Source organism: Oncorhynchus mykiss, chromosome 21, assembly GCF_013265735.2.
Source record: "Oncorhynchus mykiss isolate Arlee chromosome 21, USDA_OmykA_1.1, whole genome shotgun sequence".
Classification (NCBI taxonomy): domain Eukaryota; kingdom Metazoa; phylum Chordata; class Actinopteri; order Salmoniformes; family Salmonidae; genus Oncorhynchus; species Oncorhynchus mykiss.
In genome coordinates, this window is record NC_048585.1 from 14,477,803 (window position 1) to 14,598,950 (window position 121,148).

The following is a 121,148-nucleotide window of genomic DNA, read 5'->3' on the forward strand; positions in this document are numbered from 1 at the left end:
CAAACTGATCCAATCAAATCAAATTGTATTTGTCAAATGTGCCGAATACAACAGGTGTACTGTGAAATGTTTACTTACAAGCCCTTAACCAACAATGCAGTTTTAAGAAAATACCTAATGAAAGTAATAGATAACAAATCATTAAAGAGCAGCAGTAAATAACAATAGCGGGGCTATATACGGGCGGAACCGGTACAGAGTCAATATGCGGGGGCACCGGTGTTGAGGTAATTGAGGTTATATGTATATGTAGGTAGAGTTATTAAAGTGACTATGTATAGATAATAACAGAGAGTAGCAGCAGTGTAGAAGTGTGTGTGTGTGGGGGGGGGGGGGGGGGGGGGGGGGGTGGTAATGCAAATAGTCTGGGTGGCCATTTATAGCTACATTTGTAAATGTATATTTATGAATATGACATTTTACAAATCATAATGACATGGCAAATGCTGGTGGGCGTGTTACATGCTCATTACGGCAGCTCACTGAATAATCGCACTTGCGCAATAGCCATGTCACAAATAATCAACATGGCGACGTCCTTACATCGCCTTACCTCCGCTGGGAGATATCTTGTAAAACGGAATTTATTGAAGACTAATGTCTTAACCAGGGTAAGTCTCGATATCCAGAAGGGTGACCATTTTAGCCTGTAAGCCTTGGTAGAATTATCAATAACAGATACTTAGCTAACTATAGTAGCTAATGCAGAGGGATATCCAGGCAGCATTGCCTGTGTTCTGCATGTCCTGAAGCTTTGATGAAGTAGAAAAATTCCTTCTAGTGATAATTGACTCTGCGTGTGAAATGATCATACAACTTACTTCAAACCAGTAGCATTATCTAGATATTTTGTTTATAGTCTACACTAGAATAAACTGTAATGCCCTGCCAAGTAAAACTTGCAAATGCTATTAACGTTCTCCTGTAGCTAGCTAGTACCGTTAGTCGCTAATAGTACTCACTTCCACCCTTCTCATTGCAGTCCATTGTTGGTTCACACAGACTATTGGCTACGCAGGCCGCCAACCAAGTGATGTTAAATGTCCCTGAAACCAAGGTTACCACCTTAGAAAATGGACTACGTGTTGCATCTGAGGATTCCGGTCTTTCGACTTGCACAGTGAGTAACAGAGATCCTCCCACTGTTAAGTACAATCTGTCTACTATATGTGTGCTGAAGTCGGATGTCATCAATTGGTGCCTTGCAGGTTGGTCTCTGGATAGATGCAGGGAGTCGTTATGAGAATGAGAGGAACAATGGCACTGCTCATTTCTTGGAACACATGGCTTTCAAGGTTAGATGACAAGTGCTACAACCACTGCAAATCGCAACCAATGTCCATGACCATATTTGTTGCCGTTTGACATGTCTGTTCATCTGTGATGTGCGTCTGGCAGGGTACAAGGAAGCGCTCCCAGCTTGACCTGGAGCTGGAGATTGAAAATATGGGGGCCCATCTGAATGCTTACACCTCGAGGGAGCAGACTGTGTATTACGCCAAAGCATTCACAAAGGACCTTCCCAGAGGTATGACCACTGACTGTAGAGATTTGCTCCACTGTCTTGTCACTGAACTGTGTGTGGCCACAGATGGATAGTGGACATTTTGCTATAAGAAATTAAGAATCTTCGGTGTGGCGGAGACCATTTATAATGCTCCCCCTCCCTTGTTCTCCAGCGGTAGAGATCCTGGCAGACATCATCCAGAACAGCACATTGGGGGGAGCAGAGATCGAGCGAGAGCGAGGGGTCATCCTCCGAGAGATGCAGGAAGTAGAGACCAACCTGCAGGAAGTGGTGTTTGATTACCTCCACGCCACAGCTTATCAAGCCACAGCGTTGGGCAGAACCATCCTGGGCCCTACGGAGAACATCAAGTAGGACTCTCGACTGCCTCAGCTGAGGCCTGGGTTCATTACGGCACAGAATGGGAAATGTTTTGCAACTGAAAACAAAAAAATCTGCATTCCTTATTGGACCAGGAAGCCTAGTCCCACTCGGATACAGTCTGTTTTCTTCCGTTTTGTGCCTAATGAACATAAACCAACTCACAAGAGAACAATGTTACAGAATGTTAACAAATAAATGTACTGTGCAGAACAGGGCATCCGGTTAACTGTATTCATTACCTTTATATCTGCGATGTTGTGAATTGCTCACTACTGACTAATACACCCCTAGACTTGGTTATTCCTGTCAACTACTTAACTGTCATCTCAGACCAGTTTGCTTCATAGAAACCACAGGGATATGCAGTGACATTTCTGCTGTCTGTGTTTATAGAACAATAAACAGAGGAGACCTTGTTGAATACATCACGACTCACTACAAAGGACCGAGAATAGTGTTGGCTGCTGCTGGGGGTAGGTTTTCTCCTCTTAAAGAGCACCATCCCAACATTTGTGAATATGGCATGCTTATGTTTTGTAGTAATAAAGATGTTTCCAATGACATCAACCAATTAGTAGGCAATGCCTACACAATTGGTCAAAATCGCACAATGTACACTGTCATTGACAAATAGCACAAAATATCTTCCAATGATTCTAATGTTGTCTTTTGAACAGGGGTTTCACACAATGAATTGATAGATTTGGCCAAGTACCACTTTGGGAATCTTCCTGCCAGATACAAGGGAGAGGCTCCAACTTTCCCACAATGTGACTTTACTGGAAGTGAGGTGAGATTGAAGGCCCTTAATGTTTATCTCCAACAGGCAAACTTGCTCCCCATGGGCAATTCCATGGTAAGAGTGACACTCAGATTTCACTTTAGAATGTATTTCAAACAACTATGCACAAATAAATGTGCAGATGCAAAGTTGGGTAACAAAATGACAGAAATGGCAAACCGTCATTCTCTAACTTGAACAGTGCTTTTGTTAAATGTTCAAAGTAGTCCTTGTGCATGAACTTGTATGGTTTGTTTAACTTTTCAGTAGTTGGTTTTTGTTTGTGAAATGAGTCACTTACTGTGGAATTTCCCCTTGTATCTTGGACAATTTGATTTCATTGTTGGATAGATCCGAGTTCGTGATGACAAGATGCCCCTGGCACACATTGCCATTGCTGTGGAAGCAGTGGGCTGGTCGCACCCCGATACCATTCCCCTTATGGTGGCAAACACACTCATCGGCAACTGGGACCGCTCCTTTGGTGGGGGTGTGGTAAGTTCTCATTCATGTTCCCAGGCACCGGGACTCCTTCCAGGTCGATTCCGCCTCTTACAATCTGTGTATTGACCTTTGCCAGAATCTCTCCAGCAAGCTGGCGCAGATGGCGTGCCAGGGCAACTTGTGCCACAGCTTCCAGTCTTTCAACACCTGTTACACCGACACAGGCCTGTGGGGACTCTACATGGTGTGTGAGCCTGGCACCATCAACGAGATGATGCACTTCGCCCAGCTGGAATGGTGAGCACAGCTGTCACCTGAGTGGGCAGTCAAACCAAGCGGACCTGGTTATGCTGGAACAGGGCTGAAAAGGACAATGTGAAGAAAATCTGACCCAGCATAGTTTGGGTCAGCACGGTAGTGTGAAAGGGGGTTGCCGCTCAGTTCATACTATGACTTCTGTCCAATAAATATGACTGACGTTTACTTTTGTTCACCTCAGGATGTCACTCTGCACTAGCGTTACTGAGAACGAAGTTGCAAGAGCCAAGAACCTCCTCAAGACAAACATGCTTTTGCATCTTGACGGTAAGGCCACGTGATTAGGGTTTGAATTACCAATGGACTTTCAGGGGTACCCACTTATCTGCAGACACATTGACATTTCAATTTATATGGGAGGTATTTAGCCAACCATGCCAATGATCGTAAAATCAAATGGACCTTTTTTCTAGGATCCACCCCCATCTGTGAGGACATCGGCAGACAGATGCTTTGTTACAGCCGTAGGATCCCTCTGCATGAACTGGAGGCCAGAATTGATGTGAGTAAATGAATGTTTCGACCCCAAACGTAAGCTGTGATTAACATAGCAAAGACACTTGTGGACTGTGTTGGGAAATTGCAGTGTCTTTATTTTAAATATTTTTATGTCCCTCGAAGGCCATAGATGCAAAGACCATCAAGGACGTGTGTACAAAATACATCTATGACAAATCGCCTGCCATCGCAGCAGTCGGTACGTTGTGATTTCTATTGTTATTGAGAACAGATTCTGATTCATTCTGTTTACTTGCATTCCCCCCCCCCCTCCAAATTAAGGCTATTAGGGGTCGTCAAACAAAGTTATGCAATTTCAGCTACAAATATACACACTTCATTCGTTGCCAAAACAATACATACAATATTGCACTCAGTCAATACCTTACCTGTGCTGCTAGGGCAGAACTGATGGTTGAAAACCTACAAAACTGGTGTGGTATAAAGAGCATTTAGTACATTTCCCTCTTTTTTTCAGGACCAATTGAGCAGCTCCCAGACTACAACCGAATTCGCAGTGGGATGTACTGGATGAGAACCTGAGAATTGGTGCTCTCTTTAGATACTTAGGAAAGTTAATAACAGCGAGCAGCCAACTGTACAACATATAAACATATCAACTTTTACAGAGTTTAAGTTGTGGTTTCTTTGAATTTTATTATAAAATAAAGACCAACACAATAACGTTAAAACAAGAACATGGGGCTGTTTGTCTTGTCATTTTCTGCTTTTACTGCCAACTTGTTCCTGGGCGGCCTTCTTGGCTTTGACCATCTCCACCAGTTCCTGTAGAGGAGAGAACTAGCTTTAGGCAGGCATTCAATCTGATCAGCAGTAGAGCCCTTTTAAAAGGTCACTTCCCATTGAGTCGACATGTGCGCTATGCAGCGGTTACCGTGAATTCGGGCTCCACAAACATTGCCTTTAAAAAAGGTGCAGACTAAACGTGATCAGATTGTATCTCGGCTTTAGAATGCTACAGCGTCGACATGTCATCTAAATTGTACATACAAACAGGGATTGAAACCACACACAGAAGGAATAACAAGGTCCAGCTTACCTTATATCTCTTCATACAGTCCTTCTTGGTACGTCCGGGCACAGCTGCAGCAATCTTCTCCCACCTCTCTGGGGTGCTGACTGGGTAGGTCTTCAAGGCCTGCTCTAGAAGCTTCTGCTCCTCAGTGGTCCAGGATGCAGTGTTGGCTTCAGCACCTGAAGCAGTGAGAATTAAAGAGGACAGTGAATGGATCACACTAGGAAACATATCCAGAAAGAACCCGTAGTCACTACTACACCCCCCCCCCCCCCCCCCCCCCATCCCATATTGCTTAATCAGATCCTCAAGTGTAGAAAGTATGGAGACAGTTACAAAGTACTTTCAGTCATGGGTATAAATCCAGTGGGCTTTTGTGCAAGCAAAAATTACCTACTGAATGACCACTCACCGTCAAATCTCTCAGAGGGCACTGCGTTGTCCACTGTCTGGGGCACGGCTGCATGCTCTTTGTTAAACTTCTCAAAGGCCTTCTTGTTAATCTCATCTTTCTGCCCGGGTTCTGAAAAAGTGGCAAAGTTTCAAACGTGTTTTGCAGAGAATTACACTGACAAAGGCTCCTACATCTGGTGACATGACAGTTGCTCACCAAGCTTTTGTAAGTTCTTGGCTTTGTTGATAACATCTTTGGCCGTCCTTTTGATGCCACTGGTGGAGTGCAAGTTCATGTAGTTGGCAATGACTTCCCATCTACAGGATAGAAACAACGAAAGATGAATCACTTGAAAAGTAAAAGCATGAAATCTGCAAGGCCATCTACACCAGCAGTGGAATGTTCCACTTCATGGACAGAACACAGCCAAGTTCATTAGGCAAACATTGCAGATAGAAATGTCATGAATATTGAACTTGTACCATTGTTCAAATGAAAAAGTGTGTTTCCTATGAGCAGTATCAATAAAAACATGTCAATACAGAAATGTCATGAATAGAGTGGATTCCTTATTCTACATGTAAGAGGCAAGTTCGTTATATGTATTTTTAGGCCCGTTTGTTCTACAGATTTCTACTTCAACATTGTGCCCTGTTGAAAGCAGCCCTGGGAGGGTACCTGGCGTTGGTTCCAGCAGGGAACAAGTTGACTGCTTTGATGAGCAGCGGGAGCTCTTCCTCATTCCAGCCCTTTCCTCCGCCCCCGCCTCCTCCGCTGGCTTGTACGGTAGTGCGGACAGCTTGCCTGGCCTGCACCTCCGCATCCTTCTCCTTTTGCAGCTGGGCATTCACCTCCTGCACCTGTACACACAAAACAATGTCAGTGGTACAGATGGAAGCTGTGTACCATATTTATACCCAGTCATCATGTGGTGCTCTCTACCTGCTTCTCCACCGCTACCTTGCCCTCCTCCTTTGAACCCAATGCCAATCCTTCATTCAGGGATTGCAGACTGGAGAAAGAAAGTGATTCCCACTGTATTGAGTTCAACTCCAGATTTGTATAAAGTATTACCAATAAGGCGAATTTCAATTAATATCCTTTACCTCACAAGCTCCAAACGGTCACAAAGTTTCTCCACATCTTCCATCATTTTCACACTATCAGATTCATTGTCACCAAAGTAATTCCAGTTCTTCAGGGGAAAACAAAACAAGAGGACAGGAAAATACTAAGATGAGTTGGGGTACCTTTAACAGCATTACAATCTTGCCCACTAATCAGCAACTGTTCATTAATTCCCTGGAGAGAGGCCACCCCATTCAAGCAGCACCTTGCAAGTTGTCCTCAGTTTCTGCCTCTCTTTCTTGATGGCCTTCTTTTGGATCTCCTTCTCCTTCTTGGCCTGCTGGGCAACCAGTTTGGCCTCCTCTTCCTCCTTCTCTTTGGCCAGCCGTGCAGCATCCAGCTCTGCCTGCCGAGCCTGATACCAACACAGTCAGAAACGCATTGAAATCTACGCAGAAACAATCTGGACACAAGGGAGAGGCAAGAATAAAACAAAATGTATGTTCTAATGTGTCGGACTGACCCGCTCCTTCTCTTCCTGCTCTTTCCTCTTGGCGTCTGCTTTGGCCTTCTTCTCATTCTCCTTTCTGGCCTTCTCATCATCTTTGAATTTCTTTATCCTGGGATCAAGACTGTAGGCCGTGTCTTTCAACAGAAACGCACCCAAACAGTGTCATTCCATGAACCCATCTGCCAGGTATTTCAGTTGAGTTAGTCATTTTCTATTGTTCATGTAAGAACAGGTATGCATGTTTAGTGGGCCTTACCAACAAGAGTCCGTAGTCTATTCATCTCTTCCTTCTTCCTGGTGGCTCTGGCTGCACGATTCTGCTTTTCAATCCATCTCCTCTCATCACGACTGAATTCAACAGATGAAAGCATACAAATCAGACACTACTGAGAATGGAAGACACAGGCAGCCTAGCGGTTAGAGCTCTGGGCCAGTAACCGAAAGGTCCCTGGTTCGAATCCCTGATCTGACTATTTGAAAATTTTTTTTTTTTAAAATAGGTCGATGTGCACTTGAGCAAGGCACTTAACCCTAATTTGCTCCAGGGGGCACTGTACTATGGCTAACCCTGTAAAGCAACACATTCTACTGTACCTGGTGACAATAAAACATCTACAATACATACATATATGACAGTGCATTCCACGTGGATTGTTTTGATATTACCCACCATGTTCTGATATTACCCACCATGTTCTGATATTACTTACCATTCTGCCTTGTCCTTTTCCTCTTCATCCAAATAAGAAAACTCTCTCCACGAGTCAAAGTTGTACCTTGATTGAGATTATGAATGGGAAACAAATTCACAATTCAAATAAATGAACAAGAAATATCAAATCATTGTGAGAAGTTGCAATACACCGCATGTCTGAAATAAGTTCCATATTCAGAATACTTTGGCTGAAAGAGCAGTAATTCCCTTGTAGTTCAAGGTTTAAACTCAAAGGCATTTTCCGCACAATGGCCAATGCTGATGGCCAGTGATGGTCTTACTTACCAAACAGAATAAAAATGATCCACATCCTCAAAAGAGGAATCCATAGTGCCAAGTCTGGGAACGTGTTTTTTAGAAGACCACCGGGCATTTCTCTCAAAAACGGGAGCATACGCCTCAAAGAAGTTCTCTTTGCCTTCGCCCTTTGAAGGCACAGCGTTGTCAAAGGTAGGATCTACACTGTCAAATGCTCTTCGCTTCACAGGATCTGACAGAATCTCTATAGCTGGTATGAGATAAAAACACAAAATATTATTGTTAATAGGAGCTGAAACAGAATGTTTAGCCTCAAATGATAAGAGATAACATCTACTTTATTAGTCCACCAGATAGATATCAGTCTTTTGCATTTATCCAACACCATCCCTCCCGATATACACACACACAAACACACATTCGGCTGGAGCAGAGGGCAGCTGCAGTGCCCAATGAGCAGTTTAGGGGGTTGAGTTTGTTGCTCAAGGGAACATTGGCAGTAGGTGACACCTAAGATATTGATGCCAGCAACCTTCTGTTAAACAATACTATATTTCATACTATAATCATTGTATTTGTATACAGAGGGAGTACTGTGAGGTATAACACCTATATAAGACAGTTATCCAGCGGGACTTACTTTTTTTAGGATGTGCATGTGATCCCTGCAAGATTTGAATAAACCATGACTTTGACATTGCTGACCACGTTTTTCAATGTCCTTACCTTTAGTTATACAGGTGAAGTAGTCACCGTCTCCTTCTACAATCAGCTCTCCCGCAGCTTTCCTTTTGTCAGGGTGATGCTTCAGCACCATCGCCTTGTCTGTTGAAAAACATTACACTTAATATACTGCGGTAAAACAAGCTGCTATTCTAACGAACTCTGGAAGTCATGTCAGAGAAACCTTATGGTCAACAAATATAATGTGGTTCAGAAGACAACAGCACACATGGAAATACTCACGGGCAGCTTTGATTTGTTTCTGTGTCGCCTTGTACCTCATATGAGCCAGTCCAAGGACAGCATAGTGATCTTGATTCTGAAAAGAGAAAAGCCAAAGGGGGAAAACATCCTTTACTACGTACTCCCAAAAGTAGAATTCAATACAGTGTTCCTAATGGTTCTGAAGGGAAGTCCCACTGATATAACGTCTAACTCAATGGCAGTCGGTGCTGTTTAAGATGAGGGAGGACGATTTTAATTATGAGCATGGCCTTATTTCTATTACAGCATATTGGATGAGTGCCATTCATATTTCATTCACCCAGCTCAATGTAACGTCAATAGGTGTAGGCTACTACACGATACAACAATTTTTTCCCATACCCATCATGAGGTTGCTACAACAGGTCAAGAGAAGAATTAACGAAGAGTGACCCATTTAATACCGCCTTGCACACTTCTTGCATGCATCTAGCTGATCTAGGGTGTAATTATTAGTCCAACAGTTGCAAACTAGTGTTTCGATTGGACAAATTCAGGTATGTTTATCCCCGTTTCAGTTTAAGAAATTATTTTCAATCGGCAAAATGAATACACCTGACTACCTTCCAGTCTTTGGGGTCCAGTGTTCTCAGCAGGGGGAAATCCTCCAGCTGCAGCTCTTCATCCTCAGATTCCTCAGACAGCTCCTCCTCTTCCTCAAGCTCCTGGAAGGAGGCCGATACATTCCTGTTCCTCCTCTTCAGAAAGGCCTCGAACCACCGACCAACAGGTTCCACCTCGATCTGCACTGAGGCTGAGGAGGGCAACCGTTATACCCTCCATCTGCCTGCAATCTCTCTCTGAGAATAACATTCTGCAACCTACCAAACTTGTTATCAAAACATACATTTTGTATGAGTAAGTGTGAGCTAGGACTGTCAAATATCCTTTAATAAGTTGAGTGTTGTCCTCATTTTTTTTGTAAGTATCACTAAATGTCCACAAATGAACAAACAATTGCCATGGTAAGTGTTATAGCTAGCTATGTGGGGCTACAGTATATGAACAAATCTGTGCAGCATTCAAAACTAAGATTCAGCAACAGCAAACACATGCACAACTTAAATGATGTCCCTCTTAGTCATTCAGCTAGTTAGCGTAACGATTTTCATAGACATTAACGTTAGCTAGCTACAATGATTATATTAACAATATGAATTAAATAACACTTCATACTAGTATGCGATAACTAGCTAACGTTAGCTGTTCTCTGATATACCGGTAGTTAACTAGCATAGTTGATTGCTAGCTAGCTACATGATAGCGAATTGTGTCAGTATCAGCAGTAATTTCACTCTCATTCAATGCTTACCAGCAATGGCATTACAGTAGACGACTGTAACATCCCCTTCTAATGCTTCTATTAGCATATTGGAAAGGTGTGCTATAACATTCAGCTGTGAAATGTATTCAGTTAAATGTTTTCTAAAGTGCGAGTATGTCGCCCGGTTTTTCAGCACACCACATGGGCCTGCTTTTACAAGTGCCTTACTGGGTAGACCTGGCTTACACTCTTATAATTCCGAAATCCCACATAGGATACCTTATATTTAGTTCCTAAATAATAATTTTAAATTTCAGAGACGATCTTCTCACAAACGACTGTTATACTAGTATTAAGTATGTCGCTTAAATATGTTAAGAATATTCATACATTTGAACAGATATTGGTTGTATAAAATATTTATAAAAAACTTGGACGACAATGGTCGTCAAATAAAGGTCCGACCCCCATTTCCGGTTAATTGTGCACAGCGGAAGTAACAAACCTGCTGTGTAATCCTTGTTGTGCTGAAGCACAAAATCTTCTAGTAAAACTTTATACACAGAATAACATTAGCAATGCCAGATTATTTGGGAGGCGATCAAAGGAAAATCAAAGATGCCAAAGAAGAGGAGGATAAACCTATCAGATGTATGTGATTATATTGTTGAGAACCACTGTTTATTAGCTAGCTTGGTCAGTACGACAGTTAGCTAGGATGGCTAATTTAAGTCATTTAATGTGAATACGTTAACAAAGATAGCTAGTTAATAACAATATGACCTAGATAGGTACTTAACAAAAATCAAACAAGCCACGGTGATATTTACCAGTATGGCTTAATATCATTAGTTATCTAGCCAGGGCTAATGTTAGCTAGCCTTGACTAATGAACAATTTGCCAGTTTTGTTTTGGACACCTAAGTCACAGTGGGTTCTTTAAATTGTTATCAATTATGCCTGGATGTAAAGACAAGCTATTATAATAATAATAATAATATTTGCATATTTAATAGCTACGAATTGGTTCTTTGTGAATGTTATGTAAATTCAAATTGAGTTGTATTTTTGCCCTCCAGCTTTGGATGAAGGAGACATTGCCTTATTGAAAACTTATGTAAGTATGAGCTAGTTTATACCTGTACATTAATTGATTGCTATTTTACATCTTGTAGGCCTAACTATAATCATAATGACCCCTGTGATGTTGTCTAATGGTGTAGGGCAGGCCAATTTATTTTCCAGTAATTACCTATTGATTAAAGGTTGATTATCACTGATTTGAAATGTCATTATCTGCTAGAACAACTACATAACATGCAATTCTTTGTGACTGACATCTTTGTATTGCTGATGTGAACAGGGCCAGAGCACTTACTCCAGACAGATTAAGCAAGTGGAAGATGACATCCAAAACCTGCTCAAGAAGATCAATGAACTAACCGGTAGGCAGCAATGTGATTAAATGTAACATCCATGTGCATTATCACTCATTAAACATGTAGTGTATATTGAGTAGGGATTACATTGAGTTTTCAGGTCACAGTTGTAAATGAGAATTTGTTCTCGACTAGCCTACCTGGTTAAATAAAGGTGAAAATAAAAAAATCTACCCTCCCACGATGCTTGAAAATATTTAGAATGTGGCTTTCTTTTCCTTAGTGATAGCAGAACATCTGTTATTTGTTGCTTTCATGTCTGACAGGTAGCGTATGTGCACTAACCTCAGCTATCTAACAATGCAGGCATTAAGGAATCGGACACTGGCCTGGCTCCCCCTGCACTTTGGGATCTGGCTGCAGACAAACAGACTCTGCAGAGCGAGCAGCCACTGCAGGTGGCAAGGTATGGCACACTTCTCAATTTACTGTATCTCACCAACATAATTTAAGACTTAACAGTCTTAAAAAACAATGGATATTTTTTTATTAGGTTTTGTTTTCTAGTTTGAGCTAAACACCCACATGCTTGTTGTATTTTGTTGTGGCAGATGCACAAAGATCATCAATGCTGACTCTGAAGATCCAAAGTACATCATCAATGTGAAGCAGTTTGCCAAGTTTGTGGTGGACCTGAGTGACCAGGTGGCCCCCACTGACATAGAGGAGGGTATGAGAGTCGGGTAAGGATGAAGGGTGATATCTTACTCCCATAGGAATCACGTGTGCCGATGTCCAATATTGCATAGGTACAGTATTATTGTTAGATACTTAAGTATCTTGTGTTTTATCTTTTAGTGTGGACAGAAACAAGTACCAGATCCACATTCCTCTGCCTCCCAAGATTGACCCCACAGTCACTATGATGCAGGTAAGACGTGACACAACCGCTTGATCTCAATTCAAGATCTGTTTCCTCACCTTCATCTGCAACGATTGGAAAAGTACTTGATGGGTGAAAACAATATGGTGGAAGCTCATCGATTAGGTTGGCTTTCACCCGGTCAGCGCTTTCAGATCAGTGCAATGAAGGCCAACATCTGTTTTGAGAAAGGGGTTTTATTCATTAGGGCACACAGTAGCAAAACTTTTTGCAACAGAAAAAATACATGTTTCTTCTTGTTCAAGTTCTGGGGTGTAATCATTAGCCCAAAACATTTTTGCTACTGAAACTGTTTACTGCAAACTGGAAATTATTTGAAACAGAGTTTCTATTGGACAAATTCAGGTAGGTCCCTCCCCCTTTGGTTCAGTTTGGTTCCTAGTGAATACACCTCAAGTAGTGCCTCCCTGCTTGGTGCTTAATGTTTACAACCATGGCCTGATAAGGATGCTTGTCAAAGTATTGTAGCTACCTGAACTAACAGCAATGTCTCTCCCTGTCTCTGTTCCTGTCTACTAGGTGGAGGAGAAGCCTGATGTGACCTACAGTGACGTGGGTGGATGTAAAGAGCAGATTGAGAAGCTCAGGGAGGTTGTGGAGACCCCACTGCTCCATGTAAGTGTCTCAATTTGTCATTTATAATCACTCTACCGAATATCACAAAATATGTATAAACTATACATTCGTGACATTTAAATGAGAAGGTATCAATAAGGCAATAAAGACATGGGTGAGTGCCCTCAGATTTCCTGCATTTGTGGCAGGGTTATTAGACATCTTGTACACTTAAAACATATTAGATCCTTTGTACCTCTGCTTATGTCTCCTCTCGTTGTCTGTTCTGCTTTCAGCCCGAGAGGTTTGTCAACCTGGGTATTGAGCCCCCGAAGGGGGTTCTGCTGTTCGGCCCACCTGGTACAGGTAAAACCCTGTGTGCCAGAGCCGTGGCCAACCGCACCGATGCCTGCTTCATCAGGGTCATCGGCTCAGAGCTGGTCCAGAAATATGTGGGAGAGGTGAGTCACATTGGTGGAGGGTGAAGTTGCCCCTAGACATTGATCTTGGGTCAGTTTAGAATTTCCCCCAATAATGGTTAGGGTCAGAGGATGGGAAGCTGATCCTAGATCTGTATATAGGGTAAACTTCAACCCAGAGCTAGTCACAATCAAGTTGTATTTGAATAGATTTGAGAACTCAGGATGATGGAGAATTAACTCAGGAATGTGGTCCTGAATTGGTGTAAGCTTACCTTGTTCTCTGTACTTGTTTCTCTTCCTCAGGGTGCCAGAATGGTGCGGGAGCTTTTCGAGATGGCCAGAACCAAGAAGGCATGTCTCATCTTCTTCGATGAAATTGACGCTATTGGAGGTCAGCACTTAAAAAATAATAACTTGTGTACTGATTTAAATGCAAGACAACTCTTTAAAATAACACATATATGCATTTCACAAGAAGTGGTAGTAAGTAGCCTTGTCCGAGCCAGAACAACCCATAGGGCAGGAGGCAGCTTGACGTGCACAGGGTGCTCTCATCTTGTCACCAGAAATAGTAGCCCTGTCTGGTTGTGCCTCGAATTCCATGTGGGTTGTGTCTTGTCTTGTAGGGGCCCGTTTTGATGACGGTGCCGGTGGGGACAATGAGGTCCAGAGGACCATGCTGGAGCTCATCAACCAGCTGGACGGCTTCGACCCCAGGGGGAACATCAAGGTCCTGATGGCCACCAACCGGCCCGACACCCTGGACCCGGCCCTCATGAGGCCCGGGCGACTGGACAGGAAGATTGAGTTCAGCCTGCCAGACCTGGAGGTTAATACCATGTCTGATTAGAACGGGAGTAACTCTGACCTCTGACTCCAGTCCCTAATGGCACCCTATTCCCTTTGGATCCTGGTCTAAAGTAGTGCACTATATTAGGGAACAGGGTGCCATTTGGAACGTAGCCTGACTCCATATTCACTTGGTGAATATGCAGAGGAATAGATTACATAGGTGGTAATAAAAAATGCATTAAGATGAATGAGTAGCGAATGAAGTTAGCTGCCAACAATTATTCCTACTGGATTAATAGTGAAGATATGAATGTAGAGTGGCCTGGTAGTGTGGTAAAGAATGAGGTGTTGTTTCAGGGTCGTACTCACATCTTCAAGATCCATGCCCGCTCCATGAGCGTGGAGAGAGACATCCGCTTCGAGCTGCTGGCTCGTCTCTGTCCCAACAGCACAGGTGAGATGACCCAACACCGTGTTGTTCCGGTGATGCGACACAAGGGGGCACCACTATTTTTAGTAACTGACATGTATAAAGGCTGTGTTGGAATTCTCTACCCTGCACTCTACTGCAGCCCAATGACTGGCTCCAACCATGTAGCCCACACCCTGTTAAGACATATTTGGGATGCAAGGTAGTCAATCTGAAACAATCACACCGTTTGTTTTGTCCTGTCAGGTGCCGAGATTCGCAGCGTGTGCACGGAGGCGGGTATGTTCGCCATCCGCGCCCGCCGGAAGATCGCCACTGAGAAGGACTTCCTGGAGGCGGTCAACAAGGTCATCAAGTCCTACGCCAAGTTCAGCGCCACCCCAAGATACATGACCTACAACTAAACAGCGCCGTCTGCATCTGGGGTTGTTTCCCAAGAGGCTGGGGAGGAGAGTCAATGCTCATTTTCTGTCATTAAACATTACCTACACAATTAAAGTTTATTCCAGTTTGGACATTTTCTAGTTTTCATTCAATTACACATTGACCTGTACTATAAAACTGCATTGTTTATTGATGTAAAAGTCAAGCTGTAAGATATGTACAGTACATTTAAACCATCCATATATTATCACAAAAATATTGATAACTTCAAATGTACAAATTCATAGCTTTGTACCAACACAACATACAGCACTAGATGAGTGACTTGAATTGGACCAAACGCAGTGTTCAGCTGCTGTAGTGACTGGTTATTCATATAGTACATTCAACTGCATATCACTGATTGAAAGACACTTGACAAAACAGCAGAGTATTTGAAAAGAATAGTATGAGTAACAGCTGTGAAGTGGCCTACCTGATTAGTTTGTAGATTTGCACACTAATTGTACAATGATGAACTGTAATGATGCATTTCTTAGATATTCAGCAGGAAAGGGGTAACAAGAGGCCAATCTTTGAGAAAAACATGTTACTTAGACCATCTATTCAACATGTCAGAGCTACAGTGGTGGGCCTATTCATTGTTGCTCTCCTGGATCTCAAATGTAACCACTAATGGGGATGCTCTGAAAAGACCCTCGGCACTCAACGTGACCTAAAAACCTGAGTGTTGCTATTTCTCTTCTACTTTGAGACAATGCTGTGAAGAACACAAGTGCTTGAAACCATTTCAAAGACACAGTAAATTGATAAATGACTTGCTCTTAGCATAAAACGCCAAGAGTCCTGCACGCTGCAGCCCGTAGGAATGTTAGCAATAAAACAAAACCCATCTTTATTAAATATATTTATCTCTGCTTAAAACAAAAAGTTCCACTTGGAGATGGGCGTTCAGACTGTCTCCGGTGCTGCTGGTTGGAGGTCTCCAGCTCGAACTCCCCCGGGTCACCTAAGCCTTGTTCACACTGCAGGCCTTAATGCTCAAATCAGTTTTATAAATTCATTTTGGAATACTGACTGTCCAAACATCAAGTTACCAAATCAGATTAGTTTGTGTTCAGACAGCAATCATTTGCTGACATGGCTATGCTAGTTGTCATAGTAACGACGGGTGTGTGCGCGGTGTAGGTGTTTGTGCTTCCTAGCACTCAGAAGTTATGTAGCAGGCTAAGGTGACGACTCCTGCCATGGAAGTTTCCCAGTTGCTTTGAATGTTCAAAATAATTTAAAACAATTAACAAGCTAGTTAGCTACCACGTTCTTGTCAGAGTAGCTAGCAAGCAACAAGAGATGCCAAATAACAGTCTAAAAACACCTTGAGGGCAAATAAATCAGATTTAACCGTTCAAACACGTCAGATGGCCAGGAATCAGATTTATATCTGACTTCAAACCCCCTACGAAGGTGGTTTGAAATGTGGCTAGAAATATCCTAATCCATTTCCTGTTCAGACTGCAGGAAAAAAGGAACAGATTTGATTTATATGTATATACACTGCTCAAAAAAATAAAAGGGAACACTAAAATAACACATCCTAGATCTGAATGAATGAAATATTCTTATTAAATACTTTTTTCTTTACATAGTTGAATGTGCTGACAACAAAATCACACAAAAATTATCAATGGAAATCAAATTTATCAACCCATGGAGGTCTGGATTTGGAGTCACACTCAAAATTAAAGTGGAAAACCACACTACAGGCTGATCCAACTTTGATGTAATGTTCTTAAAACAAGTCAAAATGAGGCTCAGTAGTGTGTGGCCTCCACGTGCCTGTATGACCTCCCCACAACGCCTGGGCATGCTCCTGATGAGGTGGCGGATGGTCTCCTGAGGGATCTCCTCCCAGACCTTGACTAAAGCATCCGCCAACTCCTGGACAGTCTGTGGTGCAACGTGGCGTTGGTGGATGGAGCGAGACATGATGTCCCAGATGTGCTCAATTGGATTCAGGTCTGGGGAACGGGCAGGCCAGTCCATAGCAGCAATGCCTTCCTCTTGCAGGAACCGCTGACACACTCCAGCCACATGAGGTCTAGCATTGTCTTGCATTAGGAGGAACCCACGGCCAACCGCACCAGCATATGGTCTCACAAGGGGTCTGAGGATCTCATCTCGGTACCTAATGGCAGTCAGGCTACCTCTGGCGAGCACATGGAGGGCTGTGCGGCCCCCCAGAGAAATGCCACCCCACACCATGACTGACCCACCGCCAAACCGGTCATGCTGGAGGATGTTGCAGGCAGCAGAACGTTCTCCACTGCGTCTCCAGACTGTCACATGTGCTCAGTGTGAACCTGCTTTCATCTGTGAAGGGCGCCAGTGGCGAATTTGCCGATCTTGGGGTTCTCTGGCAAATGCCAAACATCCTGCACGGTGTTAGGCTGTAAGCACAACCCCCACCCGTGGATGTCGGGCCCTCATACCACCCTCATGGAGTCTGTTTCTGACCGTTTGAGCAGACATGCACATTTGTGGGCTGCTGGAGGTCATTTGCTCCTCCTGCTCCTCCTTGCACAAAGGCGGAGGTAGCGGTCCTGCTGCTGGGTTGTTGCCTCCTACGGCCTCCTCCACGTTTCCTGATGTACTGGCCTGTCTCCTAGTAGCGCCTCCATGCTCTGGAGACTACGCTGACAGACACAGCAAACCTTCTTGCCACAGCTCGCATTGATGTGCCATCCTGGATGAGCTGCACTACCTGAGCCACTTGTGTGGGTTGTAAGACTCCGTCTCATGCTACCACTAGAGTGAAAGCACCGCCAGCATTCAAAAGTGACCAAAACATCAGCCAGGAAGCATAGGAACTGAGAAGTGGTCTGTGGTTACCACCTGCAGAACCACTCCTTTATTGGGGGTGTCTTGCTAATTGCCTATAATTTCCACCTGTTGTCTATTCCATTTGCACAACAGCATGTGAAATTTATTGTCAATCAGTGTTGCTTCTTAAGTGGACAGTTTGATTTCACAGAAGTGTGATTGACTTGGAGTTACATTGTGTTGTTTAAGTGTTTCCTTTATTTTTTTGAGCAGTGTATATATAATAAAAGGTTTGAGTCACTTCAAACTGCCAATGTGAACGTGGCTTTAGAGCAGCCTTAGGTGCATGTGGCCCTGTGTCCCCTCCCCCTTGATGTCCCCCGTCAGACAATGTCATTGGATGGCAGGGATGGTGGGCGGGGCAGTCCGGCGCCGACTGTGCAATACAGCGTCATGGACGGTGGGGAAGACCATTTCTGGGGTCGCGACCCCGGTGAAAAACTGCAGGGTGCGGAGTTCAGCCAGCAGAGTTCCTGTTAGGAAACAACACAGCTTGGTAGGTAGTGTTACTAGTGTTATTGTTGCTAAGGCTAGTGTCTTAAACAACCTCTAGTTCAGTTACCCTCGGGTTTTGTAATAGTAATCTAGACCAGTATGTTATAACTCACTGCTGCAGCCAGCGATGAAGACACACACATCCACAGCTGCATACTCCTTGATCACCTGCAGAGAGGAAAACTCGTGAGAACACCATGAAATGAGGAAGTTGGAAACTTACGAGGCGATCAGAAGTAACACCAGAGTCCTGTTCAGAAGGGCCCAACATTACGATAGAAATGTCATGAACAAAGCTGACATTACACCTAATTCTGCATGACAGAAAGGCATTTCTGTTCTGTAATGTTACACTTCTGAACAGACCCCAGTGCTCTGCGAGTCGAGATAAGGTCCCTTACCAACTTGATTGCTTTGGCTCCCACAGAATCGATGAAGTTGACGGGGGTCCAGTCCAGAATGAGGGTGTGGACAGGACAGAGGGGCTCTAGGAACCGGGTCTCCTCAGAGTCTGACTCTGTGTGGGTCTCGGCCACCTGCCCGTTCCCCTGCCCCTCCAAGTGGTTCTGGGAGCCGCCCCCTGCCACCACTTCGTGAGTGACACCCAGCTCCACATCCTGGCCCAATCACAAGACGGCCGAAATTGTATCAGCCAATCATATAGGAGAATGAAGGAAACCAATATCGTGTCTGCCAATCACACAAGACCAAAATTGTACCAGGCAATCACACCTCTTTTGGCTTCAAACCAACCACAACAAGGCTAACAGCAAAAAGCCTCTTAGAAAATGACTACGTGAAGGCCTTCAATTCTGCCCGTCTGTCTGGTGTTCTGGTTACAGTGTCAATATGTGGCGTGTTTCAACAAGAAGCAGGGGAAGTAAACCAAATAGTGATATTGTGAGTGACGGAGCAGAAATACCATATTAAATGGGCTCACCAGTTTGACGACAGCACTCATTTTTTGTGGTGACTTGTGGTTTTGGCTCTCCCTCTCTGCGCTCTCCTTCTTCAGTTTTCTTTTTCGGGCTTTCCGTATAGCCTGGAGATGTACGGGGTCCACTCCTGTCTGTACACATGTTTAAATATGACGAGATAGGATGGGTCAAGCTGTTTTTTCCCCAATGCAAGGATCCCTCACTGAACTGTAGTGTAGCTACAGTCTACAGGAGAGATGGACTAGTTTGCTAGGCCTAAAGTGCTTGACCCGTAACATAGTCGGACAAAAATGAAAACTAATGCAACTCTGCATATTCCACACACAGAAACACACACGGCAGCTGAGATTACCTTCCATATTCCACACACAGAAACACACACGGCAGCTGAGATTACCTTCCATATTCCACACACAGAAACACACACGGCAGCTGAGATTACCTTCCATATTCCACACACAGAAACACACACGGCAGCTGAGATTACCTTCCATATTCCACACACAGAAACACACACGGCGGCTGAGATTACCTTCCATATTCCACACACAGAAACACACACGGCAGCTGAGATTACCTTCCATATTCCACACACAGAAACACACACGGCAGCTGAGATTACCTTCCATATTCCACACACAGAAACACACACGGCAGCTGAGATTACCTTCCATATTCCACACACAGAAACACACACGGCAGCTGAGATTACCTTCCATATTCCACACACAGAAACACACACGGCGGCTGAGATTACCTTCCATATTCCACACACAGAAACACACACGGCAGCTGAGATTACCTTCCATATTCCACACACAGAAACACACACGGCAGCTGAGATTACCTTCCATATTCCACACACAGAAACACACACGGCGGCTGAGATTACCTTCCATATTCCACACACAGAAACACACACGGCAGCTGAGATTACCTTCCATATTCCACACACAGAAACACACACGGCGGCTGAGATTACCTTCCATATTCCACACACAGAAACACACACGGCAGCTGAGATTACCTTCCATATTCCACACACAGAAACACACACGGCGGCTGAGATTACCTTCCATATTCCACACACAGAAACACACACGGCAGCTGAGATTACCTTCCATATTCCACACACAGAAACACACACGGCAGCTGAGATTACCTTCCATATTCCACACACAGAAACACACACGGCGGCTGAGATTACCTTCCATATTCCACACACAGAAACACACACGGCAGCTGAGATTACCTTCCATATTCCACACACAGAAACACACACGGCAGCTGAGATTACCTTCCATATTCCACACACAGAAACACACACGGCGGCTGAGATTACCTTCCATATTCCACACACAGAAACACACACGGCGGCTGAGATTACCTTCCATATTCCACACACAGAAACACACACGGCGGCTGAGATTACCTTCCATATTCCACACACAGAAACACACACGGCAGCTGAGATTACCTTCCATATTCCACACACAGAAACACACACGGCAGCTGAGATTACCTTCCATATTCCACACACAGAAACACACACGGCAGCTGAGATTACCTTCTCTTTGAGGGCGTTCAAATAAAGGTCACTGTTTGCAAAGTAGATTGAAGAGTTTGAGTGGAAAATCTTAATCCCTGTGCATTCAGCTGCCTGGAACAGAGAGGCAGAATCACAGGTCTCACTGCTCATCCAACACCATGTACTTTCTCATTCTATCCCAGGGTAGTTACAGGCCAGTTACAGGCACTAACAAGTTCATTTAGAAAAACCTTGTCCACCATTACAATTTCTTTGTGACAAACTTGTTCAATACTTTAATGAGACCTAGCTTTTTAGTGCCTGCAACTGTAAGATCATATAGAGAGTTGCTCATTATCACAAAATGACACATTATTACTTTTTCATATTCATCCACGTCACAGTACAGGCCTGTGTCCAGGACCTGTCCCAGGATCACACTCTTTGGGCTGTGGAGAAGGGGGCGAGAGATTTTCAAACGTTTTAGCACAGTTATTTCAGACATTTCCATTGAACAGATTAAAACTGAAATGACTCAACCCAAAAATCTAGCTTTTTTCCAAATCAAGCTGGTGATATGAAATGGTTACCAGTGATCGTGAAGGGGATATTAAATACTACACTTGAATATATTTCAGAAGTAGTAGGATGGTTTAGTACCTCTGTGTTCTGTAGATGACACTCAGGATGGCAAATCCTAAGGCCACCAGAAGTCCAAGATCAAGGCCCAACAGCACAGAGGCCACAAAGGCTACCAGCCAGATAGCCTGGAAGACAATACAGACCAAAGCAACAATGGTTACAGATGCATAGTATAGGCTTCATCCCAGGTCTCTTTGTGCTGTGTATCCAACTCTTACAGTCACTGTCATGCAATGACCATGATCATTCGGTAAGATAGCGCGAACTGATCTGGGACCAGGCTTCCATAGCAAACTGATCTGGGACCAGGCTTCCATAGCAAACTGATCTGGGACCAGGCTTCCATAGCAAACTGATCTGGGACCAGGCTTCCATAGCAAACTGATCTGGGACCAGGCTTCCATAGCAAACTGATCTGGGACCAGGCTTCCATAGCAAACTGATCTGGGAACAGGCTTCCATAGCAAACTGATCTGGGAACAGGCTTCCATAGCAAACTGATCTGGGAACAGGCTTCCATAGCAAACTGATCTGGGACCAGGCTTCCATAGCAAACTGATCTGGGACCAGGCTTCCATAGCAAACTGGTCTGGGACAAGGCTTCCATAGCAAACTGATCTGGGACAAGGCTTCCATAGCAAACTGATCTGGGACCAGGCTTCCATAGCAAACTGATCTGGGACAAGGCTACCATAGCATGACATGTACTGAAGGAATCTGTCCGATTGGGTTTTCTGGTGCGATGTGGTCATGATGCGGTCAGATCATTTAAATTGCTTACATTTTAGTCAATTCAGAAAGTAAACCAAATTCTAAGTTTACATTGAAAAGCATTTAAGATAATTGGAATTTCAGTGTACTTCCTGAAATGACCCTGGGTTAGATGTAATCAGAAGGAGTTGTGTTGCGGTCCAGACTCACCAACTCGATCTTGCTGGTCCTCCACAGGGCAGGGATGTCCCTGAATTGTTTAAACATCCCCAGCAGGTTAACCATGATGATGGCAGCCAGCGCGGTCTGAAATGACAGGGGGGGGGGGGGGGTCAGGGTTGAGTCGGGGTGCATTACCATTCCAATAGGATTGGACATTTCAATGTAAATATAAATTTTTTAGGCTACTGTAATAACGATTCAAATTCCAACATTAACGCAACTTTTTAATTGGTTGACATTTTGCAAGGGATATATTAAATAAAGCTGGTGCCTCTGACAGGACTGTTTCCCTTAGCCGTCTCATAGAACACCCGCTGTAGGTGGTGTTGGTCGGTAACTGTTACACCCACCTGTGGCAGAGGCTGGAAGACAAAACCAATGGCCACCACCACCAGCAACACCACCATGGACGCCAACAGACCCGCAATCTGCAAAGACACACACAGATAAGGTACGTTAACACACCTATCATTTAGCCTTCCTGGAGTCTGCACAGAAGCGTCTGCGGTTGATCTAATCTTTATGGCTTCACGGCGCCAATTTAGCTCCCGTTATGAGGTGACACATGTAATGAAAGGACAACTGTGTCATGTTAATGGCCATACACTCAGTGTGGGCCCAGCAAACAGGATGGGTGTGTGTGTGTGTGTGTGTGTGTCACTGTATCAAATCAAATTGTATTTGTCACATGCACCGAATACAACAGGTATTACAGAGAAATGCTTATTTACAAGTAACAATTAAAGAGCAGTAGTAAAATAACAATAGCGAGGCTGTATACAGGGGTAACGGAACAGAGTCAATGTGCGGGGGCACCAGTTAGTCTAGGTAATATTACATGTAGGTAGATATTAAAGTCACTATGCATCTATGTATGTGTGTGTGTGTGTTACCTGCGTATTGCCCCCGGTGCTCTCCTGCACCAGACTGCGGGACATGGAACAGGTGATGGCGAAGGTGTGGGAGAAAGAGCTGACAAAGTTACACAGGCCCAGGGCAATCAGCTCCTACAGGGCAACACAGAGCCAACGGGTTAGACTCTGGGGTAAAGTATCCCACAGGTACAGATCTAGGATCAGCTCCTACAGGGCAACACAGAGCCAACGGGTTAGACTCTGGGGTAAAGTATCCCACAGGTACAGATCTAGGATCAGTTCCTACAGGGCAACACAGAGCCAACGGGTTAGACTCTGGGGTAAAGTATCCCACAGGTACAGATCTAGGATCAGCTCCTACAGGGCAACACAGAGCCAACGGGTTAGACTCTGGGGTAAAGTATCCCACAGGTACAGATCTAGGATCAGCTCCTACAGGGCAACACAGAGCCAACGGGTTAGACTCTGGGGTAAAGTATCCCATAGGTACAGATCTAGGATCAGCTCCTACAGGGCAACACAGAGCCAACGGGTTAGACTCTAGGGTAAAGTATCCCACAGGTACAGATCTAGGATCAGCTCCTACAGGGCAACACAGAGCCAACGGGTTAGACTCTGGGGTAAAGTATCCCACAGGTACAGATCTAGGATCAGCTCCTACAGGGCAACGGGTTAGACTCTGGGGTAAAGTATCCCACAGGTACAGATCTAGGATCAGTTCCTACAGGGCAACACAGAGCCAACGGGTTAGACTCTGGGGTAAAGTATCCCATAGGTACAGATCTAGGACCAGTTTCCCTCACCCCATTCCTAACCTTAACCATTAGTGGGGGAAATGCTATGACGTTCTTTGACATCGCCACTCTCCCAAGGCTATAATGGCTACAGTACTGTGGATAAACTGACCTGGTTACCATCCACACTGTAGCCGTGTTTCAGAGCAAAGATCTTGGCCAGAGAGATTCCCATGGAGAAGCCCACCACCGCTATGGCGATAGAATCCGTTACCAAGTTGGGCAACAGAGAGAAGTCTGGGATTGCAGGTGGGAGCAGCCTGGAAACAAACAACAAATATTGTCTGAAAAGTTGACTGAATAGTAACAACTGTTTGTATAGTACATGTCTTCTGATGCTGTTACTTGTGCATTTTGACTCACTAAACACTTTTTGGCACTTTTATGCCACCGATACCTTTTCCCACTATAGAGCTGACCTGAACCGTACTGGCTTGGATATTGGGTTCTCACAATGTGCTATCAGGTTCTAGTAACCATGTAGGATGCATACAGCAACCCATTTAGCGTGAAAAGTCCTTCTCTTACCCGGATGGAATTGTCCTGACCACGTCCACTTGGTAGTTCTCTGACAGACTGAGGCCATAGGAGATCCCCGTTGAGACCATGACCACAATGATCTCTCCTGGGATGGGCACAGGCAGCTTCTTCTTGAAGCGCTCGTTGAGGTCCTTCACGCAGTAGAGGACCACCATGCAGACCCCGCCCACAATCAACGTGGTCACGTTGGTGCTGGTGATGTCACTGAACACGGCCGTGACACTCTGGGAGGAGAGAGGGGGTGTGAGAGACCTGGGAGTGTGTCCGTGTCCCCGAGAGCATTGCATAAAACTCACAATCTATATTTATCAGGAATTAATAATTTGTCATTAATCATTAACTAAATCACGCAGGCTTGTAAACTAGGTCTAATACCCATGTATTACAGCAGAGTACATCCACGGACACCTATAATGTGGATGACTTTCCTGTCTGCTACTGTTTAAAAGTTAACCACTCCATTCCTCATGCAGGGGCCACCATCCAGCGGCAGAGGCCCCGTCAGTGACTCACGTGAAGAGCGGACAGGGGCCCACTGAAGCGCGGGGTCTGGATGCCCAGCAGGTATTTCAGCTGAGAGATGAAGACGTGAACAGCCGCGGCCGTGGTGAATCCGCGTACCAAGGGCTCCGTGAGGTAGATGGCCACAAAGCCAAACCGCAACAGCCCCAGGACCAGCTGGGGGGAAAGGAAAGAAGGAGACAGACAGAAAGACAAAGACAAACAAGGGGAGAGTGGATGATGACGGTTTACTTGCATAATAAAATGTCAACATAGATAAAGTAGGTTGACATTAGGTCAACTAAGTTGCGGTCCTGTGGATCCCACTATGGTTGAGTAAACAGTGAGCGCTGAGAAACCGGTTGAAACCACAAACCCCCAAGGTTACGGGATGATCCTTACCTTCGGCATGAAAACTTTGACCTCTTATTGAGAGACTGACTAGTGGTGGGAAAGCTAGTGGCAACAGAGAGGATGCTGGGTTATTTGAGGGGACATTTTTCTGAAGGTGGAAGAGGGGAGTGTGACCCACCTGTATGACTCCCACCAGGGTGGTGAGGACTACGGCTACGTGGACCCTCCTGGCATCGCGGGCCTCTGTGTCGATGAAGACGGTGGTGTTGGTGGCGGTACCATTCAGGGCCTGGATCGTGAACATGGAGTCAGGGGCCTCCCTCACCACCACTCCTCCAATCATCAGGCTGATCACCGCAAACGTGCCTGCAGAGAGCACAGCCACAGCCTTAAAATTAGGGGTGTCAAACTCAACTCCTGGAGGGGTTGAATGTCATCTGTTTTTGCTATTTCCTTTCCATTTGTGGAAGCAGGCTGCCTAATGGTTAAGAGCGTTATAACACTAACCGAAATGTCGCTGGTACAAAATCAGAGCCGACTAGGTGAAAAGTCTGTCAATGTGCCCTTGAGCAAGGCACTTAACCCTAATTGTTCCTGTAAGTCTCCCTGGATAAGAGCGTCTGCTAAATGACTCAAATGTAAATGCAAAATGTGTCCAATTAAGACCTAGACAATCAGGAAGTTCCTTACTAATTAGTGACCTTAACTGATCAATGAAGAACAGGAGAGGAGAGAAAACCAACCGACACTCGGCCCTCCAGGAATTGACTTCCGACACCCCTGGGGGTTAATGGTTTAGGGGTAGGGGCTTTTAAGGGACATGGTTTAGGAGTTCTAGGCTTCAGGGACACAGACAAAGGGCTTAACACCTGGCAACATCATTGATACTGAATATGATGACATCCTCACTCTGAAAACAGAATAATAGAAGTATAAATGAATTCAATGAACTGAACACTCTCTCTTCAGTGGGTTGAGTCTGACTGACCATTGCCTCTCATCCTGTGTGGCTCAATTGGTAGAGCATGCGCCACCAAAACTGTGGGTTTGCTTCCCGGGACCGCACACATGGATAACATATGCCCGCATGACTAAGTCACTTTGTATGAAAGTGTCTGTTAAATGGCATATTATTATTTCATGACATTGAATCATACAAGTTTGACTTGGTAGCTTTGGCACTCCCCCTAGGTCAAATAATTATCATAGCACTCCCCATTCCCCTCGAGGTTATCAGTCAGTCGCCAAGGTGCCAGGTTCTTTATCAGTAATGGTTTAATAGAGAGGGGAGACATCAGAGCCACACCAGTGCAAACAGCTGTGAACCCCGTCCAGGCGCCTCTGCCAGGGCAAGTCTCTGTGTCTGGTAAACGAGGTATGAAGCAATGTAAAAACTCATGTTAAAAATGTGTTCTCATTTCCAGATCAGGTTTGCTTGTGTTAGCTCGTTACGTTTACAACTAGAGATGTTGACACGGGCTTTTGCCCAAGACTTGAACGGGTGCCAAAATATTCCTTCATCCCTGCCTCAGAGGGAGAGAAGGCAGTCGCAAGTTACTACAGCAACTGCCCTCCTTAAGGCCACAATTTGGGCGGAGGCCATTTTGTTACAACTGCTGCTGCTAACTATTTCCAAGACGGTTTTAGTTCTTCTTCTCTTGTTGAAGTGTTTAAAGTGATTCCCTGACTCACCGAGTTGTCACCTGGAGACAAACGTGACGGCTGAAATTGGAGGCAAGGCTATGTCTGCCTTGAATGTTCCCATAAATCTGGCCTGTCTATGTGCAACAGATGGGGTCACTATATGCCAAGAGACCTGACCTCACCCAAGCTTCACAAGGACACCGATCAATTCCCAAAGTAAACCATTTCAAAACTTGGCTCATTTCCTGAAGTGTCATGAGAAAAAAAAAGTTGAGCTATTATTCTGGTCACTTAATCTGTTACTTTTGAATAGATGAATCTCTCAGACGTAACACCCAGACTCTTGATTGACTGGGCTCCCTGGGTGGATGAGAAGGCCGAGTCCCATATAGCACCATATTACCTTCATAGTGCACTACTGTTGACCCGGGCCCCATAGGGCTCTGACCAACAGTAGAGCACTAAATAGGGAATAGGGTGCTATTTGGAATTCACCTGTTGTTGGCGTGGTTTGGAATGGTCAGTCTGTACTTGGCACAGCCACCGGAATACAAAACCCTCTGGCCAAGAAGTGAAAAGGCCACGGCTGTCCAGGGGTAGAGACCTATGGGAAAACTATGTGAATACAACCAGGACTACTTCATTGGAACACCCAGTAGGAGTAACATCCATTATCACCACAGGTAGGCTGCAGGGGTAGTGTTCAGTAGGGCACAAAGTAGCAAACCGGTTTGCAAGGGAAAACAAAAACAAATGTTCTTATTAGAGACGGTCGGGTAGTATCTGTACCTCCACGTTTCAAAACATTTACTTAAGCAATAAGGCCCGAGGGAGTGTGGTATATGGTCAATATACCACGGGTAAAGGGCTGTTCTTAGGCACGACGCAACGCGGAGTATACAGCCTGTATACAGCCCGTAGCCTTGGTATATTGGCCATATATCAAACCCCAGAGGTGCCTCATTGCTATTATAAACTGGTTACCAACGTAATTAGAGCAGTAAAAATACATGTTTTGTCATACCCGTGGTATACGGTCTGATATACCACGACTGTCAGCCAATCAGCATTCAGGGCTCGAACCACCCAGTTTATAACACTGAACCCGACTCCGCTCCTGGTTAGCCACATTATACATCTCAATAGTGTAAAGTGACTTCCTCTGCACTAGTTGGAGCTCTGTCGTCGGGATGGCTCACCTATAGATATGTGTCTAGAAGTCCCAAAGAAGGTGTAGAGCAGGACGGGGTAGAAGGAGGAGTACAGGCCATACACAGGAGGCACGGCAGCCAGCATGGCATAGGCAAGACCTGGGGAGAGAGGATGGGGGGGGGGGGGGGAGATGGAATGATGTTCTACTTCCCAGTGCATACACACATTGATACATCAGTAGCTAATATGGGGAGAAGTCTGTCCATAATAAAGAGCTGCTCTACCTTCTTAACAGCAACGCAGGTCCTACAGGTTCTAGTTTTGTCGCACCTGGACTACTGTACAGTCGTGTGGTCAGGTGCCACAAAGAGGGACTTGTTGTGAAATGTTTTTAAAATTGTACAACTTCTTTAATTTTGATGGACCCCAGGAAGAGTAGCTGCTGCCTTGGCAGGAACTAATGGGGATCCATAATAAATACAGTACCAAAGTTAGGACACACTTATTCATTCCAGGAATTTTCTTTATTTTTACTATTTTCTACATTGTAGAATAGTGAAGACACACTCTTGGCATCCAGGTGAAGCTGGTTGAGAGAATGCCAAGAGTGTGAAAAGCTGTCATCAAGGCAAAGGGTGGCTAGTTTGAAGGATCTCAAATATAAAATATATTTGGATTTGTTTAACACTTTTTTGGTTACTACATGATTCCATGTGTTATTTCATAGTTTTGATGTCTTCACTATTATTCTACAATAGTAAAAATAAAAACCCTAGAATGAGTAGGTGTGTCCAAACTTGACTGGTACTGTATATGCTGAACGAAAATACAAACGCAACATGCAACAATTGTAAAGATGTTGCTGAGTTACAGTTCATATATAAAGAAATCAGTCAATTGAAATAAATATATTAGGCCCTAATCTATGGATTTCATATGACTGGGCAAGGGCGCAGTGGGCATAGGTCCACCCACTGGGGAGCCAGGCCCAGTCAATCAGAATGAGTTTTTCCCCACAAAAGGGCTTTGTTACAGACAGAAATCCTCAGAAGAAGCCGGGTGTGGAGGTCCTGGGCTGGTCTGCGGTTGTGAGGCCGGTTTGGACGTATTGCCAAATGCTACAAAATGACGATGAAAGTGGCTTATGGTAAAAAAAAAAAAAAATGTAAAAACATTAAATGATCTGACAACAGCTCTGGTGGACATTCCTGCAGTCAGCATGCAAATTGCACACTCCCTCAAAACATGAGATATCTGTGGCATTGTGTTGTGTGACAAATCTGAGCATTTTAGAGTGGCCTTTTGTCCCCAGCACAAGGTGCATCTGTGTAATGATCATGCAGTTTAATCAGCTTCTTAATATGCCTCACCTGTCAGCTGGATGGATTAACTAGCCAAAGGAAAATGCTCACTAACTGGGATGTAAACAAATTTGTGCACAACATTTGAGAGAAATAAGCTTTTTGTGTGTATGTCAAATTGTTGGGATCTTTTATTTCAGCTCATGGAACCAACATTTGACATGTTGTGTTTATATTTTTGTTTAGTATAAAACAATCTGGTCAGAAAGGCAGCATCTGGCATTACCACTTCAACACCCTCATCTCCAAGCAGAAGCTGGTGGCCTAGCAGCCTTGTTGTTGGCTCAGCTCATGGCCGGTCTCACCAGTGGTGTGGCACTATTCTTTATAGGTTTGTACCGACTGATGTATCATTGAATAAAATCCTTTTAGAATATGGAAAAATACATCCTCCAAATGCAACCTCTGTGTATACCTACCTACACGTTGGCTCAAATACACGTAGTTTCCTTATTACCCTCCTGCACTAAATTAGCCCCTCCTAACGGCAAAATTGTCAATGATGGTGATTGCCTATCGTGAATGACAATTTGTCATGTTTTACAGGTGAAATTCCAAGCTGCATCTGCCAAACCAGACTTTCGATCTCTGCGTTGTTAATCCATTTCATGAGAATATGGAGTCTTCTTGAATGATGTGTAACTACTGTTTCGTGAGTGAATTTTAAAGCACATGTTAACAACAAGCCACACCTGTACTTGATTTCAATCAAAGCACAAACTGGCAGGCTATTTATTGGCACGTGTTGTTGACTTTTAGTCGCTTTAAAGGGAAAAATCACAAACATTCAGCACAATCAACAATGATTAGGCTTCGATATAACTTTATTAAAACGAGCACCATTCTGAGAAGTGCCGCCCCTGACTCTAAACCCATTCTGAGAAGTGCAGCAGTATACCCCTGACTCCAACCCCACTGACCTTGAGGTAGCTGCATGACCCCTGTGCTGAGGCCTGAGACCAGGTCCCCAAACAGGTACTCTTTGACAGGGTAGGACGGCAGCCATGTTAAAATGGGCAGGAAGCTCAGAGCAATGGCTTTGGCCCTCTCTGATGAGCAGCTGGGAAGAGAGAGAGTGAGTGAGTAGGTGTGTGTGTGTGTGTGTGTGTGCTTAATCAGCTTATCTATTAGGGAAGCTTCCAAGCAGCAAGTAAATGGGTGTGTACTTCTACTAGTGTAATACTAGACAAACATTGTCAGATTAAAAAAATAATAATCATAACTTCACATAAGCTTTTACAGTCGTAACAAATTTCCTGAAAAAAGGTATTGCATAATTCCACATCCCAGTCACACACCCAGCAATGTTCTTCAATCCCGGTCATCAAAACACCGATAGGTATGTCTACTGGGCTGGAACAACACTTGAACACACTGTGGGTCCCAATGACCAGGATTGAAGAACACAACACTACAGTCTGTTCAGATCTGTAACAGGGTCATGTTCTTTAGGCGCCTAACGGCAGAAAACAGACTGAAACAGAGTGGGACTACCTGGACCTGTCCAATAAGAACCACAAATGTTTTCCATTTCCTGTTGCAAAACGTTGTGTACTATTATAGTACAGTGTGTACTATTAAACACAACCCAGGTCTGTGGACACTAACTCGATGTAGATGCTTACTGGAGCTGCTGTGCTAGTCTCTGTCTGATGGTCTTGGGGCTCCTCTCTCTCGGGTGCAGGAGCTGGGTGTGGAGGTAGGCCTCATCGAACACAGGCCGTTCCACACGGTACATCAGCGGTGGGGGCGCATCCTCGCAGGGCGTTACATGTTGTTCCATAACACAGACAGGACACTGGGCATGTCAGAGAAAGGGGGCGGCTCCTAGCTTAAGTAGGCTTTTTCTCTCTCTGTGTGGTTCGCTGACTCCTTTTCCACACGTCCTGCTTCCTCCCGCTGCTCTGCTGAGAGAGGAAGACAAAACAGTCAGTAACTGTTTAGACCAAATGTTTTTGAAGCAAAGCGTTGTTTTTACCAAACTCCAGCAGGTTTGAGCACCATGCGGCTGGTAGTTTTCATTAATACAGTAGCCCTATTTATGGAGATTACAATGAGTTTCTGGTAGTGTTTTCAGGCATATGGGCTGTCTTTTCAATGAGTTTCTGGTAGTGTTTTCAGGCATATGGGCTATCTTTTCAATGAGTTTCTGGTAGTGTTTTCAGGCATATGGGCTATCTTTTCAATGAGTTTCTGGTAGTGTTTTCAGGCATATGGGCTGTCTTTTCAATGAGTTTATGGTAGTGTTTTCAGGCATATGGGCTGTCTTTTCAATGAGTTTCTGGTAGTGTTTTCAGGCATATGGGCTGTCTTTTCAATGAGTTTCTGGTAGTGTTTTCAGGCATATGGGCTGTCTTTTCAATGAGTTTCTGGTAGTGTTTTCAGACATATGGGCTGTCTTTTCAATGAGTTTCTGGTAGTGTTTTCAGGCATATGGGCTGTCTTTTCAATGAGTTTCTGGTAGTGTTTTCAGGCATATGGGCTGTCTTTTCAATGAGTTTCTGGTAGTGTTTTCAGGCATATGGGCTGTCTTTTCAATGAGTTTCTGGTAGTGTTTTCAGGCATATGGGCTGTCTTTTCAATGAGTTTCTGGTAGTGTTTTCAGGCATATGGGCTGTCTTTTCAATGAGTTTCTGGTAGTGTTTTCAGGCATATGGGCTGTCTTTTCAATGAGTTTCTGGTAGTGTTTTCAGGCATATGGGCTGTCTTTTCAATGAGTTTCTGGTAGTGTTTTCAGGCATATGGGCTGTCTTTTCAAGCAAATATTTTGAACTGATATTGCAAAATTGTGACCAAATATTAACTTTCTGCTCCATGTGGAAAAAGAAAAACAGGGGTTTATTCACTAGGAACCAAAGGGGAAGAAACAGGAAGTGAACTCCCGAACATGTCCAATAAGAAACTTGTTTTCATGGCAAAACTTTCTGTAACAAATAGTTGTACTACAGATGGAACTAATGAATACACCCCATGTGTGTTCTACATAAGAAAGTTTACACTCCAAAATCAATGCAGAGATAGGAGCCTATTCTTTGGGCTAAAGAACAGTCCAAACTACACTTCAGGCTGACTGTGGTAGCCTGGCCTACACAACATGGCAAACCAGAGGATATTGACCTTTCATGTTGGAAGCTACTTAGAGGAAAGGTCTCCAGCAGCCTCACTAAAAATAGACATCCATTTCTTATCATATACTTTATAGACTTCTGCGGCAATGGTAAACATGATCACAATACTCTTAATCAGAACAGTGTCTAAAGCAGGGCTCTCCAACCGTTGTTCCTGGAGAGCTACCCTCCTGCATAGGCATTGACGTAAAGGTATAGGCTATGACTGACTACTTATTGTAAAATCAGAATATTTAAACAAGAATTAAACATGAGATTAAATATATTAAACTGAACTTCTGGAAACCTGACAACAAAGACGTGAAGTTATCACACCATGTGTATAGTAACTGGCTGTTCCTGATTTTGTTAGCTGCCTAGCGACTTGTGTCATCACTGACAAAGCACATCCACAACCACATCGAAATAAAAAGGTAGCTAACTAACGTCAGCCACATGTTTTAACCTGAATTGCAGGTTACAGAGGAATGTGTAGCGGGAAAGTGATGGCTATCTACAGAATGAAAAGCGCACATGACAGATGCGAATGAAGGACCATTTCTTACCTTCCCGACCTCAGCCTAGGATGTCACACTCTGACGCGATTGACCGAATTCAATTTTAGAAACTGACCGCGCATCTAGGCTCCAGTTACAGTTTAACACCGGGAACGCAGTTTAACAACCGTCGACACTCGACAGCCGCATACTCCACCAGAGGAAGATCACTTGATGGAGCCGGGCGCACGTAAACTCTGACGTCACTAAACCAGTGATCATGGGACTTGTATTTTCTTTCCTACAGTTGTTGGATTCCCCTTTTCTTATTATCGTTATTGGTGCTATCTATATACGTATTATAGTTCTTTGGTTGGTGTTTTTCCAAAGTATATGCAAATACATTTCCAAAATACTCACCTAAATTAGAAATAAATTATAAATTGATTTTGTTTCAGTTTATCATACTACATAATTCCGTGAATTTTGTCAACACTGACAATTGCCTTGCAGATAAATTTGAAAAAAGACAGAAGATCACTCATTCTCCCATGGAAAATTCATGAGAATTCATGGGAGAATCATTCTCCCAGTCCGGTCGGCCTGGCCCTATTGATGCTCATTGCCTCACAGATTGTGAGGCCTATTGGAAATGTGTGACAGACACGAAAAAATATATGTTTTCGTGTGCAGTACACGATTTTGTATACAGTGCATTTCAATCACTGATAAAGACAGTAGGTTAATACAGAAACGAAAGGGAGGGGAGGGGCGAAAATCTAGCAAACCAAAGGTTGTGTGTTCGAATCTCTTCATGGATAACTTTTGCATTTTCGCTACTTTGCAACTACTTTGCATGTTAGCTAACCCTTCCCCTAACCTTAACCCAACTCCAAAACCTAACCCTTTAACTACTTAGCTAGCATATTAACTACAATCTTAACCCATAACCGTGCTAACGTTAGCCTCGGCAAATTGAAGTTCTTGAAATGTACACGAATGCGTCAAGAGAATTGTGTAATACACAGGAAATGCGTTGTGATGAAAATCGTGCCTGTCACGAATTTCGAATAAGTCATTTATGTATATTTCACAATAAGCTGTGACGGTGTGTTGAACCTTAACCATTTTAAATGTCAACTTCAATGGGCTACAGACCCCATAAGGATACAGAGGCGCTCTCGAGTGGCCTTCTTGTGTAAAATAAATGTATTCATGAAATATTATTAATGTGCTCAAATAATATTCCGACAGATGGCGCCATTGTATGCTTTTTACAAGCTCGTGTCTCGGTTCTGCTTTTTTTTTAGTATGGTACGTCACTAATCACTAGATGTCTCCGTTCTGCTTTTTGACATTATATTGCTGGCATTAAATTATAGATACTTGGTCAAAGGCTTAGGTCACCTATACTGCCTAAGTACTGTACTTTATAAAGGGGAAGGTGGGTCCTGCATTCAAACAAATGGTTAAGAAATGGTCATGGATCTAAATGTTGGCTGTGTGAACTTTACAACTTCAATCCTTCATAGTCAATCTTAAATGGCCAATTGGGTGTACCAATTTCACCACCACTACTATATCCACCACTAATTTCATTACTACTACTACTACTACTTATCAGGCAAAACATAACAACTTAGGTTGGCTACATTCATGTATTTTCTCCACTCTACTCTATAGGCCTAGGAGCATGGCGTACTGAACAGAGGACCCTTTAATCCATAGCCTCTTTGCAGAAATAAGATGACCAGATCCAACTTGTCTGGTGCTAGCAGGCAGCCAGCTGGCACTAAAGGGCAACCCCAGAGGAGAGCTACCTGGAAGGCTGCCAGTGACTAAGAGAGTCCCAGGCCTCAAAAGCCTCCTGGACAGGGTCTGTGTAGTGTAATACCCTGGCATAACAGCATTCATTACAGGCCGCGAGGGTAAATTATTTGGTCCTTTTTATTTCATTTTGTATCAATTTTTTAAAAAGAATGGTGATCTCAGATGAAGGCACATGGTAATCTGAATTTCCTCACAATTCAAGGCATAAATACTATTCACTGTTCTCTCTTTGTGCATCTGTTTAACTTTGTAATCATATGAGAACATCAATGTCAAAGGAACTGATTATTTAAAGGCCCATTGCAGTCAAAGTTCAGTTTTCCTATGTTTTGTATCAATTGTACAACAGCTGATTAACGAACACTGTAAAAGTGTTTTAAAAAATTCTGATAGTTTCTGCTTGAAAATCCAATCTACATAGGACCTTCTAATCAGCAGGTTTGCATGGGCGGGAGTTTCGGTTTGCCTGGTGATGTCACCAGGCGGTAATTTGGTTAATAGACCAATAACAAAGAGAGTTCCAAACATAGAGATCCTATTAAATTACTAGAGGGGATCTATGTTATAAACCTCCAAGTTCCAGAATGGAGTGAAAATGGCAGCCATATTGGTCAGGGACAAATCCAAACTAGTCTATGAATGGCTGTTGAGGCATAATCCAGATTTTACTTATGCAGAAAAATACATGTAATGCATGTGCTATATCCGAAAGTGTGTATTAAAATATTGTCAGATAATTATAAACACAGTTTTTTTTACAGGTTTTATACACATTTTCTGTATAAACAGCCTCTAAAATACATGTAAACAGATCCTAAATGTCTACATTTTTGTTTTCTTGGAAAGCTGTGAGTGCTATATTTTAAATTCTTAAAATATATTATTTTACACAATATCTGATCAAAATGACTGACCTTTAGACCATCATAAGAAGTGTCAAGTCTAGTCTAGTATTCCAAATCCTAATTCTGCCAATAATAGCTAGTTTTCAGTTTTCCCAACTCAGACCACTCCCAAAAAGTCCAAGCAAAATTCTTGCTTGAGAAATTGTTTTTTTCCCATTTTTTATGGAAATCTATTACATTAACGTACTTAGCTAATTGTTACCCAGAAATTATTTGATAGTGATATAAAAACGGCTAATTGGGCCTTTAATGCCAAACCCTTTACGTTAAAGATATTTGACACCGTGTTACTATAAATCATGTAAAATTGAGCAAGTGTGTATTTATTGTGTAATTTGTGTACCAGTTTTATCTTATGTAGTCAAATGCACCTCAAACAATAGCCTCAAACATACAATTGGTTTGTTAATCATGTTTTAATTAATTAAAGCAAATTAATAGTTTTTTATTTTGTATTGTTTTGTAATTGATTACATTGCAGATACCAAACTAATTTAAAGTTACATATTCGGCTACATCCGTTAATCCTTAATCACAGTAGCACTAGCAACTTTGAAACAGGTGACTCACGTCGCACAATACTGAGAAAGACGCCCTCTTTACAAACCCAAGGTTGCGCTGCTGCTGTAGGCTTTTGATCGTGTCTCTGTTGTGTTTGAAGCCTATTTTCTCTAGACTTGTCTGAATAAGGAAATGTAATAGGAATCCAGCACCACCGAGGGTGAGAAGTGACTCGCTCTACAACGTAGATTACTGTAATTTACTTCGTAAATAAAAAAAAGTAGCTATAAACGCACGTATGAATGCTTTGATTTACCTGGACTATTGCGGAAAGACCAAGGAAGGTGATAGCCAACATTTACGCACGGATTGGGTATTCTGATTTTTAACCATGGGGAAAAGAGCCGCGCTGGCGACTTACGATAAAGAGTTCAGCTTTGTCAGCCCAGTTGTCAAATATCTACTTTTCCTTTTTAATTTAATATTTTGGGTAAGTATTTAATATGTTTAGGTTTCTGCTGGTTTTGTCTGCTGATTTTGTGTAATCTGTGCACCTCACTCTGCCTAATTTAAGTTTACGTACACATTTTAATTGTACAAATTGTAAATATCCATTTGCTGTTAGGCTATAGCTTTCATTGGACGTGAGCAACTTCCAGTAATTTAGTCTACTTTGCTGTGAGGACTGGTTAACCATTGATTTAGGCTGTTAATTTGTTATTGTGTGAATGCATGAGAAAACCAGCCTCACTAACAAGACACATTCTTTCTAAGTCCCACATAGCCCCACAAAATAGTTATGTGTTACAATCATGTCTTCAATAGGATGAAACATTTAGCCATGTTTTTAATGCCTTTGCGTCTATGCTACAAAACAATCATAATCAATCCTTAACCGTGGAAAATAACCAATATTGTCTATTCAAAGGAGTACATGAAATAAAGGTTGTATTCTGCTTCATGTTTGACACCAATGACTCCTACTGGTGTCACACTAAAGGAGTGCTTATTTGCTGATGAACATGTTTAAACAGCAGCTACAACATCACAGCTGTGATAGTGGTGAGGAATGGAGCTACAGGCATGCTAAGGAATGCCTGCACATCCCTTGCAGCTCTCTCATTGGTCAAAGTGTCACCTTGTTTTGGAACTCATTTGTGTTTAAATAACCAATTTTACTCCATTAATAATGGACCTGGTCTTGATAGACGTTGGCTGCTAGAATATGTTTAGACCTAAATTAATAGGCTTTATATAGAGGGGATCCAGACTCTCATTTAATAATAATGTGAAAACCACTAGGAGCAGCAAACAAAACTCCAATATACACTGCTCTGTATACGCCCGTCTACTGTCACAACTCCTTTTTTTAACCAAGCTGTTGCCAAGCAACGCACAGTTTCATTTATTCATATGCTGATGGTGCAACATGGGGTTCCGTGAAAAGGGGGCCCATGCACTCTCCTCTCCAAATCTGTTTAGCAGTCAAATGAGTGTATCAAATATGCCTCTTAGATACTTCAATCACATCCTAGAAAGCTGTTGAAACAGTTATCTGTGAGAGGGCTATTTGCTCTCTTCTTTCTTGTTGTTGCTAGACCTCATCAAATGCTTGTTACAGTTGTATTTTGCATGTTTGACTATCAGAAACTAATCTTGGCCCCATTTTCCTCTTTTGAATGAGCTTTCCTAGTCACAGTTTGTATCAAAATATGTGAGGAGGACCCCCCCCCCCCCCCCCCCCCAAATCACTGTCACCAAGCACTGATGTGCCTTTGATGGTGATGACACTAGAGTCGGCGCTGTTCTGAGCGACCTATGACACATTAGGAGCTCTTTGAAATATCCAGGCTTGGTGTTCTGTATTGAGTTCATACCTTTGATATGGGCCCTGCTTTAACATCACACAGCATAGGCAATCATCCCATGATGACTGTCAGTGTAGGCACACTTGTCTATAGTGTCGGCAAAGGCTAGAATCTGGCCTAGTGCCCTTTGACACAACCCCTCGCTCTCTCTTTCCCCACTGCCATCATCTCTCACGATCTGTTCAATAGAAAAACATCTGGGGGAAAATGTGCCACTCTGAATGCTCCTGATCTCATGACATCTGCTTTGTTTATGATTGTCAGCATGCCGACTGATTTAGCTACTTCCCCAAACGTTGTCTCCTTGAGTACAGAATATCTATAACGACTATGAAAAGGCAGCCAGCTGTTAAACATTAACAACTCTGGAAGCAGAAGTTTGCGAACTACGCAAATTGGTAGTACAGATGTCAGCCTACTGTCAGGTGCTTGGGGGAACTGTAACTTTCACTCACTGTTCAACACTAAGGGGATTTCTGACTAAGACGCAAGAACAAGCAGCCTTGTTATTGCAGACTGGGATTTCCAGTGTTGGGTTTTAGTCCGTACTGCTTTGCAGTGTTAATAGGTTTTGACGTGGATTTATGTCCAGTTCTGCTGTGTTTACATTCCATAACTAGCGGAAACCTAGCATAAACGTTGGCCTACCTTAGCTCTGGTCCAGGGTGTTAGTACGTATTCCTTTACTAACACCTTAGCTCTGGTCCAGGGTGTTAATACGTATTCCTTTACTAACACCTTAGCTCTGGTCCAGGGTTAGTACATATTCCTCTACTAACACCTTAGCTCTGGTCCAGGGTGTTAGTACGTATTCCTCTACTAACACCTTAGCTCTGGTCCAGGGTCTTTAGTAGGTTCTTCCTCTACTAACACCTTAGCTCTGGTCCAGGGTCTTTAGTAGGCATTCCTCTACTAACACCTTAGCTCTGGTCCAGGGTGTTAGTACGTATTCCTTTACTAACACCTTAGCTCTGGTCCAGGGTGTTAGTACGTATTCCTTTACTAACACCTTAGCTCTGGTCCAGGGTGTTAGTACGTATTCCTCTACTAACACCTTAGCTCTGGTCCAGGGTCTTTAGTAGGTTCTTCCTCTACTAACACCTTAGCTCTGGTCCAGGGTCTTTAGTAGGCATTCCTCTACTAACACCTTAGCTCTGGTCCAGGGTGTTAGTACGTATTCCTTTACTAACACCTTAGCTCTGGTCCAGGGTGTTAGTACGTATTCCTTTACTAACACCTTAGCTCTGGTCCAGGGTGTTAGTACGTATTCCTCTACTAACACCTTAGCTCTGGTCCAGGGTCTTTAGTAGGTTCTTCCTCTACTAACACCTTAGCTCTGGTCCAGGGTCTTTAGTAGGCATTCCTCTACTAACACCTTAGCTCTGGTCCAGGGTCTTTAGTAGGCATTCCTCTACTAACACCTTAGCTCTGGTCCATGGTGTTTAGTAGGCATTCCTCTACTAACAGAGAGGAGTTAATTAACTAGCAGAGGCAACTCTTTCTGGTTGTGTGAAGAGACCAGAGCTAATCCTTCCTATGCATAGCAGATAAAGGCAGATTCATAGACAGGAAATGACAGGGCTTGAGGTTAGCTGTGTGCAAAACAACATGTAGGCTACAGTGTCAGTGTATCCACACCCGGATGTTCCCTCAAAATACTTCCCTTTCAGGTTTGATTCTTCATTATGTACAGTAATGGTAGCATTACATCTGCTAAATTTACCACATGGGTCACCTGCAGAAGTGGCATGGGAAAAGAGTAACTCAAGAACACACTAATGTCAAATAATTTCATTCACCATAAACACATTTTTACATGTCAAAAGGATTTCACTCCCAGAATGCGGACGGAACCAGGTCCCCCCCCCCCCCCCCCCCCCCATCCCTGGCCACTTCTACATTGATTTACAAGTTTGAACATGGACGTCCTAAAAACAAACTCCTGATTGTTACAGCCCAGTCCCTCACAACGTACCACAAGTCAAAGAGCTACTCTTCGGCCTTGTGCAAACAGGATAAGATCTTGTAAAAACTTGCATCTCTGGCTGTGAGGAATGCATTTTTGACGCAGTTTTTCACCCCCTCTGGCTAGCTGGAGAATGTGTCTGGAAGGACACATCTAACACCCTGCGTAGACTGTTAAAATCGAGGGAGTCCTCAGTATTGCTACAAATGTGAACTATGGTGTGAACTATGGTGTGAGAGGTTATCCGAACAAACCACCAAGGAAGATATCCATCTCTAGTGATCACATGGCAATTCCATTTGAGGTACAGAGCTGTAGGAAGGCCGCCCATTTTCTGTTTCCATTTTCCCGAAATAACTTAGAGGGCAGAATTTACACCACAACCAATGAATCGCTCAACTCAAACTAATGACTGGGTAGATGGCTCAAGAGTTTATTCTCTATCTTTGCATAGATAACAATGGTTTTGTAGACTATCCATTTAGCCTCCTTTGTGCAGAGGAAGACTGGTCCTTACTCGGAGGACAGACTTTTCCCTCCAAAGTGCAAGGTGTGGAAACTGGATACTGGAGTGGGAGAGGGGTTGCTGTGTGCTCCCTGTTATGTTGGTGAAGCTACAGGTTGGAGTTAAAAGTGAAAGGGCCATTATAATAAAAGCCCTCTGATCGCTGCCAAGTTGCTTATTTAGTCAAACGAGAACCAACTCTATAGAACAGAACACATCCCAACTCACTAGTTCTGAACTGTGACCCATCAGCCTATTATGGATAACGTCACTAGTTGAACGTTGTTCGTCGGTTCTGTTATATGATTCTCGGTGTGCTAAACTGTATATTTGAGAATCCAATTTAGTTTTACATTGTATGCCACTTTTACTCACTCTGACTAAAACTAGTGTAAATAGTACAGCACACCCACTTTGCAATGGTTCTGTTCTGTTCTGACATGCACTGAATTGTTTTTGTTTGTTTTAAGTTACGTACACATTGCTAGTATTGTAAGTCAAGTGACTAAACCTCAAGTCCCACTAGAGTCCCAAGTCACTAGCGTTGTAGTTGAGTCACAAGTTAATTGCTTATGCTAAAGCTTGTGCTCCAACAATCTTTCAAGCTACAGTTCACAGCGTAAAGAAAAATAGCTAGCTTAGTATACTGAACAAAAATATAAACTGGGCCTTAGGATCTCGTCACGGTAACTCTGTGCATTCAAATTGCCATTGATGCAATGAAATTGTTCTTATTGTCCATAGCTTATGCCTGCCGATACCATAACCCAACCGCCACCATGGGGCACTTTGACTCGTAGGGCTACAGCACCTCTGCAGGGTGTTAACTGATAATCAATGTTTTCCCATTTCATTGTCAATCTTTGTGATTGACAGGAGAGATGACCAATGGGGCTGAGTTGTCACCACCATAACAACCAGGGTTGATGTATGGATATAGTTTCTCAGTGAAGGCGTTGCCAATGAAAGAGAATATATGATGTGGAGAACAAGTCTCATAAAAGGAGACCTGACCCTCCTCAAAATCCACAAACACCCCCACTCTCCTGAGCTTCTTCTTAAGGCAGACTGGGGTGCGACCAATAGGACAGACCCAATCACCTAGGAGTCGTGCATTCCAGAATCCATTTTCAGGGTGCCGTAACAGGAGGGCTCTGTTTGTGGACTCTTTAATTACTCCCAAAACCTAGTAGTTTTTCCCTCAACCTGCACCTCGTAGTAGAATCTTCCTGAGGAGAAGCACTCCTTTCCCATGACACTGGGAATATTCCAATGCCTTTCTAGGTCTTATTAGAGAGAGTGTTGCCTGTATCAATCTCTCACTTTTTTCCCGTCCTCAGACAGAACAAGATAGCGATGTTTTGTATCAGGGTCCAGAGTCACATCCACTGCCCATTGCTGGACCTTCTTCATCTCAGCATCACACAACTTCTCCATCTCCTTGGTAACGGTATCCTCCAGCTGAGACAGCTCTCCTTAAGTTCCCCACACACAGATCACAGTAAACACTGATCTTAGTCCAGTCCCTGGTGTTCATGGGTTGCACAGGGATGGGAAGCTCTGGACTAGGTGAAGGTGGTCCTCAGTCTGTGAAATCTGCTCTAGTTCAGTGCTTCTCCTCTTTAACTCAGTGATTTCCTGTTCCAGCTCTTTAATGAGCCCTTTAGGCCGCCTCTCTGCTGATTTCTGCTTCTTCTCAATCACCCCAATGAGCTCAGCCTGGCTTCTTTCTATGAACTCCACCAGAGCAGTGAAGAACTGCACATCTGCTATTTCTCGATTTGCGTCTTTCTTGCTGGCCTCCACAGAGCGTTTTGATATCACTGATCTTCTGCAGTCGCTCCCGGATCATTTGCTGCACTTGTGACTCCATCTTCCCCAGCTGAGTCTTCCTCTCCCCAAACTCTTCCTCGAGAGGGATGGTGTGGTGAGTCTTGTGGTCAGTCTCTGTGCAGAACTGACACACACACACGTCTGGTCAGTCTACAGAACAGCTCCATGAGTGTGTTGTGCTTCTTACACGTCATGTCTTCCAGGTTCTCCCAGGGTTGATCAGTTTGTGTCTCTTCAGTGCTGGGGCTATCTGATGAAGCTGCAGGTGAGTCTCACAGTAGGAGGTCAGACACTCCAAGCAGGACTTCAGTGCCTTGAGCTTTTTCCCAGTGTAGACGTCACAGGACGCTTCTCCAGGCTCGGCAGGCTGCTGGCCTGGGTTGCTGGGAACATCCCTTGAACATACTTTCTAAACTGAACAGCCATCTCAGCGATGAAAGTATTGACGCAATGCTCTGGTCTGTTGTAAAACTTCTGTTTACGCATTGGACACTGGCACAGGTCAGTGGTATTCCAGTATCCACTGATATAGGCCATGCAGAAGGTGTGTCCACATGAAGTGGTGACAGGGTCAGTGAACACATCCAGACAGGACAGCAGACTACTGGGGGACACCATTCTGGAACACAAAATATAGCCATGAACTGACTTTCTGGATGAGTCAAGGAAGATGAGAGCTAATCTTAATTTGAATAAGTCCGTTCTTCATTCTAACGGCATCATACTTTTACTGAATTGCGCTGTAGAGCTACTTATCAGGGCTTATTTGAACCCTTTTTTAATGTACAGTCGTGGCCAAAAGTTTTGAGAATGACACAAATTTTAATTTTCACAGTCTGCCTTATGATGGCAATTTGCATATACTCCAGAATGTTATGAAAAGTGATCAGATGAATTGCAATTAATTGAAAAGTCCCTCTTTGCCATGCAAATGAACTGAATCCCCAAAAAACATTTCCACTGCATTTCAGCCCTGCCACAAAAGGACCAGCTGACATCATGTCAGTGATTCTCTCGTTAACACAGGTGTGAGTGTTGACGAGGACAAGGCTGGAGATCACTCTGAGTTTGAATAACAGACTGGAAGCTTCAAAAGGAGGGTGGTGTTTGGAATCTTCTTACTCTGTCATCCATGGTTACCTGCAAGGAAACACGTGCCGTCATCATTGCTTTGCACAAAAAGGGCTTAACAGGCAAGGATATTGCTGCCACTAAGATTGCACCTAAATCAACGATTTATCATATCATCAAGAACTTCAAGGAGAGCGGTTCAATTGTTGTGAAGAAGGCTTCAGGGCGCCCAAGAAAGTCCAGCAAGCGCCAGGACCGTCTCCAAAAGTTGATTCAGCTGCAGGATTGGGGCACCACCAGTACAGAGCTTGCTCATGAATGGCAACAGGCAGGTGTGAGTGCATCTGCACGCACAGTGAGGCAAATACTTTTGGAGGATGGACTGGTGTCAAGAAGGGAAGCAAAGAAGCCACTTCTCTCCAGGAAAAACATCAGGGACAGATTGATATTCTGCAGAAGGTACAGGGATTGGACTGCTGAGGACTGGGGTAAAGTCCTTTTCTCTGATGAATCCCCTTTCCGATTGTTTGGGGCATCCGGGGAAAAAAGCTTGCCCGGAGAAGACAAGGTGAGTGCTACCATCAGTCCCGTGTCATGCCAACAGTAAAGCATCCTGAGACCATTCATGTGTGGGGTTGCTTCTCAGCCAAGGGAGTAGGCTCACTCACAATTTAGCCTAAAAACACAGCCATGAATATAGAATGGTACCAACACATTCTCAGGGAGCAACTTCTCCCAACCATTCAGGAACAGTTTGATGACGAACAATGCCTTTTCCAGCATGATGGAGCACCTTGCCATAAGGCAAAAGTGATAACTGAGTGGCTCATGGGAACAAAACATCAATGTTTAGGGTCCATGCCCAGGAAACTCCCCAGACCTTAATCCCATTGAGAACTTGTGGTCAATCTTCAAGAGGAGGGTGGACAATCAAAAACCCACATATTCTGACAAACACCAAACATTGATTATGCAAGAATGGGCTGCCATCAGTCAGGAGGTGGCCCAGAAGTTAATTGACAGCATGCCATGGCGGATTGCAGAGGTCTTGAAAAAGAAGGGCCAACAGTGCAAATATTGAGTCTTTGCATCAACTTCATGTAATTGTCAATAAAAGCGTTTGACACTTATGAAATGCTTGTAATTATACTTCAGTATTCCATAGCAACATCTGACAAAAATATCTAAAGACACCAAAGCAGCAAACTTTGTGAAAATTAATATTTGTGTCATTCTCAAAACTTTTGGCCACGACTGTAGTTTAAAGGTAAAATCCGACTTTAACCAGAAAGGATTAATAGCAGGATGTGTGTAGCAGGAAGATGACTTCTCCTCACCTGCTACAGTAACCTCTCTCTCTCTCTCTCCACTCTCTGCTGTGTGGATGGGTTTTTTCTTTCTCCTCAGAATCAGACGGAAACAAAAATGTAATGTTTTATACAATTTTGAGGTCTCCAGGGGGTTGATTCTGGTTCTGAAAAGCAGCTTAAAGTTTCTGTAGTTGAATGTTAAGTTTCACTTGAGCGTAGTGACATCCCCTAGCTCCTGCCTGGCTGTGTGTGTATCTGCTCCATAGAGTTATAACTATGGTCTGCTCTTAAAGGAGAACAGTTCCATTCCCAGAGTAAGCTGTTTTTCACATACCTCCTTACTATTTTCTATACTATTGTGAATATGATAATGCTCTTTACTGTAAGAGCTGTTTCTCACATACCTCCTTACTGTTTTCTATACTATTGTGAATATGATAATGCTCTTTACTGTAAGAGCTGTTTCTCACGTAACTCCTTACTGTTTTCTATACTATTGTGAATATGATAATGCTCTTTACTGTAAGAGCTGTTTCTCACATACCTCCTTACTGTTTTCTATACTATTGTGAATATGATAATGCTCTTTACTGTAAGAGCTGTTTCTCACATACCTCCTTACTGTTTTCTATACTATTGTGAATATGATAATGCTCTTTACTGTAAGAGCTGTTTCTCACATACCTCCTTACTGTTTTCTATACTATTGTGAATATGATAATGCCCTTTACTGTAAGAGCTGTTTCTCACATACCTCCTTACTGTTTTCTATACTATTGTGAATATGATAATGCCCTTTACTGTAAGAGCTGTTTCTCACATACCTCCTTACTGTTTTCTATACTATTGTGAATATGATAATGCTCTTTACTGTAAGAGCTGTTTCTCACATACCTCCTTACTGTTTTCTATACTATTGTGAATATGATAATGCTCTTTACTGTAAGAGCTGTTTCTCACATACCTCCTTACTGTTTTCTATACTATTGTGAATATGATAATGCTCTTTACTGTAAGAGCTGTTTCTCACACACCTCCTTACTGTTTTCTATACTATTGTGAATATGATAATGCCCTTTACTGTAAGAGCTGTTTGAAAATGTACTTTTGGCCTGCCTGGTGACATCACCAGGTAGTACATTTGGTAATTGAAAGAATTCCAAACCCCTCTGCCAATAACAGCTAGTTTTCAACCCTAGAAACATTTTTGATTGAGAAATTGCTCTTTGCCAAGAAGGTATTTTTGTTTGCAATTAAAATGGTCAAAAACAAACAATCACAGTAAGGTAATGAATGATTTGATATTGAGATAAAAACATCTGCCGTGGACCGTTTAAATCCCTCCTGTTCTCCCCCATTTGAGACTGAGTGTCTTTCTCCTGTGTTATACTGTCACAAAGACAGGTCCAGGTTCATATTTAGTCTCATCGTTCTAGTCCATATGCCTAGTTACAACAAGAAAAATAACATAGACTTTTTTTTCTTTTCATTTTATCAGATGATCTCATTGGTGTTGATGTCTATTGGCATTTACGCGAGGATGATGAAACATGCCGGTAAGTGATCCTCCATTGACTTAATGGATGCCTACATTCAGTGTGAATTTCCAGAGCTGTTTGTATGGCATTCTAGTGGTGCTTTCAATAGGCCTAGGTCCTGCATCATACTGTAGCTAAACGTTTTTAAACGGGAAACGAAAATGAGTTTCTTTTTGGACCAGGTAGTCTCATCCCATCCTGTTTCACTCCATTTCTCCTGTTTTGTGCCTTTATGAACACGACCCTGGTCGCAACACCAAGGAAGAAATGCCAAGGCAGTACAGGACGTTTATAGAGTATGTCATTTTGTTTATGTGGTTCCAAAGGTCCCTCTGTTAGGAAGAATGTCAAAAATGCAAACGGCTCACAACTTCTTCTAAGGTTTGATGAATATCCCCACTATGTTTGTAATTCCTTCTAAGATAAGAACCAACTTCAGTCATTGTAAACAAATCAAGCTCTCGCTCTCTCTCTCTCTTTGGCGCCACGTATTCTCACTCACTCACTCACTCTCCGGTACATGATTCTTTCACTTGCTCTCTGTCCCTTTTCTCCCTCTCCCAGAGGCAGCCATGGCCTGTCTAGCGGTGGACCCTGCCATCCTGCTGCTGATCGTGGGGGTGCTCATGTTCTTCATCACCTTCTGTGGCTGTGTGGGCTCCCTCAGAGAAAACATCTGCCTCCTACAGACAGTCAGTGGTCTAGCCCACTTCTAACTCTTTTTAAAAGAGCACCCTCAAATCCAAATCAAATCAAATGTTATTGGTCACATTCACAGAATACAACAGGTGTAGACTTCACCATGAAATGCTTACTTACGAACGTATTCCCCACAATGCAGACTTGTATTTGATAAATAAAGCCTTCATGCCTACCTTCCTTGAAGAAATCAGTGATCTGTTAAGGATTGGTGGGTGAAAGCAGTAAGATAGAAATGGTGCTTTCACATAGCCAAACGTATGAATCAGTTATCTCTACCTCAAGGAAGGCAGGCTGGAAGGAAGGATGCATTCTAAAAATATTGGAATTGGACCACTGCCAATTATCAGCTGTGTTGTGCTCTATCATTTGAATAGCCTAGTATGAGATACTTTAGTCCTTCTCAGGTTATCTGCTGATGGGGGGGGGGGGTTTGACTCCTGAAAGATTACCAGGCTAATACATTCTTATCCATAAGACTTGTGTGACATGCCCTCAGACTGAACAAATGATTAACTCTTCCTCTCTCTCGCTCGCTCTTTCTTTCTCGCTCTCTCTTTTTCCTTCTCTTTCTTTTTTTCCTTCCTGCCTTCCTTCCTTCCTTATTCCCTCCAGTTCTGCATCTTCCTGACTATCATCTTTCTGCTGCAGCTAGCTGCAGGTGTCCTGGGCTTCGTCTTCTCAGATAAGGTACTGTATCTCCACTAGGAAAGGATCGTATCACTGGGAATTATGGGGGTATCACTATGGGAATTATTTCTATTGGTTGTATCATGCAGCATTTAATTACCCATAATAAACTGTACATGTCGGTTCCCCCTAAGAAGTTTACTCTGGGAACTCATTCCCTCATGTTCCGTCTCCTCCACCCCTGCCTCTAGCTAGGTCATTATACCTGGACCTGGTCCCAATATTCTGTCCTTCTCCAGTTCTTGTTAAAGAAGTGCAACATCTCTCTTTGAGGTCAATTCAATAGATTGTTACTGTCCCCAAAGGGCAGTTCTTGTGCAGAATAAAATCTGCGTAATTGAAACGTGCACACAGCATATACAACAATAGGAAAATAGAAATCATTAAAAGAGAAAGATTTGCCGTGAATTCACAATATTTACAAGAGCAGCCAACGAAAGCCATGCTTTTGGATTAGACTTTCATACATTGTGACTGTTGAATATGGTTGGCTTTCTAATGTTCAATTGGCTCAGTTAGTGCTCATATCAGTTCATTTAAGTAATTACTGTAAGATAAGGGTCAGAAATATGATAATGACGACAAAAATGCTAATGTACATTTAGAAGAGGAAGTTATTTTTTTTAGGCTGTTTGTCAGTCAGTGACTTGTGGCCAGAGAGCGCCCTCTGCTGCTAGTTGCCTTCAACTGCACTTCACCGGTCGATTTAACTCATCCAGCAGCAGGCAATTGGTTTTCAGAGGAATGTACTACGTGTAAACGTTGAGTGTGCGCGTGCCACTGTGCGTGCTTGCTTGCGTGTGTGTGCATGTTTGTAAAGACAGAATGCAGCTTAAAGAAAATCAGGTCTGTTTTCTAACTATGGGGGTATTATATTACCAGGATTTACTCAGGATAAATACATGTGTGTAATTCATTCATGTGGGAACAATCTTGTCTTGCTCAGGGTACAATTGAGTGTATTAGTTGATTGACTAAACAAATTATTTAAAGCAAATGCCATCTTTCTTTTCTGTATTTTCTAAAGGCACGGAATAAAGTGAGTGAGATTATCAACAATGCCATCGTTCATTATAGGGATGACATTGACCTACAGAACCTCATCGACTTTGGTCAGAAAGAGGTGAGGAGGGGACCACATATTACTGGAAACAACACTTTCTCACTGTAATACTTGTTGTTCTCAAATAAAACACGTTGAACTCACAGTACTGTACAGCGACGGTAGTTACACTACTGTTTATTCAGTACTGAGGGGTCTCTGTCAGATTTGGTCGAGGTTTTGAGATTATCCTTTTTGGTTCCTCTATCGTCCTCAACTGAAAACAACAGTTCGTTGTATAGATCTTAATCAGAAATGTGTCTCACAAGCTCCTGAGTTAAAGGACAACATCTACACACCACACTGACAACAAGTTTCACACAAATACAGACTGACAGCTGTTGACTACACAGGCTATACAATCCATTAACCAATGACTTGTTTGTCCTCGTCTCCTCAGTTCAGCTGTTGTGGAGGTGTCACCTACACCGACTGGTCTCAGAACATGTACTTCAACTGCACCACAGACAACCGCAGCCGAGAGCGCTGCTCTGTTCCCTTCTCCTGCTGCCTGCTGTCTAAAGATGAGGTCAGGGGTTAGAGGTCGGGGCCTTGGGGTATTACAATCATCTTGCCAGTAAATAAATCATGACAGGCTACAGTTAAGTGTGCTATTTTTATGTTCCACTTTATTGTCAAGTGTGATTTAGTTTCAACAGAGCACAATGTGCATGCTCATGTACGTGCTTGTGCATTGTAATTCAAATGTATCTCTCTCTCTGCAGGCGGTCATTAACACAATGTGTGGTCAGGGGATGCAGGAGCTGCCATTCCTGCAGGCTGGTGCCTTCATCCACACCAATGGCTGCATCGACAAGCTGGTCAACTGGATCCACAGTAACCTGTTCATGCTAGGGGGCATCGCCCTGGGTCTGGCCATCCCACAGGTAGACATCACACACACTTAGAGTCTATTCCAGGGTTGGGGTCCATTTGAATTGATGTCACTCAATTCCTTCAAATCAAACATTAGAAATACACAGCTTCTCCTTTTCAGGTTATTAAGAAGTAATTGAAAGTACATTTTGTTATTTTAATTGTTAAATTGGAATTTCAGTGTACTTCTTGAATTGACTGACTTCAATTTAATTTGACCCCAGTCCTGGTCTATTTAGGTTCACATTGTAACTCTATGGGCACATCATCTAGAAGTGTAGAGAGGGTCAGGAACCACATGAAGTCACTTCTCTAAAGTCACTCCTCTGCTCATCCAGCCTCTATTGTTTTCCTGTGTCCTCTTTCTCTCTCTCTCTCTTTCTGTCATTAGCTGGTGGGGATCCTCTTGTCTCAAATTCTGATCAACCAGATAAAGGACCAGATTGAGCTTCAGAACTACAACCTGCAGCACCGTACTGACCCTTGGCAGTAACCTGGCATGATCAGGTCCTACCTGATCAAACTGGACCAGGACTAGGTCATCAACCCCAGGGTCACCCAGGGGTTGTGGGAGTCTGGAATTCTACCCCCTTCTGCTGGATGGGGCTCAAGCTTTCATGTAGATGGTGTTCATTTTCAAGGCTGCTTGATCATTTCAATGGTGCAAGGACTGGCTTTGAGGCCAAAGATTCTGGTTGGATGATCCACCATTTAACAACAGTCGAGGTAGTCTGCTCTCTTTCTGCGTTCTTGACTCTCTTGCATGTCTATCTTTGTTCAGTATATATTCTAACCAACTGAGCTACCAGAACCAACTGAGCTACCAGTGAAATGGCTGAGAAACCAAGGTTCCGAAAAGGTCCAGATGCCTGGACAGTGTCAATGTGTTCTTGTTTCGTTTTAGCTTACCCAGTATCCTGGATGGGTGGAGTTTTCACTTTATGACCAATGGAATGGTCAATGTTGAAACTCTGCCCACCCTGTGCCCCATGGGAGCTAAAAGGAACGCATCTAATCAGGAAGTACTCCAGCCAGACAGCCAATGGAGAACTCCTCCATTCACAGCTATTCGTCATTTGACTCATCTCAAATATGTCACGATCTGTAATTTATTGAAAAAACCCAGCAACCGGAGTCCAAACCCTGCTGAAATAATGTAGACTCTGTCCAGTTACTTTTTTGTCAATGCCGTTTACAACATTGATCTGTTATTTATATCCATCCAGTTATCCGCTAATACTCTCATAGAGTTGAGAACAAGACAATTCTGTCGGCCCTTCTCAAATATGGAAGAGCAAACGCAAGTAATGTAATAAAGCTCATTAGCTTTACAGTCAATTTAGCTTGTGTATGTTAAATCTCCCAACTATAGTTTGCCATGCATGCTATAACAAGTTTTATAAACTGGGTTGTTTGATCCCTGAAGCCTTTATTTTTACTGCGCCAATTATGTTGGTAACCAGTTTGAAATAGCAATAAGGCACCTTGAGGGGGTTGTGGTATATGGCCAATATACCACGGCTAAGGGCTGTATCCAGGCACTCAGCGTTGCGTCTTGCATAAGAACAGCCCTTAGCCGTGGTATATTGGCGATATACCACACCCCCTCGAGCCTTATTGCTTAAATAAATCATTGCACCTACAGCCTTTACAGTAAAGTGTTACCCAATTGATTTCTACACATTTTAAGGGATATTACAATTGAGTTTTACATCAAATCCATTCACACAGAGTAAATCGTTGTCCCCCCTTTACCTCCAGAACAGCCTGAATTCTTCAGGGCATAGATTCTACAAGGTGTGGAGTTCAAACGTTGCTCTATTGGTATCAAGGGACTTAATGTTTGACAGGAAAACATTCCCCACACCATTACACCACCGCCACCCGCATGTATCGTTGACACCAGGCAGGATGGAGCCATGGACTCATGCTGCTTACGCCAAATCCTGACTCGTTGGACCAGACAATGTTTTTCCACTCCTCAGTTGTCCAGTGTTGGTGATCGCGTGCCCACTGGAGCCGCTTCTTCTTGTTTTTAGCTGATAGGAGTGGAACCTGGTGTGGTCATCTGCTGCAATAGCCCATCCATGACAAGGACCGACGAGTTGGGCGTTTCGAGATGCCGCCTGTTAGCTTGCACGAGTTTTGTTTGTCTCACCATTCTCGGTAAACCCTAGACAAGCCCTGTTTCTGAGATCCTGGAACCGGCACACCTGGCATCGACGATCATACCACGCTCAAAGTCACTTAGGTGACTCGTTTTGCCCATTCTAACATTCAATCGACAATAACTGAATGCCTATCTGCATGCTTTATAGAGCAAGCCATTGACAAGGGACTCACTTTAGGAGCGACCCATTTTCGTGAACGGGGTGGTTTACCTAATAATCTGGCCACTAAGTGTATATTTCAAGCTAAATTGACTGTAAATACATTCCTTTCAATAAAGCATATCTTTTGGATATGAAGCATTGTGGGTATCCATACAGACCAATAATGTAATTGTAGTTTATTACTCACTGCTACTAGGGGATTTCCCCATTTGAAAGCGCAACAGAAAGGCCTGATTTTATAATAAACAGTCTTATTTTCCGTAACGCCTTTTACACAAGCACTGGCGTTTAGATTGGCAACACTGGAGTTTACACTAATGCTGTGACTCTCCATAACATAACCATGTTGGGCCGTCGGCTAGCCCTGTTGGCATTTCCCCTCACAGGGGTTGTGTTCATTAGAGCACGCGACGGAAAATGAAATTGAGCGCTTCTTATGGGACAAGTCCTGTTTTAGTCCGTTTTGTTCCTAATGAACATGACCCAGTAAGGTCCACTGGGAATAGCAGTTATTTTTTCTCAAAATGTGGGTCAACATACTGGTCAAGACTACTGGTTAGCACTGTATTTAAACGGTACAGGTGGGTGTGGAATTCATTCTAGGAACTGACCCATGTATAATCCTAAGAATTAACATTAAAAAACAATTTTACATGTCAAAATTAGTTTCACAATTCCCCTTAGGTACAGAGAGTATTTACTTTGACTCTACATGGTAAAATGGTAATTACTCTCTTATGTAAAGACAATATCTTGTGAATTCTTTATTTGTTTCTTTGGGAATCATCACAACAAGCACTCCAATCCATGTATCAGCTAGTTGGTTACCAATTGTGTTGAATTCATGTAATTAATGCCAGAAACTACCCAATGACACCATTTCTAATTGTCCTAATAAACGCCAGGTAAATAGCAGTGGAAACGGTGGTCTAAAATGAAGTGTTACTGTATATTTAAGAGTCTCGTGACATTCTTTCCCTGTATTGTACTCCCAGATGGCTTGTTGTGACCTGTCAGTGGGTGGGCGATGAGGACATAGGGGTTGAGGTAGCGTGAGAGAAAACGACAAATGGATAAAGGCATAAATGGCTACTGACCTCCAACCTCTCCAAATGTGTCTATAAGCTCCAGTAGGACCATTGTGACAACAGGTTACACAACTCTATGTTCTATTACTGCAGTAGTATCAAGTGAAAGCATGTCTGTGTACGCTATCCACAAAGACTACATGTGTGTTCTATAGTCAATCAGTTTAACAAATGTCTTTTGTTTTATTGTCTAATCTGCAGTTTCACAGATTGTACCAGCCAGTGTTGCAATACTTAACACAAGTGTAGTATGGTCTTGCTACTGCCCACAACACAACATGTTGAAATATAAATGCAGGGGAAATTATAAGTGAGTTGAGTGTATTTTTATTTTAAAATGTTCCATGATTTGGTTGCAAACACTCATGTTCATTCCAGGCTAGTTGGGGCTGAAAGTCTAATATAGCTGTGAACAGTCAGACGTCAAACATTAAAATGGTTCCTCTCCACCCCGTTTGGCAAATGAAAACCTAAGCTTAGATGCATTCCTGGCCTGAAATCTGATGTGCCTGGGCTTGGGAGCACACACACTCCTGCATGTGAAGCCCTTCTTCTCCAAACACCTTTCTGCTTTGTGCACATGGCCCTGCAGTTGTTTTAACTAATTGCATGAACTATAACATTATAGGCCTACAGGCCAGGTGTTCATAATGTCAGTGTGATGGGGGAAGTTATTCAGAGGCAGGCATTGAGACATCAGCGACAGTGTGTTCTGTAGGAAGTCGCAGGTTCATTAACACACAGGACTTAGGCACAGTCCCTACTACTAATATGTATGCGTGCGTGCGTGCGTGCGTGCGCAGAGAAAGCAAGAGAGATTTGGCCGGGTGCTCCAGTGAGGGGCCCACGTGCTCTGTGTGTGGTCCTGGTCTCTCCCTGACTCATTCTCAGACAGCCATGTTGCTGTGGGTTTTAAGGAGGCCCAATGCTTCACTCAGAGAGAACGATGGGGAAACATGGGGCTCCCCTCATTCATACAGCACAGGCCAAAAACAAAACATCTATTGTCATTTCAACCAGCAGGAGGTAGGCTGTTGGAGCATTACATCTAATGCACTGCCCTATAACGGTCAGGTTAGAGAGAGACTTTGATCACATCACAAGCACGAAGAGGATTGTTTGAGACTGTATGGTGTTCTGTCTATGTGAATGATGAAACATTCATTAAATCTACAGTGTGGCTGTCCCATTGGTTGATATAGACAGAATCTTAAATCTGACCAATGTCAGTCACTTATGGCTTCATTTACAGTTATCGTATAATCAACCTCTGAAAGTTTTCTTGGTCAGTTTGAGGTCTCATTCGGGTGAAGAGCAGTGCTACCTTAACTGGGAGAGAGAATCCACATTTCCATTATGAGGGTCTCCTAGGAAACTGATTTAATATGGACTGGGAGGAAATAAACAAGACAAACTTTTTTTACACATCCAAAATGCCATGAAGTTATTCATTATTTATAATTCCACCAGGCCATCCCATCCCCCAACCAACACCCATACAGTAGGCTGCACACTCGTTTAGAAACTGTGCAATTTAAGCAGAGAAAATGACAATCTTGTCTGATCTTTTAGAATCAAAGTAGCCTAAGGAGTGGATAATTGACTTGTTTATGTCCACGACAACAAACTTTCCCTGAGTGGCTACTGGCATGCCGCTGGTGGATAAACTTGCAGTTACCATTTTTGTGGTGGTGAATGAACAGTCTTTGGAGTGGGATGACAAAGAAATATAGCCTACTGTGCTCGCATATTCACTAAGATTTCAATTGTATGGCAAAGTGAGGCTCTAGTTTAATCACAGATTTGAAGTACTATCGAAGAGACTACTGAAATGCTTGTTCACACCAACATAACTGATCAGTCTGTGATTGCAAATCTATTCATTCTTAATAGCAACAAGTGCAAATGTAGGAGGTACGGTCAGATGTAAGTCGTGGAGGACAATATGGGTCTTTGGAGATCTTTAAAAGACTTGTTTTTGGAAATGAACAAAGTGAGTGTCCTTAAGGTACTCCAGTTATATAGCCAAGCTATCATTTCTCATTATGTATGTTATCCTTGTGTTACAATTTTTTGTTAAATATTATTATTTGTTTTATTTATGTATTGTATTCTGCAGTGTTGGTAAGGGCCCATGAGTAAGCGTTTCACTGTCTACACCTGTTGTTTACGAAGCAGGTGACAATAACATTTGATTGTGTTTGATTTGACGAATGTGTTGTGTCTGAAATATTGAACGGACGATTAAATGAATGAACGGACGATTAAACAAACAAGCATATGATATAAAGGTACACAGCTGGCTTTCTTACTGCAGTCTGTCCTGGTAGGACAGAGATTGTTTTGGTATTCCTATAAGGCATAGTTTTACCCATGGAGAGGGGGATGGGATGACAGGGTTTTGTTACTTTGGCTCTCCCCCACCATGTGCATACCAGAGGCAGAACAAAATAGCAGACACGACTGCAAGCGAGAAAAACAAAGACCAAACTCCATCAGACACATCGCAGAATTCTATAGAAATCCCCCAAAACTGCCTATTTTTGGGATAGGTCTACATAGATGAAATGAAAATTGTTTTTTTTCAGCAAAAGAGGGGAAAGTGGGAGCGCGAGGGGGTTGGAGCGCGTAGACTAGAGATCATGTTACAGTTTCAGACTTTTCACGGCAAGTTGTGGGGGAGGGTGAATCTGTTACTTTGATTTCTTTTTAATAGGCATATCCAACAAAAACAGCGGAAGGAATAGTTCCACTTGATTTTAATTGAATATCATGCATGCATCTTTTCGTTTTTTGGTGGCGATCGGATTGTGTGTAGGGAATTCCAGTGACAAATCAAGGACTACATGACAAAATGCTAAATGAAAAAGTTCGGGACTGTGTGAAAACTGGGAAAACGCTTCGTTTCATTGTATCATAATGTTACATTCGGCATCAAATGAACAAGAGCACTTCGTGCTATTTTTATTAACGGTTACTTTTTAGATTACTGGAATACAAAGTATAATTTTTTTCTTCCTGGAAACAAAGTTGCACCGTTGAATCTCCAAGATGTCTTCCCGTGGATGGAGTTCCATTGTTGGTGGGTTGGGGATGTTTTGCGTTTGGGCTGCCTCCTTTCTCGTTACTCATGCGGTAACGGTACAGAGAAACGAAACAATTTTCAATGATTTCTGCAAGAAAACTACAACATGTGAAGTGCTTAAATATAATACATGTCTTGGGTCCCCACTACCGTACACGCACACGTCTCTTGCCTTGGCTGAAGACTCAAGTACCCAAGACGAAGCATTTGAGAAGTTGGCCATGTGGTCTGGTAAGCCTGTATTTGGTTAATAAGCATAGGTACATAGGGGTCATGTTGTTAATTTACTGTAATTGAAATTAAATAAATTGACAAACGTATTATACATTTGTGTTGCGTTATTAAGTGCAGACCCCACTCCCTCTATTAGCATCAGATGCAATCTAGATGCTCATATTGTCATTTGCAAAAGGAAACGTAAAATAAAATCTATGTATTTTATTCGTTGAACTTTCACTAGTGATTATTCATTGAACTTTTGCTTGTGATTATTTAGTCTTAACCTTGCCATTTGACATAAACAGAATGTTCTATTATAAGTAGCACTATATAATATTTGTGTAATAAGATGTATTGCACTGTGCTATTAAACATTAAGGTAGATTTGGTTATAGTCACATGCGAGGTCAGTAGGTTAATTGTTATAGTATAGCCTGTTAACTAGGCAATGAAATATTGGGGGCCCCTCCAAATGGATCGTTTTTGTAATGACCAAATACATGGGAATAGGACTTTTCCAGGAAATGGGGGTTACTAGCAAATAAAGAAAATAAAAGATTCTCTCTGACGTGTTAGATATTCCTGCACATTAATAAACACTCATTAGTGATCCATCAACCTGCATTTCCTTCCACTAATCCTCAGCTGATCTGTAGAGTGGTTCCCATCCCCACTCCCCACCCCCACCATGGGAAAAACAACAGACCACACAACTAGTGACCTTCCAAGTGTAATGCTAGCTGCCTCATCAAGAGGTTTGGAGCTCTTGGCATAACAGCTGAGGTGTTGAGTTGATAGACACTGGCCCCAGCTACCAATCCCAGTCAGGGTCAACGTCCAGGTCCTATTTATCTCCTGACCCTAGTGACCACCATCTTCAACATCCAGGTCCTATTTATCTCCTGACCCTAGTGACCACCATCATCAACATCCAGGTCCTATTTATGTCCTGACCCTAGTGACCACCATCATCAACATCCAGGTCCTATTTATGTCCTGACCCTAGTGACCACCATCATCAACATCCAGGTCCTATTTATGTCCTGACCCTAGTGACCACCATCATCAACATCCAGGTCCTATTTATGTCCTGACCCTAGTGACCACCATCCTCAACATCCAGATCATATTTATTTCCTGACCCTAGTGACCACCATCATCAACATCCAGGTCCTATTTATGTCCTGACCCTAGTGACCACCATCATCAACATCCAGGTCCTATTTATGTCCTGACCCTAGTGACCACCATCATCAACATCCAGGTCCTATTTATGTCCTGACCCTAGTGACCACCATCATCAACATCCAGGTCCTATTTATCTCCTGACCCTAGTGACCACCATCCTCAACATCCAGGTCCTATTTATGTCCTGACCCTAGTGACCACCATCATCAACATCCAGGTCCTATTTATGTCCTGACCCTAGTGACCACCATCATCAACATCCAGGTCCTATTTATGTCCTGACCCTAGTGACCACCATCATCAACATCCAGGTCCTATTTATGTCCTGACCCTAGTGACCACCATCATCATCATCCAGGTCCTATTTATCTCCTGACCCCAGTGACCACCATCATCATCCTCACCACACTGAAGTGATGAATATGTATTATTTATATCCAGACTGGTCTCATTCTGTATATGCTGTAGCCAACACTATTATAGTTGTCATGTCATACCGTACTTAGAATAGTTGGCATAACAATGAATGAACAAACCCAGAGAGGAGTTTGATAAGGCACAAACAGGCTGGAGCACCATGTTTGTGTTCATTAGGGCACACCGTAGCAAAATGTTTCACTGCAGAAAAACTAAAATTATCGTTTCTTATGGTACCTACCTGCCAATATCTCTCAGTTTAGGAGCATTCTCATCCGTTTGGTCTCTACTGAAGTCAACCCAAGCTACATTATTGTCCCTCACCCCCCCTTCTCACCCATGCAGGTCTGAGGAACGCCCCTCGCTGCTGGGCGGTCATCCAGCCCCTGCTGTGTGCCGTCTACATGCCCAAGTGTGACAACGGGCAGGTGGAGCTTCCCAGCCAGCACCTGTGCCAGGCTACGCGTCGCCCCTGCAGCATCGTGGACCAGGAGAGGGGCTGGCCCAACTTCCTCAAGTGTGAGGAGATGGACAAGTACCCCATGGGCTGCACGGTATGGTAGATGCTCTCACTATGCATGTGTGCAGATGGTGTGCTAGGCCAATTATTGAGGGGGCTTCAGCACTGTCAACCCTGGGCACACACTGGTCGAATCAACGTTGTTTACTCGTCATTTCAATGAAATTACATTGAACCAACGTGGAGTAGACGTTGAATTGTAGTCTGTGCCCAGTGGGTGGCCTCTCCATGGAGCCACCCATCTAGTCAACAGGCTAGTGCCATTGTTTTTCAGTCTAAAATGGCTGTCGATATTATACTCTATAATACTATAATATATTATATACAGTGCATTCAGAAAGTATTCTGACCTCTTGACGTTTTCCACATTTTGTTACCCCTGAGGTTCCTTATTGTTATTATAAACTGATTACCCAACATATTTAGAGCAGTTCAAATAAATGTTTTGTCGTACTCGTGGTATATGGTCTGATATACAACAGCTGTCAGCCAATCAGCATTCAGAGCTCGAACCACCCAGTTTATAAAATACTATATAATATTGAGGCGTACGCGTCATGAAAAATAGACCAAACAGAGTGACAATATGAGCTCACTGTGCCTTCCGTCCACGGTGAGACAGAACGAGGTGCAGAAGCTGAAGTTCAACACTTCAGGACACTGCGAAGCCCCCCTGGTGAAGACAGACGTTCAGGCCAGCTGGTACAAAGATGTGGAGGGCTGCGGCATCCAGTGCAACAACCCCCTGTTCACCGACGAGGAGCACTCGGACATGCACGCCTACATCGCTGTGTTCGGCACCGTCACCCTGCTCTGCACCTTTTTCACTCTGGTGAGCTTCACACAGCAGTGTTGTGGACAACATTACCCATAATTCCAAGTGTAACTTGCAGCTGTTAGCAACAACTTTTTTTGACTTGACTTTTAACTTTTATAATTGAGATTACAAATGGAATGAAGATACTGGTATTGTAACACACATACCATTCTTGTTCAGATAATGGGTTCATACTGCTTTTCACTATGTGTTTCAGTGAGTTGGCCTTTCTAAGGACAGAAAAAAGTGTTTTCCATTTATATTCATCTTTTCTCTCCCTCTCTCTTTCCCTCTCTCCTTTCCCAGGCCACCTTTCTGGCGGACTGGAAGAATTCAAACCGTTACCCCGCCGTCATCCTCTTCTACATCAATACCTGTTTCTTCATGGGCAGTATCGGCTGGCTGGCTCAGTTCATGGATGGAGCTCGCAAAGAGATCGTGTGTAAGAGTGACAACACCATGCGTTTAGGGGAGCCCTCGTAAGTGAAGAAGGAGAACACTTAACATTTTATTGTCAATCAATTGTGTTTTTTGCTTACGACCCAACCCCCTGAGACATACACATACATTGTTCACACACATTGAAGGGGTTGAAAGAAAGTGGGAGTATTATGAGATAAGATGTGAAAATACAATTTGAAGGAGTATTTCTTGAATCTTCCGGTGAGGTTCGTAGATCTTGTATTTAGCTAGTACAGGAGTCAGGAGGTTCGTTTTCACAAGTTCGCTTTGTTTCTCAAACTTGATTGGTTGGCTGATTGATTGACATTTTCAAATAATTAATAACACACATACAGCCAATGCAATGGCAGTGTACTCTTAAAAATAATTGAGTCATTAACTTCCTTCGCTCTCGCTCTCTCTCTCTCTCTCTCTCTCTCTCTCTCCCTCTCTCCATCCAGGTCTACCGAGACTCTGTCGTGTGTCATCATCTTCAGCCTCGTCTACTACTCCCTGATGTCTGGGGTGATCTGGTTTGTCATGCTGACCTACGCCTGGCACACGTCCTTCAAGGCCCTGGGCACCACCCACCAGCCCCTGTCGGGCAGGACCTCATACTTCCACATGGTCACATGGTCCGTCCCCTTCATCCTCACTGTGGCTATTCTAGCCACCGCTGAGGTATGGAACACCTACCATTTCTTTTAGCTGTTGAAAATAGTCATTACTGTGATTTGAGATGTATAATACTTATGATAATAACACATTATACATGCTTATGACATGTCTCACAATGCATTGTAACTGAATCTTAATGCTTTATACCAGCAGGCTTTAAGTTGAGTGTTACTTTGCGAAAGGGTAATCCCAAACAGTGTCTACAGTTTAGAGACAACTTCATTCATTCCCTTTTCATGATGGAAAGACAATGACTGAGAATTGCTTGTTTTCCAAATGATTGATCTTTTATGCCGTTATGTCATTCAAACACATGTATGTGTTTCTGGTCTCTGTTGTTTGACACAGGTGGACGGAGACTCTGTCAGTGGGATCTGTTTCGTGGGCTATAAGAACTACCGCTACCGTGCTGGCTTTGTGTTGGCTCCCATTGGAGTTGTGCTTGTCATTGGTGGCTATTTCCTCATACGAGGTGAGTTCTCTCAAACCCAAAAAACAAGACATTTTCATATTTCAGGATTTAAACGCTACCAAATAAATAGACGTTCCCAAAGTGATTTCCTCTGTTTGTTTCTGCAGGAGTCATGACGTTGTTCTCCATCAAGAGTAACCACCCGGGTCTTCTGAGTGAGAAGGCAGCGAGCAAAATCAACGAAACAATGCTAAGACTTGGTATGACCCCTTCGCTATAAATCTCCAGATATCCAGAGTCAAACCACTGGCATAACAGTGTAACAAACCCAGCTAGTGTTGAAAAGACAGATAACCGCTTCCACAAGGGAGCTATCTTTCTTGGAGCAGTGGTCAGATCCACTGCCTTTGGGTCAGGCGATCCTAGTTAGACCTAGCACTGCCCCCCCCCCCCCCCCCCCCCCCGGAAATGCTACAATAGCATGCTAGAATAAACCTTTGATAAAGCCACTTAAATTGCCTCATCATAGATTGACTGTAGATTCTGTTGCACGATATATGTTATATAACACCTTGGTTTTATCTTCATATAAAGTATATTGTGTCCTGACTCCTGAGGTTTCTGGAATTTCAAATATCCCTAATCATTTGTGTAATTCCTCTTCATCAGGTATATTTGGGTTCCTGGCGTTTGGCTTTGTCTTAATCACGTTTGGCTGCCACTTCTATGACTTCTTCAACCAGGCTGAGTGGGAGAAGAGCTTCAGAGAATATGTGTTGTGAGTTCCTTTTCTCCTCATGTAGCCTACAGTAACCCCAAACTACATTCAACACTGCAACTTCAAAACAGGTGTTGAGGACCTAAGGACTTCTGGGCCCTTTGGAATACTCAAAAAAAAATAAAAAATTCTCAGAACATGGGAATAATCACCGATATTTGACATTACATGATTGGTAAAAGCTTTGCCTTGGAAAGTTTCCCTACATCAATCCAATGTGACAGATGAGGGATTACTTCAAGGAAGGGAGGAAGGAGTATTGGAACATGGCCCCAGTTGTATGATGTAGTTGGAGATTTAAGAGTATGGGAACATGGCCCCAGTTGTATGATGTAATAAGATATTTAAGAGTATTGGAACATGGCCCCAGTTGTATGATGTAATAAGAGATTTAAGAGTATTGGAACATGGCCCCAGTTGTATGATGTAATAAGAGATTTAAGAGTATTGGAACATGGCCCCAGTTGTATGGTGTAGTGGGAGATTTAAGAGTATTAGAACACACCCTCGATTGTATGGTGTAGTGGGAGATTTAAGAGTATTGGAACATGGCCCCAGTTGTATGGTGTAGTGGGAGATTTAAGAGTATTAGAACAAGCCCTCAGTTGTATGGGATAGTGGGAGATTTAAGAGTATTAGAACAAGCCCTCAGTTGTATGGTGTAGTGGGAGATTTAAGAGTATTAGAACAAGCCCTCAGTTGTATGGGATAGTGGGAGATTTAAGAGTATTAGAACAAGCCCTCAGTTGTATGGTGTAGTGGGAGATTTAAGAGTATTAGAACAAGCCCTCAGTTGTATGGGATAGTGGGAGATTCCCAGCAGATGATGCTGTTGAGACTGGTGGTAACCACAGCCCTACCGGTTTGTTGTGCTGTGAATGCAGCCTTATTTCTCCACTCTGTTGACTTTGAGTGGACTGGTATGAATTTCACCTCAGAAATGTACATTTCTCTTTCCTGTCTGAACAAGTAAACAACTGGTTAATGTCAACAGTTCAGTATGTGAATATGCCTCATTTATATGGCTTTACAGTGGGTGTGGGTATGTAGAGTATTTTACCACAGCAAATGCAACTGCCTGTGTAAAAAAGAGCTCTGAGGATTGATTGATGAACACTGCACTGGCTTTGAACAGGTGCGAGGCCAATGTGACGATCGCTCATCAGACCAACAAGCCGATCCCAGAATGTACTATCAAGAACCGTCCCAGTCTACTGGTGGAAAAGATTAATCTGTTCTCTATGTTCGGCACGGGCATCGCCATGAGCACCTGGGTGTGGACCAAGGCCACGATCCTCATCTGGAAACGCACCTGGTGCAAGTAAGCAGCCATTTCCTTTAGAACACACACAGACAATTAGACTGGGCGGCAGTCCCTTCGTAGCAAAAAGGGTTTTCTTGTAGATAAAAGGTGAGAAAATAGGCTACAAGAAAATAGTACATGAACTTTAAAAACAATATTCCAAGTATGGTGTTACACATTTTATTATCTCTCAGAGGCATTCACACAGCATTATCTGTGTATTAAAGCTTAAATCTGCATACGGTGAAACAGCGCCACTGTTCGCCCCCAGCACATTTGTTATTATTTTTGTTTTGTTGATGAAACGGAGGAGAGGAGTACCAGCATCAGACATTTTGTTTTCTTCAGTACATACTATGCTGTTCTATCGCACCTGCAATGATGTCTGAGAGGAAAAATACAGTGTTCGTTGTTTGATGCAACTACTTGTTTGTTGTAGTATCTCAAACGGACGTGGTAGTTTCACCAAGTACAGATTTCATCTTTAATTTACCGCGATTGCCACGTCAAGGGATACGTCAACATTGTCTGTCACCTTGTGATTTATCTACCTGTTGTTCCTGTCATAGGGTTATCGGCCGTAGCGACGATGAGCCCAAGAGGATAAAGAAGAGCAAGATGATAGCCAAGGCCTTCTCCAAGCGCAAGGAGCTACACAAAGACCCGGAGAAGGAGCTGTCCTTCAGCATGCACACTGTCTCTCATGACGGGCCAGTAGGTAAGTCCCCAAAGACCTGGAGAAGGAGCTGTCCTTCAGCATGCACACTGTCTCTCATGACGGGCCAGTAGGTAAGTCCCCAAAGACCTGGAGAAGGAGCTGTCCTTCAGCATGCACACTGTCTCTCATGACGGGCCAGTAGGTAAGTCCACAAAGACCCGTAGAAGGAGCTGTCCTTCAGCATGCACACTGTCTCTCATGACGGGCCAGTAGGTAAGTCCACAAAGACCCGTAGAAGGAGCTGTCCTTCAGCATGCACACTGTCTCCCATGACGGGCCAGTAGGTAAGTCCACAAAGACCCGGAAAAGGAGCTGTCCAAAAGGCTGAATTGGATGCCTCTTTATGCAGATGAAATGCCATATTATTTTCATCATTGAGGAACTCCTGGCTGATATTAATGGAGATTCCACTACGCTTCAATGTTACAACTAAAAGTGAATGTCTTTGACAAGTCTGTCTGACACTAGTAGTCAATGTCATTGAGAAGTCTGTCTGACACTAGTAGTGAATGTCATTGAGAAGTCTGTCTGACACTAGTAGTGAATGTCATTGAGAAGTCTGTCTGACACTAGTAGTGAATGTCATTGAGAAGTCTGTCTGACACTAGTAGTGAATGTCATTGAGAAGTCTGTCTGACACTAGTAGTGAATGTCATTGAGAAGTCTGTCTGACACTAGAAGTGAATGACTGAGTCATCAGATAATGTAAGCACTGAGGCGGTTGTGGCCAGCATGCTTGCTTATGTTGGAGGGACTGTATGAACTGTTAGTTATTGGAACACTGCAGGGGACTCCAGGGGGAGCCTTCTACTATATAAATAACCTCTTTGGGGTTTTTGCTGAATGCATAGTAATGGTTGAGCTCTTCTACTGTATAATGGATAGTAATGGTTGAACTCTTCTACTGTATAATGGATAGTAATGGTTGAACTCTTTTACTATATAATGGATAGTAATGGTTGAGCTCTTCTACTGTATAATGGATAGTAATGGTTGAGCTCTACTGTATAATGGATAGTAATGGTTGAGCTCTTCTACTGTATAATGGATAGTAATGGTTGAACTCTTTTACTGTATAATGGATAGTAATGGTTGAGCTCTTCTACTGTATAATGGATAGTAATGGTTGAACTCTTCTACTGTATAATGGATAGTAATGGTTGAGCTCTTCTACTGTATAATGGATAGTAATGGTTGAACTCTTCTACTTTATAATGGATAGTAATGGTTGAACTCTTCTACTGTATAATGGATAGTAATGGTTGAGCTCTTCTACTGTATAATGGATAGTAATGGTTGAACTCTACTGTATAATGGAAAGTAATGGTTGAACTCTACTGTATAATGGAAAGTAATGGTTGAGCTCTTCTACTGTATAATGGATAGTAATGGTTGAGCTCTACTGTATAATGGATAGTAATGGTTGAGCTCTTCTACTATATAATGGATAGTAATGGTTGAGCTCTACTGTATAATGGAAAGTAATGGTTGAGCTCTTCTACTATATAATGGATAGTAATGGTTGAGCTCTTCTACTATATAATGGATAGTAATGGTTGAGCTCTACTGTATAATGGATAGTAATGGTTGAGCTCTTCTACTATATAATGGATAGTAATGGTTGAGCTCTTCTACTATATAATGGATAGTAATGGTTGAGCTCTTCTACTATATAATGGATAGTAATGGTTGAGCTCTACTGTATAATGGATAGTAATGGTTGAGCTCTACTGTATAATGGATAGTAATGGTTGAGCTCTACTGTATAATGGATAGTAATGGTTGAGTTCTACTGTATAATGGATAGTAATGGTTGAGCTCTTCTACTATATAATGGATAGTAATGGTTGAGCTCTTCTACTATATAATGGATAGTAATGGTTGAGCTCTACTGTATAATGGATAGTAATGGTTGAGCTCTTCTACTATATAATGGATAGTAATGGTTGAGCTCTTCTACTATATAATGGATAGTAATGGTTGAGCTCTTCTACTAAATAATGGATAGTAATGGTTGAGCTCTTCTGTATAATGGATAGTAATGGTTGAGCTCTTCTACTGTGTAATGGATAGTAATGGTTGAACTCTACTGTATAATGGATAGTAATGGTTGAGCTCTTCTACTGTGTAATGGATAGTAATGGTTGAGCTCTTCTACTGTATAATGGATAGTAATGGTTGAGTTCTACTATATAATGGATAGTAATGGTTGAGCTCTTCTGTATAATGGATAGTAATGGTTGAGCTCTTCTGTATAATGGATAGTAATGGTTGAGCTCTTCTACTGTATAATGGATAGTAATGGTTGAGCTCTTCTACTGTATAATGGATAGTAATGGTTGAGCTCTACTGTATAATGGAAAGTAATGGTTGAACTCTTCTACTGTATAATGGATAGTAATGGTTGAACTCTTCTACTGTATAATGGATAGTAATGGTTTAACTCTTCTACTGTATAATGGATAGTAATGGTTGAGCTCTACTGTATAATGGATAGTAATGGTTGAGCTCTTCTACTGTATAATGGATAGTAATGGTTGAGCTCTACTGTATAATGGAAAGTAATGGTTGAACTCTTCTACTGTATAATGGATAGTAATGGTTGAGCTCTACTATATAATGGATAGTAATGGTTGAGCTGTCTTGTCTTCTTTCTCATTGGTAGCTGGCATCAACTTTGACCTGAACGGGGAGCCATCCAACGAGATGTCTTCAGCCTGGGCCCAGCATGTGACCAAGATGGTGGCCAGGAGGGGCGCCATTCTACCGCAGGACATCTCTGTCACCCCTACAGGGACACCTGGTGAGAGCTGCCACCTGCTTAGTGACATTGTCTGACATCTGCACTCTTCCTTGAGTTCATTGCATTCTTTCTTGAAACGATAACAGATCGTAGACAGTTGGATTGGTTAAAGCAATGGGATAAGGCCTTTACTTTCGCTTATCCAGTCATGTACAGATTCAAACAGGGCCTATGTTACTAGCCTGGTTAAGCCAGACCGAATGCTGCGCTCACAATGGCAGTATTCAGTATTATATAACCAGGCTGCAGAATTGTCAGTTCAGCCACCAGTCTGATTTAATCCTGCTACCATGTTACCACTATGAGTCTGAATCTCACCCTGCTCTTTCACCCAGTTCCACCGCCAGAGGAGAGGAACAAGCTGTGGATGGTGGAGGCGGAGATCTCCCCTGAGATGATGAAGAGGAAGAAGAAGAGGAAGAAGAGGAAGAAGGAGGCGCGTCCTCTGGAGGAGCTGGCCGAACACCAGGGCTACCGTCAGCGAGAGTTTGGCACCAGCTCGGTGCCACGGCTACCCAAGCTGCCCGGCCACAGGAGCCTGGTGGCCAATCTGAGGCAGCACCAGGAGGCTGAGGACGTCCTTCCAGGCTCTTACCCAGAGTTTAGGCCCTCTCATCCCCTGCCCTACCAGGAGAGGTACGGAGGAGCCCTGGGGGCCTCCTCTAGCCAGAGGAGCAGGTACCCTGACCTCAACCCCCTCTCCCTCAGCGACCTGCCAGAGGACCTCGGCCTGGGGCCTCGCTGCCGCCCCCAACAACCACCCCTCTCCTTCTGGCAGCCCAATGGAGCGTTCCACTACTCCGGGGAGGTGGCGCCTATGGCAGGGCTGTCTGGGAGGACAGACCACGTGGGGAGGTCGCAGGGGGGTCAAAGGAGGGCGGAGTGGGGGCAGATCCACTCTAGAACCAACCTGATGGAGGCGGAGCTTATGGATGCTGACTCTGACTTCTGAGAGCAACCATGTGTGGTTGTGGGGTTTTCTGGGGGTTTTTACAGACTGTGAGAGAAAAGTGCTGGATACTTACACTTATGGTGCTCCCTTGTCACTGCCCAACAGTCAAGATGAAACAGGACTCAAGTCAAGTTAATTGGTCAGATCTGTTTCATTTAAAGGGAAGGGCTAAAGGAGAACTGATCTGGCCAGTTTGGGTCATCAGGGTGAGCTTCATGAAAGCTTCTTGGCTTATGTCCCACTGGGCACAAACTGGTTGAATCAACGTTGTTTCCACATCATTTCAACCCCCCAAAATCTATGCGATGACGTTGAATCAACGTGGAAAACTGATTGGATTTGAACGTGAGGGCATTTCATATTTTTTTCACCCAACCTTTAAATCCTATGACATGGTGACATTTGTTGTTGATTTCACATTGAACTGACGTTAGTTAACAACTCAACCAAATGTAAATCAAAACTAGACGTTGAACTGACTTCTGTACCCAGTGGGGTGGCTCTGAATGTCTCTTAACAAATCACAGTAGCTACACTTTCATAAAAATGTGTTTAAAAATCTTTAAAATCTATAGCTGCGTTTAGACAGGCAGCCTAATTCTGATATTTTTACCACTAATTGGTCTTTTGACATCCTTTTCAGAGCTGATCTGATTGGTGAAAAAAAGATCAGAATTAGTCTGCCTGTCTAAATGAGCTAAATTATTTGAATAAAGCACTTTTCTGTTCTACAAGTGGTCTGGGTCTATAGTTGTGGAGAGAAATAGCTACAAAGCTTTTCGGAAACGCCTCCCAGACTCGTCAATGCTGTGTGACTTACCGAAAATAATTCCACTTGTGGCATTGGTCAGAAAACGGACATGATCACCCATGTTGCAACAACTAACTTCTGTTGTCAGAAACATTTCATTGAATGATGGCAGCAGAAGAGGCAGCTCAACTCTGAACGAATTGGATGAGGGTCACCATCACTGACATGATCCCGGGTCACTATCTCTTGGATCAGATATCACTCTTGTTGATTTCAGTCTCATAGCCATTCATTCATTATATGACTTCCAAGACTCTTCCAGGGATCTTGTCGTTGCCTGAGTCATTTCATGCATCTTAGGGTTCATGTAAGTAGTGTAAAGTGGCTTCCTTTCCTTGTCTCTTTTCCACGTCATTGCTGACTTTAGAAAACTGGACCGGTGAAAACTAATTCCATGTAGGCGTTCTCCATATCGCTTTCAACTAGCCTGTGTTAATAAACTAAATATGACTAGATCTGTAACGATGGAGAGGAAGCCACTTTAGATGATTGACATGCAGCCTCATATGATGCAGAAACTATCAGGCTCTGGAAGTTCCATGTCTTTGTGTATCATCGTCAACTAGTAGTCTGTACTTTTGTCACAAAAATATAGAACTGTTTTTATATTGCCTGGTGCAATCACACAGAAGTGAGCTTTTTTCACCTGAGGAGAAAGAGAATTGATTAGGTTTTTATACCAGTGGAAATGAAATACACAACTGAGTGGGAATCAATCACTTCATTTCTTGAAAGTGTTCTTGCACATGTTAGCTACATCAGTTAAATTGTTACGTTTTTTTTCTGTACAATTGTATTAAAAAGGGTTATTTTTTTACTGTAGTATTTCCACATTGTGTTTTACTCTATTGGCAGCAGTGCTTGACTTGGACTGAAATACAGTAGGTGCCGGTACTCATTTTACATGCTGGTACTGTTTTTATTTAGGTGCAGGAGCTCCACAATACTTTTCAGCTAATATTCTAGAAGAAGAACAGGCAGTAGAAAAATGTAAGATGCCGGTACTCAGCTCCGGTACTCAGCTCCGGTACTCAGCTCCGGTACTCAGCTCCGGTACTCAGCTCCGGTACTCAGCTCCGGTACTCAGCTCCGGTACTCAGCTCCGGTACTCAGCTCCGGTACTCAGCTCCGGTGAGCTCCTGCCCAAGTTAAGCATACGTATAGACAACCTTGGCTATACTTTGTTGAGTTTTCTGTGTTTTTATTGTATAGGACAGTACTATATATTGCGTAATGTTGTCCTAGAGTTGAGCAAAACACCTTTATTCTATGCTTGTAATTATCTGCTACAATTTCTAAAGGCACGTGTCTTGTGCTTCTCTCTCTATGTGTAGTGCACCTATTCATTTATTGGGACCTAGGACGCAGTGGAGGCTGCTGAGGGGAGGATGGCTCATAATAATGGCTGGAACGGAGCAAATGAAATGAATGGTGGTATTTAATACCATTCCACTAATTCCACTCCAGCCATTACCACAAGCCTGTCCTCCCCAATTAAGGTGCCACCAACCTCCTGTGCAAGGATGCAGCATACTTGTACAATTCTAAGTTGTTAGACTGTATGTTTGGTTGGTTTTCCATGCTGAGGTACATTACAGATTTGCTCAGCAAAAGGGAAAATTCACTGAAGCTCGTGATGTAGTTGTACCGATGCTGTAACCAAAGTAATTTAGTATTATTGTCTTTGCGTCACACTCACAACAGTATAAAGATGGTGCCAAACTAAAGATGTAGAATCTTAATTTGATCAACCTGTTGCAGGAGAAATGTAAAACTTGTACTGCATTTGATGTTTAAAACGGCTTCTGAAGTTACGAAAAATGGATCCACCGCTACAAAAATGGTCATTAATTATAATCCACATAATAACTCACATTTCCTGTTGCTGCAGGATTATGTTTTTGCTGTAGCAAACTGGCTCAAATTAAGATCCTACATATGTAGTGTCAATGTTATGATAGTCCTATTAGCTAATGTGCTATGTGTATCAGAGATTATTTATAAAATGTCCATGTCTGGAAGATAAATTAAGAAAGCTGTAAAGCACTGCAATGAAAATAACACTGTAACATTTGCTTAATACATTTGGACATTTCTTGCACCATCAGTGCAAACGAATGTAAATTTCCATTTAAAAAATGGTTTTGTGAAAAGACATCATCAAAAAAAGACACATCATATCTATCAAATGTATATGATATTTCTCATGTTGGATACTGACCAGCCAGTTTATTCCATGGGAAATGAACCTTGATATACTTTTTGAGGTATTGTGAACATTCTCAGAGTTTTCTTTTGCTGTCAAAGAGAATTAAATACAGTCCATCTCTTTGTGGGTTCTTTATATTGGCAAAATTCATTTCCCTATTGTCTATGTAGCTTACTGCTGTTTCTCTCCACACTCATATCTTGAACACAGAACTGTATTACTTTGATCATGAAGCTGTATTTTTGTATAATTATGTAAATAAAAGGAAACCTAGAATTCTGGTGTTGTTTTTTGATTGATTTATTGAGATTTGTGAATAAAACATATTTCTAGTGTTGATGGTCCATAGTTCTGTTGTCCTACACTTGTTGGAATAATGTTTCCTTTCACATATAGTTTTTAGGTCTCCACTCAGTATGAAATGTTATTTTCCTTGGTAAAGTAAATAGGCCAGGGATAAGCAACTGGCCACTTTTGAAAGTCCTCGGATCAATTTCCCCCAAAAAATACAATTTTAAAAAACTCACTCAGGTCTCAATTTACTGCTGCCAGTTAGAATAGTAGAATACAAAAGGTGCAATTTCGAAATTTGGTTGGGCATCAACAGTTTTTCTCTTGTTAGTACAGTCACGGATAGTCAGTCAATTAGCCCACCATGTCAGCTAACATTTTTTAGATTGCTAAATTAGTTTAGCGTCCAGCTGACCCAACTTGGTTTATGGTCGAAAAACCAACAGAGGCCCCATTGATCGTGTTAGTCTGTCTCACTCAGATATTATATTAAAAACTTCAAACAACTGCCCCCACCCGCATCAATGTTGGCCATCCCTGAAATAGGTCTACACAGCATGACAGAAAATACATATTATTCAATAGAACATATTTCATCATAAACAGCATAAATTGTGAATTGGATTTTCAAACAAATTTGTTTTATATTTAGAATGGGCACAGGACATGACACAGAGTCACTACACATCCCAGAATGCAGTCGATGGAGAAGGACAAGATATGATGATCTACAATTCCCACGAGTTGTTTAGATACATGCATGTATGTCATCAATGGTTAGGAAGCGCACAGAGAAACGCTGAAGAACGGGATTGAGTTGATAAAACCGGCGTGGTGTTATCTCTATGGGAATTATAATCAATAATAATGTCCCACATTAAAGCTCCTATTGTTGATACGGAGAGGCGTAGGCGGAGGTCCACGGCTGAAAGTTCAGGTAAGAACAAATCGTAAACGTTCCTTCTATCCATCTCCGCGGTTTCTTTAGCACGCGATATTCGTGCGTTTGCAACAATTGTTGTGTCGTACATAGACACAGCTCTCAAGGTGCACTTTGGCATTTGTTTTGCACCTTTCATAGAAGGTTCGACATTTCGAAAAGCCTATATTTGTTCCTTGTCAGTTAGTGTTCAGTAGTTAACTTTGATTAAAATCACCTGTGTTGTGTATGGGTAGGCTGCTTTCCTTAGATTTCACAATATTTAGTTTGTGCGGAGGAGCCCCCAAATATATATTTTTTTACACTTAATGTATCTAGGATAACCAGGCCTCACAGACTTGTACGTCACAGGAACGGTGAATAAACATCTGAAAACTGCTTGATCATTTGTTCAGACCCCCAGTATGTCTTTCTGTTCACAGATATTGGAACCAGATTCTGAAAATAGTTTATGGACTCTTATTACCAGAGATTGTAGGCTACACTGCACTATTACTTAAGGCAGGGTTTCCCAAACCCGGTCCTGGGGCCCCCTGGGTGCACATTTTGGTGTTTGCCCTACACTACACAGCTGTTTCAAATAACCAACTCATCATCAAGCTTTGATCATTTGAATCAGCTGTATAGTGCTAGGGCAAAAACCAAAATGTGCACCCAGGGGGAGCCCCAGGACCGAGTTTGGGAAACACTGCCTTTTGCTACAGTAGTGGTAAGATTACAACAACATGAGGATAGCTCATTTTAAGACATGTCAACATGAGGAGGAATGCTTTCACTAAATTTGTATTTAATTGAAAATAATATGAATCTGCTTTCCCTCAGATTATGAGAACTGTGAGTCTATTGATTGACTGGCCCGTCTCATAATTGAAGTTGCATGAAGACGATGTCACATGTTGAAAAGAATCCCTTCCCTGTTCAGTTAGGAGTCTTGGGACAGTGATGCTCATCTTAAGTCCTGTGGAGATGTGTAAGCTTGGGGAATGTCAGGTCAGGAGAGAGCGCATGTTGGATTTACAAGTAATTGTTGCTCTCTGGATTTTCCATGTATGACCATTTCAAATTCTATGAATTCAACTTAGAAAACGCTGCTTGTCCTTTTTTAAAGACAAGTTGTAAAGTTATCTTGCTCCCCTGTCAAAGTGGTAAACCTCCACAGAGGCATTAAAGAGGCAACATGTGTGTGCATCATCATAGTGCTCGTTAAATCCACTAACATTTGAAATCCATAGATAATGTCATCAGTCTCACCGGTATCACTGCACTGAAGAATTGGGTGTCGCTGCATGTGACTGTCAGGAGCTTTCCGTTAGTCACGCACTGACTTGACGGGTTTAGTGCATTGGTCCTCACAGGTCTCACATGACCTGACCAACTGGGATCCAGAGTTATTCCTGATGAGGAGAAACTCCTGGCTGTAGTTATGCCATATGGATTCTGTTTGTCTATCATTGTTGAGTTTAGTTCTCTGGGGGATACCTACCTCTACTAATAAATGTATAATTTTATTCTGAACGTTTTATGCAAGTTTACCTGCATCTTCTCGGATGTAATTTGTTACCCTACACAAGTTATGTTGATGAATAAACACTTAATGGAGACATTGAAGGGTAGGTTGTTTCATATCAATGTTTGTTCCTCTCTCTCGTTTGTTCCCTCAGATACCCAATGGGACCATGACCCCAGGGTCTACCGCCGTACATCCCAGTGTGACCGACTGTGTGTGGACATTGGCAGTCATGTGGCCGAAACCCCTTCCCCAGATGTCTCCCACCAATACACCCCCAAATGTTTGTCTGCACACAAAGGTGAGGCTACAGCCTGTCCTGGCAACACATACAGTCACAACCAACACTGACTGTTTGTTAAAGTACCCATGATGCTCAGTACAACCGATAGCATTGGTGTAATTTAGTTTTTTGGGCTGGCTAAGCTCTACACGCTTGGGAGAAACAATATTCATGAAATTCTGCTATATCAAATCATATTTAAATGTCCATATGTTAGTGTGTGATACTTCATGGAAGACCTCATCCATTTTCTTGTCTTATTTTTTCCTCGTCTTGGCCGGACCATTTCATCCATTTGTTTGGCAACTTGGTGTCTGTTCCCTCAGGAGGCACCACTCCATGTCACTATGGGGAAGAGGTTTGGCAGGATGGCTCGAGCTTGAGGACCACCATCCGAGCAGAGAATGAAGTCGAGGCAAACAAACTGGCCAACAACTACAGGGTGGGTGGAGTGTTGGACACAACGGAGTAAAAAAAGCCTGGCAGTTTTTGTCTTCCATGTAAAACAGTTTTCATTTGAATGATTTACAAAATATCTCTTCAATTTGGAAGTGATGGTGTGTCTGTGTCTGGTTGTGTGTGTGCACATGTTCAGTTTGGCTTCAGAAAGTGGAAGAGTCACGTGACTGAGAGGCCCATCGAGGACAGGTCGGACATTGTGAGGGAGCTGTACTCAGAGCTGAACTTTGTCAGACCCCAAGGTTAGTGTCTGTCCTCCTGCTCCTAATTCACTTGCCCCCTGCGGAACCTCTAATATGACGATCATTAGAAAAGGTGCGGGTCGTGTTCAGTAGTCACCAAACGGAGATAACTGCCCCCGAAACGGGGAGATACTATCTGAACATGTCCAATAAGAAATGTTGTTTTTTGTTTTCCGTGGCAACGTTTTTGAAAACATTTAGCTACCATGTGCCCCAATGAACACGACCATGGCTTGATGTGAATCATTTTTTAAATGTTTGAGGTAAAAATACTCAAGATTGCAGTGTTCTATAGATATAGAGTAGAGACTATATGTTGTTGAATAGAATACACTTGTTTTATCTCTTTGATTTCAGGTTCATTGATCACTTGTGGAAACATCGCATACTTGATTTTATTTGGATGGTGGATCTCTTTAGCCTACCTCTTGGTCTGTCTCCTAATGTTTCTGACCATCATTGGAGTTCCTTATGGTAGGAACCCCTTTCATCTAACACACACATTTTAATGTTCTTTTAAATAAAATCTGTATTTATTTACGTCGGGATGACATAAATCTGAATTTAAATTCTAATATTTTGGGGTCTGGAATGTTATTTCAGGGAAGCTGTGTTGGAAGTTATCATGCTACTTTCTGTGGCCCTTTGGGAAGTCCATACTAAAGGTAACAGTTATGACTGGCTGACTATGCTCTTGTCTTGGCTTGTTCTCCATTGATTATTGCCTGGTCAGGGTGACGTATAGCCTCGAGGAACCAGCTTGATCCCTGTGTTCATCATTCTCCTTGCTCCTCATACACTGTTACAACAACTAGGTCCAACAACTCAACAATAAATAACTAAAGACTTGAACACCCAGCTATATTCATGGTCTTGTTAGAAGTGTGTGCAATTGTCACCTCAATACTCTCTCATTCTCTGGGCCCATTTTAATATTGTTATAGTCAAACTGATGCTCCTGATACTATTGCTTAGTGTTTGTTGGAATTTATTAATAAGGTTTAATAATGTATCTCTCCTTCGCTCCCTCCATCCATCACGCTCTCTCCTTCGCTCTCTCCATCCATCACGCTCTCTCCATCCATCACGCTCTCTCCTTCGCTCCCTCCATCCATTACGCTCTCTCCATCCATCACGCTTTCTCCTTCGCTCCCTCCATCCATCACGCTCCCTCCATCCATCACGCTTTCTCCTTTGCTCCCTCCATCCATCACGCTTTCTCCTTCGCTCCCTCCATCCATCACGCTCCCTCCTCCTTTCACCTGGATGTTTAGCCCAGAAGCCTGGTCAGGCGATGCTGTGTGAAGTTCCCTCACTGCGAGGCCATCCCAGAGGAATCTGACTCAAAGGAGGTGAAGGAGTCTACACCCCTGCTCATGCCCCCTTCTGTCCCCATCGAGGTCCCCCCACAACGGACGCGTTACTGGGTGAGTCTTGTCCCCTCGCCTATCGCCTCAACCCCTGTGTGGGCTAATATTTTCTCAAATAATATTTATGTCAAAAGTTATATCGTATGTTGTTTTCCTTATGTGGATTGCGATGGAATGTGTTTAGTTTGTTCAGACTAACAAGACATCAATCTCTAAACTCAATCGGAGTGCCTGATTGGCTGCTCTGTTTTCAAGCTTTTGCCAAGACCATTTCATAACCAGTACTTTTTCCCATCTCTCCCCACTATGTCTGTGCATGTGCTTTTGTTTGTGTTTGCATGCGTGTCTGTGCCTGCTTGCTTGCCTGCCTGGTCTCCTGTGCTGTGCCCTGTTGGGTGTAGTGTCGTGTCAGTACCTATGTGTGGTTGTTGCTAGGCTACCCTCTCCTGGGGCTGATCCACAGCCTGGCCTGCTTCCTCTCCTGGATCCTGGTCTTCACCATCCCCGTGGCCAAGATGAATGCCCGCACCCTGGCCATCATCCTCCTCATGCCCCCTGAGGACGTCCACATCCACCGGCTGAAAAAGGTGGACGAGCTCATCAAGATCTTCCCCTTCCATGTGGTGTTGACATTATCACAGCCTCTGTACTTGTTACCACTTTAATCCAACCCATTAACTTGGCCCTGTGGATTTCAAATAATGGCAGTGTTTTTTAGAGGAATCCTTTTCCTAGATTTGGAAATGTATAATTTGACGATTGCTTTGCTATGTTTTTTTTTATTTTTTATGTTGTCTCTTTTGCAGCCGCAAGGGTGTGATAGCCAAGTGCTTCTCTGTTGCTACCACGCCTTCAACTGGTACTACTACAAATACACCTTGGACGGAATCAATGTGTTCGCTGTCAGTATCCTTTAACAGACCATTATGGTTGTGATTATCTATCACCTGATTCATTCCAGGGAACTGGTGGGGGCGTTCCAGGTCGTCTTTATACAGTCACACGGCTTAGATGATCAGACCTGGAGAAGTGTTTTGTGTCCTAGGAACCACATTAATTTGCTATAGAGATATTATGAGTTGGGCAGCCTGACGACAAAAAAGATTACCTAGAACACAACCAAGGACCTAATGGAATGACCTGCAAGTTGCACTTTTTTCCCTTGCCCAGCAGTGGTCATAATTTCTGCTTAGTGGTTCTTTACAGTGCATCACCACTTTGTTGAAAGCAGACAATCAGCAGGTTTGAGGGAATCGGTTTAAGCAAAAAGAGGTATAAAATCATTAATTTGGTTCACACAATGAGTAGTTTTTTAGGATGCAAGGTTATTTATAGATCTGTGATTCTGCAATGTAGTTGATATCCAACACAGCACTGTAGACTTTCCACTGGCGCTCCTTAAAGCAGTGTGTCCACCCAGACCTGCTGCCCCTGGTCATCACAACCCTGGTGGTCGGCTACGTGGACACAGAGAACCAGTTTGTCAGCTCGGAGGCCAAGTTCGCCGCTGCCGTCAGCTCCATCATCCCACTGTCTTATTATATTGGCATGGGCATCGCCAGGTAAGACCCCCCCACCCCCAGTCTGCTCTGCCAACTTGAACAAAGTACCAGAACCACAGTAAGAGGCTAGCTTAGAGTCAAATTGTTCTCATTATTTTGAACAGATGTTAAGTCCACATGTAGAGTTTATATGATTCACTTTTTTGTCCGGTTGTGTAATGATAGTGAACCAAAAGTGACAGTGGTTGATGAGTCGGAACGTTTGTGGATGTAATGACGTGCTTGTGCTCCGCCGAGGCCCTCTGAATAGAATCACCCCTGAGGCTGGTTGATAGTTAAATTTGGTGGTGGTAAAATTCTGTGTTAGTAGTTCAAATGGTGCATCTCTCTGCAGTATCTCAGCCCAGAGTAACACGCTGTCTGTCTCTCTGCAGTTTCTCAGCCCAGAGTAACACGCTGTCTGTCTCTGCAGTTTCTCAGCCCAGAGTAACGCGCTGTCTCTCTGCAGTATCTCAGCCCAGAGTAACACGCTGTCTCTCTGCAGTATCTCAGCCCAGAGTAACACGCTGTCTCTCTGCAGTATCTCAGCCCAGAGTAACACGCTGTCTCTCTGCAGTATCTCAGCCCAGAGTAACACGCTGTCTCTCTGCAGTATCTCAGCCCAGAGTAACACGCTGTCTCTCTGCAGTATCTCAGCCCAGAGTAACACGCTGTCTCTCTGCAGTATCTCAGCCCAGAGTAACACGCTGTCTCTCTGCAGTATCTCAGCCCAGAGTAACACGCTGTCTGTCGCTCTGCAGTATCTCAGCCCAGAGTAACACGCTGTCTGTCGCTCTGCAGTATCTCAGCCCAGAGTAACACGCTGTCTGTCGCTCTGCAGTATCTCAGCCCAGAGTAACACGCTGTCTGTCGCTCTGCAGTATCTCAGCCCAGAGTAACACGCTGTCTGTCGCTCTGCAGTATCTCAGCCCAGAGTAACACGCTGTCTGTCGCTCTGCAGTATCTCAGCCCAGAGTAACACGCTGTCTGTCGCTCTGCAGTATCTCAGCCCAGAGTAACACGCTGTCTGTCGCTCTGCAGTATCTCAGCCCAGAGTAACACGCTGTCTCTCTGCAGTATCTCAGCCCAGAGTAACACACTGTCTCTCTGCAGTATCTCAGCCCAGAGTAACACGCTGTCTGTCTCTGCAGTATCTCAGCCCAGAGTAACACGCTGTCTCTCTGCAGTATCTCAGCCCAGAGTAACACGCTGTCTGTCTCTACAGTATCTCAGCCCAGAGTAACACGCTGCCTGTCTCTGCAGTATCTCAGCCCAGAGTAACACGCTGTCTGTCTCTGCAGTATCTCAGCCCAGAGTAACACACTGTCTCTCTGCAGTATCTCAGCCCAGAGTAACACGCTGTCTGTCTCTGCAGTATCTCAGCCCAGAGTAACACGCTGTCTCTCTGCAGTATCTCAGCCCAGAGTAACACGCTGTCTGTCTCTGCAGTATCTCAGCCCAGAGTAACACGCTGTCTGTCTCTGCAGTTTCTCAGCCCAGAGTAACACGCTGTCTGTCTCTGCAGTTTCTCAGCCCAGAGTAACATGCTGTCTGTCTCTGCAGTTTCTCAGCCCAGAGTAACTCGCTGTCGCTCTCTGCAGTATCTCAGCCCAGAGTAACTCGCTGTCTGTCTCTGCAGTATCTCAGCCCAGAGTAACACGCTGTCTGTCTCTGCAGTATCTCAGCCCAGAGTAACACGCTGCCTGTCTCTGCAGTATCTCATCCCAGAGTAACACGCTGCCTGTCTCTGCAGTATCTCAGCCCAGAGTAACACGCTGCCTGTCTCTGCAGTATCTCAGCCCAGAGTAACACGCTGCCTGTCTCTGCAGTATCTCATCCCAGAGTAACACGCTGCCTGTCTCTGCAGTATCTCAGCCCAGAGTAACACGCTGCCTGTCTCTGCAGTATCTCAGCCCAGAGTAACACGCTGTCTGTCTCTGCAGTATCTCAGCCCAGAGTAACACGCTGTCTCTCTCTGCAGTATCTCAGCCCAGAGTAACTTTGCGGTGGGAGCAGTGGTTAACGCCACGTTTGGCTCCATCACAGAGATGACCTTCTACATCACTGCCCTGTTGAGGGGTCACAAGGCCGGCACCAAGTGCTATGAGGAGATCGTCAAGGCTGCTCTCACTGGAACCCTGCTGGGCTGTATTCTCTTTATCCCAGTGAGTGGCACCTAGACACACACAGGCATCTCACTGATATACACGAAAACATTACCCTCGAAGACTGACACACAAACACCAGTGTTTATTTCCTCAGTATTACTCAAACACCTACTTTTCAGTGGCAATTGATGAGACTATAACTGACTAAATAGACCCAGAAAACTAGAACTAAGGAAAAGGTTCTATTCTGCAGTGGATCGGATGCACCACACACAGCCTAGCCTACATCCAGCTGGTGAGCTGCAGGGGAGCAAGCGATGTGTGTGGCCAGACAGGCTCAGCTCCGCCTCCGATTATACACATCACGCAGGCGACTTTCTTCCCTGTAGCTAACCAGTCACCACCAGCCTCTTAATTAGATAGATACCCCTTGCCTGGTTAAAAAACACAAGATGCTTCATGAAATGTAAAAACAGTAGCAGCTTTAAGTTGAATAGTAGAACAACAGTCTAGCTATGTTTTTCTCTCCCTTAAGTATAGAATTGTTTTTGAATTTGTAGACTCGTTCAACCCCTCGCACTTTCCCCACTGCATTTCATGGCCCGGTTATGTAGCCAACATACTAGCCACTTCTCCTTATATTCGTCAGAGAAAATGGTTTGATTCTAGCCCTTACCGTTAAAAAGACATGACCCATAATACCGTCGCTACACATTTTACATGTATAAATCATATCGCGGACCGTTCTAAAACGAGGCTACTTGCAGACGGGACTTAACCATTTTGTTTAGGCTACATCTTGTTCAGTCATGTTACCTCATTAGTTAGCTATAGCCAACCACCTGGGGCACGTTCAGCAGGATGCAACATTTTGGAACGTTCAGATAGAAATATGCTATGTAGAACAAACATGCCTCACTGACATAAGGGATAATAATGTTGGCTCTATTCATGGTAATTTTTTTTAAATCTGCAATGTTTTCAACTGAATGTGGCCCTGGTAACATTACCAGTATGCAAACATTTGGTGGCACAGAAAGGAAAATGGATAGCAAACCATTTGAGGAAATCCCTCTTGCCGCTACTCTATATCTGACGGGTTAAATAAAGTTATTTTGACTTAATGTGGACCCAGCACTTGGACCAGAACTCAAACACGGGGACTGGGATTTCAGCCATAAGAGACTCTGACTTTCACTTGGCCTTGAGCACAGGGGACTTGTGACTGGAGGTTTAGTGACTGGACTACATCATGTCTCCTGTCTACCCAGGGTATCAGCATGATCATCGGGGGCTTTAAACACAGGGAGCAGAGGTTCAACAGCCGCTCTGCAGGGGTCAGCTCAGCACTGCTCTTCATATCAGTAGGAGGTAAGAGCATGAACACACATGCACAGATACACACAAACATATGTAAGCACACACAAAGAAACACGTGTGCACACAGGCAAGTCCCTCGAGATATACAGTCTGACTCTGTAAAGCCAGTTGGGTTCTCAGTACATCGCGCCGAGATGTACTCTCCGGGAAGCAGAAGGGTGGAGGTATATGTTTTATGATTAACGACTTATGGTGTAACGTACAGGAACTCAAGTCCTTCTGTTCACCCAACCTAGAATATCTCACAATCAAATGCTATCTCCCAAAATAGTTTTCGTCAATAATAGCCACAGCGGTCTACATCTCCCCTCAAGCCCGATACCACGATGGCCCTCAAAGAACTTCACTGGACTTTATGCAAACTGGAAACCACATATCCTGAGGCTGCATTTATTGTAGCTGGGGATTTTAACAAAGCAAATTTGAGGAAAAGGCTCCCGAAATTCAATCAACATATTGATTGTTGTACTCACGCTGCTAAAACCCTCAACCATTGTTATACTACCTTCCAGAATGCATATAAGGCCCTCCATTCAGCAAATCAGACAACGATTCCATCTTGCTCCTCTCCTCCTATAGGCAGAAACTCAAACAGGGAGCACCCGTGGTAATGACTATTCAATGCTGGTCTGACCAATCGAAATCCACGCTTCAAGATTGTTTTGATCACGAGGACTGGGATATGTTCAGAGTAGCTTCAGAAAAGAATATCGACACATATACCGATACGGTGAATGAGTTTATCAGGAAGTGCATAGGAGATGTTGTACCCACTGTGACTATTAAAACCTACCCCAACCAGAAACCGTGGCTAGAGAGGAGCATTCGCTCAAAACTGAAAGTGCGAACCACTGCATTTAACCAGGGCAAGAAGACTGGGAATATGGAGGAATACAAACAGTGTAGTTATTCCCTCCGCCAAGCAATCAAGCAGGCTAAATGTCGGTATAGGGACAAAGTTAAGTCCCAGTTCAACGGCCCCGACACAACATATGTGACAGGGTCTATAGACCATCACGGATTCTAAAAGGAAAATTAGCCACGCCGCGGACACCATTGTCTTGCTTCCGGACAGGCTGAACACCTTTGCTCGCTTTGAGGATAATACAGTACCACCGACGCGGCCCGCTATCAAGGACTGTGGGCTCTCCTTTTCTGTGGCTAACGTGTGTAAGACATTTAAGCGTGTTAACCCTCGCAAGGCTGCCGGCCCAGATGGTATCTCTAGCTGCGTCCTCAGAGCATGTGCTCTAGCTGCGTCCTCAGAGCATGTGCTCTAGCTGCGTCCTCATAGCATGTTAATAATGTCCCATTTACAGATGTATTCAATATTTTCCTATCCCAGTCTGTTGTCCCCACATGCTTCAAGATTGCCACCATTGTCTCTGTACCTAAGAAAGCAAAGGAAATTTAACTAAATGACTATCGCCCTATGGCACTCACCTCTGTCATCATGAAGTGCTTTGAGAGACTAGTCAAGGATCATGTCACCTCTACCTTACCTGCCACCCTAGACCCACTACAACTTGCTTACTGCCCCAATAGGTCCACAGATGACGCAATCGCCTGCACCCTGTCCTGTCCAATCTGGAGCTATGCATACCTATGTAAGAATGCTGTTCATTGACTATAGCTCAGCATTCAACCCCATAGTACCCTTCAAGCTCGAGGCCCTGGGTCTGAGCCCCGCCCTGTGCAACTGGGTCCTGGACTTCCTGACGGGTCGCCCCCCCGGGGCCCCACAAGGGTGCGTGCTCAGCCCCCTCCTGTACTCCCTGTTCACCCACGACTGCATGGCCATGCATGCCTCCAACTCAATCAAGTTTGCGGACGACACTACAGTGGTAGGCTTGATTACCAACAACGATGAGACAGCCTACAGGGAGGAGGTGAGGGCTCTGGGAGGGTGGTGCCAGGAAAATAACCTCACTCAATGTCAACAAAAATTAGATTGTGTAGCACCCCGCTATCCACATCGATGGGACCGCAGTGAAGAAGGTGGAAAGCTTCAAGTTCCTCGGCGTACACATCACTGACAAACTGAAATGGTCCACTCACACAGACGGTGTGTGGTGAAGGCAGCGCAAGAGTGCCTCTTCAACCTCAGGAGGCTAAAGAAATTTGGCGTAACACCTAAAACCCTCTCAAACTTTTACAAATGCACATTCAAGAGCATTCTGTCGGGCTGTATCACCGCCTGGTACGGCAACTGCACCGCCTACAACCGCAAAGCTCTCCAGAGGGTGGTGCGGTCTGCCCAACGCATTACCGGGGGCAAACTTCCTGCCCTCCTGGACACCTACAGCACTAATGCCGTAGGGATGCAAAAACGATCATCAAGGACATCAACCACCCGAGCCACTGTCTGTTCACCCCGCTATCATCCAGAAGGGGAGGTCAGTACAGGTGCATCAAAGCTGGGACTGGGAGACTAACTGTTTTTCAATCTCAAGGCCATCGGACTGCTAAACAGCCATCACTAGCACATCAGAGGCGGCTGCCTATAGACATAGATTAGGAATCACTGGTCACTTTAAGGAAATGAAACTCTAGGCACTTTAATAATGTCTCCGTATCTTGCATTACTCATCTCATATGTGTAAACTGTACTCTATACTATTCTACGGTATCTTAGTCACTTTAATTGTGTGTAAATATTGCATCTCCCATCTCATATGAATATACTGTATTCTATACTATGCCACTATCTTAGTCCAATGCTGCTCTGACATATGTATGTATGTGTGTATATATATATATATATATATATATATATATATATATATATATATATATATATATATATATATATATATATATATATAATCCATTCCATACTTAGATTTACGTGTATTTTGGGTATATGTTGTGAAACTGTTAATATTACTGCACTATCGGAGCTAGAAGCACAAGCATTTCGCTACACCCGCAATAACATCTGCTAAACACGTGTATGTGACCGATAAAATGTGATTTGAAGTCTGAACACACACGCACATCTACGAACAAGTTCACACACTTTGTTCTGTCCCGCAGGCGTATTTGCCCCAACCCTGTTCTCCAAGGCCTACGGTAGCCTGGTGTGTGCGGGCTGCTCTAGCTCTCAAGCCAACACCAGCGGGCCCTTTACCTGTATGGACTGCCACTATGACATGGTTAGTACCTACATCTCCTGTTCGCCTGCTGCATCATCATTATGAACTATTACATTGACTGTGCTGCTGTGACGCGTCTCTGGGTCAAATAATACTTGAACTGCACTTGATTGAGCTTATCTGGCGCAATGGAACCAATGACCCAGTGGCCAGAAGGGGTAACCCGAACCCATCCATCTGGTATTCCAGACAGGCTTCTTTCAAGTATTTGATTGAAAACCAGTATGATTTGAAGCCACGTCTGTAGTGTCGTGACTACTGTGGAAGTGTGTTATGATGATGTTGTGAGGGGTGTTTGTGGGTAGCCCCAAATGCTTAAGCATGTATTAAACTAAAGCCATACTATGTTTCTCAACAGAGTGGAAGTAACGAACCCTTATATCTCAGACATATTGAGTAAGTTCCAATAAAACACCCATTCTGTCCCATGGTTTGTTGGTGTTACCAGTCAGTAGGTCTGCTGCGCTGTAGTTACTTGCTGTATGGCTTGTTTTCCAGGCCTCTGGTATACACCATCTCCGTGTTGCTGCCCTCCGCCTACCTGATTGGCCTCATCTTCACCCTGAAGACCCACTCCCACATCTACGACATCCAAGTCAGTGACGTGCACGACCACCACCAGGGTCAGTGCCCACCGGGGGGCGCCAGCGGTGAGCCCACCAACCACAAACGCTTTTCCCCATGAGTTCTAAAGTGTTGTGGTGTTGTGGTTATATAGTAGACAGGAACTGGAATGTGTGATACTTCATTGTATTGGTTTCTAATGTTTGTTTGTGTGTGTGTAGGTGGTCACGGTACTGTCCACTGGTCCAGGTTGAGGGCTCTGTCTGTGCTGATCATGGCCACGCTGCTAATGGCTGCCTGTGCCGACCTCACCACGGAGCACATCAAACCCATCCTCGACCACTCCGCCATCTCCCAGGTACGCCCACACCTGAGTCATGTTCATTAGGCCACAGCGTAGAAAAATGTTGTGCAACAGAAAATAAACATTCGCTTTTCTTATTGGATAGGTTCAGATGGTACGTCCCCGTTTCACTCCATTCTAAACCTCTTCCTTCCTTTTCATGCCTATTGACCAACTGAGACCAAACCCAGGGGAATATAATATAAAATGTGTTTTAATTGGGTAGAAAATGTCTCTGGAAAGCTCATTATTGAAAGCCGCTGTCATTTTATAAAACTGAATTTTACACGCATGATGCGACCTGCTGTTCAGGATAAGCATAAGGATAGCCAAACAACTTTTAAAATGTGTTATGTCCTGACTATGTAAAGGCTAGTGCAATATGTCACTGTCTGTCATTGATTTCTGCAGTATTTCATCGGCGTGACCGTGTTGGCGATGGTGCCGGAAATTCCCGAGATCTTCAACGGAATCCAGTTTGCCCTGCAGAATAACATCAGCCTCAGGTAAGCCACTATCAAGCTCGGATACTGCGTTTTCACTCTCCTGATGGATCTTGTCTCGTCATGCATAACCTAGTATCTCTAGACAGACCGGTTGCCTCCCGCAATGTACCAATGTTCAAGCATACACTGTACGTAGGGGCAGCAGGTAGCCTAGTGGTTAGAGCATTGGGTCAGTAACCGAAAGGTTGCTAGATCAAATCCCCGAGCTGACAAGGTAAAAATCCGTTCTTCTCCTGAACAAAGCAGTTATCCCACTGTTACGAGGACGTCATTATAAATAAGAATGTGTTCTTAACTGACTTGCCAAGTTAAATAAAACCTAAACCAACGTCAGTTTGGCAGAGCGGAAAGGGTGGAGTTGAGCACCGGGAAATCCGTCCAGAACCCTGCCGTAAACATTTCTGGTAGCTAGCTTGATGGAGCTTGTGAAAGATATTTTACACTCCCGATGAGTGTATTTCTCCAGTGACTAGTAGCATTACAAGCTGACAACGACCACTGACTGGCTGTCCGCCTCTGTCATGTTTCCAAGCCCCACCTACCCAAACTCATCATTTGTTGAGAGACTTGTCTGTCTGAAGATCACCCTTATCGAATTGGCCATGAAAATCTGACATGATTCCCAGAGCAATGCTGTTGCCCCCCTAGGCCTGGGGTTTCTGAGAACTGTAACCTGACATTGATTTGTCTGCAGCTTGGAGGCGGGAAACTGCATAGCAGTGCAAGTCTGCATGATTCAGATTCCCTTACTCATCTTGTTCAACACTTTTTATGTAAGTCATTTTAAATATTTATCTGCATAGTGATTAATTGCATCAGATGTGCACTTTATCAATATAATTGTCAGTATCTCACTTGTTTCTGTACATAAAGCATCAGGTTTTGATCGTAGACTGTAGTGGTCAGAGTTGATCTCATTAAACAGGATTCCATCTCTTTTCCAGGATGTGGGATTCGTGCTCCTGTTCAGTGACTTGCATCTTTGGGCCAGCATCTTTAGTGTGATTGTGGTCAACTACATTTTCATGGATGGCAAGTCTGACTACTTTCAGGGTAAGTTGTTGTGCTTGGTTCGAGTTGCTATGCCGGATATCACGGATTAGAATGAATTCCGAACCTCTGTTTCCTTTCCAGGGACTGCTTTGGTGGTGGTTTACCTCATTCTACTGGCGTTGTACTTTTTCGCCCCATCACCCCACGCCTGTTGAGCTGCTCTGCAAAGAACAAACTTCAACTCCTAGAGTCCTTTCAGTCACTATTTACAGGAGCTGCTTTGTTTGTGTTAACTATTTCGATGCCATGTCATATTCATAAGGGCTCGCAGCGGGAACTCCAGGTAGTCCCTCTCTGTTGCAATCTGTTTTCTTCCTTTTGTGCCTAATGAACATGACCCAGTTCTGGGCATCAATGGCCCTTTACCTTTGGAATTATTTGCATTATGACTTCCAAATTAACATTCCTATACTGCACATCCGGGGTGTATGTGAACTATATGTAGGAGATGTGTTTTCAGTAGGAGTTTGGTAGATTAAAATGCATATGTTAAAGCAGGGTATGTTAATATTGAATTTATAAAGTGGTCACAATTGTGCTTCACATTCATTGGCCTTTGGTTATTAAGCTGGATTCATATGGACCAAAAACATCTACACATGGTGTAATGCTAGGATTTGTATGGACCAAAAACATCTACACATGGTGTAATGCTAGGATTTGTATGGACCAAAAACATCTACACATGGTGTAATGCTAGGATTTGTATGGACCAAAAACATCTACACATGGTGTAATGCTAGGATTTGTATGGACCAAAAACATCTACACATGGTGTAATGCTAGGATTTGTATGGACCAAAAACATCTACACATGGTGTAATGCTAGGATTTGTATGGACCAAAAACATCTACACATGGTGTAATGCTAGGATTTGTATGGGGAAAAGTACACATTTACTGCCACTTTCTTGACCTTCCTGTTCTGTTTTCTATTCTTGTGATTTTATTTTTTGCAAAGTATTGCATTGGATAAGGTGCAGCCAGGTCTATTTCAACAAGGTATTGTACCTGAGCAGGCAGGTAAACAACCTTCCACACAGCTCTCTCTGTAAAGGAATGGTATCTAGTCATAAGCAAGGGCATGCCAATTTCAATGTGCTTGTTGCACAGAGGATGCCATGGTGGTTAAATAAATCTGGACTATTAGGCAAGTACTTGGTAAAGTGTGCACTACAAGGATGGCAGCTCATTCCATGCCAGTTAGCATTACACTGTTGAAGCAGACAAACCATTCCCAGATCAGTTTGTGCTGTCTTGCTTCAATGACCACCGGCGTTGGCAAGACAACAAACAGATCTGTGACCAGGCTAAGCAAACGAAGGTGATACAAAACTATTTACAGTACATGTTTATTGACTCGTCAACAATCAAAAATTCACCAATACAATTATCAATTCAGCGATCGCCTTGAATCCTTGCTGTGTAGCAAATGGTTAAGTCCAGGGGAGACGACTTTTCCGACTTAAAAGGTGACTAATGACATGCGGAGTAATAGAATTATGACAGGCACAGATTTAGGCATTTCCTTGATGGGGAGTAGGGAATCATGGGTATTCATTGACATTTTAAACTACCCCCTTGGCAACGATCAATAAATACTATTTTTGTTCCACAAGGCAGATTTAATGGCATTGAATTCAAGGTGCCATAATATTTGGCGTTAAACCACGTTCCCAGCTCCGCATATGATCTGATCTGTGTTGATTATCTGACCCTGGCACTCTGTCTGCACATTGAGCCTTAACAGCAGAATACTGTTCAGATTCAGCTCCCAAGTACAACATGCATGAACTCTAAATCATCCATAAATACAGCAGCATAAATACATAGTCCCACATTATTGCTGCTTCAACTATTTGTCCAATGATTGCTTGACAATGGAGCAGTTCAATGTGTTTGAAAAGGGCACAGAATGAACAGATTCATCAATGCATTGTTGACTGATCTGACAAGTGGTGCATATGTTATCTTTGATGGGAGGGGAAATTATAGAGAAGGAGAAGCCATCCCAAATGGGAGTCATGTTTAAATGGTCAGTATGTTTGGATCGAGCTAAACCATTACTCATGTTTCCTTCTGTCTAGGTTGTGGTACTTCAATATCATTGAAACTTTGGGAAAGGCACTGAATGAATCAGATCAATGTCAGTATTCTACTTAAACAGATCCACAAAAATCTGTTAATTTGTGTCCTATTAGCAAAGATGGAGTAAAAGTTGGAACAGAAATTGAAAATTTTATTTAAATAAAAACATTTAAGGAGCACCATATTCACAGTGATGGGATGATTTAGTTTACAAATGGACTTTCCACAAGCATACTAAAGTGACTGATACAGTTCAGAATGAATGGAGACCAGGTGTTTTGACTCTTTACCCATCTTCCATTGATATTAGGTTTCTACTATGGTGGGTATAAGGGCTAAGTCCCTTGGTCAAAAGTAGTGCACTATAGAGAATAGGGTGCAATTTGGGACACTGATACAGAGAACTGTATATCAGAGAACTACCAGAGATAATTGTTTCAAATACCTGTATGTATATCCAAGATACCTGAATGCATATCGGATAACTGAATCAGTGTTAAATGGGTATGAGGAGTGTGGTGGGATATTAGGTGAAAGGGAAGTGGTCTATTAGAGACCCAACTACAGTAGCATCAGTCTGTTCTTCACACAAATAAACTATTCAAATCAGACTGTTATTAAGCCTTGAATAGGGAAAAGTGGTGACGACAACCTGCGTCTAAGTCTGGCATGAGGGTGGTACCAATACTACCTTCCCCTTGTAACACAAAAACATGCCAACTGTCTGGTGTAACTTTTCATCTGACTCCAAGTCTAACTTTCCTAATTGTACGTAGAGAGAAGAGAAATGTGAGAGAAATGGCGAACAGAATGTCTCATGAAAATACATACAAATAAATAATCATTCCTCTGAAATGGCATTCTTATTAAAGTCATGAAGGCCAATATAAAATGAGAAAGTAGTGAGGGTCGACGTGAATCTGAAAGCCGTGGAGCAAATGATTTCTGGGTCTGTAGGCAGGCGGATTGAGAGGCTAGAAGCCGTGGCGACCTTGCTTAACACAAAGACAAGACGGGGGAATGGGGGCGAGACGGGGAATGGGGGCGGGGTCAAGAAACATTCCACTTGGATTCCCTTTAAAATCTGACGTCCAAACGCAAAAAGAAAAAAGGCATCCCATTGTTTTTGGTTTTAAGGCGGGGCTACGTAGGCAGAGGGACCATCAACTCCTTCAAGGCGACCCCCTTAAAAATAAATCCTGTGTTCTCCATCCATCCATCCTTCCTCCTTTATTTCAAGCGCTCGATGAGTTCCTGTGTGAGGCCCAGGTGGAGGAGCTGCATGGTGGGTAACTGAGCCAGCTGGGGGTGGGCCTTGAGCAGACGCTCCCAGCACAGCTCCAGCAGGCTGGGCACTACCAGCCAGATCTTAAACAGGGAGCCAGTCCGCTTGTTCTCGTGGATGTTCACCACACCACCGTGGATGTACATGCAGCCAGCCTGACCGGAGAGAAGATCACAATCAGAAACCTTTATCGTCATGCAACAGTCAGTCGCACAGAGAGAGTGAGTGAAATATGAGCAGGATATTGAATTGTGGTTATTGATTTAGGATGATCCTGTGTTCTTGTTTTGGCAGTGTAAGAATATACTGACTAAATGTGCCAATAAAGCTAGTTGGATTGGAAACAGAAATGGGCTTCGGCCAGAGAGATGAAGGGACTTACAAATGAGTTCTGAAATGAGGGGGAAGGAGACATTGCACCTTATTAAAGGAACATCATCAAGTGACACTTTGCTTCTTAAAAGTCCAATATCTTTGAAGTTTGACTGCTGACATGCAAAAGATTTTGGGACTGTATCAACATTGGTAGTTTTTGAGTGGCGTTTCCTTTTAAGTCTACTATGCTAGATCTTGAAACCAGCGAAATGCGTATAACCTGAATGGGACACTATAACAGTTCTACATCAACTACTACATAATAAACAGCTGAGGTTTCCTCTAGTGTAGAGCCCTACTGACCGGGGTCACAGCAGCACAGTGGAAATAGGCTGGCTCAGGCATCACTGCTGGGAGCTTGGTCCACTGGAACGTCTGCAGGTTGATCTTCCACAGATCAGCCACAATGACTTCACCGTTGTAACCTCCGCATAGAAACACATCTGAGACACAAAATCATGGGTTAGACTGAGACCAGACTGAGACAACATCATGGGTTAGACTGAGACCAGACTGAGATAACATCATGGGTTAGACTGAGACCAGACAGACACAACATCATGGGTTAGACTGAGACCAGACTGAGACACAACATCATGAGTTAGACTGAGACCAGACAGACACAACATCATGAGTTAGACTGAGACACAACATCATGGGTTAGACTGAGACCAGACTGAGACACAACATCATGGGTTAGACTGAGACCAGTTAGAATATATTGATGGGATGACGAAAATTAACTATTAAACTATAAATTAACTATTTGGGACATTGAATGGAACAGTTGAATGAGATGCGGCGGCAGACAGAAGCAGACTAATGAAGACTTCTGAAAGTGGCTCTGATAAAACCACCCCCGTTAGAAGGATAAGTGGTCTGGGCAACGATACCACTACACCTCCTGTACAAACATTGTAATACTACTGCTATAGAATAAATGATAAGAATCTCACCGTTCCGTATCTGCACACAGCTGTGACATCTCCTGGGAGCAGGGTACCCTGTCAAAACCCAGAGCAATTGGATGAGTAGTGATATGTGAATAAAAAGACCCACAGACAGCACATTCATTTTCTATTAAAACATCAAACACACCTATTTTATCATGAGGCTTGGTTGATATCTCCTCCCAGGAATTTGTCTCCAGGTTGTATGCATGTATCTGGTACAAAACAAAAGGAAATTAGTTCACCTCCAACACACACAACCATAACCTGGCCACATAACCCAGCCTCATAACCCAGCCTCATAACCCAGCCTCATAACCCAGCCTCATAACCCAGCCTCACTCAGTGGCAGAAGTGGCTGCTTCCTCGATCTTTATGGCTTTACAGCACTAAAAATAGCCGGAAAACCACCATGTGACCAAACTACCTAGATTAGCTGTCTGTTTGCCTAGTCAGACCCACTACCATCACAGGTTTACGATCATTCTTCTGACCTTCCTTGAAGTTATCACAGATCTGAATTGGATGGATAGGTGAAAGTGATTGGAACAGGGTTTATGTTGATGACAGATTGGTGTACTACCTTGTCCAGAGGATAGGAGGTCCAGGAAGTCCCTCCTCCCAGGATGTATATCCTCTGACGGTCGTGTGCTATTTCATGTCTGTACCTGTGACACAAACAGACATGACTCATTACTTATGAGGTCCTCTGCTCCTCTAAGAGCTGAAAGGAAAAAGTCAGGTCATCACTCATGCTGCCCAGTGACTGGGGTGTATTCACTAGACACCAAACAGAAGAAATTGGACTGAAACAGGGAGTGACAATGACATGATCCGGTGGGACCGATTAAGGCGTGATGCTCACCGTTCCTCAGGTAGGTCGTCTGGTGGGTTGTTGGGTTTGAGGTGGATCCACTCTCTGGTGTTCAGGTCCAGTCTGTGCAGGTCTGTGCTGTAGATGTAACCCGTCGTACCCCCAAACACATACAGGAAGCTGTTAATGATGGCCATCGCCTTGGGGAGAGAGAAACAAAATGGCTACCAAATCAAACTTTAATGGAAATCAACAACAATAAATATTTTTATTTGCAAGGATTGCCTATATCTACATTTGCTATATAATATGCTCCCCTGGGATCCTTTAATGCCTCTACCTATGCCTCAGGAATTCTAGTTAAGTCAATCAGATTTTATTCAAATTTTACAAATGCATGTCAAAATGCTTAAGAGCGTTCTAATCTAATGGTCATTACCTCCAACTCAATACTCGTGTCTACAAGTGAAAACAGTGCATTTATATATTTTGTAGAACTAAATATGACGTTAAAAAGTTCTATCCAATGACATCATCAAAAGTTTAAACATTTTGAAAAACTGTGATTTTCAAACATTATGAGATTCACGGTGACGTGGGCAGCAAGAAAACCCCTCCTTCTGGCTAGAAACACGTTGCAGACTTTGAAAAACCCTCCTTCTGGCTAGAAACACGTTGCAGACTTTGAAAACCCTCCTTCTGGCTAGAAACACGTTGCAGGCTTTAAAAACCCTCCTTCTGGCTAGAAACGCGTTGCAGACTTTGAAAAATCCTCCTTCTGGCTAGAAACACGTTGCAGACTTTGAAAAACCCTCCTTCTGGCTAGAAACACGTTGCATGCTTTGAAAAACCCTCCTTCTGGCTAGAAACACGTTGCATGCTTTGAAAAACCCTCCTTCTGGCTAGAAACGCGTTGCAGACTATAAAAACCCTCCTTCTGGCTAGAAACACGTTGCAGGCTTTAAAAACCCTCCTTCTGGCTAGAAACACGTTGCAGGCTTTAAAAACCCTCCTTCTGGCTAGAAACACGTTGCAGACTTTAAAAACCCCTCCTTCTGGCTAGAAACACGTTGCAGACTTTAAAAACCCTCCTTCTGGCTAGAAACACGTTGCAGACTTTGAAAATCAATTTTTTCACTTTTAATCCTAACCTGTGATGTCACAGAGAAGCATTTTTTTTCAGGACCCTTCTTGTGTTTTTAACTACAGATCACAGAAAGGTGCTGTTTTCACTTACAGTGACTTGAACTTTTCCACATTTTGTTATGGTACAGCCTTATTATAAAATGTATTAAGTATTCAGACCCTTTGCTCTGAGACTCCAAATTGAGCTCAGGTGCACCCTGTTTCCATTGATCATCCTTGAGATGTTTCTACAACTTGATTGATTGGACATGATTTGAAAAGGCACACACCTGTCTATATAAGGCCCCACAGTTGACAGTGCATGTCAGAGCAAATACCAAGCCATGAAGGAATTGTCCATAGAGCTCCGAGACAGGATTGTGTTGAGGCACAGATCTGGGGAAGGGTACCAAAACATTTCTCCAGCATTCAAGGTCCCCAAGAACACAGTGGCCTCCATAATTCTTAAATAGAAGAAGTTTGGAACCACCAAGACTCTTCCTAGAGCTGGCTGTCTGACCAAACTGAGCAATTGGGAGAGAAGGGTCTTGGTCAGGGAGGTGACCAAGAACCTGATGGTCACTCTGACAGAGCTCTAGAGTTCCTCTGTGGAGATGGGAGAAACTTCCAGAAGGACAACCATCTCTGCAGCACTCCACCAATTAGGCCTTTATGGTAGAGTAGCCAGACGGAAGCCACTCCTCAGTAAAAAGGCACATGACAGCCGCTTGGAGTTTGCCAAAAGGCACCCAAACACTCTCAGACCATGAGAAACAAGATTCTCTAGTCTGATGAAACCAAGATTGAACTGTTTGGTCTGAATGCCAAGCGTCACGTCTAGAGGAAACCTGGCACCATCCTTACTGTGAAGCATGGAGGTGGCAGAATCATGCTGTGAAGATATTTTTCAGCGGCAGGGACTGGGAGACTAGCCAGGATGGAGGCAAAGATGAACGGAGCAAAGTAGAACGAGATCCTTGATGAAAACCTGCTCCAGAGCGCTCAGGACCTCAGACTTGGTCGAAGGTTTACCTTCCAACAGGACAACAACCCTAAGCACACAGCCAACACAATGCAGGAGTGGCTTCAGGACAAGTCTCTGAATGTCCTTGAGTGGCCCAGCCAGAGCCCGGACTTGAACCCGATCGAACATCTCTGGAGACCTGAAAATAGCTGTGCAGCGACACTCCCTATCTAACCTGACAGAGCTTGAGAGGATCTACAGAGAAGAATGGGAGAAACTCCCCAAATACAGGTTTGCCAAGCTTGTAGCGTCATACCCAAGAAGACTCGAGGCTATAATCGCTACCAAAGGTGCTTCAACAAAGTACTGAGTAAAGGGTCTGAATACTTATGTAAATGTGATATCATTTATTTATTTTTTAGCAAACATTCAAAAAAACAAATTTCTGCTTTGTCATTATGGGGTATTGTGTGTAGATTGATGAGGGTAAAAAAATGTTTAATCAATTTTAGAATAAGGCTGTAAAGTAACAAAATGTGGATAAAGTCAAGGTGTCTGAATACTTTCTGAAGGCACTGTATGTATACACTGATATGGTACTGGAGATAATGAATGATGTTGAAAAGTGGTGGAAGTGCCCTTTAACAGGAAACGAAGTGTAGGCCTAAACCCCAGAAGAGTCCAGAGCAAGCCAAGGGGGCAGTGGCAGACAGAACCAGTAGAGAAGATTTGATTGGCCTACCTGTCCATAGATTCGGTTGGGCTTCTTCCCTCGGCAGTTGAGCAGCGACCACCGCTTGTACTTGACGTTGCAGACGTGGACGTCATTCCCGTTGTTTTCCCCAAAGGGAATCCCAGTGCCACCGAACACCAGCAGATTGTTTCCATGTAAAACAGCTGAGGGACACAATACTGAGGGTTTAAGCTGGGTCGTGTTCATTAGGGCACACAGTAGCAAAGCCTTAAGACATTTTGCAACGGAAACAAAGTGTTTTTTTATTTTACAAGCATTTCACTACACCCAAAATAACATTTGCTAAATATGTGTTTTCAACCAATAAGATTTGAAGGCATTGTCATGCCTACTGGACACTATTCCCAACGGTCTGACAGCAGGTGGGATTATCCATGTGGAGGCTTTTCACCAAATCACTAAACTTGATAATCCATTGTCTTCTGAGGTCATAATGTCATGGGATGACGAGGTAAAACCGAAAAATCATCCACAGACCAATTATTTATCAAACAGTCCATTTGATGTTACTGAGGTGTAGAAATGCTCTTTCGTGATTTAATACATCAATGAGTTAGCTAAATCATATTTTACTAACCAAAACTCGTCACAAGTGACTGGGTTCTAAATCAGTTTGGCCCCACCAGCAGTGCTTGTTCATTCAAGCATTCTTTCATACAATCACACTTGGTTGGATTTAATTTAAAAAATGTAGATGTGGAAAATTGTAGGATATTTTATTTGACCCTCTTGATAAGAAGTGACCATACTGTATTAAGTTGTTATTGATGGATTACATCCATTGGAAATGAAAAAGTAAATAAGCAACTACTGCAACCTGAGTTTTCCATTCATAAATGTCCAGGGTAAATTACTACAGTAGATGGGCCCTGGTATTTCAGTTGTACTGAATGACTGTCAAATCTGTGCTTAGACTGCTCAATGAGCTACATTTATACTGTACCCCTGAACACAATACCCTTCAGTACCCCTGAACATAATACCCTTCGGTACCTGAAGATAATACATCAAGGGACACGATAGGCTAAAATATCATTTTCACTGTAGTGTCCCTTTAAATTCCATACCTGAAAAAAACAATCCTACTGGTTCCCTTACCTGACATGGAGGCCAGCTCGGTGGGCATGTAGCCCTCTGTACGGATCTGCTGCCAAGTGCCCGTGGCAAAGTGGTACCTCCACAGCTCCCTGAACAGCGGGTAGTCCTCGTTCTCCTGGCCGCCCGACTCATCATAGTCCGGGTTGTACCCCCCGAACACGTACAGGTTGGTGTTGTCTGCCACGCAGCGATGCCCGCTCCGAGCTGGGGGCATATGGAGACCTGTGAGGTGAGGGTGGTGCACACAGCAGAGCAGACTGAGTAATATAATAGTGTGTATTACTATCCTCCTGGTAGCAGATGTCCCCACAACCATAGAAAAACAAGGAAAATGTTCCCTTGTGGGGACATTTCCCAGGTCCCCAATAAGGCAAAGGCTATTTTAGGCTTAGCTTAAGGGTTAGAATTAGGGTTAGCAAAAATCGTACTTTTGATGGGAATAAATGTTTGGTCCCCACAGGGATAGAAAAACAAACTGTGTGTGTGTGTGTAGATTCACTGAAAACAAAACGTCTCAGACTTAGGAACACAACTTTCAAAAGGTCCCACCGATGGGGCGCTCTTTTCCACAGTGACAGTCCACCAAGAGAGATCACAAGAGCCCTGCCACCTTCACCTTTCAGCTGCATGACTGTCCTCTCCGCAGTAAAAACACAAGAGCTCACCACCCATAGCCTAATTCCTAGGCTGGGCATTTGGTCCATAACCTGCAACACTGCAGCTGATACCAGTGTGTTCCCAAAGATCTAAAGTAGCCAACATAATGAAAAAATTTAATTCTCATTTGGATGCATCAATTAAGTAGCCAGCCACATAAGAATTAGGTTGAGTAGTCAGCTATTAGACTGGCAGCTGGCACGTAGAGAACACGCTGATTCTTACATTCTAATCAGTTATCAGACGCTCTTATCCAGAGACATTTATAGTATATTTGTAAGTACTGGTCCCCCGTGGGAATTGAACCCACAACCCTGGCGTTGCAAGCGCCATGCTCTACGGACTGAGCTGACAGTCAGAGAGAATCAACAAAATGGGTGGGTGCTGGAAGGTGACAAAAAGACACTAACATAAGGCGAGTTTCATGGCCCGGTGACCCGGGTGGGTGGAGAGTTCACTTAATGATCAATGAAATGGTCTAAATTGTCTAAAATGGAAGGACCAATGGAATGGTCTGCCCATCCGGGGCACCGGACCATGCAAAACGAACTCGCCCAGACACACTCACACCCAACCTATTGGCCATACTAATTTTCTTAGGGCCTGTCACCACAATCAGTTGTTGTCTGTTGGTCAGTAACACACACATCAACCACTTGTTTCTTAAACATCAGCAGCAGAGCAAGGGGTCCCTAATGACTCAAGAAGGGGGTCAAAAAGGCCTCTAACATAGCACCATGATGATGTTGTGATTAGATGCAGATCCTAGGTTAGGCTAACAGAACCCAGGACATTGTTCTAACAAAGCACCATGATGATGTTGTGATTAGATGCAGATCCTAGGTTAGGCTAACAGAACCCAGGACATTGTTTACAGGGTAGTCATTTTTCAGAGACCGTTGGTTGCAGTGTGAACAACAGAGGGCAAGCTATCCAAAACATGTTGCCCATGTCCAACAGCATAACAAGAGTCTGTGCTAAACAGAAGAACCCGTTTCTGCAGCACACTGTGTACAAGAGAAAGAAACGCTCATTCCAGAGACCTAGAATGTTACTGGTTTGTTTATCAAAGGGTGTTGGGCCACCACAACAGCTTCAATGTGCTTTAGCATAGATCCTACAAGTGTCTGGAACTCTATTGGAGGGATGCGACACCATTCTTCCACAAGAAATTCCATAGTTTTGTGTTTTGTTGATGGTGGTGGAAAATGCCATCTTAAGCACCGCTCTACAGTCTCCCATAAGTGTTCAATTGGGTTGAGATCTGACAGACACACCACACCCTTTAAACCCCCTATGCTTCTTTGAGACCCCTCTTTCAAAGTTACTGAGATCTCTTCTTCTAGCCATGCATGGTAGACAAAATAATGGGAATTTATATACATGACCCTATGCATGATGGGATATTAATTCCTTAATTAACTCTGGAACCCCACCTGTGTGGATTCACCTGCTTTCAATATACTTTATATCCCTCATTGACTCAAGTGTTTGGTTTATTTTGTCAGGCACCTGTTCATTCACACCATATGTGAAACACTGATACTCTCAGCGCCAGGCTTGAGACCGAGATAAAGCTTTAAACGCCAAAACGACACTCAACTAACAAGCTAAAAGACGAGATAAGAAATGGGTTGAGCACAGGTCATTCTTCATCTTCAGTCTCAATGTAGGGCAGGCATAATCAAATCCACTAGAAGCCAAAAATGCTATACTTTAATGAAGTACAGGACCTAGGCTACCTTAGGTCAGGGGAAAGAGGATACCTAGTCAGTTGCACAACTGAATGCATTCAACCGAAATGTGTCTTTCCGCATTTAAACCAAAACATCTATTCTAGGTTTGAGAAAATTCCACCCTTCAATGCCACTTTCACATAGCACGAACCAAGTGGGGATGGTGATGCCGTTGTATAATGCAGTATAATGGACCAGGCATGTGTTTTGTCCATCAGCAGACAGACAGTGCCAAGCTCAAGAGGCTGGCTCACACCCTAGCTCTGCTACCAAATCACACTGTCACTGTCCATTGGCCCAGTTCCTGTCACACTGTTGTTCTCCCAGGCCCTAAACATCCCCACGCATTCTGTTCTCCCAGGCCTTAAACATCCCCACGCATTCTGTTCTCCCAGGCCCTAAACATCCCCACGCATTCTGTTCTCCCAGACCCTAAACATCCCCACGCATTCTGTTCTCCCAGGCCCTAAACATCCCCACGCATTCTGTTCTCCCAGGCCCTAAACATCCCCACGCATTCTGTTCTCCCAGGCCCTAAACATCCCCACGCATTCTGTTCTCCCAGACCCTAAACATCTCCACGCATTCTGTTCTCCCAGGCCCTAAACATCCCCACGCATTCTGTTCTCCCAGGCCCTAAACATCACCACGCATTCTGTTCTCCCAGGCCCTAAACATCCCCACGCATTCTGTTCTCCCAGGCCCTAAACATCCCGATGCATTTAACTTTTTGAGCTGGTCTGACAGCCTGGCTTTATATTGCCCAGGCACTCATGTCCTCTCTATGTTGCTAGGTGGCATTTTACAATGTCACTCAATGTCCACGCATTGAAAGAAACATACATAAGCTTATCTGGACATACAATTTATAAGTGTTCCTGTGTCTGTACAGTAGCACATTTCACCAGCCACTGAAAACCAGCCTAGGATTACATCTGCTCAGTGATCATGAGTTACAGAGAAGAGTGCATGTATTGCATGTAGTCTAGCCTCTTTCTACAGCATGTAGCCTAGCCTCTTTCCACAGCGTGTAGCCTAGCCTCTTTCCACAGCGTGTAGCCTAGCCTCTTTCCACAGCGTGTAGCCTAGCCTCTTTCCACAGCGTGTAGCCTAGCCTCTTTCCACAGCGTGTAGCCTAGCCTCATTCTACAGCATGTAACCTATCCTCTTTCTACAACATGTAGCCTCTTTCTACAGCATGTAGCCTAGCCTCTTTTTACAGTATGTAGCCTAGCCTATTTTTACAGCATGTAGCCTAGCCTCTTTTTACAGCATGTAGCCTAGCCTCTTTTTACAGCATGTAGCCTAGCCTCTTTTTACAGCATGTAGCCTAGCCTCTTTCTACAGCATGTAGCCTATCCTCTTTCTACAGCATGTAGCCTATCCTCTTTCTACAGCATGTAGCCTATCCTCTTTCTACAGCATGCATTCTCATTAGCACATGTCCTTCGTGCCCACACACAACATCATTTTAGAAGAAGCAAGGCATTGCCTAGATTTTGCACAGCAGCTAAGTAGTAGGTCACAGACAACTCTGCCTACAATAGTAATGACGTATTTTTGTAGGAACTAACTCCGCCATGGCTCATTAGCCAAAGCCTATGGGGAATTTATATTGATAAACAGAGAAAATAAGGTCTGTGGTAAACACAGGCATATGAGATCTTATAGGTTTTGTGATAATCTTCATTAGCTAATGTCACTTTAAGCATTTATTTAATCAAAACAAGCACAGTCTTCATAATTCGTAAAGGTCCTGTGAATTGACTGATATTATCTCACAGGGGGAAAAAACATAAGATATCCTAAGCCTGTGTTAACCTCGGACCTTATTTTCAGTGTTTATTCCAAAACCCCATTCTTTCCCACCATAGGAATTGCTGAACGAACCAGATGCAACCGATTTCCGGTATTTGGGACTACAAGCTGGCGAGCTCTATGTTACTATGAACAAGGGTTGCAGTACCTGGGGCTCCGGATGCAGTCCTTGATGTAACAAACACAAATCCATCCGGCATCAGTATGTATATATGTGATTATTAAACAGCATTAGATTATATTCCTGTGTATTCCCAACAATAGAAGGCCTAATGCCCGAGGACCAAAATAATGTGATAATGTGTATAATGAAATATGATCAATTTCTCATCCATAATTCTATCTCATCTTGGTGGTTTGGAGTCAGTGTCGAGGTCATTCGCATACGGTAAATCAATCAATACCGTGGTCAATAGTTTAAGTTACATGTATGAATCAGGTTCTACTAAACAGATTTTTTTGCAAGGACGGAGGATCACCTGGAGTTGAACATTTCTGCAGATGAGTCGACCACCAACCATCTTTCCATAATCATAATGATGTCAGTCTAGCGAACGTTATGCATCAAACATTTGTATAGCCAACAACTGAACCAGAATCTGGCCTTATTAATGAACGTCTCCTGTAAAGCCAGATTCTGGTTCAGCCAACAACATGAAGCGCAAATAACTGACATCTGTGAAATAACGTTAGCTAGAATTAACGTTAGTCAGCTAAAACATTTGCAATCCAGCTAATAACGTTAGTAGATTAGGCTAATATGAGATTGTTTACTTTCATATTTTATTCTTAAACGGTGCTCTCTGAGCAAACCAAAATAAACATAGATAGCTAATTACCTACCTAGGTAACGTTAGCCAGTTAGTGGTTCAGACAGAGGCTAACTAGTTAGCTACCTAGGTCGCCGCTATTGTTACATTTGGTTAAACAGCTTGCCTTTCAATGTCAATAGCACAAAAACCAAGTTAACCGCTGCAATCAAGATTAGCGGATTTTGTCAATCATATTCATTGAATTGGTTTCATAACAGTAACGTTACCAGCGGACAGGTCTCTAGTAATATGGCTAACGTTAGCTAGCTGGATATGCTACAGTAGTATGTTGTTTTTGACTGACCTGCTACTCTGACTGGAGGCCTCACTGTCAGTTTCTCGAATTTATTCAGTTGTTCCGAACTGCGATCGCCTTCTGCGGCCGACATCGTTTCCCAGATCCAAGACGATCAACAAAACGTTACTCAAAATTGCGACAAAATGCTTTAAGGTGCTGATAATACATTACAACAAATAAAACGTTACATTATTCCAAAGGAAAGCCATTTACAAATGCACCGTTCAGGTGTCCCTGACCAATCAGAGAGCCTGTTATTGATGTGCATCGCGTAGGAAAGTTATTGGGTTTCCACTAGTTACCACAGCCATCGTAAATATTCATGAAAACAAACATTTGCTTTTTGGTCTTAATTTAAGGCCAAAGTTAGACATAAGATTGGCAGTGTGGTTAAGGTTAGAGTTAGGTTTAAAATCCTATTTTGAGAAGATACATTTAAGTAATGGGCGGGGTTTTTACTTTGTGGCTGTGATAACTAGTGACGACAAAATTATGGGCGGGGCAAGGTACATACTATGTTGAAAATAATTTATTTTCAAGCCAGGGTGCATAATTGAGCGCTTTGCATAGTTCATAGATCGTCCTATTTTTCTAATTGTCCATAAATGACTTGGATTTAATGCAAAAAGTTTGGCATATGTTGCATAATGATGGATTAAGCATGAATTACCAATTACTAATACTGTGTCACTGTGACTTGGTTAATAGAAAGAGGCTTAAAGTCAAATGAAAATGTATTTATTCATACCTAGGCCACATGAAATTGTTGAGGAGGTTGAAGGTATTCATCAGGGACGAAAACACTTTATTGACACTATCAATTCATGAAGCAAAAGCACATCACTGACAATAGTCATAAAATCCTAGAAGAAGTGTTGGACATTCCCTCTTGGATTTCCGGACAAGATTGAGCTGAAAATAACCAAGAGGGAAATACATTTTATTTATTGAAAGAAGCATTTATGTTTTAAACAATTGCCTGTTGATCATTTAAATTCCACAATATGAAATTATATGAAGACAATGTCTATCTGTCAGTTCACTTTATCAGGGTAATTTAACTGATTGGATGGCAATGACTTCCTTACCCTCCCTGTCCTGGATGGCTGTGCTTATTGCCAGAGTTTCAGCCACAACCAGTTGTGGTTCTAGCTTATAGGGATCCCTGAGGGGAACCCCCCCCCCCCCCCCCCCCCCTTCAACAATATGTCTGTGAAACTATGAATGAATTGTGGTTTATTTGGTAACATTTCGTAGTGTGACTGATTTTACTAATGGAATTAGTACTGTACAAAGTTAGAGGTGCACTAACTTGGGCTTCCAGTGGGGAGACCTGAGGTCAACCTACCCCCGCCCCCTCCCCATCTCGTACTTCTGAGTGGTAGACCTTCCCAGGCAGTAGCCTGCCTAGCTCACAAACTTGAATCAGGGCACCCACTCCGACAAGGTTAATTGACCCACAGTCCCACACGGTGACATGATATCATTGACGTAACGTGCAAATCAGCAATAGAAAACCGATCGCGTAAATGTCACCAATCCAAATTTTTGCGGCCACCCCGTGCCGCCCCCAACAAGATGCCGCCTAGGGCGGCTGCCCATGTCGCCTGTACCTAAATCTCATATTGTACATATAACTCGCCAGCCAGCATTCTACAACATATCCCAATGGTCCTTGGGGCTGGTGTTATGTCTTATTTTCTCTGTCTCCTTTCTCTCTCTCAGATGAAAGTGTGTGTCTTCGGAAAGTGAGGTGGAAGATGGACCCTGATGAGGCCACTGTTGTAGATAACCTGCTTATGGCCATCAGATGGTATCAGACAAACTTTGAATTGAACTCCAGCTCTTGCCAAAATTGTTTGTTTTTCTTTACACAACTGAACTGCTTCCAATTGGCTCATTCGTTCCCCTTCCTCTCCCCTGTAACTATTCCCCAGGTTGTTGCTGTAGATGAGAATGTGTTTTCAGTCAGCTTAACTGGTAAAATAATGGTTAAAAAAACTGTGATCTCAAATTCTTTACTGCAAGGGAAATTGATGGGTTCATTCTCTGCTAAAGTTTATCCACAAATCTATGGATGGATGATGCCAGAGATATCCTTGGTCATGTCAACCACTGGCCTCTGGTACCCATGTGTGGCTAAGAATCCCGTCACCTACTGGCCTGTACTTTGATCTCCTTTCTCTCGGTGTCCCCTTCATTTCACACTGTTTCTGTCAATAAACAATCAAATCTGTAAGGAGAATGGCCAGTTGTGCAGCCTTGTCACAGGTTGTAACATCTGATGTGTGGTGATGCCAAAACTCTGTGTGCTGTGCACAACCAGTTGATTCCACTAGCCTTGGTTTGGCTAGCTGACCCTGAAACAAGCTTAAATTGTCACGAATGCCGTCGTCGAAATCGTGGAAATGACCGGACCAAGGTGCAGCGTGGTGAGCGTACATTTTACTTTATTATAAATGTCACCAACAAAACAATAACCACAACGCTTACTAGGGCTATACAGGCCACTAACAAAGACAACTACCCACAAAATACAAAAGGAAAAAAGGCTGCCTAAGTATGATTCCCAATCAGAGACAACGATAGACATCTGTCCATGATTGAGAACCATACCAAAACATAGAAACACAGAACATAGAGTTTCCCACCCGAGTCACACCCTGACCAACCAAACATAGAGAATAAAAAGATCTCTACGGTCAGGGCGTGACAGTAATATACCACGGCTTTGGGCTGTATCCAGGCACTCCGCGTTGCGTCGTGCATAAGAACATACCTTAACCGTCGTATATTGGCCATATACCACACCCCCTCGTGCCTTATTGCTTAAATATGTAACCTGACAAAGTTCACATATAAATATGAGTTATTGATCTATCATTCTACTTGAAAGCAAGTATAAGAAGCTGTAGATCTGTTCTATGTGCGCTTTTATATACTTCCTGTTTTTAAGTTTTGTTTTTGCATAATTTTACTTTTGGTTTTGTACACCAGCTTCAAACAGCTGAAAATACATTATTTTGGGTTACGGAAAATATATGTCACAGTGGTTAGATGGTACAATGATTCTCTACACTATACTAGCTTATTTTCTCACATACACTGAAATTATGCGAACTTTTCGAGTTTTAACAACCAGGAAACGATTTCATTGCCAGCAATATTAGTCTATGAGTGCAAAGCCCTCCTCAGGGAGTGTGCCCGGGGGCCTACCTGATCGTTCTAATGATGCATTTTGCATCATGTTGTTGTGGCCGGTGACAATTTGCTTCCCGAAAGTCTGTCATGGATATTCACTACTAAGGACTCAAACTCAATGTAAATTAATCAATCTTTATTATAACAGCCAGAGAGGTTCACAAACTCAATCCAAGCTTGATGGAATCTCTGAGGAGGGCATTCCCTTTCAGTACTCTCATACTGCTACTCAAGCGAAATCAACACATTATACCAAACACTTCATACCTTCAAACCCTTCACTCTGGGTTGTACAATCTAAAAAACACACACATACACAAGGGATCTGTAGACTCAGATTGTTTCCAAGCTCTTACCACTATTTGGTTGCATTGACCTGTTCTGTATTTACTTCCTGTGACATCAACTAGTCAAAATATAAAACCTGTTTTTTAACAAATCTGCTAGGGCCTTCAAAAAGTTGGTGCTGACTTATCAGCTCAGTATTCGGTACTAAAACATTTACTTGGATTTACTCCAATTCTGGACAGTGTTCCACGTCATGGAAACAGATGATTGTTTTAGATGACATTACCTTCTTACTTAAATCACTGGTATATTCAAACTATGGAATTGAGTAATAATAATAGAATATTGTCAAATACGTATCTTATTCAATTATTCATACCTCTGTCCCAAATTTTCCCACTGTGTCAATACAGCCTGTTTTCAGTGAGTACCGTTCACTTTCACTGGTGGCTTATCTATTGGTCCACAGGAAGCTTATCTTTTAACAAAACACCAGATGGCAGCCTCTAATATTATATTAGTCCCAAGGCTCAATCCCTCTGTTCATCATGTGACCTTGTATTGAAACATTTACTCCTTCAAATTACTAAGATATTGCCTTATCAGAGGGCTATCTGAAAGCCACTAATATTACCATTCACTTTGTTACTTTCACGAGTCTCCATATCTGTTTCCTTCAACTAGGACCCTCCCTTTCTTCCCAATAGAAAAGACCCTCTCAATCACTACTGCTAATGCACACGGATCACTATCAAACTGTGTTCTGCTTTCACTGCCACTGTAAGGTTTCAAAACAAACAAAACAAACATGATACCTTTTTCCTTATTGGATTTAAGTCTACTCTTAATATTTATTACCAATTTCTGTTGGATATTCACTTTCTGCTTCACACTCATTAAATGTCTATTATTTAGAGATTCATATGTAATGCGCCGAAATTATAAAATACATTGGCCAATTCAGAAGGGGAGCAATAAACTTCGGAGAGAGACTAAATAGACTGGGAGGCAGTGTCAGACCCCCACTCCTCCTGGGAGTGCCCTCTCCTCAATTTGCCTGTTTACTCATTGGTTTAATATCTGATCTTTTGGGACATCAACGAAAACTCTATCTGGGGTACAATAAACGGTAGCATTAAGTTTAGTTAACATGTCTCTACCTAACAAGTTACGGTTGGGTGGGTGAATACAGAAAATCATTTTCAACATTCATTGATCCTATGGAATGGGGCATAGGTTGTTTCACAATGTATTATTGGGGTGGAGGAAATCCCAAAACCGTTTATATGTAACGCCCGGTGTCACGTTCTGACCTTAGTTCCTTTGTTTTAGTATGGTCAGGGCTCCTCGTCAGAGGAGGAAGAAGATCGTTACACCCGGGGTGTAGTGAGGAAGAAGTCAGGCGCAGGAAGCAGAGAGTTCAGGGCAGCACTTACTTTTAATGCACCACAACGGTGAACAGATGCCAACCAAAACAAATGCCCCAAACTTAAACAGTCCAGCAAAAACCCCAACACACTGACAACCGTGACATACAGCCGTGTACATCGAAATAATCCCGCACAACCAGCAGGTGAGACGGCTGGTAAATAAAACCCAACCAATCAGTCTAAACTAAACACAGGTGAAACCAATAAACAGAAAAGGGGAAAAAAGGGATCAGTGGCAGCTAGTAGGCCGGTGATGACGAGCGCCGAGCACCACCCGAACAGGAAGGGGAGCCACCTTCGGTAGGAGTTGTGACATTATAGCTTTATTGGTTAGGGTCTTGTACCTTTACCAAAAGTGGAGGTAGTAGCACCCGTATCCATCAACATAAAAAAAACTGGAATGAGTAGGTGTGTCCAAACTCTTGCCTGGTACTGTATCTTTGGAGAGGGCATAACAGGTTAAGGCTCTGGAGAGGGCGCGACCCTCAGAAATAATGTCATGACTCATGACCAAATATCTATCTTTGGAGAGGGCGCGACCCTCAGAAATAATGTCATGCCTCATGAGCAAATATCTATCTTTGGAGAGGGCGCGGCCTTGAAAAGTAATGTCATGACTCATGACCAAATATCTATCTTTGGAGAGGGCGCGACCTTGAGAAGTAATGTCATGACTCATGACCAAATATCTATCTTTGGAGAGGGCGCGACCTTGAGAAGTTATGTAATGACTCAAATATGACCCAAATATTTAACGGCGCTTCGGCATAATTGCATCTTACTGGGGGAAAATGTATGACAATTTTCTGCTAAAAAAATCAACAATGACAGAGCGACCTTGTGACATAATTCTTCTGATTGTGAGCAAACCAAAAAACGGTCAACATACTGAACCAAAATACTCCCTCCAGGAGCAACAAAAGGAGAGAAGAGAAAATAAAAAAAGCATTAGCTAAATCAATTACTGAAAAACAACAACTACATGGAGGCACCTGGGATAAACAGTGTTAGGCATCAGGGGTGCTCTAGCATCTACAGCATCATTTACTATTCTAAGGTCTTGCACAACACGATAATCACCAGATTGTTTCCTAACAGGGAAAATTGTTCTGTTACATGGCGAATTCGGGCAGAGAACCAGAGCGCCTCTTTCAACAAGCGCACTATGAATGGGAATAACTACCCAGACTATTTGCATAGCCCCACCCCTTCTGCGCTGTTGCTACTCTCTGTTATTATTGATGCATAGTCACTTTGATAACTCTACATATTACCTCAATTACCTCAACTAACCGATGCCCCCGCACATTGACTATGTACCGATACCCCCTGTATATAGCCTCGCTATTGTTATTTTACTGCTGCTCTTTAATTATTTGCTACTGTTATTTGTAACTTTTTGGGGGGTCTTTTCTTAAAACTGCATTGTTGGTTAAGTGCTTGTAAGTAAGCATTTCACTGTTGTATTCGGTGCATGTGACAAATAAAATTTGATTTGATTTGATACCCTTTTTGGCTTCTTTGCTGAGAGGGTACTGAGCTTTGTAAGGTCTGTGGGTGCTTTTTGGAACAAGCACAACTTGCGCAGTTCCTTTCATGCGTGCAATGTCAGTCTTTGATTTAGCCCACAGATCTTCAGGTATATCTTTTAGCCAATCATTGATCAACAGGAATTGGTTATTTTCTTGGTGTTGTCGTTGCAGTAGCACAGTATGGGGAAGAGAAAGTTGCTGTTGGAGCTGACCACTTTCTCTCTTCTTCCCAAGCCACCCAATCAGTTGTTTCCATCACTTTCTTCATCTGGACAGCTACATCTTTCCATTGTGTTCCAGGAGCTTTTGATAAGCTACAGTGGGGAACAGAGCCAGGGAGTTCATACAGACTAATCATAGTATCCGTCAGCAACACTCCAGCTGCTACGAAGTCTTCTCCTCTGTATATCCCATTCATGGTTATCTCATCTTTCTCTTTTTGTTTTGACAATCTCTGTTGGTATTCAGGGTCCTCTTCACATAAGGGAACAGCAGCAGTAGAATGTAGGTGTTCAGACACTTCCCGGTTAGCATGCAACGGGGAAGCAAGGGATTGCTATCTCAGCTGTCCCTCAACATGTTGATTCAAGTGCCCAACATAGTAACAGTTCATCAGGCATGGGAGGATTCCATTTTCTCTCAATCCCAATGACAATCCTTCTTCAGTACAGGCATTTTTTATTTGAGGGGGACAGACAGGGCAGAATTATATGTTTGATTAGCTCAAATGTCAATAAAGGGGTTTTGGGTGGACAAAATTGGTCAATTTTAGCAGTTGACAGGTCTCTTCTGGTTCTTCATCATTGTTTTCTTCATTCTGTTTCCGCCTCATCCCACGGTTGGTAGCCCCTCATCCACCTCCTCTTCCAAATTGTTTGTCCACCTGCACGACAACAGGTGGTGACGGCCACTCTCCTTGGCCTTCTCCTACTCCAAGACAGTGTCGTCCGGGTTAAGGTTTGACTGGGGTAGGCTGTCATTGTAAATAAGAATTTGTTCTTAACTGACTTGCCTAGTTAAATATTAAAAACTAAAAAGACGATGTTACCTTTCTTCATTTTTATGTTTAGTTTTATTGGTTTTATTGTTGTATTTTTTTTCTTCTACACATTCATTTAAATTGACTTACTGAAATCAGTTGAGTTGTCCTTCTAGGTTTCGTAGATGTTGTGTTTCCTCCCAGACGCGTCCCACAATGGAGCTCTGTTACGGGTGGGTCCTCACCCTCTTTTAGTGAGACGGGAATTTCCCTTTATGTCTTCCCAAGAATGTGCCACCGGTGTTCCCTCTCAGACCTTCATCGAAGGATCACGTCGAGGAGATCAAACATCCTGTTCATGACGCCAGGATTGCCATTGAATTTTCACCACTAAGGACACAAACTCAATGTAAACAAATCAATCTTTATTATAATGGCCAGAGAGGTTCACAAAATCCATTCAGGCTTGATGAAAACTCTGAAGAGGGTGTTCCATTTCAGTCCTGTTATACTGCTACACAAACAAGTCATATAAGCATGATTTAAATTATTCATTATTTATCATTAATGTTGTTTGCTGCACGTGACTGACTGACACCTCATGAGGCTTCTTCTCTCAAAGCTGGGACCTTGAAACTGAGATACTGATTTTGGTTCCCAAAACAATGTTCTGGGCGTACTGCCAATTGGTCGGAAGAGGACTGTATCACAGTCACCTGGAGGGATGTGTACAATTCATTGCTATCTCTTCAGACAACAACATTTTCCCTCAAATCCAATATCTTGAAAACTTGACTGCTGACATGCAAAACATTTTGGAACTGTTTTAACAGTGGACTAGTGAAAAAAAATACTGAAAGATACATTTTTGAGCGGATTCTCCCTTTAAGAATTTCATAATTTAACCACCAAGGCAAAGGACTTCACAAGGAAATAGTTAAAACATGTATTTGATAAATAGCACTGTAACAGTATAATGATTACAGTGTATGGACTTTGACAGTAGCCTACAGCAAAGGTACATTTAGAAGAATATAATAGATGTTATATGGACTTGTAAACATTGGCCACGTGAGTTGAAATCTAAGCAGGGCATTATCCCAAGCGGAACAGATAGCGTTCCTCTTTCAGGGGGGAAGATTTAGCATCTAGCACCGACCGATCATGGCGGCCCTTGGCAGTCGTGGAAATCGTCTTGACAATTCTCCTAACAGACAATTAAAATCTGTTTTAGCATCTCCAGAGAAAGTTCGTGAACTTCTCAACGCAGGTGTGTTGTCGGATGAAAACAGATCAACTGGGTAAGTTTTTGGAGATTAACGAATGCTATTTTTTAGGGACCTAACGTTAACTAGTTAGCTAGTTTGCTAGCTAGCTTACTGTGGCTGGCTAGCTAACTAGATACCCAGTTACGGATCTAGTTTCCACATGTTGCATTACATTAGCAAGCAAGATGCACACTTTATCGATACAGGTTTTTTTTATGCCTTTTTTACTCGACAGCTAATTTGTGTTTGTTTTGTTATTTTACAATACTGTCTAGCCATTATAGCTGGCTATGTTACGTAAACGGTCAATCATATATACAATGTAAATAATAATCACACATGATCAAGACATTTAATTGCAGTATTGTTTTCATAGTAGCTGCTGCATGCGCCACTGTAGTAACATGCAATGTCTTCGAGTATGAACTTGGTTATATGTTGTTGTTTTTATACCATATTTGATTGCTCACATGGGTCCACATGTGTGTTCATAAATTAGGGTTTGTAACTATCAAATTACTGGAGTGGCTATGTCATAACCCTCGAAGTACCAGCATGAGGTGAAAATGGCATCCATATTGGTCAGGGAGAAATCCAAACCAGTGTAATTGGAATGAACTGCAGTAGAGGCATAGTCCTAATTTTACTTATGCAGGAAAATAAAAGTAAGGTATGTGTTATATCAGAAATTGTGTAACCTAAAATATTGTCACATCATTTAATAGTTTATACAGGTTTTATACCAATGTTCTGTATAAATGTCTTCTAAAATATATGTAAACAGACCATCATAAATATCTAATTGTTTGTTTTCTTGGAAAGATGTGAGTGCTATTTTATGATACAATATCAGTGCTCGTTGCATTTACAACTTGTCTAAGTCCTATCATCAACTAATGTCAGCCAGTGTCTGGCTGTGGATTGACTGCATTGTTTGAATGGAATGTTGGCATATTGGCAGTTAATTAAAACAATTTATGGTATCATACCTCTAAAACTATCTGGCTAGCTAGCTAACAAACGTACTGTGCAGATAAACGCATTATGATAGGGATGATCAACAAGGGGCTATATTTTCTATTGAAAATAATAAAGGATGTGGAAGGTGTGTTTAACAATGTTCTAGCGGAGTGGCATTATTTTCCAGAGAACGCATACAGCCCCGAATTGATTATCCCTTATATACCATGGCTATAATTAACACATTTGCCACTAGAAATGTGTTAAACATCCACTGAAGTAGCTAGCAAGGTTACTAGATAGCTACACTAGTTGCCGTGGTAACCAATGTGAGAAAATTACTTATTTACCTGATTTGTTGAATATTAATAGTTAACAACTATATGCTTAACAAATAGTGAGAGATAGTCATGACTAATGCTGTGCTTCTGTAGAGGGTTGGCTCCTCTCTTACACATTCACTCCCCTCAGCTGGTTTAGGCGTGTAGTCAAGGACTTTCTTGGAGACTACGGGACAGAGAGAACTTGAGGGACGGAATAACTTGTTAGCTTTGCTTCTGAGTAACTTGGTCACACAGCGTAAGACTAGAGTGACCACAGTTCTTGAGTCTATACTTTTTCTTTTACAATCTTCCAAGGGCACAGCTGTGTGGAGATATGAAGAGAACAGAGGCTAGCTTTAACTGAAAGGAGAAACGTAACTGCTGTTATCACTTGTTTGTGCTCTATGATCTCACACTACCAATACACATAGGCACAAGAAGATAATAAGGTAGCTTATGATCCCCCGGGCTGCTGGGGATGGGTGGAACCAACCATGACTAAGCAGTTTTGGGGTTTCTATATAAACCCCTTGCATTTATGTATTATTCGGACTCTCAACGATCACTTCTGGGTGGTCGTTGACCAGCTCCATTATTGCAAAAATGAATCGATATTAAGGTATAATTGTTTGAAGAAATAACAGTCTCTCCTTATTGGTTAGAATTTCCACGTCATGAAACAGACAGACTTTCTAGTTTAGCTAACCAAACCATCAGTCCTAGCTTGCTATTATGAAAATCAAATTCAACAATACCAATACTGTTTTCAAGTTGACTTTTGCGTTCAAAAGCAGCTCAAACAAAACATGTAAACATGACCTATGGCCATTGAATTCTACCATACAAATATACTGTACATTATAAGGAAATAATGCACGCTCTGGAATGCCAATTAGAAACAAGTTTTCAATGATGCCATGGTATAATTAAGCAATAAGTCCTGAGGTGGCATGGTAAACTCAGCAAAAAAAGGAGCGTCCTCTCACTGTCAACTGAGTTTATTTTCAGCGAATTTAACATGTGTAAATACAGTGCCTTGCGAAAGTATTCGGCCCCCTTGAACTTTGCGACCTTTTGCCATATTTCAGGCTTCAAACATAAAGATATAAAACTGTATTTTTTTGTGAAGAATCAACAACAAGTGGGACACAATCATGAAATGGAACGACATTTATTGGATATTTCAAACTTTTTTAACAAATCAAAAACTGAAAAATTGGGCGTGCAAAATTATTCAGCCCCCTTAAGTTAATACTTTGTAGCGCCACCTTTTGCTGCGATTACAGCTGTAAGTCGCTTGGGGTATGTCTATCAGTTTTGCACATCGAGAGACTGACATTTTTTCCCATTCCTCCTTGCAAAACAGCTCGAGCTCAGTGAGGTTGGATGGAGAGCATTTGTGAACAGCAGTTTTCAGTTCTTTCCACAGATTCTCGATTGGATTCAGGTCTGGACTTTGACTTGGCCATTCTAACACCTGGATATGTTTATTTTTGAACCATTCCATTGTAGATTTTGCTTTATGTTTTGGATCATTGTCTTGTTGGAAGACAAATCTCCGTCCTAGTCTCAGGTCTTTTGCAGACTCCATCAGGTTTCCTTCCAGAATGGTCCTGTATTTGGCTCCATCCATCTTCCCATCAATTTTAACCATCTTCTCTATCCCTGCTGAAGAAAAGCAGGCCCAAACCATGATGCTGCCACCACCATGTTTGACAGTGGGGATGGTGTGTTCAGCTGTGTTGCTTTTACGCCAAACATAACGTTTTGCATTGTTGCCAAAAAGGTACATTTTGGTTTCGTCTGACCAGAGCACCTTCTTCCACATGTTTGGTGTGTCTCCCAGGTGGCTTGTGGCAAACTTTAAATTACACTTTTTTTATGGATATCTTTAAGAAATGGCTTTCTTCTTGCCACTCTTCCATAAAGGCCAGATTTGTGCAATATGTCCTATGGACAGAGTCTCCCACCTCAGCTGTAGATCTCTGCAGTTCATCCAGAGTGATCATGGGCCTCTTGGCTGCATCTCTGATCAGTCTTCTCCTTGTATGAGCTGAAAGTTTAGAGGGACGGCCAGGTCTTGGTAGATTTGCAGTGGCCTGATACTCCTTCCATTTCAATATTATCGCTTGCACAGTGCTCCTTGGGATGTTTAAAGCTTGGGAAATCTTTTTGTATCCAAATCCGGCTTTAAACTTCTTCACAACAGTATCTTGGACCTGCCTGGTGTGTTCCTTGTTCTTCATGATGCTCTCTGCGCTTTTGACGGACCTCTGAGACTATCACAGTGCAGGTGCATTTATACGGAGACTTGATTACACACAGGTGGATTGTATTTATCATCATTAGTCATTTAGGTCAACATTGGATCATTCAGAGATCCTCACTGAACTTCTGGAGAGAGTTTGCTGCACTGAAAGTAAAGGGGCTGAATAATTTTGCACTCCCAATTTTTCAGTTTTTGATTTGTTAAAAAAGTTTGAAATATCCAATAAATGTCGTTCCACTTCATGATTGTGTCCCACTTGTTGTTGATTCTTCACAAAAAAATACAGTTTTATATCTTTATGTTTGAAGCCTGAAATGTGGCAAAAGGTCGCAAAGTTCAAGGGGGCCGAATACTTTCGCAATATCCCGCAGGTGTGATGTTCGGATGTACCGATCCTGTGCAGGTGTTGTTACACGTGGTCTGCCACTGCGAGGACAATCTACTGTCCGTCCTGTCTCTCTGTAACGCTGTCTTAGGCGTCTCACAGTACGGACATTGCAATTTATTGCCCTGGCCACATCTGCAGTCCTCATGCCTCCTTGCAGCATGCCTAATGCATGTTCACGCAGATGAGCAGGGACCCTGGGCATCTTTCTTTTTGTGTTTTTCAGAGTCAATAGAAAGGCCTCTTTAGTGTCCTAAATTTTCATAGCTGTCACCTTAATTGCCTACCGTCTGTAAGCTGTTTGTGTCTTAACGACCGTTCCACAGGTGCATGTTCATTAATTGTTTATGGTTCATTGAACAAGCATGGGAAACCGTGTTTAAACCTTTTACAATGACGATCTGTGAAGTTATTTGGATATTTATGAATACTTTTTGAAAGACCGGTTCCTGAAAAGGGGACATTTCTTTTTTTACTGAGTTTATATGGCCAATATACCATGGGCTGTTCTTACGTACAACAATACGCGGATCGCTAGGACACAGCCCTTAGCCATGGTATATTGGCCATATATCACAACCCCCTGAGGTGCCTTATTGCTATTGATGAACTGTTTACCAACATAATTAGAGCAGTGAAAATAAATGTTTTGTCATTCCCATGGTATACGGTCTGATATACCACGGCTTTCAGCCAATCAGCATTCAGGGCTCGAACCACCCAGTTTATAATTTACACTATGTTATGACAGCACTGGCAAACCATGGTTGACCAACTCCCTGACCAAAATGGCTGACCTTTATCCATCATAAGAAGGTCCATGACCATTCTAGTATTCTAATTCCTAATTCTATGGTTGGTACACTGTGTACATGAGATGTTGCTGACTTGTGCGCGACACAGAATATCATACATAAAATTTTTAAAGTACCCTATACGAATTGTTGTATTTGATGAATGTTTGTTTAACCCTATAACTATAGCTAATGCAAATTCCTTCTGTGACATGTTTATTCTTCTTGTGAATTTCAGTGTTCAGGGGGAGCTGGATAAGGTGGCACCAAACGGCAACAGTCAAGTTTCTTGTGAAGCGTCTAACAAAGAAGCCTTTTTCACAAGAGTGGAGTCCTACTCTATATCCTTTCTGCATCCACGCTGTGACATTACATGTTATACTGCCAAAGAGTTGTGTGAATAACCTTTTGAGTAGTACTGTAGTTGTCCAGCACACCCTTTGGTGTCTTTTACACACTAATAACATTGCCTACATTCCCCTTTTCACATTTATTTAATCATAATGCTCATTATGATAATATCTAGTGTGCTGTGTATACTTCCTGTGTAAAAAGGTTTCCTTAGCGGGAGCACTGTCTGAGATGGGCAGGAAAGCCCCGGACTCTCTCCCCCCTGAAGTGTGCCAGCTATGGCTGGATCAACGTGGGATGTGACATGTTGAAATGTTCAAGTTGCCAGGCTTTCCTCTGTGCATCACTACAACCAACCCTGGACTTCCAGAAATGTGAGCAGAGCAACTGGTTTCACACCCTCTGCTGAACGTTCAACCATTATTACAAAAGCCTTTGTTTTTGTTATTGTTTAAAACACAGAATGTTGTCATGAATCTGTAGCTAAATTCTACTTCTTTCCTCACCATAGATGATTCCCGGATAGCAGAGATAACTAGACAACTACAGACACAGCATGAGAAGTTTTGTCCATGGCCAGACTTTCCATGCCCAGGTAATGCAAAACTTAAATTAATTAATATTCTTGTTGATTGGAGGTGGGTACCATTGTCTGTGTTCATTAGGCAACAAAATAAAGAAATTGTATGGATGTACTGAAACAGGGAGGGACTACATGGACTTGTCCAATAAGAAACAGTCATTCTTAAAATTTCTGTTGTGTACCTTACTGAACCTGACCGTGATGTTGTATTGCCATTTTAGACCGGTTCTGGCTTGTCCCGGCGAATGAGCCATCAGTGCTGCTCAGTGCTTTCCTGGTGCGCTTTCACACCACCTGTCTCCTGGAGCAGCAGCTACCTGCCATGAAGCCAGAACAGCTTAAAACCATGGTGAGGGAGGGGAGCCATGTTCCTACACAGCAATGAATCACCTATAGAAAGATGGGCTCTGTCCAGATACTAGCCCCTTCCCCTTGTGGAGGTCTATCTATGAACCCTTGGTTTGGGAATACAGTTCAGATTTTTCCCCACATGGCTTCTTGCATTACGATCCATTATCCTTTGCACAAAGACAATCCCTCCCATCTCACCACTTTGTTTCCCTGCAGTCTTTGACGGAGGATGTGATTAGCACTCTACTGCAGTTGATTGAGGATGAACAGAAGAAGCAGGGCAGGTCCCCTCTGAAGTCCACCTCTGATGCCCTGTCTGTCCAGGTGGCTGCCTGCATCGTGGCCCTCTGTGGCTGGACTGGAAGGTTAGACAAGGCTCACAATCTCCTTTTTATTGACAAAACATTTAGAGACGAAACATTGTAACATTAGAAAAATACCACATATCACTCTTACCAGATTGTGGCACTTAAAAGCCTTTATTGAATTGGCATCTCCATGTAGGAAAGTTAAAAACATTTTCTTGTCTTAACTTTTCATTTTGGAAAGCAAAAAGCAGCTTAGCATATTAACTCAACTCTTTTTTTTCTCTTCCCCTCTGTATTCATGTTATATTAATAGGTTTGTTTCCACCTTCTCCTCTTGCTGTTTTTGCAGCCCAGCTCTGCACGCCACGAGCCTACCCCTCCTCACCTGCTCCTTCTGCATGCGCAAAGTGGGTCTGTGGAACTTCCACCAGATGGAGGGAACGGGAAAAGAGGTAGAGGGAGACGTCCCAAAGTCCCCCACCACCCCGACGTCATCTACACTTCTGCCTGCACCCGAGGCCCAGGGGGACAGGAAGACTCCCACCTCGCCCTCACCTTCTCCTACTCCCTACCGCAGGGGGCTGCGGAGCCAGGACAAGACCAGAGGCTCAGAACAGGTAGGTCTCAGGCAAGGCAGGCCACTTGAACTGGACAAATAGGTTAAGGTGGGAGTTGGAAGTTCTAGCAAACCTGTTTCTCCAGTTTCTCGGTTCTTTGTAGCTTTCATAATGTTGTAACATGGACTCTCATACCTCTAGTCATGGATCTGTTTGTTAAAGTTGTTCTCTGTTGATTGTGTCTTGGCAGCCTGTGGGCAATCCGTCCCCCATGGTGGTCCGCACCCGCAGCAGGGACTCTCCCAGCCCCAGCGAGGAGCAGCTTGGCCCTCTGCCCAGGGGGAAGAGGCCCATGACCGGGGGCCGAGGCCAGGGGGAGGGGACAGGGAGCGAGGGGACTGCTTCGGGGGGCTCCAGCCCCCAACGCAACCCCAAACGCATGTGCCTCTCCTCAGCCAGTAGCCCTGTAAGTCTTTACTCTCTGTGTTTGCACCAGGTGTGTCTGGATTGTCCAGACCTGGGATGTGTGTGTACTCTGTAGCAGATATAATACAGACAAATATATCTATTTTAACACCACCCTTACCTAAAAATGTCTGCCTTGTTCTAACTGATCTTGACCACTGGGTGCATGGGGGAGGGGAATGCACTTCAAGGTGAAGTTAAACTACTAAACTGACCCATGAGCAGCATCTAACTTCACCCTACTCCGGTGCATGCCACATGCTATGCAACAGTCGCCTGTTGACTTTCTCCATGCTCTTGTTTTCAGGATGGCCCCCTGCATAGGAGTGTGTTTGACCCACTAGCCCAGCACAGAGACTGGTGCCCCTGGGTGAATGTAGGCAAGGAGAACACCCAGCCCACTGGTGGTGTACCCCTGCTGGGCCAAGACGGAGAGCACCAGCAGGGCTGGAAGGCTGCACTCACTCTCCTCCTCCCCATGAAGAAGCACTTCAGCCCAAACAAGGCAGCCAGTCCCCTACAGGTGAGAATCAAAAACCTGGATGTGGTAAAATGGTGGTCCTGTGTCTCACTTGGTTGAGCATGGCTCTAACAATTCCAGCATTGTGGGTTTGATTCCTGCTGGGAGCACCCATACGAAAATGTAAGCTTACAAGGATGTAAGTCACTCTGGATAAAAGCGTCTGCAAAAATGGCGTACTATTATGACAGTGGAGAAATGTATATTGCATTGTTACAGTTTCAGCATTTGGTCATACCTCTGCTATATGAGCAAGCTTCCATTTCTAACACTTCTGTTCCCTCTTTCCTCCAGGGTCCACATGACAAGTCTAAAAGAGTGTTTGCTATCTTCCGTCAGTGGCAGGTATCTTCCCCATCTCAGTAAGGTCTTCCTCTCCACCCCAGAGACAGGATCATCGTGACATTCTCCATTGATATTCTTCCCTGTGGTATGCTGTACTGTACTAGTTGCACTGACAGTGGTTTCATATCCGTGTGTTTCTCCCATCCGTTAAGTCAGGTTTACAATCATGGGGGGGTGATATGAATTGAAGTACAGATGAGGATGGTTTTGCCAATGAACTTTGGAATGTTGCCCGGCTGCATGGTTCGAAAGCGATGAGTTCTTCACAGACATTGCCCACCAAGGAAATTCTGTTCTGAATGCAGTTTTTTAAAAGTGGGTTGACTTTACACTAAACTTAGAACCCACAGAATGCAATGGCACACGGACACCGCCTGGTCTCAGACCTGCGCCTTGCCTCGTTTGTTTTACCTCCTATGAAGACCACATGTGCTCTTGTCCTGTCGTGTGTCTATGGCATATATGAGGGACAAGGACTCTGAAATCTACCCCGTGAGAAAGAGCCATCTGGCTTACACTGGAAAAAAAGTCAAATGTATTATCTTCAAAGAGTATACTCTGTCATGTAGAAGTTTTTTACCCTAAAAGCTGTGAGGAAGTCGGTTTTTTTTTCAGTGCTGTTTTTTTTCCAGAGAATATAAAGACGTAGATATAGGATTTCTAAACTTTAGGCGTACTAAATTTTTTTGCAATTTTGTTACACAAATATTTTTAGAAACTTTTTGAAAAAGCTTTTTGGTTGTGTTAGTTTGCAAGTCTAAAGTGCTAAAGGGAGGGAGGGGGAAATATTTTAATTGTAGATGTTAAACCAGGTAGAACAAATAATTTGCCGTAGAAGTCAGAGGATGTTTGGGGAAAACATTGATTAGTCTTTCATTCCATTTGCCTTTGTGGTTTTCTTAGCCAATGCAGTCCCTTCTACTGTGCATGTGCTTTTACTCTCCTAAGAGGATTTAATAAAATGTTCCTCTTTCTGCATGTTTATTTTTACTCTGCATTTTTATCTTCATGTGTTCCCACAGCATATCCAATTTGTTGTGGAAGGATAAACTAATGACAAATTAAAATGCGACTTCAGAAGAGAACATGTCGCCGGCACTGTTCCAGTAAATGTGGTCTTAATAAGTAGTTTGGAGAACGAAGCTTGGATCTGGGCCTGTATCCGCATAGCATCTGAGTGCTGATCTAGGATCTGCCTGTATAATCTTGTCAGTTATGATCTTAAAAAGCACAACTGATTCTAGACCAGCACTCCTACTCTGATATGCTTTGAGGATACAGGCCATGGTTTTGAGTGGCCCTTAGTCTTCTCACAGCAGCGTCTATGACCTACACAATAGCCCTAACTCTTCCCGGGCTGTCCTGTGGTTCCACACTGAGGTACTCAAGGTCAGCCCATTATCCATTACAGTGGCAGTGAAGAGTTTCATTTCAGGGTCCTCCCTGGTGGCCATTTTGTCTGCTCTCATTTAAAACCAGACAACATGTGCAGTTTTTTTCCTTCACATCTTAGAATCAGTCAAGCTTAGTACTAGTAATGCTACTCAGGTTGAGGCGTAATATCTAGCCTATTAGTCTGACTTACACAACCAATGGTAATATATTAGAAAAAGAAAGCAGTTAGTAGAGAAGAAAAACATGGCTGTTATGAGAGCAGCAGCTAACTGAGTTTGTCCTTGATACATCATTGCATTTATAGCCTTGGTCTTGCTCAGAAAGAACTCTCTTGGTTAGGTCCCATCTGTATCCTATGTTGTTGCCAGTTGCCACCCAACATCTGTGCATTCACCGCTGGGGGAGGGAAGGGGAGTCAAACAAATATGCCACATGATGGGGGAGAATCTGTCTGAACTGGAAGCAATCCCACAGAGAAGGACGTGTCCATGAAACTAATATATTCCTGAACTCGGAACCAAAATATGTAAATCAAATCAAATGTATTTATAAAGCCCTTCTTACATCAGCTGATATCTCAAAGTGCTGTACAGAAACACAGCCTAAAACCCCAAACAGCAAGCAATGCAGATGTAGAAGCACGAAGCAACTTAAGATATTCACGATTTGATGGATGAGGAATCTGACAAGCGGATCAATGCAAGCTTTTATATTCAAACACCCATTTAATTAAGATCACTTCATTGCTCAATTACACACAAGGACTTACTGAAATTTGATTTCCACTTTTAACCCAACCCCTCCGAAAGACATGAAGAACAGATTCTGACAGTCTCCTCTGAACAGTTGATGTGTCTGTTACTTGAACTCTGAAGCATTTATTTGGGCTGCAATCGGAGGTGCAGTTAATTGCTGATTTCTGAGGCTGGTAACTCTAATGAACTCATCCTCTGCAGCGAAAGTAACTGGGTCTTCCTGTGGCGGTCCTCATGAGAGCCAGTTTCGTCATAGCGCTTGATGGTTTTTGCAACTGCACTTGAAGAAACTTACAAAGTTCAAAGTTTCAACGTTTTCCAGATTGACTGACCTTCATGTCTTAAAGTAATGTTGGACTGTCATTTCTCTTTGCTTATTTGAGCTGCTCTTGCCATAATATGGACTTGGTCTTTTACCAAATAGGGCTTCCTTCTGTATACCACCCCTACCATGTCACAACACAACTGATTGGCTCAAACAAAATTCCACAAATTAACTTTTATCAAGACACACCTTTTAATTGAAATGCATTCCATGTGACTACCTCATGAAGCTGGTTGAAAGAATGCCAAGTGTGTGCAAAGTTGCCATGTTACTTTTTTAGAATCTGAAATATAAAATATATTTGTATTTGTTTAACACTTTTTTGGTTACTACATGATTTCATATATGTCCTAGTTTGGATGTATTCACTATTATTCTACAATGTAGAAAATAGTTCAAATTAAGAAAAACCCTTGAATGTGTAGGTGTGGCCAAACTTTTGACTGGTACTGTACATATACAGGTTTTGGA

The 121,148-nt window shown here is 43.1% G+C and overlaps 9 protein-coding genes and 1 pseudogene across 18 annotated transcripts; 6 read left to right on the top strand and 4 right to left on the bottom strand.

The window, feature by feature from the left end:
- The first annotated feature begins 452 nt into the window (after window positions 1-452).
- On the top strand, window positions 453-4,627 carry LOC110499786 (mitochondrial-processing peptidase subunit beta). The gene is made up of 13 exons (XM_036957035.1): window positions 453-611; window positions 983-1,120; window positions 1,209-1,295; window positions 1,399-1,528; window positions 1,680-1,878; window positions 2,285-2,364; window positions 2,569-2,681; window positions 3,024-3,167; window positions 3,253-3,413; window positions 3,616-3,701; window positions 3,848-3,936; window positions 4,056-4,131; window positions 4,411-4,627. The coding sequence occupies exons 1-13, from the start codon at window positions 510-512 to the stop codon at window positions 4,473-4,475; spliced, it is 1,470 nt and encodes a 489-aa protein (XP_036812930.1). The 5' UTR covers window positions 453-509; the 3' UTR covers window positions 4,476-4,627.
- LOC110499787 (dnaJ homolog subfamily C member 2) lies at window positions 4,002-10,414 on the bottom strand. The gene is made up of 16 exons (XM_036957034.1): window positions 10,214-10,414; window positions 9,465-9,655; window positions 8,881-8,956; window positions 8,641-8,739; window positions 7,942-8,164; window positions 7,652-7,717; window positions 7,198-7,289; window positions 6,954-7,075; window positions 6,696-6,845; window positions 6,469-6,557; window positions 6,305-6,374; window positions 6,041-6,222; window positions 5,579-5,679; window positions 5,381-5,491; window positions 4,993-5,147; window positions 4,002-4,718 (listed from the first exon to the last, which is right to left on the bottom strand). Exons 1-16 carry the CDS (start codon window positions 10,269-10,271, stop codon window positions 4,650-4,652), a joined length of 1,854 nt encoding a protein of 617 aa, XP_036812929.1. The 5' UTR covers window positions 10,272-10,414; the 3' UTR covers window positions 4,002-4,649.
- Window positions 10,415-10,615: 201 nt separating this feature from the next.
- LOC110499788 (26S proteasome regulatory subunit 7) lies at window positions 10,616-15,201 on the top strand. The gene is made up of 12 exons (XM_036957036.1): window positions 10,616-10,816; window positions 11,245-11,282; window positions 11,529-11,610; window positions 11,911-12,010; window positions 12,156-12,287; window positions 12,403-12,475; window positions 13,007-13,102; window positions 13,339-13,503; window positions 13,768-13,855; window positions 14,091-14,293; window positions 14,614-14,710; window positions 14,933-15,201. The coding sequence occupies exons 1-12, from the start codon at window positions 10,744-10,746 to the stop codon at window positions 15,088-15,090; spliced, it is 1,305 nt and encodes a 434-aa protein (XP_036812931.1). The 5' UTR covers window positions 10,616-10,743; the 3' UTR covers window positions 15,091-15,201.
- Window positions 15,202-18,087: 2,886 nt separating this feature from the next.
- On the bottom strand, window positions 18,088-39,965 carry LOC110500977 (prestin). Of its 7 annotated transcripts, none has more exons than XM_036957041.1 (18): window positions 39,653-39,965; window positions 31,333-31,614; window positions 30,628-30,767; window positions 28,394-28,504; window positions 25,729-25,916; window positions 25,209-25,373; window positions 24,684-24,919; window positions 24,268-24,415; window positions 23,380-23,493; window positions 22,837-22,914; window positions 22,475-22,570; window positions 21,572-21,678; window positions 21,291-21,360; window positions 20,951-21,043; window positions 19,386-19,514; window positions 18,847-19,062; window positions 18,559-18,613; window positions 18,088-18,423 (listed from the first exon to the last, which is right to left on the bottom strand). In XM_036957041.1, the coding sequence occupies exons 2-18, from the start codon at window positions 31,488-31,490 to the stop codon at window positions 18,284-18,286; spliced, it is 2,244 nt and encodes a 747-aa protein (XP_036812936.1). In that variant the 5' UTR covers window positions 31,491-31,614; window positions 39,653-39,965; the 3' UTR covers window positions 18,088-18,283. The 7 variants fall into 7 exon arrangements, with proteins under 7 accessions (XP_036812936.1, XP_036812939.1, XP_036812938.1 ...); XM_036957044.1 differs by having other exon boundaries at window positions 31,316-31,614; XM_036957043.1 differs by lacking the exon at window positions 39,653-39,965 and adding an exon at window positions 39,064-39,646 and having other exon boundaries at window positions 31,333-31,611.
- On the top strand, window positions 36,617-55,720 carry LOC110499790 (tetraspanin-33). The gene is made up of 8 exons (XM_021576851.2): window positions 36,617-37,037; window positions 46,599-46,656; window positions 47,203-47,330; window positions 47,953-48,027; window positions 49,055-49,150; window positions 49,530-49,658; window positions 49,855-50,016; window positions 50,397-55,720. The coding sequence occupies exons 1-8, from the start codon at window positions 36,939-36,941 to the stop codon at window positions 50,496-50,498; spliced, it is 849 nt and encodes a 282-aa protein (XP_021432526.2). The 5' UTR covers window positions 36,617-36,938; the 3' UTR covers window positions 50,499-55,720.
- Window positions 41,673-43,388, bottom strand: LOC118942890 (annotated as a pseudogene).
- A 262-nt stretch (window positions 55,721-55,982) lies between the features above and the next one.
- Window positions 55,983-71,053, top strand: LOC118942889 (smoothened homolog). The gene is made up of 12 exons (XM_036957037.1): window positions 55,983-56,742; window positions 58,681-58,889; window positions 59,478-59,687; window positions 59,979-60,151; window positions 60,575-60,794; window positions 61,140-61,263; window positions 61,371-61,463; window positions 61,873-61,981; window positions 63,117-63,302; window positions 63,854-64,002; window positions 66,668-66,805; window positions 67,141-71,053. Exons 1-12 carry the CDS (start codon window positions 56,478-56,480, stop codon window positions 67,755-67,757), a joined length of 2,493 nt encoding a protein of 830 aa, XP_036812932.1. The 5' UTR covers window positions 55,983-56,477; the 3' UTR covers window positions 67,758-71,053.
- Window positions 71,054-71,714: 661 nt separating this feature from the next.
- On the top strand, window positions 71,715-87,402 carry LOC110490791 (low affinity vacuolar monovalent cation/H(+) antiporter). The gene is made up of 20 exons (XM_036957046.1): window positions 71,715-72,005; window positions 73,670-73,816; window positions 74,125-74,240; window positions 74,394-74,499; window positions 74,857-74,973; window positions 75,103-75,164; window positions 75,774-75,926; window positions 76,271-76,456; window positions 76,676-76,775; window positions 77,290-77,431; window positions 79,392-79,575; window positions 80,790-80,889; window positions 83,935-84,053; window positions 84,412-84,449; window positions 84,552-84,703; window positions 84,839-84,975; window positions 85,372-85,466; window positions 86,161-86,239; window positions 86,411-86,519; window positions 86,601-87,402. Exons 1-20 carry the CDS (start codon window positions 71,936-71,938, stop codon window positions 86,672-86,674), a joined length of 2,286 nt encoding a protein of 761 aa, XP_036812941.1. The 5' UTR covers window positions 71,715-71,935; the 3' UTR covers window positions 86,675-87,402.
- A 1,335-nt stretch (window positions 87,403-88,737) lies between these two features.
- LOC118936456 (kelch domain-containing protein 10) lies at window positions 88,738-101,671 on the bottom strand. Of its 3 annotated transcripts, none has more exons than XM_036957049.1 (9): window positions 101,300-101,671; window positions 95,973-96,176; window positions 94,863-95,017; window positions 92,083-92,231; window positions 91,801-91,885; window positions 91,366-91,432; window positions 91,224-91,271; window positions 90,571-90,710; window positions 88,738-90,047 (listed from the first exon to the last, which is right to left on the bottom strand). In XM_036957049.1, the coding sequence occupies exons 1-9, from the start codon at window positions 101,382-101,384 to the stop codon at window positions 89,838-89,840; spliced, it is 1,143 nt and encodes a 380-aa protein (XP_036812944.1). In that variant the 5' UTR covers window positions 101,385-101,671; the 3' UTR covers window positions 88,738-89,837. The 3 variants fall into 3 exon arrangements, with proteins under 3 accessions (XP_036812944.1, XP_036812943.1, XP_036812945.1); XM_036957048.1 differs by having other exon boundaries at window positions 95,973-96,194; window positions 101,300-101,663; XM_036957050.1 differs by lacking the exon at window positions 101,300-101,671 and adding an exon at window positions 101,027-101,240 and having other exon boundaries at window positions 95,973-96,194.
- Window positions 101,672-109,757: 8,086 nt separating this feature from the next.
- LOC110519829 (nuclear-interacting partner of ALK) lies at window positions 109,758-119,186 on the top strand. 2 transcript variants are annotated; one of them, XM_036957051.1, is made up of 10 exons: window positions 109,758-110,024; window positions 114,961-115,063; window positions 115,297-115,447; window positions 115,585-115,668; window positions 115,878-116,005; window positions 116,224-116,372; window positions 116,629-116,932; window positions 117,123-117,338; window positions 117,645-117,860; window positions 118,152-119,186. In XM_036957051.1, exons 1-10 carry the CDS (start codon window positions 109,888-109,890, stop codon window positions 118,221-118,223), a joined length of 1,560 nt encoding a protein of 519 aa, XP_036812946.1. In that variant the 5' UTR covers window positions 109,758-109,887; the 3' UTR covers window positions 118,224-119,186. The 2 variants fall into 2 exon arrangements, with proteins under 2 accessions (XP_036812946.1, XP_036812947.1); XM_036957052.1 differs by having other exon boundaries at window positions 109,766-110,024; window positions 116,665-116,932.
- The last annotated feature ends 1,962 nt before the right edge of the window (window positions 119,187-121,148 follow it).

What these genes read in the sequence shown, in the direction of transcription:
- LOC110499786 (XM_036957035.1), top strand. Translation starts at nt 510, where the DNA reads ATGTCACAAATAATCAACATGGCGACGTCCTTACATCGCCTTACCTCC. An exon ending in AGTGTTGGCTGCTGCTGGGG is followed by an intron (nt 2,365 to 2,568) that starts GTAGGTTTTCTC and finishes TCTTTTGAACAG; the next exon opens with GGGTTTCACACAATGAATTG. An exon ending in GTGACTTTACTGGAAGTGAG is followed by an intron (nt 2,682 to 3,023) that starts GTGAGATTGAAG and finishes ATTGTTGGATAG; the next exon opens with ATCCGAGTTCGTGATGACAA.
- LOC110499787 (XM_036957034.1), bottom strand. Translation starts at nt 10,271, where the DNA reads ATGCTAATAGAAGCATTAGAAGGGGATGTTACAGTCGTCTACTGTAAT. An exon ending in CCTGCTGGAACCAACGCCAG is followed by an intron (nt 5,680 to 6,040) that starts GTACCCTCCCAG and finishes TCTATCCTGTAG; the next exon opens with ATGGGAAGTCATTGCCAACT. An exon ending in ACTGTATGAAGAGATATAAG is followed by an intron (nt 4,719 to 4,992) that starts GTAAGCTGGACC and finishes TCTCCTCTACAG; the next exon opens with GAACTGGTGGAGATGGTCAA.
- LOC110499788 (XM_036957036.1), top strand. Translation starts at nt 10,744, where the DNA reads ATGCCAGATTATTTGGGAGGCGATCAAAGGAAAATCAAAGATGCCAAA. An exon ending in CCACAGTCACTATGATGCAG is followed by an intron (nt 12,476 to 13,006) that starts GTAAGACGTGAC and finishes CCTGTCTACTAG; the next exon opens with GTGGAGGAGAAGCCTGATGT. An exon ending in TCCAGAAATATGTGGGAGAG is followed by an intron (nt 13,504 to 13,767) that starts GTGAGTCACATT and finishes TCTCTTCCTCAG; the next exon opens with GGTGCCAGAATGGTGCGGGA.
- LOC110500977 (XM_036957041.1), bottom strand. Translation starts at nt 31,490, where the DNA reads ATGGAACAACATGTAACGCCCTGCGAGGATGCGCCCCCACCGCTGATG. An exon ending in ACAGTGTGGATGGTAACCAG is followed by an intron (nt 23,494 to 24,267) that starts GTCAGTTTATCC and finishes GTTGCCCTGTAG; the next exon opens with GAGCTGATTGCCCTGGGCCT. An exon ending in TGAACGCCCTCAAAGAGAAG is followed by an intron (nt 19,515 to 20,950) that starts GTAATCTCAGCT and finishes ACATGTGTACAG; the next exon opens with ACAGGAGTGGACCCCGTACA.
- LOC110499790 (XM_021576851.2), top strand. Translation starts at nt 36,939, where the DNA reads ATGGGGAAAAGAGCCGCGCTGGCGACTTACGATAAAGAGTTCAGCTTT. An exon ending in ACATCTGCCTCCTACAGACA is followed by an intron (nt 47,331 to 47,952) that starts GTCAGTGGTCTA and finishes TATTCCCTCCAG; the next exon opens with TTCTGCATCTTCCTGACTAT. An exon ending in TGGGTCTGGCCATCCCACAG is followed by an intron (nt 50,017 to 50,396) that starts GTAGACATCACA and finishes TTCTGTCATTAG; the next exon opens with CTGGTGGGGATCCTCTTGTC.
- LOC118942889 (XM_036957037.1), top strand. Translation starts at nt 56,478, where the DNA reads ATGTCTTCCCGTGGATGGAGTTCCATTGTTGGTGGGTTGGGGATGTTT. An exon ending in TCTGCACCTTTTTCACTCTG is followed by an intron (nt 59,688 to 59,978) that starts GTGAGCTTCACA and finishes CTCCTTTCCCAG; the next exon opens with GCCACCTTTCTGGCGGACTG. An exon ending in CTATTCTAGCCACCGCTGAG is followed by an intron (nt 60,795 to 61,139) that starts GTATGGAACACC and finishes TGTTTGACACAG; the next exon opens with GTGGACGGAGACTCTGTCAG.
- LOC110490791 (XM_036957046.1), top strand. Translation starts at nt 71,936, where the DNA reads ATGTCCCACATTAAAGCTCCTATTGTTGATACGGAGAGGCGTAGGCGG. An exon ending in CACAACGGACGCGTTACTGG is followed by an intron (nt 75,927 to 76,270) that starts GTGAGTCTTGTC and finishes TGTTGGGTGTAG; the next exon opens with TGTCGTGTCAGTACCTATGT. An exon ending in CAGAATAACATCAGCCTCAG is followed by an intron (nt 85,467 to 86,160) that starts GTAAGCCACTAT and finishes ATTTGTCTGCAG; the next exon opens with CTTGGAGGCGGGAAACTGCA.
- LOC118936456 (XM_036957048.1), bottom strand. Translation starts at nt 101,384, where the DNA reads ATGTCGGCCGCAGAAGGCGATCGCAGTTCGGAACAACTGAATAAATTC. An exon ending in GCCTCCAGTCAGAGTAGCAG is followed by an intron (nt 96,195 to 101,299) that starts GTCAGTCAAAAA and finishes CTCACCTCACAG; the next exon opens with GTCTCCATATGCCCCCAGCT. An exon ending in CGAGCTGGCCTCCATGTCAG is followed by an intron (nt 95,018 to 95,972) that starts GTAAGGGAACCA and finishes TGTGTCCCTCAG; the next exon opens with CTGTTTTACATGGAAACAAT.
- LOC110519829 (XM_036957051.1), top strand. Translation starts at nt 109,888, where the DNA reads ATGGCGGCCCTTGGCAGTCGTGGAAATCGTCTTGACAATTCTCCTAAC. An exon ending in CAAGAGTGGAGTCCTACTCT is followed by an intron (nt 115,064 to 115,296) that starts ATATCCTTTCTG and finishes TAGCGGGAGCAC; the next exon opens with TGTCTGAGATGGGCAGGAAA. An exon ending in AACCCTGGACTTCCAGAAAT is followed by an intron (nt 115,448 to 115,584) that starts GTGAGCAGAGCA and finishes TCCTCACCATAG; the next exon opens with ATGATTCCCGGATAGCAGAG.